The sequence below is a fragment of the Polypterus senegalus genome, chromosome 10, assembly GCF_016835505.1.
Source record: "Polypterus senegalus isolate Bchr_013 chromosome 10, ASM1683550v1, whole genome shotgun sequence".
Taxonomy (NCBI): Eukaryota; Metazoa; Chordata; class Cladistia; order Polypteriformes; family Polypteridae; genus Polypterus; species Polypterus senegalus.
Window position 1 is genome coordinate 94686862 of NC_053163.1, and position 133363 is coordinate 94820224.

The 133363-nt window shown below is 38.0% G+C and overlaps 2 protein-coding genes and 1 long non-coding RNA gene across 6 annotated transcripts; 2 read left to right on the forward strand and 1 right to left on the reverse strand.

The window, feature by feature from the left end:
- Nucleotides 1-37994: 37994 nt before the first annotated feature.
- LOC120537351 lies at nucleotides 37995-42436 on the reverse strand. 2 transcript variants are annotated; one of them, XR_005635304.1, is made up of 5 exons: nucleotides 42020-42436; nucleotides 41369-41426; nucleotides 41105-41273; nucleotides 40858-41000; nucleotides 37995-40758 (listed from the first exon to the last, which is right to left on the reverse strand). It is a non-coding gene; the product is annotated as an uncharacterized LOC120537351 (long non-coding RNA). The 2 variants fall into 2 exon arrangements; XR_005635303.1 differs by having other exon boundaries at nucleotides 41102-41273.
- Nucleotides 42437-49039: 6603 nt separating this feature from the next.
- slc7a3b (solute carrier family 7 member 3b) lies at nucleotides 49040-68206 on the forward strand. Its single transcript, XM_039766237.1, has 12 exons — nucleotides 49040-49146; nucleotides 56781-57159; nucleotides 57417-57575; nucleotides 57977-58142; nucleotides 59634-59743; nucleotides 60092-60314; nucleotides 60530-60669; nucleotides 60777-60879; nucleotides 61151-61371; nucleotides 61679-61845; nucleotides 64984-65092; nucleotides 67321-68206. Exons 2-12 carry the CDS (start codon nucleotides 56790-56792, stop codon nucleotides 67446-67448), a joined length of 1896 nt encoding a protein of 631 aa, XP_039622171.1. The 5' UTR covers nucleotides 49040-49146; nucleotides 56781-56789; the 3' UTR covers nucleotides 67449-68206.
- Nucleotides 68207-82014: 13808 nt separating this feature from the next.
- Nucleotides 82015-98407, forward strand: ubl3b (ubiquitin-like 3b). Of its 3 annotated transcripts, none has more exons than XM_039766238.1 (6): nucleotides 82015-82319; nucleotides 82446-82687; nucleotides 88766-88877; nucleotides 89116-89202; nucleotides 92917-92994; nucleotides 96386-98407. In XM_039766238.1, exons 2-6 carry the CDS (start codon nucleotides 82661-82663, stop codon nucleotides 96436-96438), a joined length of 357 nt encoding a protein of 118 aa, XP_039622172.1. In that variant the 5' UTR covers nucleotides 82015-82319; nucleotides 82446-82660; the 3' UTR covers nucleotides 96439-98407. The 3 variants fall into 3 exon arrangements, with proteins under 3 accessions (XP_039622172.1, XP_039622174.1, XP_039622173.1); XM_039766240.1 differs by having other exon boundaries at nucleotides 82016-82319; nucleotides 88769-88877; XM_039766239.1 differs by having other exon boundaries at nucleotides 82021-82084.
- The last annotated feature ends 34956 nt before the right edge of the window (nucleotides 98408-133363 follow it).

Consider the following 133363-nt stretch of genomic DNA (forward strand, 5'->3'; position numbering starts at 1 on the left):
ATTTTCTTTTTATCTTTTCCGCTTTGCCCCACACTGAATGTTTGCAACAAGTAGGCAGGGCTACACCAGTCTTCCACAGCCTTACAGAGAGTCTATGCTGCCATTTTATGCAGCCAAAAAACTGACAGTGCCCCATTTTACTCTCTCCTGACAGAGAGGCATGGAATGTTCTAATTGAGAAGTGTTTTTTTTTCTTCTTTCTTCAAGCAAAGTAGGTCAGCTTGCTAGTCTTTCCAATTTAAAAGGACTCAAAAGCTTAGAGAAAATAGCAGTGGAAGAATAAAGTGCAAGGGAGCATACAATCCATAGTTTTTAAGAATAAAGTTGTAATGAGGAACAGAATGCATTTGTTTACAGTGACTGGAAATTATCTTTGGGTGTGCATGTGTTCTCATGCATAGAGGGCAGCCTTCCAGAGATCTAAAAACAGTTTTTTTTTTGTTTTTTTTTAGTGTTTAGTATTATAAATGTAATTTCTCTGTTTTAAACTAAAAGGTAAGTACAATGCTTTATAAACATTTTTAGCTATAAAATTAGGCATTCGTTTAAACAGTCTCTATAGATAATGGTGATATGATCTAACAAACAACATGCAGCATTTACATTTTCTACTCCATTGCATAATTTAAATAAGTGCCAATGTAAATTTCACGTTTAAAAAGTTAATACCCCCTAAGTTTATTTAGATTTGGGTGCAATAGAGCATGTGCAAATCATGTGAGGATTTTCTGTGACCTGCTTTATTCAAGGCATTTAGTTTGGTTTGCTCTTTAGGGTGTTATGCTGAGATTGATGGAGCTTTCTGAGGCCTTCCCAAGGAAGGTTATAGATACCTGTGAATCCACAAAGGATTTTATAAAGATCTCCAAACAATTCCACTTTCTGGAAGATCTACAAGTAGAAAAGATTTTAAAAAACTTTAAGTAATTTTAGCCTTGAGAGCAGAGGGCAAGATGCTGAAAGTAGTCTAAGAATCCCAGATCTTTACCACAGGACCTACAGGTAGTTCATGCCACTTTTGACCTCAAAATGCATGAGTCTACTTTAGAAAGAGGCTGCACATATTGGATCTACATGGGAGGTGTGCCAGGACGAAATCTTTGCGCTCCAGAAAGAACATCAGGGCTAGATTAAAGTTTGCCCATGAGCACCAAGGCAGAGACTGGGATTTCTAAAACAATGTGTTCGGAACAGACAAGGCAAAGATGGATTTAGTTGGCCATACTACCAGAAACATGTGTCAAAAACCAAAGGTAGCTTTCGACCAGAAGAACCAGATGCCATCTATAAAACGTGGCGATGGAAATGTGATTTGGGGCTGCTTTGCTGTATCGGAGCCTGGTAAGCTCAAAATCCTCAGTACATGCTTCATTGTACCTGTGGGTCATTGAGAATAATGTGAGACCATGTGTCAGAAGATTGAAGGTCATCTGAAAGTGGACATTGATACATGACAGTAACCCTAAACATACTCGTAAAACCACCAAGGAATAACTGAGAAGAAATAGAGAAATGGCCTAGTCAAAGCCTGGATGTGAATCCCATAGCAATGCTGTGGGGAATTTGAAAGACGTATATGCAAGACAGCCCTCAAACATCACACAGCTGAAAGAATTCTGTATGGAAGGGTGGGAAAAACCTTTTTCCTGTCAATGTCCAAAACGGGCAGACAGTTATGGGAAATGCCTACATGAAGGTGCAATACCAGCTATTAGAAGCATGGGTGGCTTATTTTTCCCCCACTCGGAAATAACCCATCTGTTTTTCAGTGAATACATTTTGTGTGTGTGTGTGTGTGTGTGTGTGTGTGTGTGTGTATGTATATGTGTATATGTATATAAATAAAATGTTTAAATGAAGAAATGTCCATATGTTAAAGTTTCCTTTAAAAGATCATTACAACATAAAATCAGCCCAATTTAAAGTAATAAAGAGAAGTGTAAAATCCTTAATTTAATTGTAAGGAATGAAACTTAGAAGGCTCTTCATAGATGAAGTAGTTCAGTTAGTGTCTGGGACAAGTGAAAGAATAAGAGATGACTGTATAGTTCAATCATGATGAATACACTTGGCACAGAAGAGTCTGGGTAGGGCCACTGGTTTGAACATCAGTGCTGATGGAGTGTGATGGATGCCCTTAGTGTGACGGATCAGGAGTCATGGAGCAAACTGAGGAATAGCAACAGGGTCATAATTAGCAGATGGATTGCAGTTGACAAGTATTGGTAGAGAAAGCATCCTTGTGAGAGAGAGAAAGATAATATGTATATTAAATATATAAAAATGAGATGTCTTCGTATGCTCCCTCGGGCCACATTTCCTGCAGGCTGGCCAAAGGAATTGAAGATTGCTCCATGCTTTCTGGGGGCGTATTGGCAAGAACTGTCTCTCGACTAACAGGAAGGTAGTTATGTAAGGGTAAAATGTGTGTGCATTATGTCAGCTAAAGGCTGTGTGTGCTGACTGGTGGTTTGTTTTGCTTTGTTTATTGATGCAGGTGGAGGCTAACTGGTAACTCTAAATTATGAGCGCAGGCTGACCCTTAACTTAAACCTGTAGCTTCTGAGAAATGCTCCAGCCTCCTGTGATCCTGGGTTGCATGCAGCAAGTGCAGGAATGTTGGGTTAAGTTGTGTTCATTTCTTTTAAAGGTTTAGGTTATGTGATACTGCATATCATCCATTCTGCAAATCAAGGACAAAATTTAGCTTTGTCTTTACATTGTTCCCAGCAAGTGGCTTTGGAAAAAGCCTGCTGTGCTTTTTCTTCTGTGCGTGAGTCTATGATCCTTCGTATTACGTGAAATTCAACTGAACCTATGTAGACACATCAAAGCATTCCTAGAATTCAGACGTAGGAATTGGGAGGCCCCAAACCTGAACAAAGGAACACAGCAGCCAGTCACTAACCTCGATGGAGTGGAAGGAACTGGATTTGAAGCGTGTGTGTTTTGAGAACGCATACAGGTCATGGGTTTTGGAGTGTGGCTTTTAATAACTTGTGGGCATTGTTCCAAGGAACCTGTGACTGGGATTCAGAATCTGTTTTCAGGTCAAAGCTTCCATGTGAAATTGTGAATTCATTTGTCTGTATTTTAGTTCCATGTTCCAAACCAGGTTTTTGTATCACTGGTCAGTTATCCAGGTCAAAACCTGGTGGTGCTACTAAAATATACCCCGGTTTATATGACCAGAAGGTTAATTGGGAACTAATCCTGAAGTCATTAACATTGTGAAATCCTTCCAATATTAGATGCCGGAAGGGGGAGGAAGCCACAAAAAGCCACACAAGTTTAGACTAGTGTACATGAAAAGCCTAACCCCCAGGATTATTAGCCCAAACTTGAAAGACAGGGTTACATGGACCTAAAATAAGACAGACTTTTAAACTTTAAAAAAATTCCACAAACATCAACTACTGAATATATCTATGCCAAAACCTTCAATCACTTCTTATGACCGACGCTTTTGGCCAGGATGAGATGTCATCAGATAATGTTGAACTTTCATTGAATGTTTTGATCCTAAAATGCAACATCCTCAAGATGGTGGGTCAGCAGTGGTGGCCAGTTACTGTCCCTCTTCTGTGGGATTCCAGCTCATCTCCTCTCACCTACTTCAGAGCCAACAAGATGGTCTTTCTGCTGTGTCCTCCAAACTTCAAGCTGCTACTTGCCGTTCCCTTCCTTCTATTCCCAGGGCTACTATTAACATCTTTCACATCGATTTTGCCTCGATACCTTTGCAACCTACCTCACACCCTTTGTCCCTGTATTGTTGGACCAAATCCTGATACCCGGTTGCTTGTCTCTCAGTGGCCTCTTAATATCTATCTTCCCACAGAACAGTCAGTCCCTCATGCTAACATTTTTGACTATGAACTCTAATTTGACTCCAGCGTGTGTGGTTGTTTGTCCAAGGTGGACCCTGCCTTGTTTTCTTTTAGTCAGGATGGATCTCCAGTTCTAAAAAAATAAATGAATTAATGAAGAATCTAGAATTAGATTTTAACTAACCGGGAACAGACCTGATTGTGTAAATTTGTCCAGATGCAGCTAAAATGTATTTGTTTAACGTAATTAAACATCAAACCACTTGTAATCTAAATGATTTATTCTGCTCAGTGCACCAAGAGCCAGGCTTTATCCTGATGGCAGTTCACGGCAGAGAAAACTCTTGGAAGCCGTTCCACTGTCTCAGTTTAGTCATCCGCTGGCCAGTGCCCAGGTTTGTGAAATATGAGAAAGAACTGGGCTCCCCCAAGTGAACACGAGAAGAACGCTGCAATCTGCCGAAATATACCACCCACAATTAAGCATGGCATGAAACCGAGAGGAATGTCTGGTGTCTGCTGTGACTTTGAGTAAATGCAACCATTTAGTGAAGAAAATGGAACATCTGGCCAGGGAACTGTGTGCCCAATGCCAATTGTGAATCTGGAAACAAAAGCGTCTCTTTGTGAAGCAGATATCTTTTTCTTTTTTTAAACTAGTCCATTTTACTATTTAGGTACGTCAGTAGCAGATGTCTGAGGGTCTGATAGCACGATTGACGCAGTTCGTCAGATCTTGATGCAAGATAGTTTACCTGAAGTCACAAATAATTGAATTGTACAGCAGCGTTTGATGTAATTTAACTAACCTTTCAGTCCAGTGTCCCCTGGACACCATGCAAGTCTGATCTCTGTGAAAGGCTCTCTGGCCTGCCTGCATTTATAAATTGCATTAAAAACTGAAACCCTCCAAGTGAATTACCCTGATTTGGAAATTATTGAGTCCAGATTACTTTGAGAAGTCATATCTGCGCCGGTGGGCCCAAGAGATGAGGCTCATGGTGGAATGTTTTTTCTTTCACACCATTTTCTCATCATCTGTGCAATTAATATTACAAATGTCATTGCTCAGAATATTGTATGCAAACCATAAAGGAGGAAAATCAAATTTCTAAATCGGAGCTCAGTTTTAGGTGCCTAAAGGGAACATTTAGATTTACTGTGAGGCTGGTGATAAGATTACTGCATTGACCGGTTCAGGCCACACAGTCACTCCAAGTGCTGACATTCATGGCTTTTATTGAATTTACTCGATTTACATAAGTTGTGCACATCTGCCCAGTGTCCTTGACCGGGACTATTAAAAAGATGGATGGCTGCAGTTATAATGCATGAACTTTAGGTGACATTAACATGCCTGTGGCAAAGCAAATGAGAAAATGATTGGCTTGGTGTCTGAGACCCATAAAAGGAAATGAAACACCCTCAGATGGACATCATCTTCATAAATAACTGTTTAAATAAGAAACAAAAGGACTTGCCTGTTGCTCAGCATTTTTCTAAAAATAATAAACAGAAATTTGCAAAAAACTTGAATAATGTCCATTTACTTTGAAAAAAATTGATTGTTTATCATTACAATTCTAATATATCTTAACACTTTCAACCCTGCAACAACAAGCCCCATCTGTGTGATTACTGACCTGCTCCACTTTAGTTTAGAAGAAGTATTGTGATGACAGATGAGAATGTATTCATACTGTTATGATCTGAATGGCTCATGAACTCCAAATGAGGCTTTACTACCAAAACTAGGCCTCAAGATTCCGAAGGAGGCCTAAAAGCAAAAATCAACCTTGTCCCAATCTCGAGAAGCAGTCTTGTACTGTATAGACATGCAGAGTGTCTCAAAGATTATTTTGAACACTAAATAACCAGGAGATGATAAAGAGAAATGATGTGAGAAATTGTGGTCAAAAGACAAGCAAGGAACAAAATACTGAAGGAGCCAAACGAGAACAAGTAGCCAGGATTCAAAAAGCAAAATGAATTCAAATGCCAGATTCTCAAAAGCGCCATAACTGGAACAAAAAATCCTAACACTATGGCCTACCTGGAAAAAAATATGATAAAGATGAAGAGCTTTTGTATGCAAGGAGGAATAAAGAATAGTGAGAGCACCACTCTATTTAGAGCGAAATGCTTGTTATGTTATCTGTGTGACGGTTACGGTCATGTGACTTTCCAAGCAGCATCACATAAAAAAAAAGATTAAGAAATTAACAAAATCAATTTTTTAAATTTAAAGAAAAAATAATTAAAAGGAATGTGTGTCACATGCCAAATTCTCATAATAGACAAAAAAAACTTATATGACAATAACTCAAGTTACTGCTACATAAATGAAGCCAAGGTGGGAAAACAGAGAAGGGATCCAACCAGATTTTTATCAAAAGATACTCCTTTTACAGATATGGAGTAAGGACATCAGGTTGGACTTTAAAATTATCAATGTGAGAGAGAGAACCAATGTCCAAATACGACTAAAAACAAAAACGGTTAATAAATTCTAGCTTATATTAGACCATGACATAATGGTCTGCACATGTACGTTTGAGCCTGAGACAAAGAGAGCTGGCAGGGGACCACACGTGGGTTAGAGCCAAGACAAGACAGGATACCCAGTCTCACTTTTCTGACTTTAGGCTTACAGATACTGTAGATAGACACATAGAACTTTACTTGACTCCAGGGGAAAAGTTGACTTTTTACAGAAGCTCTTTATCTAAATACATACACAAATAGATAAATATATACACACATATGCCAGAATGATTATTAAGCAAGAAAATTAGAAAGAAAGACAAATTCTGACTTGGCAGTTCCACTCCCAGTGAGGCATTATGCACACTCATTGCTATTGTTATAATGAAACCCCAGTAGGGGCATACCTTCTGGGGACTCCCTCGTTCTGCTGGGAGACTTCAATGCTCACGTGGGCAATGACAGTGAGACCTGGAAGGGCGTGATTGGGTGGAATGGTCCCCCCAATTTGAACCAGAGCGTTGTTTTTTTGTTATTGGACTTCTGTGCTCATCACGGATTGGTTATAACAAACACCATGTTCAAGCATAGGGGTGTTTATATGTGTACTTGGCACCCGGACACCCTAGGCCTCAGTTCGATGATTGACTTTGTGGTCGTGTTGTTAGACTTGCGACCACATGTCTTGGACACTCGGGTGAAGAGAAGGCGGAGCTGTCAACTAATCACCACCTGGTGGTGAGTTGGCTTCGATGGTGGGGGAGGATTCCGGTCAGGCCTGGCAGGCCAAGCAGAATGTGGCTTCGGTGGTTGCTGAAGCAAAAACTCAAAGGTGGGAGGAGTTTGGGGAGGCCGTGGAGAACGACTTTCGGACGGCTTTGAGGAGATTCTGGTCCACCATCTGGCGTCTCAGGAGGGGGAAGCAGTGCAGTGTCAACACTGTATATGGTGGGGATGGTGCACTGCTGACTTTGACTCGGGACATTGTGGGTCGGTGGGGGGAGTACTTCGAAGACCTCCTCAATCCCACTAACATGCCTTCCAATGAGGAAGCAGAGCCTGGGGACTCAGAAGTGGACTCCCCATCTCTGGGACTGAGGTCACTGAGGTGGTCAAAAAACTCCTTGGTGGCAGGGCCCTGGGGGTGGATGAGATACGCCCGGAGTTCATCAAGTCTTTGGATGTTGTAGGACTGTCCTGGTTGACACGCCTCTGAAACATTGCATGGACATTGGGGACAGTGCCTCTGGATTGGCAGAGCGGGGTGGTGGTCCCCCTCTTTAAGAAGGGGGACCAGAGGGTGTGTTCCAACTACAGAGGGATCACACACCTCAACCTCCCTGGAAAAGTCTATTCGGGGGCCCTGGAGAGGAGGGTCTGTCGGATAGTTGAACCTCAGATTCAGGAGGAACAGTGTGGTTTTCGTCCTGGTCGTGAAACAGGGTCCTGGAGGGTGCATAGGAGTTTGCCCAACCAGTTTACATGTGTTTTGTTGACTTGGAAAAGGCCTTTGACCGTGTCCCTTGGGGAATCCTGTGGGGGTGCTCCGGAAGTATGGGGTACCGGACCCCCTGATAAGAGCTGTCCGGTCCCTGTACAACCGGTGCCAGAGCTTGGTCCGCATTGCCGGCAGTAAGTCGAGCCCGTTTCCAGTGAGAGTTGGACTCTGCCAGGGCTGCCCTTTGTCACCGATTCTGTTCATAACATTTATGGACAGAATTTCTAGGCGTAGCCAGGGCGTTGAAGGGGTCCGGTTTGGTAGACACAGGATTGAGTCACCACTCAGATTAAAGGAGTTTTCCAAGTGTAGAAGACTGAGGTTCTGAGGTAAGGTTACTATACTCGCTAATCTTGTTGCTGTAGAGTGATGACATGTTGCTGTAGAGTGATGACATGTTGCATGTTGATGAGCACATGAAAGTAAGAGTTGTACTTCACTCTGTACATGTGACTGTGGTGACCCTATGCACCTAGAAACCCCATTTTCAGTAGGGGCCCTACGTAACTACATTAGGGGTATCCATCTCCTATTTTGGAGGCCTGTGAGGGTCAGTGTAAACATCTGCATATGTATTTGTATTTTGATAACTAGTAAAGCTTCTATTAGCTGTGCAATACATGGGCCTCCTCTTCCTAATAATTTTTAATCTACAAAAAAACTCGTTTATTGGTAATTTGAATCCTGTGGCTCTTCCTCCAGCCATCTGCGTTACCAGTAAAGCTCCACTGACAGCTTGTGACCTTCTCCCATCCGCTGCTGGAGATTTCTTCCTACACAGTTTGACTAATTTCCATTCCAAGTATTTATTAAGCTGATATTGTTTTCTAAATCAACTTACATATCAGAGTATATTTTTCTGTACTTCAACATTTGGAGTACACGAGCCTAAGTGGTTTACCAAAGATCTACCAGGAACACAGTAAAAAAGATGCAATGACAGCCTTGGAGAGCCCTGGAGGACAAGTTCAGGGAGTGCTGCACATGTGCCCTCAAGGCATTGCATAAATACACCTAAATATGAATTGGTTTCATAATGCATTTCTTTTAATATTTTGGGATAAAAGTGAGTTAATAGCTGGCCACCATGCATCATTCCTAGTTTCAACCAAATTTTAGAACTGAACTCTGAACTCTGAACCACAATAAATATTTATGATGTAAAATTAAGGGAGACAGGGAAATGTTCATTATTATACTCCTAAATCAAACAAATTTGGATAATTATAATTACCATCTTAGTATAATGTGATTGAAGACTTTGGAGTAAAATGCTTTGCAGTAAAGAGACAAGGGTCCCTTCCTTTGTGAAGTTGGCATGTTCTCCCTGTGTCTGAATGGGTTTGCTCTGTGTGTTGTGGTTTCCTCCCACAGTCCAAAGATATGCAGGTTAGGTGGACTGGTGACACAAAATTGGCCATAGTGGATGTGAATGTTTGCCCTGCGATGGACTGCTGTCCTGTCCAGGATTGCTTCATGCCTTCGACCCTATGCTTGTTGGGATGGACCCCAGCACCCTGTGAATCATTGGTCTAGACCAGTGGTCCCCAAACTTGGTCCTGGGGACCCACTGTGGCTGCAGGTTTTTGTTCCAACCAGATTCACAATCTGTGATAATAACGAATAACAACTGATCTAATTTAATTCGCTGGTCTTTTTTGTTCTTCTCTTATTCTGCATTCAGAAAAAACACAACAGCATGGTTTTTACATTTATAAGACATTTAAAAATATTTCTATTTTTTTCCTAAATCTATAAATGCTTAACTCTCTTTTGTTGTCTTCCTATTATTTTCCCCTTTTCCTGTGTAGTTTGCTTCCTTCATGTAACCCTAATAGTGACAATTAACAACCAGCATAGCAGACACTCAGGATGATGAAAGCAGCAACTACTTCAGTATTAGACTTGCTAATTAGTAAATAATCAATTAAATAACCAGAACACGTGGAAAAGTACAATGAAAATTAGGTTGAAAATACAGTTAACGACTTAAAAAAAACTACATACTCCCCATATAACTGCTTATTACATTGGAATAAAAATCTACCAAACTTAGTTTGTAATTTCTACATTGACTCCAAAACAAAGAAACCGGGAAATATTGACTCACTTAATTAGGCTAAGAGTCCAATGAAAAACGGAAATTGGTTGGAACAAAAACCTGCAGCCACAGTGAGTCCCCAGGACTGAGTTTGGGAACCACTGGTTTAGATTAAGTCTAGACTAAGAAAACGACATTACTTTGGAGTGAAAGTAATTTCTGTGTGTCATTAACAATACTGCTTTGACAAACTAATCATTGTCATTATTTTCGTTACTGTAGGTGTCATGATTTAGTTCTGCGTAAGCTTAATGTACTGGTGTGAATGTTGCACTTTCTTAGCACGGCCTAGTGAGTTTCCTCCTGGTACTGTACTTTTATCCAAAAGAGGTCCAAGTTAATTTCATTGGTGACTTACTGGTGATTATGCTCCAATCCAGGGTGGGCTCCTTCCTGCTTGCCACTTGACGACACAGGAGTAGCCTAGGGGGGGTCATTAACGTTATCATTTAAAATATAGATGGCTGCGGAGAGCTGTCGCCTGCAGGGGGCGCACCAGACACCATAACCTGACACAGACTGGCACCAGAAACAAGTTTAGCACACAACACACAGGTTTAGTTACACAGAGCAATGCTTTCCAAATTGCTCCCTTCAGCAGCACAGTACACAAGCACCAACAAGGCACAAATAACAATTCTTTGTCTGCTTCTCCTTCTCTCTCTTTCCCTCTCTCTCTCATGTTCCTTCCACCTCCACACTTCCTCTGGTAAACTTTTTCCACCTTCTCCTGACTCTGAATGGAGTGAGGCTTCCCTTTTTATTCAGAATCCCGGGAGTACTTACGGTGCCGCATAACTGTGACTCGGGAGCACTTCCAAGCATGGCAGAAGCCCTACATAAGAGGGCTCAGTAATTCCTGCAGCACCCACTGATGACACCCCAAGATAGATAGAAAGATACTTCTACATCATCACAGGTTAGCAAGAGAGATGCTTCTTCATCATATGTTGGTTAGAGAGAGAGAATGTGGTTGAGCAAGCAAATTTATAGGTTTTCTGTCCAACCCCTACAGCCAATCTAGATAGCCATATCTCAGATCAATCGGGGAAATAGTACATCTTGACACCTGCAACTCCCCAAGACCAAATGTTAAGCTAACCTGGCTTTGTGTGGGGGATGAGAGAAAGACTTTAGCAAAGAAATACTCATCAAACTGGTTTAAGACACATCCCCCAAATTCTGTTGTAAAATTACAAAGAAAAGTCGTAAAATTGGTCAAACACGAATGCCTCTCACCAAGGTAACACTAAATTACATTGCTTCGCTTAAATTACAAATAAAGACATACAAAACTGTTTATCAAGTTATATGCAAATCTTACATCACAACAGTGTGAATACTCTATTCATTCTTACCAAACTTATGGTCCACTTCAACAAGTGACACTTCACTTTTCAAAAGCGTGGAAGCGTGAATGGGTACCAGACGTTCCCTTTAAAATTTTGAGCTCGCCCTGATTAAGTCCCCGCACGTTGTAACAGTGTAAGGATCATTACTGGGTCTGCAATGGTGAGGGCAGAGAGCTGGCACATCCACACAATTCTGACCCCAACCTCACCAGCCAGCACCCTGCAGGATATACCTACACTTTATTCGCTGGGATTCAGTGTAGTGCTTGGCATGCGGCAAAGTCAAATTTTGATCTTAAGAAATTCTGGAATTATTTTATTTTATATATTTTCAATCTGCAGTTGCGGAACCTGTGCAAATAGAGGGCTGACTGGTTTCCAACAGTCTGCAATAGACTCCCCCTCAGTGCAGTGCTGGTTATAGCTTTTCACCCAAATGCTGCCATTTTAGTTACTGACTGGCCACATCTGTAATTTAATTAACTATGTTTAGTACGTAAATGTCAGGGTAATAATCAATAATAAGGGTCTCGTACAAGAGCAACATCCTTCTGGCCAGGCTTTTGTGGAAGCCTAATATGTTTCTATTTTTGAAACAGACATGAAAAGAACGAACGGTTACTCTGAATGAAGAAGACTCAATACAACAGGAGCCTCAAGATGATGAGAACACATCAAGCACACTTATGGTTCTTGACCCTTTAACTTCGTTTGGGTGAGCTGCTTCAAATTAATCATTGCCTAAAGGTGTTCAGAGCAGACAATGTGTGCATAATAAACTGGGTGAATCATCCTGTGCTGCTTCTGTTTCTCTGCGTTTTGCTTGAAAAATGAGAGGAGATATTCTTGTGATGTCTCTAAGTGTCGGCAGGGCTCAGTTCTTATGCATACATTTTCTTTTTTTTCAGTTGAGCATTTATGGAACAGGCAAATGTAAAATTTTTATTCCTTTTTTTACACTTTAAGTCAAGTGTTTTCTTTAAAATGCTAATGGTGGTCACGTGCACATTGAAGTGCTGTAGTTGTTGACTCCGAGGAGAGATGCTTTTTAATCTGTTTTTTATATCCTTTCAGTTTCCGTGCTTATGTATTTTTATTAAGAAAGCCCCCATAACCCAAACCACTTTTTACAGAGGTGGGGCGTTAGACTTGCTAAGATGGCTAAAGGCCAAAAAAGCTTAATCACGTTATGACTAAGGTTGTCTGAGGTGGGCACTGAGGCCTCTGAGCCCTGTCCGCATCACTACACAGTAGAAGGTGATGTGCACAAAATTAGAAAATGGACTTTAAATCAGGAATGACCTGCTTTAAAACCCTGAGAAAAAACCAGTTGGGCAAATATGTGACATGAATGAAGTATAAAGGAGAACCATTCTGGAGAGGTGAGAAAACTGACATTTATATTATGTGGAGTGTAAGGGGTGCTCATGAGCAGACCACCTGAATATGAGACAAAGATGCCATACTTATAAAAAAGGAGTCTAATCTGAACTGGAAGAACACAGAGTGAGAAACAGAAGGTGAAAACAGCAAAGACCTGATGTCTGCTGAACCTACATACTGTATATAAATAGGTGCTGGCTGCCATGTGGGTTTGCTGGACCTATTTCGACATTGCCAGTGTGACAGGTGTCTGGTCACACTTATAGGTAATGTAACTTAGACACCGTTAAAATATCCGACTACGCCACCCAGTTTTATTAAGAGACTGTGAACTCTTGAAATTTACCGGTAATAGCACACAGGTTTGTTTAAATTGGGCGGTGAGTAAACACACAGTGAAAGACACAGCAGTAATTTCAGGAAAAGCAACACTAACTTCTATTACACAAGACAATATAAAGTACATTTAAAAGATAAACAGACATGACATAAAATCTTAAAATACCAAGAACGAATTTCCTTTTTTTTTAAAAGGAAAACACACAGTCCACACTTTAAAAGTCCGTCAAAAACAAGAACTGGAGGATATAACCTTTAGTGGTACAGATTCCAGTTTGCGCACTGTTACCCCAACAATTAACTGTCCAACTGTCCACCGATGCAGTCTCTTCACCAGACATTCATTTCCCAACAGAAGTTTTACCAAAATCGTGGAATCCCTGTCAGCGTTTCTTCGTCATTCCTGTTTTTCCACTCTGGGCTCCTTGTGTTGCTGTGATCTAGGCACAACTCATTTCTCATCTGCCAGCTTTGCTTGGTCCTTTCATGCGGCTTCCCTCTCTCGCTGGATCCACAATTGGGTCTCCTTGTGGAGCTGTCTCTTCCTCCCTGGAAGTAAGTGTTGCCATCCTTGTGCCTCACGTCGTGCCAGCCACGTACCCTCGTCTGCCTGCGAGCCCCTGTGCTTTGTCCGAGTGTCTTGGCAGCGACTGTCCCTCTCTTTGCCTTCTTCTGTCCAGAAGTTTAAATCTCCTTCAGTCCCTGCCGTTATCAGTTCTGGACAATCAGATTTAACAATGGCACATCTAAATTTCCTGGGTTTAACAAATAATGAAAACACAAGTTAACAAAATGTATTGTTACCAACTATCAATGAGTACACAGCTGATTAGAAACCAATATTCTCAGACATGTTAATTTCCAAGTCAGGTAAATACAAACATTTTCTATGGAAGGAGCAGGTCTGTTATCACAATGCTATATTGTTTGTATGTTTAAGCAGTTAAAACTTCAAAGCGGTGATTCTTTTGCAAGACAGCAAATACAGATATCATGTAGACAGCCATTACAATAATCAGTAACAGGATAACCCAGGAAATTTGCCTTTTAACTTCTCGCCTCAGTCCAAACAATGGGTGCCTATTGCCTGTTCATCTGCTGGGTTTTAAATATAATATTGACATGTTTCTTTTCCTAAGAGAGAAATGGAATGACCCAGTGTACAAAAATGTCCCCCTCTGACACCAGTCTGCCCCATTCTGTTAAGTGGTCCTGAAAACAGCGAAGGCAGATGAAGTAATGTTGAGAACATGAGGAGAATGAGAACGTGAACTAAGTAAACCTTTCATTTGATTCCAGTTGAAATTCTTTGACATCCACCTGCTTGTCTGTTTTACTTCTCTGTGCTCTCTCAGTTGGGTTTCACTAGGGCCTCACTTAGCAGTGATGGGCAATGGAGAAGCAGCATCTTGTAAGGAATTGGCTTTGATTCATTGTTTCTGTGAGCTTTTTTTCTATCAGTTTACTAATACAGTAGACTCTCCGTTAACCAGAACTCAAGCAACTGGCCAAATATGGAAGAAATGATTCTTACAATAAAACAGAACTTGTGGAAATGTAAATTTAAACTTTGTGCGCCGTGCCCAATGTGTATGGCCCTGCCTCGAGCACCAGTACTTGTGTAACACATTCTTGTTACCTCTCCCGCACGTGTAAATATAGGGTGGTCCAGATCTAATTATGCAATTTTCATTATGCTATAACTTATTAAGTTTATTACATAGAAAATCACCCGAAAACTGACGACATGAAGAATCGTCTTTGCACCAAACTGGAATCGTCCCCGCATAAATCAAAGTCATCCAGACGATCTGGATCTGCAAAATTAGATCCGGACCACCCTGTATACGATCTAATCACATCTATTCCTTCTTTGACTATAATCTGGTCGGTCAGTATTTTTGTATTTAAAATTTTTTGTGCTCACCCAACCCTAAGTATGGCAAAACAGGCACCAAGTAAGCATAAGCGTGTAGTGCTTACCCCCAAGAAGCAGAAGATGGAAATATCCAAGAGGCTTGAGAAAGTGCTTATGAAGGAATTTAATGTTGATTCATCAACAATCTATGGCATTTAAGGCTTAGTCTCAGAAAAAAAGGAGTTTTATGCCAAGTCAGAGAATGACAAGAGTATGGAAAAGTGTCTAAGTCTTCATGCACCGCAGATGGCATTCCTTGACCAGGCCCTGTATGAGTGGTTTTGAGGGTGGTTATATTTCTGGACCTATGTTGCAGGAAACATTGAGAGAGTTTCATGAGAAAATGAACATTGAGGGTTAGTGTTCATTATTAAGTACCTCGCTTACTCGATTCAAGATTCGCCATGGCATTTGTAAGCTAGACTTGTCAGTTGAGCATAAATTAGGGGATTTCTTTCTGGAAATGGCTTGACTGCAGAGCACATTTATAATGCAAATAAGACTGGGTTAATGTGAAAGTGATCGCTTTACATAATGAGTGGGAAGCCACTTCAACCACCACTAATGTGTAGCATCCACCTGGATGATGCAATGGTAGCCATTTTTGTGCCAATACGCTTACCATACATCAGCTATTAAATGGTAAAGTGATGAGATAGTTAGCCAATTAGGGATGGGAGATGATTAAGGGGGCAAAATGACTAGCCTGAGGTGGGAATACACCCTGCTCTTTACGAAGGACATCCCAGGATCTTTCATGACTACAGGTAGACAGGACCTCAGTTTTATGTCTCATCGGCACTTCTTTTTTCCAATTGGAGCACAGGGAAGTGAAGTGAACTACTCATTGTCACACAGTGTCCATGTGTGGGACCTATGCTGGTGCAGCAGGTCCTGGGTATCTCCTGATGCTCGACAATGCCCTGCCTCATGTGGAGAGAGTATGCAGGCAGTTCCTTGAGGATGAAGGAATTTATACCATTGACTCGCCCCCACGCTTGCCTGATCTAAATCCAATAGAACACCTCTGGTACATTATGTTTCGGTCCATCCGAAGCCGCCAGGTTGCACCTCAGACTGTCCAGGAGCTCAGTAATGCCCTGGTCCAGATCTGGGAGGAGATCCCACAGGACACCATCCACCATCTCATTAGGAGCTTGTCCCGACATTGTCAGGCATGCATACAAGCACGTGGGGGCCATACAAACTACTGAGTACGGTTTTGAGTTGCTGCAATGAAATTTCGGCAAAATTGAATAGCCTGCCACATCATTTTTTCACTTTGATTTTCGGGGTGTCTTTGAATTCAGCCCTCTGTAGGTTGATAATTTTCATTTCCATCAAATGATATGGCATCCTTTCATTCCTAACACATTACCCAGTCCATATCAGTATAGATATCCAGCAAGATTTTTTTTCTCATTGAGATCTGATGTGTTTTCAAAGTGTTCCTTTAATTTTTTTGAGCAGTTTATATATATATATATATATATATATATATATATATATATATATACACACAAAGACAGTGATAAATTCCAACCATTACCTTTGTAAAATAGTCAATTAAATACTATGGCTAAAAATAAATATTGTACTTGTTGCACAGATTGTAACAGTTTTATTGCCTGTGGAAAGAAGCGACTGCACATCCTGGCTGTTTGTGCTTTTATGGAGCAATATTTCCCACCAAATAGCACGAGATCAAACAGTCCATGAGAGGGGTATAAGGAGCCTCTCACAATGCAGAAGGCTTTCTCCTTCCATCTATCCTTACAAATGTCCTCAATGGATTGGAGAGAGACCCCAATAACCCTCTCAGCCATCCTTTCCACATGTTGCAGAGTCTTCCTATGAGACACACTGCACTTTCCAAACCAAAATGTCATGCAGTACTTAATAGTGCCCTGGTAGAAGGTGGTGAGGAGAGATTCTCACTCGCTTCATCCTCCTAAGTAAATGAAACCTCTGCTGAGCTTTCTTGACCTGATATGTGATATTGAGAGTCCAGGAGAGATCATCAGTGATATACACGTCCAACAATTTTGTGCTGCTGACCCTCTTTACAGGAAAGCCACTGATATGCGGTGGGGGATGTTCAGCCATAACCACAATCAACTTTTTTGTCTTGTTGACATTAAGGGACAGATTGTTGTTCCCACCCCAGCTCACTAACTGTTCCACCTCTGCTCTTTAAGTTGGTTCATCTTAATTACTGATAAGTCCCACTACTGTTGTATCATCAGCAAATCTAATGGTTTGATCTGTACTGAATTTGGCAGTACAGTCATGTGTTAGCATAGTAAAGAGCGGTGGACTGAGCACATAGCCCTGAGGGGCCCCCATGCTCCGTTTGATGGGGCATGATGTCTTAGTGTCAAAACGTACTGTCTGTTGTCTTTCTGACAAGAAGTCAAAGGTCCAGTTACAAGGTGAGGTGTTCAAGTCTCTCTATTAGCTGCTGTGGGCTGATTATATTAAAGGCTGAACTGAAGTCAATAAACAAAATCTGAACCCACAATCTCAGGGTTTGAAGTCCAAAGCCTTAACCACTACACTACACCACACTGTCTACCAGTGATATTAAAGTATTAGATATTTAAAATATTACATATTAAAAAAAACCTACAGATATTGCGTAAAAAAAGCAGTTACGTGGTACTTGTGGTACACCCGATTAACCAACAGCACTATAACTGACATCAATTGTCTTACAAAATTTCCTGGGAAAAGCTGAGTAACACTGCTAGTAAAAATGAATAAATTCAGACTTAGCAAAAATGAATTAAAACAGAATTCTTGACTCAAAAAACTAATAATTGAATAAAAATATGTGTATAAAATAACTCAAATGCTACAGAAGCCCTACATGATCAGCAGCATGCCTTCATGATTTGGGCACCCGGGTGCTCTACTTTTAAAATACAGGAGCACAATACAGTCAGTCAGTCAGTTTCCAACCCGCTATATCCTAACACAGGGTCATGGGAGCCAATCCCAGCCAGCACAGGGCGTAAGGCAAGAACAAATCCCAGGCCAGCCCGCTGCAGGGCACACACACACACACACTAGGGACAATTTCAGGATCGCCAATGCATCTAACCTGCATGTCTTTGGACTGTGGGAGGAAACCCACGCAGACGTGGGGAGAACATGCAAACTCCACACAGGGAGGACCCGGGAAGTGAACCCGGGTCTCCTAACTGCGAGGCAGCAGCACTACCACTCCGCCACCGGGAGCACAATACAGATTAAGTAAATTCTGAATACAAAATCATTAGCAAAGAAACTGCGTTACAATGATTAATATTAAACAATGACAAAAACAGTGAAAATAAGACTAAACAAAAGTCATTCACACTAATGTCTTACAGATAACAACAACAACATTTATTTATATAGCACATTTTCATACAAGCAGTAGCTCAAAGTGCTTTAATAATAAAGAAGAGAAAAATAAAAGACACAGTAAGAAAATAAAATAAGTCAACATTAATTAACATAGAATAAGAGTAAGGTCCAATGGCCAGGGTGGACAGAAAAAACAAAAAAAAACTCCAGACGACTGGAGAAAAAAATAAAATCTGTAGAGAATCCAGACCATGAGACCGCCCAGTCCCCTCTGGGCATTCTACCTAACATAAATGAAACAGTCCACTTTGGATTTAGGATTCTCACGGAAGGGCTTGATGATGATGATGGTCACGTAGACTTCTGCCTTTTAATCCATCCATCATTGTTGGAGCATCATGAAGCTTTGAGTAGGTGGAGGTGGCACAGGCCACCACCACAAAGAAACCGGAAAAAGAAACAGAACAGAGTAGGGGTCAGTACTGATTTTAGAGCCACCATGAATAGTTGTTATGATGAATTGAACATACAGAGTATCAGGATTAAGTTAAATTAAGTTAAATTGAAGTTATAAAAAGGCCATGTTAAAGTAATGTGTTTTCAGCAGTGTTTTAAAGTGCTCTACTGTATCAGCCTGGCGAATTCCTATTGGCAGGCTATTCCAGATTTTAGGTGCATAGCAGCAGAATGCCGCCTCACCACTTCTTTTAAGTTTTGTTCTTGGAATTCTAAGGAGACACTCATTTGAGGATCTAAGGTTACGATTTGGAATATAAGGTGTCAGACATTCCGATATATACGATGGGGCGAGATTATTTAAGGCTTTATAAACCATAAGCAGAATTTTAAAGACAATTCTGAATGACACAGGTAACCAGTGTAGTGACATTAAAACTGGAGAAATGTGTTTGGATGTCCTGTTTGGCTGCTCCCCACATATGCCTCCTTGTAATCCATTTATTTTCTAACATCCCCATGCTGGCTATGTCAGGTTACCTGGTCTGGCATGAGGGAGTGTGGACTTGTGTGTGAGGGCACAGTGTGATGGACTAGCACATGGGTTTAAGGTTGGCTTGTGTCTTGCCCCCAATTCTGCCAGGATATGCATGGAAGCAGATTAGAAATCTGATGGATGGATTGGATGGAACAGAAAGTACTGGGTATCAACAAGTCTTGCACATGCCAATTCCTTGACACAGCAGCAGCTGAAGCCTGAAGGTGGCCAGTGCTCCTCCATCCAATCTGCTCCCTACTTGCAGGGCACACACTGTGTTACCTAAATTGGGAGTTTTTTTTTAACTTGGAATGAGCAATGGGCTATTTTAGCTGAAAACAAAATCACAAGTAAAAGTCACCAGCTGATAAGTAGCAGTCAGCGTCACTTTGTCGGAGCTCTTTCATTTGAAACTAAATCCAGCCACAGGTGTGTGTTAAGTCTTTTTAAAGCAGATGCCTGGGGACAACTGCAGCAAAAACTGACTGGAATATAAAACACTGAACCCCGACATGAATGCAAATAAAATTTTTAGCTCATTGTGTACTTCCAGCCATAGGCTGCTAGTCACAAAATAAGAAATTGTACATTGCTTTAAAATGTAATTTAAAGAGTAAAACCAAAAGTGCCATCCCTGGAGCAGTAGTGAGCTGCCCCAGGTCAGAGGGTGACGGCACTGAACAGCTGGTCAGGATGTTTGTGGTGCAGACACCAGAAGGACGACAGCCCCAACCCCGCAGCCCACGGCATGCCGCTTTGAAACTCGTGCATGTCCTTGCATCAGCCTCGCTCATGTAATCATCCCCAGATGGCTGCATGTTTGACAAATGCCTTTAGAGGACTTTAGCCTTGAAGCTGGGGTTGCTGATAATAATTATACAAGAGAACACTAATGAAAGATGCCATGCAAAGTAAAACTCTTAACAAGTCTGTAATTCTACTGAACAAAAAATATTTTTGTCCTCGTTGATATTTTTTTTTTTTGTTTTTAATGTGATTATTATTTTTGTTAGAAATAAAATCTTAAAGAATGATGGAAACATGCTGTTATCATTTTCATTTTTCATTGATTCTTTGGACCATTTCTGAGGTGTTTTCCTGAAATTATGAATGCATAATCAGGGATTTGTTTAACCTAAGGATTCTGGGTATGACCAGAGAGTGTTATTTAAAAGCTGATTTTTTCACCACACCATTTTGTTCATCAAAAGCGCCTCCATTTTCTTGTCATGTTGCTATGGAAATGACCGGGCGGTTACTGGCTGTGACATCACATGGTCATGGGTATAAAAGTCACCAAGAGCACTTTCTATTCATCCCAGTTTGTGGAGAAGAAAGAAACAAGGAGTTTGGCGTGTGTTTTATTTTGTGAGAGCTTTCTTGGTTAACAAATTTTGTGCTACGGCTTTTTGATTTTGATTTAGGGTTTGTTTTGGTTTTGTGTTGCTGATTTTCTGGTTATAAATCTAGTCTGTTCTTTGGTCCACGTCTTCCCTCCCATTTCCATCCATCCATTATCCAACCCACTATATCCTAAATACAGGGTCACGGGGGTCTGCAGGAGCCAATCCCAGCCAACACAGGGCACAAGGCAGGAAACAAACTCTGGGCAGGGTGCCAGTCATTTTCTGAAAACAATTGCTGCCATTCTTGTTCTGGCAGTGCACATGCTGTTTCGCCCCAACACTTTAGTATTTTAGTAGAGCCACCACTTGCAGCAACAATGACTTTAAGTCTTTAGAAGTAAGTATGTAGCAGCTTTGCACACTGCTCAGGTGTAGTTTGGCCTGCTTTACTAGGTAGATTACGGCCAGGTCATTCAGGGTAGGTGGATAATGCTTGTGCAGGTTCTCAATCAGACTGATAGCAGAACTTTGACTGGCCATTGTAGGTCACTTGCCCTTTGGTTCTTGAGCCGCTCCACGGCTACTACAGCCTTGAGTTTGGGATCATCATTAAGCTGAAAGCCAAACTTATGCCCACACATCACATTTTTAGCACATTGAGGCAGGTTCTCCTGCAACATTTGATAGTGTTTTCCAACATTCCCTTCTTCCTTCTGTTCCAACCAGCCCCTGCTGATGGAAGCAATTGAAATGCATCATTGATTCATAGGGTCAGTACTGTTAGAAGTAGAGAGCACTGATTAATATCACCACAATATATGACTGTATATGCTGTGTTTCCGAGGATTGGACAGTGTCACATTCATACCACGCATGTTTGTTCATCTTTTGCCACAAATCTCTACATTGGCCTCATCTGACTATGAAACCTTTTCCCATAAATCCACTGATTCCCTCTCATACATTATGGCAAACCCTTTTGTCCCTTCACATGGTCTTTTTGAGTAATGGACTGATCTGTGCCACCTTTCCATACAGCGCTCTTAATATGGCTGACCGGTGCACCTTCACTCGAGTCTCAGTTATTGAACTCTGTAGCTCCTTCAGTCTGCTCGCTGGCTTCTTTATGGCTCCTACCACAAATCTTCTTATTGTCTGCATGGAGAGTTTTGAGGGACACCTTTAGCAGCCACAGTCAGAGTCAGTGTGGTTTGACGTAACTTTCACTTTCTGATAACTAACCATTTAAATATTACTTTGTACCCTTTACCTAATTTATGCATTTGTATTATTATATCACTAACATTTTTAATATGCTCTTTAGATTTAATTTATTTTTTTAGACTAACAACTTGAATTCCAATTCCTTAACTGTGCTTTTTTATTCCAATAAACATAGTAGGTACTGTAATGATTGAATGGAAGAAGCTGCAATGCTGTGGTTAGCCATTTGGGTTTTTTTTTACCTCTGTAAGTGCAGAGCTTCTAGAACAGGCACAGACTGAATAATTACACACCTTTATCTCCTATCTTCTTCTGTGATTTTTATCTAACATTAAACAATGCCACAAAAATATCACAAATTAAAGAATTCCAGTATTGGATTTGTTATTCTGCAAGATTAGAGTATTGCTCTAGGAACTAAAAAATTTAGGAGGACAATGCATACAGGAGGAAAGTTTGATAAACGTACCATTCTATCTGCATAAAAACTATGGCCATTCATTCAGTCATTCTTGGTATAATTGCTGTCCACAAAAATGCAACAAATATATATAGATAATGTGTGTAAGATGCATCTTCTAGATGCCCTGGTATGCATCTTCAGTGATGTTCCTGGTGTTATGGGGTATTTTGTGTCTTTCAACATCAGACTCCCTCCCCCAGATGACCAAGTCAGATGTTGATCAAGCCCTAACTTGTGTGTCAGAAGCAGCCACCCACAGATCAGCCCTCTTAATCCAAAGCCTCCTGGTGGTTTCACTCATAGATTTAATTGCCCTCATTCTTGTCTCTCCTGTATTGCCCAGTTGATTGAGGACTTTGCAGAGTGAACATCCTGCAAATTCTCTACAGCCAACCTCTATGGGCTCACAGAGTGTCTTCCAGCTTCTGTCCCTGCACTTCTCCAACGGTTCCTGGTACTTTACACGTTTTTTTCTCGTTTGCTTCTTCCATACGCTCTTCTCAGGTGTAACAACTGTAGAGGACGTGCCAGCCACCCAACCCGACACAGACAGATGCTAGAGGCACAATGATAAAAACAAAGATTTTTTTATTCACCACATGGGAAACGCCTTCTCCATTTCCCACAGGCACAACTCAGTCCCACCAACACAAAAGCACACAGTACAATACATTCTCTTCTCTTTCTCCTCCACTCCTCCTCAGCAAGCTTTGTCCACCTTCCACTCAACTCTGGCTCACCGAGTACTGTCCACTGGTCCCTTATATAAGGCACCCGGAAGTGCTTAAGGTGGTTGTTGCCCTACCTCCGGCAGCACTTCCGGGTGTGTGGCGGAAGAACTGCCCACACGGGCACAGGAACGGCTGCAGCTCCTCCTTGCGGTGCCCCCATAAAGCCCTGTGGGAGTCCAAGGTATGGCTGCCACCCAGGGGGGCTGCCAACTAGTGTTTCAGAGGAGGTAGTGTTCTGTTCACATTGGCTCCCCCGGTCCTTCTGTAGCAGAGGTGTCCCAGGGCTGTGGCCATCTATGACACAGGGCATAGTGAGTTCCAGCATGGTCAGGTGTTTTCCAACCTCAGAGATGATGATCATGTCTGGCCAGAGGGAACTCATAACAATGTGTTACAGAAACTTAAGCTGTTTGTCCAGGTTAACAAGGAGCTGCCAGTCAACGGCCATAGAGAGGAAGTCTGTACTTGTTTTTGTTTGTGGGCAAGGATTTTCTCCAGCTTTCACATAGAAGATCTTCTTTATGGCAGGATGGTACTTGCTGGACTCTCAGCAAATATCCTAAGCACCCAGTCATGGCAACAGTGGGCCTATGGGCAGCTGCTGATGACTCTTCCAGAGCACCGAGGACAGGAAGGTGTCTCGCTGTTGCGTGCAAGTTTGCTGGGCTGGGTAGGGCATTGTAGGCAGATTGCATAAAGAACCAGAAACAATGGAAGTCATCTTGCATGATGATGCTAGGCCAGGTAATCCTGTGCTGCAGTACCCTCTCACATCTCTTCCATTCTCCCTGTTGCCTGACTCCCACTCTCGCTTTTCCTCCACACCTGCTTAAACCTCTTCATGGATAAGATGGTGTATTTCCTTGCCTTGGGCCTTTCCAATCTGCACCTTTGGGAAGTATCCAACACCCACTCTGCCAGCTACTATGCTGCCCACCAGTGCTTTTCGCCTTAGGCGTGATTTTACCACCTCCATTGCTTTCTCTGCTCTCCATTTTTGCTCTGTCCTCATCTCAATATGTAGAGATAAAGAACCTGCAAATCGTAATAAGGTCATTAAAGTGGGTTAAGCCACAAATCACTGAGCTACCTTTTTGTAGCACCTGCTGGTAAACTGGTTTAGATTTCTCTATGTGAGCTTAATGCAACTCTGAGCTGAAGGAGTTGGTGATATCTGAAATGCATTCTTAAAATGTCCTAAACCTGTTTCCTAATATCTTAAAATGTTTTTTGTCAATGTGCAATCTTGTGAAATGTAATCAAGATAGGTGTAACCCATTTTAATATATCTTTATAACAACAGGATGTTCTCTCTGGATATCTTTGTATTTATTTGCAATTTCTGTAATATACCTGTAGTTGAAGAGATTTCAAATGTGTTGCTAGCTATCTCAAGAATAGTTTCTACCCATTTTGAGCTTTCTGAAATGCATTTTAGGATGCCTAAAAATCACTTTATTGTTTTTTTTAAGGTATCTCAAATACATTTTGAGCTTTTCTAAAACAGGAAATGTTATAGGCTTTGCACAAACCTAAAATGCAAAGAATAGAAAGTGAGAAACCTCAAAATGCATTTGAGATATTTACAGATTTCTAGGAAAGTGTTTTAAGATTATCAGAACATACATTTTAACTTAACAGCATGCACTGTACTATAAAATCAGTCACTGAGGCATTTCTTTTAAGGGTCTACCCACCCATTCCAGACTAGTGCTGCTTCAGCTTCTTCGGTGCCAAAGAGGACAAACAAACCTTCTGTGGTTTCACTTAAAAGACATTGCACCCAAAATCAATGGAAGGTATAAACAAGTCTGACCCTACATTGGTTTCTTTTGAATGCCATCCGCTTGTTAGCTTCCTAAAGATTTGTCATCAAAATATTAGGAGTAACCAGTCTTGAAGGGAGCTCCAGTCCACCTCACTTACACATATTCCTGCACTAATACACATTTGGATCCTCTTTAGAATCACTGGTTACCATAAAAGCAAGACTTTTGATTGGAGAACATCCAGAATACAGAACCTACAGAAAGCAGCCATTGGATTGAAGTTCCATGAGGCTCCAGTGCTTCTTGCTAATGCTACCATGCTGCCCACACCCCTTCTTCATTGGCCAAGTACTGTAGGTGTTTTTGTGTTGTGTAGCTATCTTACTTATGTTAATCAGTGCTCACTTACTCAGGGCCATTTTGGAGTCACCAGTTAATTAAGTAGTAAAGAAAAATGGAGCACCAGGAGAACACACATATGCCACACAGACAAGCACAGGATATTAACCCAGGATATTGATCTACTAACTACCAAGAAAGTCTTTTTTTTTTTTTTTTTTTGTAAAATGTATACAATATGTGCTACAACATTTAGTACGTTGCCTGTGGTAAGGTTTGACTCACGTAAGTCAAAATGTTTTCCAGATATCTTGATTGTGAAACAATAGTTGTGTAACACAGCTAGGACAATCTTCCTGTTCACTGTCATTGCGTGTCTAGAAATTGCTTCACTCACTAGAAGGTTTCTGGGGCTAATATTCAACAGCTACAGGCCAAGGTTATTTTGAGCTTTACCTTTTTTGTGTTGCTGATAAATGACAGCATGGCAAAAATATTCTGGAGGCAACTTTAAAATGATGCAACATTCAACCTGGACTAAAGAGAAGGCCAGGAGCTGGAGGGTAATTTTGCAGAAATGATTGTCTTGATCCAAATGACAATGATAGCCCAGGGGCCTGAAAAGTGCTGTGAATGGGGTAATAAAATGCAGGGCTGTCCAAACCCCTGGATGAAATGAAGAGTGTGCAGAACAAGGAGGATGTGTGTTTGAGAACCCTACAGCTGTGGGCTCTTGCACTGTATTGGTGCACATGATGAGCTGGTGGCCCCCAACTGATCTTCCCATTGCAGACCAGGAGATGTAGTAAGGTATATCAGAGATCTATTGCAAATATTTTATTGTTACAATATTGAGTTATAGGCCAAATGAAGGAATTAAATGTAGGCAATAATGTATAATATCTGGTTTGTAAAAATCATGACACTTCATGGTTTGCCGGTAATTAGATCTTCTTTATTCCAGCAGGAATTCTGGAAATGGTGCAGACACTATTAAGTAGTAGTGGTTATATTGTCCGCGGGCAGTGAAATTCTTACATTGCATGCCTGACCAACATGCAGCACGTTGTCTCTCTCTGTAACGCCATGATAGAGAAGAATGAATCAAAAAGCAGCATCACTTCATCTATTCAACAACAAACATAAACAAGCTCTCCTGTTATCATCCTTACTCCTAGTTCTGTGCTCCAACTTCCTGAAAGATTGTGGGAAAAAAATCCCTGAGAAAAGTTCCAGCTTACTGTTGTTTCTGTACAAGGCTTTAACTTCTCAGCTTTAGGTTTGACCATTGCCATTTTCTTATTTGTACATCACCTAAAGTATTTCAGATTAATGTATCTTTACAGAGGCCAGCAGGGAGCAGTAAACTAACTGCCCTAAGAAGCTTTGCAGGCAGACACTTCACTCGGCCGTCATGACAGCAACAGTAATTGCGTGGGAATTTAACAAATGAGAGCCATCATAGACTTTCTGTGGAAGTGCAATGCTCACTTTTAAAAAATAATGATGGTTCAATGGCCCTTTCTTGTTCTTTACTGGGTTGTGTGGTTTTCCGTAGAACCATTGCTTGTACTTTAAAGTATTTAATAAATAATTGGCTACCTAGCAGACATAAACAGATTAAAAAAACCTGAATTTAGCCCGTGCTACTGAATGAAACATGAGTTCTTTTAAAATTTGGCTTTGCACGCCAACCCTTTTCCCCCTCCGCCAGCACCAAGCGCCGTTGTGAAAAGGGGAGGCTGAATGCACCCCAAGGAAACCCCTCTTAAATGGTGAGGCTGAATGCAACCCAAGGAAACCCCTCTTAAATGGTGATACAATGGGAAACAAGCAATAGTTGTTTTTTTTACCTCCTCTTTGCTCGATCAACTGCTGCCGTGCTGCGTGATCTGCATTTCGTGTGGTGCTTCAAACGTTTAAAAGCCTGTACAGCAGCTATCCTTTTGTCTCACTGCCTTATCTCTCTTCTCCCCCAGACATCCTCAAACACTATTCAATCTCTTTTCACTGTTCTGTTATTTCACCGAGTAATATTTTACATTTGTTTACGCTAATGCGATGTTTACTCTCATTTTTTGAGACTTTAGAATTGTCCTACTTCCATTATCTCTAACCTGCTCTGCATGTGTATTACGGGACTTGCTTCCAAAGTTTGTAAGTATGACATGACTTGACTGTCTCACGGGACGTGAAAGTGTCTCTCTGTCTTCAAAAGATCACGTCTCGTCGCAGGAAAAAAAGTCTTGTATCGTCCCAAAATTTTGTTTTATAATAGAGAGATGAGCCATTGTGATTTCACAAATCTGTTACCATCTATTCATAGTTATTAACACTATGGAGCATGTTACAGATTTACATAAATAAATGGTTCTTTTTAGAAGCCTCATGTGGATGGGTCTTTTGGGAACCAAAAATGGTTCCCCTATGGCATTACTCTGAAGAACCGCACTGGCTCTTTAATTTTTAAGAGTGCAGAGCTACAGACAGAGAAGACATAAAAGGAGAAATAGTGAAAACTGTGAGAACACAGTATAAATAAGCTATTGTTTCTTACATTGTGTTACTCTGTTACTTGAAATAGTTATAACTTTTAAATTGCTTCAGGTATATTCTTCTGTTCACCTGTAATGAGCCTTTTCATGTTTTCTCCGTCCTCATGGTGCCTCTAATTTTAAACTGAAATTTAGTGAATGGTGCTGTGACAGGCAGCTACATGGTCTACATGTCTTCCTCATTTATCTTGAGTTTACTTTTATTTTTTTTGTTTTCAAGGGACTTTGGCAACCATTGAGTACATTTCACTGAGAATATTTTTTTCAGATCTGCTGGACACTGTGAAAGTGGGTAATGGCTGACCTTATTTTGTGTCATATCTGCAAGAAAGAATACTGATATGGTGAATGTCATGACCGTGGTCTGCACAAAAATAAACATGCCAATAACCTTTAGCACTGGTAGTTTAACTATTTATTGTCACAAAGATAAAGCATCGTCTTGTAAAGCACATCTGATTTGGCTAATTGTACAGGCATGTAGTGTTGACATTAATGGTTACAGTGGACAAAAGATACAGTTTTGTTGAATTTCTAAATGAAAAGAGGTTGACACAACTTTTGAAAATTGTAATGCAGTGCAATGTAATGCAAAATTACTACTTATTTACTGAAGTTAACAGACTGGAAAAAAAAATAAAACATGAAATGCGATAGTAAGGAGCATGGTGCAGACTGTCATCATCGCCAGTTTTAAAATGACTTTGTCAGCCTTCTGCTTGTGCTTAACAAGCCCAGGAGTGTCTGTGAACTTCAGAAACTTGAACAAACCAAATAAACTGCCAGTATCCCCTACCAAGATAACCAGAGTAGACTATTAATGTCAAAAAATCAGACAAGCTAAACAAAATATTTGTCTGCTACCAGATTTTCCAAATGCCATACTTTTATGATTGGACTCTTGATAAGTCTAAGTAAAACTGACAAGATGTAGGAACACCTTGATGTACTTCAATGATGTGCAACTGTTTGGTTTACCGAAGGGCCAAAGACGAACATGGCAGAAACCTGTCACTGCAGGTTTAGATGTAAGGCATCAATGCAGATCCATGTAAATTTCATTTCATGAAGGATAGGGTGGCACCATGACACAGTCACTATTATAGCTTTAGCTGTGCCAGTGATGTCTAGTCTGTCTTTGTATCCACTTTGAACTGTCATTTGGAATTAAACAACTGTCAACTGACCTTGATGATGTTTTGACCATGTCTTCTGTTGTTTTGGACCATGTCCTATAAAAATTGCTTTAGCGTATCTCTTCAGCATTAGTTCACTTCTTGAAACTACATTCTTAGGCTTCTTTTTGTGCTTTCCCAGCACCCATATCCTTTGACACTCTGGGCATTTGTTATGGATTGTTGGTTTTTTGACTTTTTAATTAATTAATTTCTAGTATTTTGGACTGCGGTGGGCTGGCGCCATGCCCGGGGTTTGTTTCCTGCCTTGCGCCCTGTGTTGGCTGGGATTGGCTCCAGCAGACCCATGTGACACTGAAGTTAGGATATAGCGGGTTGGATAATGGATGGATAGTATTTTGGAATATTGGGGTTTTAAACTTTTCAATAACTGGTTGAATTTATTACTTTAAGTGCTTTTGTTCTTTCCTTTTTGATTTCCTACTTTATAGGCCCTTTTCTTTATCTAGATTTGTTATGAAGCATTCACTTTGCTACCATCTTATTTATTGTTAATTCAATTTTTAAATACATTTATCTGCAATGGGCTGGGACCCTGCCCAGGGTTTGTTTCCTGCCTTGCGCCCTGTGTTGGCTGGGATTGGCTCCTGCTGACTCCCGTGACCCTGTTGATGGATGGAAATACATTTATTTAATTGTTGAAGAGCATTAGGGAAAGATTTTTTTGAAGTTGTGTCTGTTTGTGAATGAATCAATCAGAAAATGCACCACCACGTTTTGCTGTCGACGTGTAAAGCCCATTATCTATACACCACTTTTCTAAACAGAAAGTGAAGTAAACTAGGCTTAGGTGGGGGATTCTTAGCAACTGTCTTGTTTGACATGAGAAAGCCATACTGTTGGTGTTACTTTTTTTCATCTGGTATTTGAAATAGAAGCATACAAATGAATCTGCATTAAAATATTAAGATGGTGAGCTTTCGTAGCTGACACTGTATGTTATTAAGCTTGTAGCTGGGTGGCCCTTGTCAAGGTTACCTAAGATCTGTATATGTAGACAATGACATTGGTGGTTACCAACAGCTAGCAGCTTCAAATCTTGCCTGACTTGTTCTGGAAAGATCTGGAATAGGGAGCTTTATTGGAACACCTGAGCATACGCAAGTAAGGTGGAGACGCATGCTGATTGGCTGTGCCTTAAATCATGTGTACAACCACCCCTTATTTAATACAACACATTACAACCTGAACATTTATGAAAAGTGTTTTTTTGTTTTTAATTGCAAGTTATAGAGATACAGTGTGCCAACAGTGGATTTGTTGTTTCAACTATGAGGTTGCAGGCTGAAATATTTAATGACTAGGAGTTCATGTGTCACAAACCCAAACATATAATGTATGATATAACTGGGCTGGTGCAGTGCTGGTATTCTGGGCTCAAATCCTGTGCCTGTGTGTAGCCTGTGTGGAGTATCTAAGTTCTTTATTTGTCTGGTTACTTTTTCTGTGGATACTCAGCTTTCTTCCCACATTCCACAGTCAAGTATAGTAGACTGACTGGTGAATCCAAATTGACCACATACTGGTATGTGTGTGTGGTTGCTCTGTGATGGATTGGTGACCAGCCTATGGCTGCTTCCTGACTTCCCTGCTCCCCACATTGCTGGAATTGGCCCATGTGGAATGGAAGTTAAAATCTATTGCTAGCTTCTGTATGAAAATCTGCATGCTCTCTGTGTGGCTAGGTATTATTATTAACAAAAGCGTGCTTGCATGGAGTAGGGCTGCAGGTGTGGAGTGCAGTTCTGGGCTCTTCTCGGCTGTTCAGCAGTGCCTAGATTACCGTCCAATTAAGATGCCAAACGTATGACTGTTTTCTGATAAGCTTCATTAAAAATATAAGACTAGAATTTCTGCTTTCCGTTATAATCAACAAATTGTGTAAAGAAGGTTCTGTGACCTTGGATGAAACTGAACTTATTTTATCTAACTGCTTTCTTTCAAGATTTCTGTTATAAAATGCAGCTGACCAACCATAAATTGGGCTTTGCACTTGGAGCTCTGTAAGGCAAAGCCGCTCTACTCACCAAGAAGTCAGAAATAAAAGAATTCTGTTTGTTTGAATTGGTGTCTGCCTGCTATTGTTTTGAATCTTCATCCACACCCAGAACATTGAATTTGAAACAGTGGCTTGGAGCAGGTGAGTAGGTACTAAGATCGACAGGTGCCCTTGTCCAGTATTGGTTCCTACCATGTGTCCAGTGTTTCTTGGGAAAGGCTTTAGCCCATACATGTAACCCTGAACCAAAGAAAGTTGGTTTGGGAATTCTATCTGATGTTATCTTATAGTCAGTTGGAACATGGATTATGTAGTTAGATCCACAGCTTCAGAGACCTTGGTTTGCTTCCTTGTTTGGACATTGCCTATGTGATTTTGAAATGTTTTATGTATGTATCTGTTTAGGTTTTCTTCTCCCACATCCTTGCTGGTTAGGGTAGTAGAGGGAGCTGATGTGATTGTGTGTGCTCGGTGATAGGTGGAATTCTGAACTTGAAGCGAGCAGGTTTAGAAAATGTATGGATGTACAGTATAATCTGTTAGTCTCCATCTGCGTGGGCCACTTTCAAAGGTGAACAGTGAGACAGCAAGATATTACAAAATATATTGTACTATGCACAGGTCAGCACCCTTACACATAGTGTAATGCCAACCATTGTTACAAGGTCATGCTACGAGATGCACTCAAGCATTAACGGTGTATCTTCTTTCAGATTTGCTGGTGAGCATCAATGAAACAAAGGTGGAGAGAGCTCTCCAGAACAAATGTGTTTAGCTGGCTTTTCTAAATGACTAGTCTGTGTAACATTTACAGCCACACTTACAAACATACAGAGCTTTGTAAAGAGCTTTGGTGCATATTTAGATTTTTCCACTATAATTTTTCTTAATCGTCCCTTAGTCCTAAAATGGGACAGAAACATGTAACAATATCTGAATGATACATGAACTTCAGATACATACATCAGTTTGCACACACATATCATGAGTGAGCAAAGACCATTTTGATGAGTTGTCTGTGATTAAATGGTTTTCAAGAAGGAAAGGGAGGCAAAGGACATAGGGGCAAAGGGCAGTATGAAACTAAGAGAGAAAGGGAAAGGCAAACTGGTACTGGAAATGGAAATCAACATTCGAAATTCGAATTATACAAAGCCTAACCGCAAAAAGGAAGAGGTCAGTGTAGAGAGAAGGAGGGAGATGGGGTTGAGACAGGGAGTGCTTGGTGGGACTTTGGCTAAGCTGCCACATTGTATAGACAGGGGTTCTGATACTGGTGTAGACAGACCAAGAAAGACAGCAGGATTTATTTTGTTTTCCTTTTACTCTGTAGTTTGTTTTCTGACTCGCTTATCCTTTTCTTGTATGTTTCACAACATAAAAACATTGTTTTTGGTACATTATGTGCGCATGGCATCATTCCAGGTGCGCTAAGACATCACAAGGACCTTGTCTTCTGTTTCAATAACAAGGAAACATGGAACTTTTCCATACAAGGAAGAATTCTTAGAACTCACCTCATTCCTCCTGCCAAATGACAGTTTAGCAAGAATGAAAGATGGTAAAGAAAGTCTCGAGTACAGGGTGGCTAAATCACTACTTTAGTCTAGAGGAGCCTTTTTAAAGGTGCTCATTCGGCTGTTCACATTGAAGCTCTGCACTTTGTTATTTGTTCAAACATAAAGGCTTGTTTATCATTACAAAATGTTACGTAGCCACTTCTGTTTTGAGTCTGTTCTCAGGTAACATGCTGTGGCACTTGGTGCTGCTGCTACTTTGTTCATTTACCTCACTGGCTTATTGAAGTGAGACATCGGACTAATCTGGAACTTGCAGATTTAATTCTTCATGTCAGTGCAAAATGTTATATACTCTAACACACTAGGTGAGAAAGTACAAAAGTAAAAAGTAACTATGGATTACATACTGTATATTACCAAACGTAATTACAATTCAGCTTTTTTGCATTTAGTACATACCTATTTTTAGAAATGCTTTTTTTTTATTGTTGTAAAACTATATGCAACTAGCTGTGTCAGCGGGTGCTGTAAAAAGCATGGGGTCCTAGAAACTATTGAAATTGTCAGAAAAAAAAATGAAATGCAGAGATGTCAAGTAATTGCAAGGAACTACTCTAGGCATCTCTCTCCTAGGAGGATTTGTTTTGCCGATGTGTTCACAATGCTTGTGCATTAGTGGCTTCCTGCCCGGGGTTTGTTTCCTGCCTTGCGCCCTGTGTTGGCTGGGATTGGCTCCAGAAGACCCCCCGTGACCGTGTAGTTAGGATATAGCGGGTTAGATGATGGATGGATGGAATGAAACCCAAGTTCTTTGCATTGTACTTCCTAGACTCCACTCCCAGCCTACGTAGTGTCTGATTGTGCTGTATTATTTCTCATCACCAGCTCCAAACCTGAAATCTCCCTAAACTGCATTGCTTTACCAGGGGACACAAGGCTGAAATTACATGCCTAAAACCTGACTTAGGATGTGCCCATTTTTAAGAGTATAGCTTGAAAAGCAAAGCTGTGCATAAAGAACAAACAAACAAACAAACAAACACAAATTAAGCTTTAAAGAAAACAGTAACATACAAATGTTGCCAAATGGACAAAGTCGTGATAACATGTTGGTTAGCACTGCTACTGCTAGCACAGCTCAAGGACACTGACTTTGTATGTTGGCATACTTGCTTTCTGTGTGGAAAGTGCACTTTTTCCATGAGTCTGGCCATACTTTTCTAAGAACTCCTGCATCCCAGTATTGTGAATGCTAAATTAAATGGCAACTCTCAATTGACCCCTTGTGAGGGTCTTTGTGGGTGTGGATGTGGATTGGGTTCTGCCTTGCACCCTTGCATGCACAATAGATTATGGCCCATGTGACCCTAAAATTGGATTAAGCAGATTTAGAAAGTGGATGCTTAGCCAAACTGTACAGATTGAAAACAAAGACATTTTATCACATATAAATTATAACACAAAACACTTTATAGTGTATCAACAGCTTCCTCACAGACAAAGAAATTGAATAATGGCTCTGCATTGTTATGGAAAATGTGTTAGACTGCCATGAACCACTAAAAGGGCAATAAGCTACCATTAACACTGAAATGTAACTACATTACATAGCACAAGGAAGAACCTTAATATGTGCTTTGTGTCCATAAAAATGAATCCAATAATAAGTCACATATTAAATGAAAATTCACATATATTTTACCCCATTTAAAATGAGAAACAGAAACACTACTAGTGATTAAAACACTAAGCCAAAAGTATATGCTAGTATATAGTCTCCAACAAATAATAGCAGAAACTATTATATATATTGTTCACGAATCTGTGCAAAACATGTTATAATTCATCTCAAAATGATGCATTGTGTTTTCGTTATCTGTTTAGATTTCAATTATCCACAATATATCAAAGACTGAACCCTAATTGTGAATGATGCCATCTGGCCTCTCTAGGTCATATGTTTTGGGAATGTCCTAAATTAAAGTTACTTTAGGGAGGATATGTGTGTGTGATAGTGTCAGACTTACAACTTCTGATGGTATTGTTTGGAGTAACACCAGCTGGGAAAAAGGGAAAAGTAAAAAGCAGGAGGTTAAGGAGGAAACAAAGCCAGAGCAGATGAAAGGAGGAAAGGTGACAGCTGGTGTGAAAAAGCTGCCATTATTGAAGATGAAGGGAGAGATTAAAAAGATTACAAATTTTGTATAATCCTCACATCCCTTTCTTGTTATTGTAGTTAGTGGGGTTGGTGATGTCACCGGTACATCTACCATAAATATGGCAAAAGCCCAATGAAACCTTTGCATGTCTGAGGAGAATGGAACCATTATTTGCTATATTCAGTTTTGATTACCATGGTATGTAAATTTAGCAATTACAGATTTGATCTTAAAACAATTAGTTGGGTGAAGAGGAGAGATAGTCAAGGAACTTATAAATGAAAATGTGATATTACGCCAGTGGTGTGTGTGCGTTAAGGGCAAGTAGGGGAAATGCTCCATCAGATGGCACAATTGTGTAAAAATGACATAAGTAGTAAACTAGCCACAATACTCTACATATAAAAAAGGCAAAACAGCTAGTGCCTAAGCATAATGTCATATGGTGTCCATAAGAGGGCTGTAATGTCCAATTAAAAAAGGTATCAAGAAGCACAAAGAAAGACAGATGTAAGGGCTAGGATGTCCAATGGGCAAAGGCAACAAGATGCACAAAGAAAAGACATAAGTGCTACCATATCCAGTGGACAGAAGTTCATAAATGCACAACATGTTCAAAACAGATGGACTTACTTGTGCCTGTTTAACTAAATGACCATTTCACTGTGCTAGTTTAACATGTTGTTAGAATATTGTGATGGAAGGTAAGGATGGGCTGGCATCCCAGTTGGAGGCTCTTGCAATGGGCAGAGAACATCAGAGCAACACTGGTCTGATTTTGGTTTGCTGGGACAGGCACTATTTGAGGTGCTTCTTTCACTTTTTCATGTGTGCGCATTTCATTTCTGTCGTGGGGCTTAAATGGCTACTGCATTTAAGTGACCCTTTGATTGATGTTTTGTGATGCAATTTAAAGGGAGGGTAAACTTGTACATCTTGCTTTTTTGGAGAGGTCATCATCATTATCATGAATTAATAATTTATAATACAATATAACACTGTGCAGTTGAACAAAAATTAGAAATGTATGAATATTTATATGCGTTTCTAATTTCATTGCTGAGTATTTAATACTGAAGTTGAGATATCTTTTAATGCTGCCCTGTGGTGGTTGTTTTGCATGATAATATGTTGCCAGATCTTCATTTTGTATATTTTTATGGCATTATTTGGCTGATATTTTATCATCACTAGTGCTGGTACCCTTATACATTATGAAACACAGAGTCTCTCCCTGTAATGTTTCCTGGAGGCTGTCTCCTTCTTTAGCTGCCATCCAGCACTGCTGCTACTACTACTCTGATTTTCTGAAGCTCCATCCATGTGATTCCAATGGTGTTTTTTTTTCTGCTGTGTCCCTTGCATGTACATTCACTCTGCTAGCTTAACCTCAAACTGCTCACTTATGGTGAGAGTCAACACCACTTTCACCTACTTTGCCCAGCTCTGTGAGGCAATCCATGTGAGGACTCTTCCCAAAATTGTTGGCTGCCACCCACCAGGACAATGGATTTAATGAGAGGAGTAGGTCTTGTTAACTCTGATCCTTAAGCGCTTTATCCTCTCCTTCCATCTCTCAAACACAAGTACTCATACGCCCACACACACCATTGGAATGGGTTCACACAATGGCTGTGCCCCTTCAGATAGTGCTCCTTTCTTTCTCTCTCGTGCTTTCTTTCAGATATGTGTGGCCTACTTTTCTTGCCACATATACCACTGTACCACACACATCTTAGCAGCAATAACTGATAGAAGAGATGATCAGAGCAGCTCCAGGAAGTCAGACACAGTGTAATTCTACCAAAGATGAAGATGTAACTGAAAGTAAATACCTCAGATGAGAGACAAAGGGTATGACTGGAAGGAAGACAGCACATTTATTAAGAGAATTCAGAGGAGGTCAAGCTGACTTAGATTATTCATTTTCCAGTAAGATAAAGTTTCAAATATGTCAATTAATTAACATGTGGGAAAGCCCAGAGGCCACTACAATACAATATACGATTAACAGAATACCATCTGCATTTAAGGAAATAACATGTGCAGAAAAAAGACGTAGGAGAGCACACAAAGACACCAACTCTTCTGCAAATAACAGTAGAGACAAAGGATACTCCTGTCAAGAACCCCTTTGAAATGAGTATAAGGCAAGTAACTGAAAATGATAGTGCAGGATGAAGAATAAAGTAAATAAAGTAAGGCCAGTTTCAGCACTGAATGGGTTTCTCAGTGTCCAGGGTGAGGAGTGTAATGGCTGCTCGTCTTGTAATGTCATTTATAGTCAATCATTAATGATCATGTTGGAGTAAATAAAACTTATCTGATGTAAGATTTTCACATATGATCTAGGTTTACTCTGATCTAGTTTAGTGTAATCGAACATTAGTATTTTAAAATTCTATTGATTTTAAGTATTTGTACACCTTAAAACACAGGTGTCGAACTCCAGTCCTGGAGGGCCGCAGTGGCTGCAGGATTTCATTCTAACCATCTTCCTCATTAGTGACCAGTTTTGGCTGCTAATTAACTTCTTTTGCCTTAGTTTTAATGAACTTGACTCAGGCCCGTTAGTTGTCTCTTTTTTCTTTAATTAGCAGCCAAACAATAATGAGACACAAAACATGAGCAGCTCACCTGTGCCTATCACACAATATCTAAAAATAAAGAAAGGTGAAGGTCTCAGTAAGGTTGATCTCTCAGGTCACCAAAACATTTGGACGGTGTTCTTAGAAAAAATTAGAAAAATCAACAGTTTTGGAAACATCTGCTGTGGCAGTATGAGAGCAGCAACAAGCCATGGAATTGAATAATGAGTTTAATTAACAGCAATAATCAGCTTCTCTTTAAGAGATTGGCTGGAGTTTAGCTGTTCATCCGTTAGCTTGTTTCACATCTCATTTCTGTTTGGCTGTCATTTAATGAAGAGAGAAATCAATTCAGAGGACTGAATCCTCCAAAACAGGGCTACTAAAATTAAGGAGTGAATTAGCAGTGAAAACTGGTCACTGATTAGGAAAAGGGTTTGAATGAAAACCTGCAGTCACTGCGGCCCTCCAGGACTGGAGTTCGACACCCCTGCAATATACACCAATTAGCCAGAACATTAAAACTGCTTACAGGTGAAGTGAATAATTTTGATTATCTCATTACAGTGGTACCTGTTGAGGGCTGGGATATATTAGGCAGCAAGAGAACAGTCAGTGCTGGAAGGTGGTGTGTTTAAGCAGGAAAAATGGGGATTTGAGTGACTTTGACAAGGATCAAATTGTGATGGCTAGACAACTGGGTCAGAGCATCTCCAAAATAGTAGGTCTTGTACACAGCAAAATCCAAAGTGTTAAATTCACACCTACAGAGTTAATTTTAACACTTCTTCAGAGTTTATTTAGGTCCACACCAAATCGAGTTAAATTTACACTTTGTGTAGTGTTATATTTTTTGACACTTTCAGGTGTTGAAATCATCACTGTAAGAGTTCATTTTTTAACACCAGAAGTGTGTTGAACATCCACTTGGTGTAAACTAAATTCCCAAGACACTCTGCTGGTGTTAAAAAAGTAACTCTTACGGTGTTGATTTCAACACATGACAAGTGTGGATCAGACCCATATACACTTTGCAAGTCAAATGGCCTGTGAAACTTCATAGTATTGGCTTTGATGAGTTCAGCTTTGCCACATTCACCCAGTACTTTAAATGCATGGAGATGCTCTGAGAAATGCTCGGTGAAAAGTTCATCCACCAAAAAGAATATATTGTTGTCGATACTAAGTATTTTTCGAATCTGACTGAAAACTGGAAGTTGATCTTCAATTTTATTGCAAACAACGAGGCCTACTTTGTATTCGGTCTCATCAATTTTCACCCAGTTCATGGAGTACATGGTTTTGTGCATGGGATTCGGTTGCATTCCTACTAAATGCTTGCTATCAACACTCTCCCAGCAAAATGTTTTCATTGGTCCATACTCAACATCTTTCAAAAGTGAGGTTTCCCAAAGATAGCCTATGGCCATCTGATGTCTTTTTGCCAAAGATTTGGTGATATTTTTCAAATTCTTGAGTGTATTTTTGAACACTTTATGTTTAGCTTCAAATCGCATGCTCCACATATGTACTAAAGGACCGATCTTACGTATAGTGCAAGGATAATGAATCATAAAATGATGCTTTGGCAATAAATTCTTGAGTGGATACAATTTTGTGAATAATTCATGGTGTTCAATTATTAAATACTTCATAAGAATAGTCATGCCTTCAGAGAGACATGGGGAAAATACAAGGTTGACTATTTGAAGTAAGAGAAGAAGCAAATGCCAGTGGGCACAATATCACCAAACACTAATGGCATGTTTTTTAAAAGACAAAGTGCCTGGATTGAGTTCAGCCCTAAGCCATTTCCTTTGTGGTCTAGATTCACTCGTGTGGGACGATTCTTTCGTTCCAAATAGCCATAATCCTAGGCATATATTCTGGAAACCAATTCACTCCATGACATAAAGTTACTGTCAACATATTCAAAGAGCAATTTCATTTCCTATTGAGCAACTCCTTCTAGGATGTCATGCATTACATCGAAAGAGAAATTGTGGCATACATGAAAAAATTTTAGATTGTTGAGTGATGATTTTCTTTTGAGGCCATATAGTGATGAGATTTGTGGGTCTGATTCCAATTGAAGACAGTGGCGCTCATAGACTACACAATCACGTAAAACAACCTTTGGGTCATCCTCATTGTAAATAACCTGGGCATCTGCCTTTTCAGTCAAACATAAACGACAAAAATACTGACCACTAAAAGATTCAGAGAAGCCAAGGATTGAGTGCATTCCCAAGTTGTCTCCATTCACTTGACACAGAGTGCCATAAATTGTCCCTGTGGAAATTGGCAGTTCAATGCCATCGGTTTCTAGAATACTGATGTCATGGATCAAAGGCTCCAGTATGGGCTGGAACCCATATTTTTTCAAATCATGAGCATGAAAAAGTGCAACTAAATGGATATTCATCAGTGTTGAATTAAATTTGGGTGGAAGATTTCTTAGTACAAAATAAAGTGCCCCAACTTTGTGTATCCCGTGTTTGGATCCAAGGGGATTTGCTGTTTCAAAATCATCATAATATAATTGGATCTGCAACGCAGTGGAATGTCTGGAAAATAATGGATGAGCCTTGAAGTAACTTCCATTACAAAAGTCTGAAGATTCCCTAATCAATCTACTGTACATACATCTGAATTTTGACACATAAATTTTAAAGTTTCTAATATTGGTACATAAACAAAGGTATCTTTTCCTGGGACCTGATCCTAACAGCCTGTTTTTTTATTGCGTCTCACATCATCCCTCATGCCAAGTCCAATTTCAACTGGCTCAACTACACTCCATTTATCAATGAAATAATTGGTCCTTTTGCTTTCTGTGTTAAAGCAAACAAATGGGTTTTCAAAATGTGTAAAACTACTCTTGACTGCTAACCTGACTGGATTATCAAGAGGAATAGATGACAATAGTTTGTGTTGAGTTTGTGTGTGAACTTCAGAAGTAAGCTCTTCAAGATCTGAGACAAGTGCTGAAATTAAACTGTTTGCCGCACCGCTGCATTGTAATTTGGCCAAAATTGAAGCACACACAGCCTTTGTATCTCTTTCAGAAAGGCAGTCATCATTGTTGTCCAGACAATCTGTGGGAAAACCTGGGGTATTACTGTCACCATTGTCCTCAAAATAAGAGGCACCTCGGGAATCACCAACGCCTGTCTGTATAGAACCTAACTGATTACTATCAACATCTTGGGATGACTGTGGTTCTACATAATGCAAACCATTATCCTCAAAATGAACACTGTTTAAATGTTCCCTAAACTCTGAAAAAGTACAAAACCGGCGCCTACAATCGCCTTGCATACAAATCAACCTGAACTTCAATGAAGGATAGAAACTGTGTGTAACTCGCAAGTGAGATATCAGCTGCTGGCTATTTGCATACAAACTCTCACAGCAAAAACATTTAAACATTGTTTAACAATTTCACACGTAGTTCTCTTGGCGACTCGTTTGTTAGACCTATGTCAATGTTGTAGACATGGCTAACAAGAACATTAACAAGCGGTCGTCTCGTGCTGTGCTTCAGTGTTTTAGTTAGCTCATATTCTTCGAGAACATCCAAACCACCAGGTTTCTCTTTCGGGGCATTTTGAACAATCTAGTTATTAAAGACAAAAAAAAAAAAAAAACATGAAGGAATGGTATGATGACATCACACACAAAAGTTATCCATGAAAGCAGATATTTCCACAGTTACCTGTTTTGCCTTTTCAGCACTTGTGATTTCTCTGCCATTATTAAAGTTTGAGCTTGCAGACAGGTTCAGTTTAGTTCTCTCCAACCCTTCTACATCACTGGAGTTTGAAAGTGTATCAGTGCATGTACTTGGTGTTGAGGTAGCTGTGGGTGAAATTTTTTTTAAAAAAGGAAAGATCAATATTGATTAATTATCAAATATTTTATTAAGTTGTTTAGTCATTTCAGAAAAAAAAAATTAATACCACCAGAAACATCCAGATCAGCAAAAAGTCCTTGTGGAGGACATTTTACTGTGAAGCATATCTGTGGGTTGCTCTGAACCAACTCTTGAAAAATATCTTCCTCCACATTAGTATTTGTCTCATCAAAGACTTGAAGTGCATCATTTGCTGTAGGCCCCAATTTTTTTTTTTACTAAAACAAGATACATTTGGTTATGAAATGTCAATAAAATTAACTTTTTGAATCAGCTGAAACATTATCCAACACATAATTAAATTCAAATTTACCTTCGTTTAGAAACTCCTCAAATGTGAACTCATCTTGCAATTTGATGTATTTCTTCACCTGAAGGTAATGATGAGACCTCATGAAAGAACTTCAATCTTAGCTTTGAGAGAGCAGTTGTTTAACAATCTCGGTACAACAGTTTAATATATTGGCTAAAGCAACTTAAACTGTCATTAAATTTTTCAACTTTGTTTTTGCTACATACAATATATATTTCAGAACATAAATATATCTAATATGGAGGCATATTTTGGTCAAAATTAAATACGCAGACAACTAAATCTAAGAATAATTACATTTCAAGGTGTGTTTCGTATCTTGTCGGCGGCATTGAAATAAGTAAATGGGTACATAATTAATTTAACACACAAAGAAATAAATAAGGAAATGCAGTGGAACCTCGGATTTCGATTATAAATTCGTTCCTCAAGGCTGTTTAGAAACTGATTTGTTTAAAAACTGAAACCATTTTCTCCATACCAAATCATGTAAAATTGATTCATCCGCTCCCGAACCCCATGACTGCTTATTTAAACCTTTATAACCACACTTCATGCATAAAATCGTATACTAGAACAATGAAAATGCATACAATCTTACACAAAAGAATAAATACATAAAATATAGACGAAAATGTAACTTCACTTTACCTGTACGGAGAAGAATTAATGTCGTTAAGTGGAAGATGGTGAGAAAGGGGATTGTTAAAGGCAGATGTCGACTTTGTCCACATGAGGCACACGAGGGGCTCAGTACAATCCAGATTGCTTCTCACGGCGACTTAATTCTTTTAATTAATTATTTTACATTTATACAGCGCTTTTCTCACTACTCAAACCGCTCTCCACATAGGGAAGACCCGGAAAGCAAACATGCAACAGATGTTTTATGTTGATCTATGTGTGAAACCATTGTTTGTAGTGCCTTTCAGAAAATAGATGTTAGTCGCCGGAGTTGGAGACAGCTAACACGCGGTGTCAACACACTGCATACATCCACAGACGTTTTATGTTAATTTAGGTCAGAATCATTGATTTGTGTGTTTTTAGAAAATTCAGCTTTTTGGAAAAATATTCATCTCTGACAGAAAAAAAAGATCAGCCATATATATATATATATATATATATATATATATATATATATATATATATATATATATATATATATATATATCAATTATAAGCATACAATTGCAATATGCTTGTTATTGTAACCATTTAACGATTGACAATCAATCATTTTTCAGTAATCAGTTTGTTAAAAATAAGTATTATTCTCACATTAATTTATTGGCCATTCTCGCAGTGTGTTCAGTAATGACCGCAAAAAAGAAAGGGGAAGTGCTGCTGCACTGCCGGAAATCAAATCCACTCTTTGGTGGTGTAATGTATACTTACTCCCCAAAATAACACTGAGTGCAAACACTGTGTAACACTCCAAGTGTTGATATTCTCAGATTAACACCAGAATCAACACTTGTTAACTCGGAAAAAAACAACTCTGAAAAAACAACACTAAACAACACTAAAGATTTTGCTGTGTAGGGTGTTCCCAGTATGCAGTGGATTGTACCTACCAAAAGTGGTCCAAGGAGGGACAACCCATGAACTGGCGACCAGGTCATAGGTGCCTAAGGCTCATTTATGTGCTTTAAGAGTGAAGGCTAGCCTATCAGGTCTGATCCCACAGAAGAGCTACTGTAGCACAAATTGCTAAAACACTTAAAGATGGCCATGAAAGAAAGGTGTCAGAACGCACAGTGCATTGAAGCCTGGGGCTGCATAGCCAGAGACCACTCAGAGTGCCCATGCTGACCCCTGTCCATCACTGAAGATACCTACTAATTCGGCACAAGAGCATCAGAACTGGACCATGGAGCAATGGAAGAAGGTTGCTTGGACTGATGAATCGTGTTTTCATTTCTCTCATGTTGACAGCACATGTGTGTGTGTCATTTACTCTGGAAAGAGATAATAGCAGGATGCACTATGGGAAAAAGGCAAGTTGGTGGTGGCAGTGAAGGCAGCATGATGCTCTGGACAATGTTCTGCTGGGAAACCTTGGGTCCTGGCATTCATGTGGATGTTACTTTGACAAGTACCACCTACCTAAAGATGGTTTCAGACCACGTACACCCCTTCATCGCAATGGTATGCCCTGATGACAGTGGCCTCCTTCAGCAGGATGTGCCATGCCACACTGTAAAAATTGTTCAGGAAGTGTTTCATGAACATGACAAAAAGTGCAAGGTGTTTACTTGGCTTCCACATTCCCCAGAACTCAATCTGATTGAGTATATGTGGTATGTGCTGGAAAAACAAGTCCAATCCATGGAGGTCCCTCCTTGCAACTGCCAGGATTTAAAGGATCTGCTCCTAATGTCTTGGTGCCAGACACCACAGGACACCTTCATGGGTGTTGTGGACTCCATACCTCTACAGGTCACAGATATTTTGGTGGCACCAGGGGAACAGACACAATATTTAGCAGGTGTTGTTAATGTTGTGGCTGATTGGTATAGTTTATATCTCTATTGAAAGTAGATTTTTTATTTTAGATATTGAAACATGGCAAATCATTAAACTTTGAATCTGATTAGTGTCTCTTTCCTCTCATCTCTTAGGAACTAAAAGGCATGGCATACAAAGAAATGTTACATCACTAAGAGATGTCACAGTTCACATTAATAACTGTGGGCCACAAACTGTGTGAAGAAAGACTGAAGCTAGAGAGACAGTTACTATTGTATGTGACCATATTGTATTATGGCAGCAGAGTGAGTTAGCTGATAGAGTGATGTCTGTTCGTTTTTACTTTATTAGGAAGCCATAAACATTTTTGGACAGGTAACCAAATGCTTTTGTATGTTTTACTACTTTAATATTTTTCTTCAGCCATCTTCAACATGTAATGCTGTCAAGAGAGCTGAAGCTTTTTCCTTGAAATAACTATCAAATGAAAAGGATTAGTTATTCAATTCTAACAGTTAGTAAAAAGGTGTTCCAAAAGTAAGTACCTATTTGCATTAATGCTTCTGTTTTAATTTCCCCATAGTTCCACTGCCCTTTCTTCTCAAGCCAAGAGATGTTGCTGTACAGGTTTCCACTTTTGCTTATTTACAAGGCTTTTTGAATATCCTGATGAGGCTGCCACTGCTACATTGCTATGCAGAATTAAAGAGAAGAATTGGGAGAATGCAGTATGATGATGTATGCACTAGCAGCTTTGCAGTTTTTTCAGTGCGATACAGCCTGCACGTTTATCAGTACTGAAGATGAATGATGAAAGAAAGCAGCTTTTTAATGGCATAAAAACATTCACTTGTTCTGTTTCTTTGCCTTGCCACTTGTGAATCTTACACAGCTTTCCGAGATTTCCGGCTCTGCATAATTACAGGCCTTCTAATGTGCAAGGTCTGCTTGAAGCTGTAAAGAGAAACAGAATGACTAAAGAGAGAAAAACTAAATATGTGCAATCACTGCTTGATGTTGGACTACCAAGTCTGTAACAGCCTTGGGTCTTGGCATCTAGCTAGCTCTAATAGTCTGACCATTGAACTCCAGTCCTTCTTCAAGATATAATAAATGAGAGCCAAGTGAGCCATTGAAAAGTACAGGGTGGTCCAGATCTAATTATGCAACTTTTAATGCAATTCAGGAAATCAATACAAGACAAAATAATTGTTCGAAATATCTTGTAATAAATGAAAATGGACTTACATTGAATTAATTCACTGATTTTCCATGTAATGTCCCACTTGTCCTCCATTTTTTGTGAATTCTCTATGTAATAAACTTAATAAGTTATAGCGTAATGAAAATTGCATAATTAGATCTGGACCACCCTATAGATGCTAAAAAAAATATCCTGACTTGGGTTGTAAATTGGCAAATAAAATTGGAAACAAATAATAATAATAATCTAGTTATTGATTTAAAAATATGTGCTTGGTGTGCTTCCCCATCATACAGTATTTCATCTTATTTTTTACTTTGATGTGATTAAAACATACAGGTATAGGTACTTACCTTATGCTTTACTCTGATATTTCAGTATATGTTTTACTTAACAGTAAAATATATCAAATTAAACATAAACTGGGGGGCGGCATGGTGGTTCAGTGGGTAGTGCTGCTGCCTCGCAGTTAGGTGACCCGGGTTCGCTTCCTGGGTTCTCCCTGCATGGAGTTTGCATGTTCTCCCTGTGTCTGCGTGGGTTTCCTCCGTGTACTTCGGTTTCCTCCCTCAGTCCAAAGACATGCAGGTTAGGTGCATTTAGGATTTCTGAATTGTCTCTGGTGTGGTGTGTGTGCCCTGCGGTGGGCTGGCGCCCTGCCTGGGGTTTGATTCCTGCCTTGCACCCAGTGTTGGCTGGGATTGGCCCCAGCAGACCCCCATGACCCTGTAGTTAGGATATAGCGGATTGTATAATGGATGGATGGATGGATATAAACTGTTCTGGCAAATAATCCTATAGAATCAATTAATCCTTTATGTCATCTTTTGTGGCCCCCTATCAACTTGCTTGCAGTTGAACAGTCTGAAGCATTTGTTTTACAGTTTTTAATAAAAAGAATAACATGGTGGCATAGTGCTTACTGTTGCTGCCTCCGAGCCTCAGACTGCCAAGTTCAGACTTCCTCCTGTGAGGCGTGTGTGTTTTTTCGTGTTTTCTGTCTTATTCCAAAGGTAACTGGTGACTCAGTTGTGTAAGAGAGTGTGAGGACACGCTGAAGTGTGCCTAATGATAGAGTCCTGTTCCATCCAGTGTTGGTTCCTTTTCTTGCACCAAATGCTGTCAGGATAATTTTGTGACTCAACTGGATTCTACAATAAAAAAGGTGGGCTTTGGAAATTGATGGACGAATGTCTGGAACAAATCCACTGTTTTTACAGCAGTCTTATTCAAATGTACAAGTAAATGTTTATCTGCCTGCTTTGCATTTCATCACCATTATTAATAATGCACCAGTGTTTTGAGCTGTGTGTACAAATTACCCTCTGGCACTAATAACATTTTCTGTGTATTTTTTTGAAGTTTTAAATCTTTATGTTTATTTTTCAGCACAGTTTAAATTGAGGTGGGGAGTGTTAGTGAAATACTTTAATGGTATTAACATAGCACTCCCTAATTCTGAGGTAGTGAACTCTGGCACTGAGTGTGCTAATGTTTGTTAGAGAGAGCTGTGATGTCCTGCTACTGAGTCGTATTTGTTTAATGATGTGGTGTGCAAGTTTAGTCTGCATTTGACGTCTCTGACAGAATACACTGACCCCAGCCAAAACAATAACCTAGCTCAATGGATGTATTTATTAAATACTTGAGATAAACTTTAATGCCTACCAGCTTAATTTCTGAAGCAAATACTATATAATACTATTTTTTCTTTTAGTGTATTTCAGCTCATATGCATTATTGCAACAATGCCATATAATGAGTGGGGAACTGCACTGAGTTAACCACTCAAATATAACTCCTTGGAATCTTGATGCTAACTGAGAGTCATCAACTTTAAAATCAGTCCAGGTATGGTTAGCAGAACATAAGAATACCATTTCTGGGACAAAGTAATGCCGACAAACAAAAAAACAGCATTAAAGCATTACAGAATGATGGCATCTGCCTGGTACAAACTGTTTACTGGGATGCCTACAATGATGCCATGTGTATACTTGCTTATTCATTAAGGTACCTGCTGTAGCAATTCAGCTTCTCCTGTTTATTTGTTTTTTTTACTTCTTTTCTAATATTACTCATAAAAGTATTGTTCTTTCCAAATGTAAACATTGTGAAATTTTCCAGCTTTCAGAAATTATTTTAAATGAATGAAATCTGCACTTTTCAATGTTCTATTAAAAAAGAAAGGCTTGAAAGCTTCATAATTAAATGAAGGAAAAAATCTTTGAAGAACCTTCAAACCCAAGTCATACTGTAATTCAATGTGTATCAATAAAACCCTTTTCAGGTTAAATTATTACTAGTAAATTCCTGTATTTAAAATGTAAAATATTGTACAGTTATAGCTCATTTTCCAGGGTGTATTCTTTCACACCTTCTCTGAATGAGATGGGAAGGTTTGTTTTAATGTGTTTGTGATCTCAATGTACAAAATGCACATTATTGATGCAAAGCTTTTCTAATACCAGCAATAATAAAATGCACTATCTATGTCTGTTGGAGTACAGATTGGATAGATTTATACATGCACCACAAACACTAAAAAGTTTCCATCACAAAGTAGTTGTACAGTATATTCATCTTCACAAATTCTGTGTCATCTCCTGATACATTTAAACCAAATTAATTAGTTTAAGTTTTGGCTTGAGTCCTGTCGTTTAGATTTGAAAAGAAATAAATATGCCATTGCAGGGGCTTTCATTTTAGAGTAGACAATATGATATTGGAATTATATCCCCTTGTGGTGCATCCAAAATATATTAACTATAGAAGAAATGGATGATCCATCCATTCACTTTTTGAATCCTCATAGTAAATTACTGGGATACAGAGAACTGGAGATGGCAGTTCAGACAAATGGCAGTAACCAATACTGGGCATGCCAGCCCACTCACAAAAAGTCAAATCTGAACTGCCAATCAACTTAAATAACACTACATAGAAGAAAACTTATAAACCCCACATGAACAGCTGGGGAATGTGCAAAGTTACAGAGCGCCCAGGCCCAAACTTTTCAAATTGTTCTCTCTGTATGTGTAAAACTGTACCTGTTTTAATTTCATAATTAATAGTGGACCACTGGGTGTCAACGACGTGCAGCCATTAATGCTTTTGCCTTTCACTTAATTTGGATAGAATTTTCGTCTTTCTCTGTCTGTGTGGAGTTTAAATGTTCTTCCCAGATCCCCTTGATTTTTCACTACATACTATTATTTACTTTCCATATCGTGCATGTTACCTTTTGGCGCCGTCAGATAGTGGTGTTAAAGAGTGTGCCTCACGTGTCCTGAACCAGTAACTGGCTGGATACACTCCCACTCACCAAATAGTTAAATTGGATACTCCTCGAGCATATCCATTTAAACTCTTTATTTATTGCCTAAGTATGCAATGTCTGCTCTCTTCAATCCAAACTGTGAACCCGTAATCTGATGGCATCAACAGGCAAAAGGCCAGCTTTACCAAACGCTAAAAAGTAATGTTGTGTTTGTAAAATCACACTAAGCACTTAGCTAAACGCGACACTACGTAAGACCCATAATTTACGGTATACTAATCCGTTAGGCTAACCAGACTAATCAAGAGCAGCAAACGTAATGAATGCGATTACGTGTAAATAGCAGAACAGTCCAGTTATTCAGTTTTGTACATGACCCGTAAAGTACTGGAATAACATACGGAGAGGCTAGTCCATTCCGATTGAAGTCTTCGCCTGTCTGTCACAACTAATTCGATTCAAAACTAAACTAAACAGAAAATGGCGCAGATTTTGCAAAGTAGTGTTTAGACTTATTAGCAAAGAAAACATCGAAGATTGTGGCATACTTTACTATCAGATGCTGATTGCACATCAGTTGTACATTCTGCACTACCGAACGCAGCCTTGGGTGAGTAATTACGTCTGTACATAGCTGTGATGAATGGAAAGAAATGACGCAATCGTTTGGACCCGCCCATTCCCGTTGTATTTCTCGAGTTAATAGACGAGCCGATACGAATACAGTCATTAGAGAAGGAGACCGCGGATTGTACACATTATAGGCTTCCTTGCCCGCTTGCACTTTTCGTCACTGATCTGTCCCTGGCTGCATTTTAAAAGGTAAGGTAATCGTCAGCATTCTTCAGGTATTCAGATGAATTTCTGTAGTGACGAAGGTCAAATATATTATATATATTCGGTCGATGGCACGAGTACTAGAGGTGGCATATGTAATCATGTTTGTTGTGGCAACGTTGTACTTTTCGGGGGCTAGCTGATAATCGCTGGCGTAGATGGTTTCAGTGAATAGTTCTAGTTCCAGACATTACATTATTAATAATAAAATGTCACTTTCTAAAGGTACACGATGCCAGCCATTTGCTGAAGTTTTTGACTGGCGATAATAACCGGTTTGCATCAGCCACGCAAGCGTATCCACATACGCACAGCGTTTTATCATTAATTTTATTTAATGCGTTTTTTTCTTATCGTTTTATTACCCATCCACATTTTTCGCCGCCGGGCCGTGTGAAAGTGAAGCCATAGTGTTGTGTGTTGCTATCCCTGAGCTCTCTTCTGTCATGGCCCGCCACCACGATGCCGGTTTCTTTCCTGCCCTTGTCCATATGACTCTCCGCCCCTACATCGTCTTTGTTCTAAGATCCGGCAAAATTACATCTCAACAGGCTAAACAGTTTGAGAAACTGAATAAAAGTGAATATCAATATTTACGGAAGAAATCGGAGTGTCGAGCACAATGTATGAATTCAGAGCACGCGGATGCGTTTGAATGTAGGGGCATAGCTAAGGTTAGCGCCAGCTAGGTGACCCCCAAGTCGCCGCTGCTTCACGCGCGCCTTTTCTCAAGTTACCGCTTTCCGTTTTTCTCGACTGTTTTACCGCGCGTGCTTCAGAAGGCGATGATCATAGTAAACAAACGTTGCCCGTCGCGAATTTCATAGCGCCGCGAGGAATTTTTTTTAACAATGTACGCGTTTTTTGGTAATCAGATTGTTTTTAATTTTGATGATAAGCACTCTGTAATTATGTAGTAGACGTCTCATGTGAAAATAAACGCTCTGGTATAGTCTGGTTCCCGCTTGCAATATGTAGTATAATTGCATCAGCCACTTCCTTAGCTGCCCAAATAAGGACTGATACTTGAAAGGCTCACGATTCTTGCGCTCTTCTTATCAACTTCCGTTGTAAATATCTGAGCGGTTGGATTGCAACTTTGATTATTTGTGTTTAGAAGTTTAACATTAAGTCACTTATCAAAACGGTCTGCTCAGTTATCCGAGCTACATGGTAATCTGTGGCCATTGGCGATGGTATGGCGTGTTTCCTTTACAGTACAAGGATTTCAGTACCCTAGAAAAAGACCACCTATAAGATTAAAAGTAGAAGTAAGCAGCAAATACGAGGGCACATCATGGCCTGGTCTGTTTGGAGTGACAGTCCTCTGGGCTGTAACTCACTTTAACCTTTATCAATTGGGAGCGAAGGCAGACGCAGAAGAGAATTTGTGGAGTTCTTGGTCTGAATAAAACAGTGTATTTCTGTTTTATTATATTGATTAAGGTGACCAGGCGGGCATTTTGTGCTGTGATCGTTTTTACGGTTTATCATATTAAACGGAAGTACACAGTGTGACTTTTTTCCGCCCATGACTGTGTGTGTGTTTCCCCGTAATCGTAAGAAGTAGAGTGGTTTCTCCCTGGCGTAGATCTTTCTCTTTTACGAGCCGGATACAAACTCGCCAAAGTTGTATGTTATTGGCTGTAGGAATTGATCTTTTTGTTGTCAAGTCTTCTTTATATTATATCTTTTATAATTAACCGATTTACCAAGTAAATAATTAGGTTATAACTTATACATTTAATATGCAAGCAATTGACCATGTCGCAAGACAGATTAAATAATTGTGTGAAACATGTTGTATTCAGAATCATACAAAGCTCATGAAAACCTTATTTCAGTCTAATCCATCAAATTTCCATTTACTGTTCCAATCGTACATGGTGTCGTGGTTTGGCAAGTTACACAATAACCAGATGCCAGCATGGCACAGTCTTGTTCACACCCATTGTTTATCTGATCTCAGCCTTTGGGCTTGGAGAAATTGTAAATTTGCTGGTGAATCTTGAGAGGAGATAATAAGTCTGTTGCACCTGGGGGTCTACATCCTCCATCCCATCCTACTTTGAACACTAGGGCAGCTGACACTCTTTTTGCCAGTGATATATTTGTAATGGTGTATTTTCGGTGCAGATGTCTGGTTTGATGTCTCTTAAGATAATAAACGTTGTGCTTAGATCGGGCAGTGGGCACATCTTCATTCACAAGTGAAGTGCTATCCCACTTTTTATTGTTGATATGCTCTGACAATCTATGTAGATTCTCTAAACTTGAAATGTACTGATGTGTTTTTGTCCCTGTATCAAATTTGTATCTTTGTTAGCAGTAACCTGGGGTCCTGGTAATTGTGCTTTATGATATGGTATAGAGCTAAAAGAGTGCAGACTGTGTGCCCAGGGGTCATTTGCAGTAAGTACAGGACATTTAATAATGCAGTGCCTGTTAATCCCATTTCAAATAGGAGACACTTCTGTAAGGTCTTTTATTTTTTAAATATCTAATTACTCTTGAGGCCATTTTGACACATATTAGTGAAGTTTTCCTTGGTGTGGCAGCATGTTTAAAAAGTTAACACCAAAAGAGAGAAATGCAGTTAAGACCATTTTAGTGGCGAGTTGGTGGTACTGGACACTTAATTCTTGTTTATAATCTCTTCGAACTGTGTAGTTTGATTTTAAGCTTAGCCATCAGTAGTCAAGTGCTAGCCTTGATGTGTACTTTACCTGCGGGTGTTTTGAGTGGATCATATGCTCTTCAGTACACAGGAAGAGAACAGATGCATATTCATAAAGGCAAAGTGGGCAGAGTGTGGGTGGAAATCGCACCCTTTTAGTAAGTTATGCAGACCCACACAGAGAAAGCTGGCATCTATGTTTAACCATCTGCAAATAAACTGAAGTTTAATGAGAATACATTTTATTTCATGTGGCTGCATTTCTAATGACAATTTAGAAACATGTCACAGTGCTTTCAGGGGCTGCAGTTAATTTAGTTGTGCCCTGTGGATTTACATAGTTTATCATTTTCATCTCTGCCTGAAGTAAAGGCAGTAGCTTTTGATAAATTTAAATAATTTTGATTATGAGATCTGAGTGACAGGTATAGGTTTCATTCAAACAAAAAGGCTGTCAACTTCAATGTTTCCCATGATCTGCTGAAACCTGGTGCCATTTAATGCATTTAGACTTGTATTTGTAAGTGACCCGTACCTTCAGTCAGCTGCTCAGGTAATCCTCTTAGCAGAGTCACATGGCCACTGCTTCACTGGTTAAAGATTACATTTTCCCTCTTCTGGTGTGTGAGAACTGCACTGGTCAATCCCTGTTGGTGTTTAGAAGTTCAAGCTCGAGGTTTTTCATGTTTTGCCACCCTGTGTCATGGACACTGCTGCAGAGAAATATGTATATTTTTGTCTTTTGTAATTGTTAGTCACTTGAATATCTTTTACAGAACAGCATTACTGGTTTAGGTGGTGCACTATGAAGTCTGCCTTCACCTCTTCTTGTTTGTGGCAGTTTCCTTTTTTTATCCTAGAGATTTGTCTGTTAACTGGTGAATGTATGTAAGTTAGCCTGATAAGAGAAAGTATGTGAATGTACCCACTGCTATGAACTAGCAAGTCCTCTTAAGGACTGGTTCTTACTTTGTTTCCAGTGCTGCCGGAATATGCTCTTCTCACACCTGATCCTGTCTGTAATGGGAAAACAAGTAAAGTACAAAGCACAGACATTTGTTATGAAGGTTGGTTTTTCTGGGTAAGCATATCTCCAATTTGACATCGAATGTCCTTAGACATGCAAAACTTAACCCAGGCTTAGCTGAAAGTGTTACATTAACCAGTTCCTTTTTTCATGATGACACTGTCCTGTTAGTTTTGCAAATGAGAATTATATATATAGGCAGTACGTACTGGTTAAGGCTTTGGGCTTCAGTCCCTCATGTTGTGGGTTCAAGTCCAGCTACTGACACTGAGTGACTGTGACTGTCACTTGACTTGCCTGTGCTTCAATTGGAAAACCAATAGAAATGTAACTAAATGTATCATAAATGCTCTGTTTTGCCTTGGATAATGGCATCATCCAAATAAGTAAATGAAAAGTACAGAGGACAGGGAGCTGTTGAGCTGCATCCCTAAATATAGCACCAAGGGAGAGAGTGTCTTTAAAATTTTATTTATTTATTTATTTATTTTCCACTTGTCTGATACTCTCCATTCATGGGGCTTTGTTAAGAGAATATCGTCTGTCGAAACTATTTAATAATTGATCCTGTCTGCCTTGAGAAGAACTGAATGGCTTGGTTTGGTTTCTTAAGCAATGAATTTTCACTTCTCCGTAGTTGCACCCTTTTCACTCCTAGTTTAGGTACTAGAAAGTGACAATTGTAGATGAACTGGGAGCTGCACATTTGCACACTACTAACATCATCATTCAGCTTTATAGTGCTATACTGTAATATTGTGCTTTCTTTTTAGGAACTGATTGGGTCTTGTGTAGACTCTAGTCATTCTTCCTCTGACATTGGTTTTATGGAAACAGCCTCAGTTATGATTTCACAATTGAGCTGGAGCAGAGTCAGCTTTTAAAATCTCAAACCGGTCTGGACAAGTTAAATCCTAGTCTAAGCCTTATGTGATTGTTCTGTGACTCTGCATGGGTTTTCAGATGTTTGAATATCACTCTGCATGGCTTGGCACAGGGCTATGTTCTCTGGAATTTCTGCCCCAACAAGGAAGGCTTTGTGTACCAATGTTATTTCTTCTTCCAGTGCCCGCACAGAGAGTTGACTATTAATTATAAAGAAGACTGAATTTAGTTCCCCAGCAGAGTGCACTGAACATTCCTTATGAAAGTATTGTTGGCTCTTGCTGTATATGTATATGTGATTATATGTATGTATGTATGTATGTGTATATATATATATATATATATATATATATATATATATATATATATATATATATATATATATATATATATATATATATATTTTTTTTTTTTAATGATAGTAATGTATTTAATCTTGGAGTTTATTTAATCTGAAGAGGCAATGTGGCATTATTTTTTAGCATAGTAAATCCAGTTGGCATTACAAGTTTTTGTCTGTGATGGGAAAGAAACTAGTGCAAGCATGATGTTCCTCACTGTCAACAACAATCGAGATTGCTGGCTCTAGTGCACAATTTATGATACTGATAAATGTACACTACGAGTGAAAATGAATAAAATAATAAAAGTCTAGTTGACTTTTGTGTAGAATCTGGTGCCTGATGTGTTTTACAAAATGATCCATTTTATTTTGTTGAAAAATGAGAGGCAATCTTAAAATATCTTTAATAATAAATATATCCACTTTTTCATAGTTTCGAAGTTGGCTTCCGTTGCAGCATTGCTTTGTGAAATATGTGTAAAAACATTTTTTTCAGTTTAGTTTTGAAGGTGGGTTGCTATGTATCTTGGGATCTTTTAGTCTGGCCATTGCAATTACATTGCATAGCAGGCTGATACATTTCAGATACACTCAGACCCCAGGTTCCCAATGTTTTATTTATTTTATTCTTATTTTGAACTGTTTTTGTACATTTACAAATAAAAGTAGGAACTAAATACAAAATGTAATGCAGCAAATTAAAATAAAACTTTATAATTCATGTTTCTTAAAGGACATGGGGGTAGGGATTGTCGCATCCTGCCTTGAAGTCTTCATGAAAAGATTTAGAAGGCAAACATGTTTGCAGGTTTTTTTTTTGGCCTGTTTGTATTCATATTTAAGGACCTCGGATATGATTTGTGATGTATGCTGGTGTGTAGTGTGGCCTTTCCTTGCTGCAGGTGGAGACATAGGGTGTGGTAGATTATTGATGCAAGTCATTAATCATTTTAAAAAGCTGATGTGGTGATAGGCTTTAGTCATAATCACAATGCCAAATCTGAAACAGCAGGTCAGAAAAGAATGGCATGAGGGATGTCCTGTACAAGCAAAATAAAGTGTTCAGGTTTAGTTAACAGTATTGTCATTCTTTAACATTTGTTATTACTTAAAGACTTGAATATTGTCCATTTAATTGTTAATTTGTAGATTTTATCTCTAATTTACTTGTTTAATTAAAATAGTTATTTTTCATTCTGTGCAGTTTATTTTTTAAACGTTAGAATTAATACAAAGATAAAAACAAAAATAGATTAATGTAGGAGAAAAGAAGCCTGTAGACTTTTAGAAGTAATATTAATGTTCATTGGCTCTGGACCACATAGAAATTAAATTATTTTTCTTTACCATTCAGGTAAATCTTTATAAAGGGGGAACATTTTAATCACTAACATTGTTAAAATACATTTGGGGTCGGCTTGCAATTGGTTGTTTAAATTTCTTGTGAGTATTTTGATATGTGTTTTTTTTACAGGTATTAAATGACTTCCTCTGGTAAATATGTATAAGGAATTAGAAATGTAGCCCAAGAGTTGCATTACTTTCTGTCAATTATGTACCTTTTCATCTTCGAGATCATTGGCAATTTTATGTAACGTGCCAATGTTCTCTATTCTAGAAGGAGACTTAAGTATTTCACAGAAGGAAGTGATTTTTGTCTGAAAGCACAGGGTTTTGTATTTCATATCCTTTAAGGAGATTGTATTATAGGAAGTAAAATGAATATATTTATTTGAAATGGTATCTACCTTAGAAATGAGACACATTATTTTTCATAGAACTGTATGTGTCACATTTTCCTCAGCTTAATATGCACAAGGACTAGGAAATGTACTGTATTTGACATGAGGATTGCCCTTTTTTCCCTCAGTAAAATGGACTGTACTATTGTGACTAGGTTTGTGGATCATTACTTTTGTTTTTGCACAAGACTTGCCTTTCTTTTGCAACTTTTCAATTCAAGCAATGTGCTATGCTTATAAGCCTCAGTCATTGTAAGACCACATACCTTAATCATCTTTATATTATTGTTGAGGGGCTGTCCAAGGAAACCATTTATGAAATGATAGATCTTAACTAAATTGGAGACCTGTTTTATATTCATGAATTAGCTAAAGGTTTTGTCATTTAACTGCAAATGTATAATAATGAGTTCAGGAAGTGTTTATGTTGCGTTGCATTTTGTATAGTATCAGGAAGTTGTACTATTTACTGTAATGACTGGAAATTTGACTTCTTGGAATCTGATGTTAGAAATGTCATGTTAAAAGCTTACTCCATCGGTCATGCCAATTCAGTGCAATAAAGGTAGTAATAAAGGATACGAGGAAACAACGCATTGGTTAGTAATTCTAATATAAAAGTACTGGCGTTATAAGAGGAAGGAGGAAGAAGTTGATGAAAATTCAACATTGAGGAGTGTTTATGCAGCAAGAACTTGAGACTTTAAAGGGAAGTGTTCAGTTGTGTTTTTTTAGTTATTTAGTTAGTATATATAGTTATTACTATTATTCCTTATAATACACACATACAGCTTGTCTGTATGTACAAGTAGAATAGATGTCCAATATTAAATGAATGGTATCTGTATGTAGATTTAATTTTAATGGAGTATTTGTGTTTTTCTAAAACAAATTAAACATTTTTTTCTTTGATTCTGAATTGTACCAATCTATTCCCTTTCCCAGGTATTCATCATGGCAAGTAAAAAGATGAGTAAATTTGGACAGATGTTGCTGCGAAGACGTACTCTAAATTTCAACGAAGAGGAATCTCGATTTGCACGCTGTTTGTCAACAATTGATCTAATTGCACTGGGTGTTGGAAGCACTCTGGGTGCTGGCGTCTATGTACTAGCAGGAGAAGTAGCCAGGGATAAGGCAGGACCTGCTATTGTTCTTTGCTTCCTAATTGCTGCTTTATCCTCTGTCCTTGCTGGTCTTTGCTATGCAGAATTTGGTGCCCGGGTTCCAAAGACTGGTTCTGCTTACCTATACAGCTATGTTACAGTTGGAGAAATCTGGGCATTTATAACTGGCTGGAATCTGATTCTTTCCTATGTCATTGGTGAGTGCGCATTTTGTATTAAATCTGATGTCAGAAACATGTTTAATTTATGAAAATTTCAGTTTCATTATTTGTTGATATTTAAATATGTACACAATGTCTGTAAGGTTTATGTATTTTGACATGATTAAATTTGGGAAAAGGCAAGATTGTTAATGTGAACTGTACTAATCTGTGAACAGAATATCATTCTGATGCACCTGTTGGAACATTTGCCACATTAAGCTTTTTCTTTTTGTGTACATTTTCTTTCATAGGCACTGCTAGCGTAGCGCGTGCATGGAGCTCCACTTTTGACACTCTGATAGAGGAAAGGATTTCTTCTTTCTTTAAACATTCAGTCTCTATTAAAGTGCCAGGTGTTTTGGCTGAATATCCTGATTTTTTCGCTTTAATACTTGTGATGCTGTTGACAGGTGAGCTCTACATGTATTCTTCTAACATCCCATCTTTTTAAAAGTGCAGTTATTGTGTAATTACATGATGAATACTTTTACACTGAGTTTCATTCACTCATATTCTAAACTTGTTTATTAATTTTTTTCTGCTTCCTGTTTTTGTGACTGTATTTCTATATAAAACATAATAAACATTTGATTACAATAAAAATAACATTTAGAAATCTTATTTTGGAGCAAAGATAGCTAGTAGTATATACTGTATTTAATTGATGAGGCATTTCATAAAAGTGAGCATTAAGTGTTTTTAAGATTTGTTAATTAATTAGGGAAAGTATATTAAGAGTGTTCTTTAAGGAACAATTTTTTTTATTGTCTTTGTGTGCCATTTATAAAATGTATGTGTTTTGTCAATTTAGCATTACTGGCATTTGGAGTGAGTGAATCAGCACTTGTAAACAAGATTTTCACTGGAATAAACTTGGTAGTATTGTCATTTGTCATCATATCTGGATTTGTGAAGGGTGATGTGAAGAACTGGAGTTTGGGTGAAGAAGATTTTGCAAATTTCACAGGTTTAAACAGGTATCTCACTCAATGAATCATTTCAATTTTTTTTGTATTACAATTTTTGATAAACAAATCCTATACTGTAGGATTCAAGTCATAATTATTTTTAAAAATACTTTTTAAAATAGATAAAGACTATGCTGTTTGGATAAGTAATCAATGCACACACTGTTAATATTGTGTGGAGTCTTCTTTTTCAGCAATAAGGTTTTTCGTCCCTTGGGATAAGTATATATCAGTTTTGTAAACTGTTAAGGATTGGCTTTGTCCCATTATTCCAGACAGATTTACTCTAGATTGTTCACCTTTACTAAGTGACATACTACTAAAGAATTCTCACTTGAAATAAGTCCAAGACAGATTTCTTTCTCTTACATATCTCGTCATTGCTTGTACAGTTTCGAGTTTCGGAGATAACCTTTTCTTTCTTTAAGGAGCATATGGGAGGTCTGATGCAGATATCACAACCTGCCGTTTAAACCAGCACTTATCATTGGAGCATCCAAAATGTTTTAGTTTTTGTCCTGCTTTATGTATTTTTTTATTTTTAACTTGTTTGGAATGTTCTTTAGTCTTCAGTTTTTTTTTCTAGTTTAGAAAATAGTCTCAGTCTTAATAATTGACTTAGTGGGGTTTGGCAATTGTTGTTGAACTGTATCCTCATTAAGCCCATGTCACACCAACCAGCTTTTCCAGCTATTTTTAGTTGCAGACTGTGGGAGGGCAGTTGCATCAGTCCTGTTGACATGCTATTTAGTCTGTGAGTCAGCTAATTCAACAAACTAGTTAATTTTGCTTTAAGTTGAATGGGCAGAATTATGTTTGTGCAAGAATTGACAACCAATGAGTGCTCAACTGGGAGTATAGTTCAATCTCAAGGAAAAGAGGAACACTGGTGTTTTGATCCACACAAGCAGAACAGAGCCTCATTTGTCTGATGTCTCCTTTGTTGTGCCACAACTGAATAGAAAAAGGAAAATGAAATGGCAAAGATTGCAGCTTGACTCACTACACCTAGAAAACATTCCTATTCTATCAGCCAGCACGTTGCTGGTTGTAAAATTTGTCAAACTTGCAATACTTTGGAAGTGTGAAACTCTTAAAGTCTGCACAAAGCTGTGCTATTTGTCAGTCCCAATGATTTTAGTTGCGTAATCTAACACCCCCACCAGCTTTTAGTTTATTGTTTTTCACCGTTGTAAACTTGAAACATCCATACCACAGTCATTGAATACTTGGCAAACAGCATATTTATTTTTTTATCTTTAAGGCATTTTAAATTGTGTGTGTTTCATTTTCCAAAAACTTTCTGATATTTTGTGAGGTGACTAAAGCCATTCAATGAAATTTGTAACCTCTCTCTGTATATAAGCATGTCTGTGAGTATACATTGCAGCAGCTATAGTCTTATTCATAACAGCATTTTAGAAGTAAGCATGAAAAATTGACATTTGTTTTTTGCCTGTTAAGCTTTTTGGCTAATTTGTGTTTCTCTCTTACATATAGTACTCAATTTGGAACAGGAGGTTTTGCTCCATTTGGATTTAGTGGAGTCTTGTCAGGTGCAGCCACGTGTTTCTATGCTTTTGTGGGTTTTGACTGCATTGCCACTACTAGTAAGTGCTTTTTGCTTTCTAATCCTTAGAATATATTTACATTTTTCTTTAAAAGAATATTCCCTCTTTTTTTAAAGACTGCATCCATTTCCATTTAAAGACAATACAATATATTACCATTTGTAACACCACACAAATGTATATCCTAATAGTGAATTTATACTCTTCGAGTTAAAAGCTGTTACCTTTGTTCTTTGAGATGGTTAACATTAAAATATAAACGATTGTTGAGTCAGTCTTCATGCTCAATAGTATTAATAGATTTTTTATGTAAAGATTCTTCAGCCTGAGAATAACAACTAGAAATAAATTTGGAAATATTTCAGTATATTGTATTTTTTTTAACAGGTGAAGAAGCAAAAAATCCCCAGCGCTCAATACCTATAGGAATTGTTGCTTCTTTGCTGATCTGCTTCTTTGCTTACTTTGGCGTGTCTGCAGCCCTTACACTCATGATGCCTTATTATATGCTTAATGACCGGAGCCCTCTTCCTGAAGCCTTCAGATATGTGGGCTGGGGTCCAGCACACTATATTGTTGCAGTTGGTTCTCTCTGTGCTCTGTCAACGAGGTAAGTCTACTATTTTGGTGAAAATTGTCTTGGATAAGTCAAAGTCACTTTTGAGTAAATACTTTGCTGGCATTTTATTTTATGTTAAATTTCAAAATAAACTAACAAAATTAATGTTGAAGTAACTAAATCCTTACTAACATTTTTAAGTAATCAACCTAATCCTTTAAAAACAATCCAACCTCACAATTGATCAATGTGTTTGCCTCTTCCAGTCTGCTAGGTTCCATGTTTCCCATGCCAAGGGTCATCTATGCCATGGCAGAAGATGGCCTTCTTTTCCGTTTTCTATCTCGAATGAACAAGAGAACTAAAACTCCACTTCTGGCTACAATTGTGTCTGGATTCGTTGCAGGTGTGATATAACTAGACAAAAATTTTCATAAATGTGGCTGTTGTATTTTGTTCTTTGGATGCAAATGTAATTATGTGACCAAAAAAATAAGTTTTTTTTTTTTACAGCTTTGATGGCTTTCTTGTTTGAGCTTTCAGACTTGGTAGACCTTATGTCAATTGGGACTCTTTTGGCCTATTCTCTTGTGGCAGTTTGTGTACTCATTCTCAGGTAAATACAAAAACGTATTTGTTAAAGCTCTGTATCAATTAAACAGGCTAGATTTGCAGTTTGTTGTGCTTATGAAATCAGTTGGTCTAACCTGACATATCTCTAGTCCTGCGTTTGCATGTTCAGAAGTTTAGTTATTATGAGAATTTTAATCTGTAATGGCCTGTAATGTTAATCTGAAAGTTGTGCTGACCTTGTGCAGTGACTCAAAATCAGACAAAACACATTTTCAATAGTATTCTAAGATACTGTTTAATATTTATTCTGGCAGATACCAACCAGGTTCTCTTAACAATGATGATAAATTTGAAAGTATGGTAGAGCTAAATGGAGAGAAAACAGCAATGAATGATGCTGATACTGCAGACGAATGTACTGTTGGAATTACGCCACTGAAAAACAAGTTTCACATTAGGCTTCTGTTTGTGCCAAATTCTGAAATTCCAACCAAGATGTCTGGAGTAATCGTCTATATTACCACAGCTGTTATCTGTAAGTTGATGTGATATTTTTTTCTTAATTGTTTGTAAATCATTTGCAAAGATTTATGATAAATTCAAAGTATAAGCAAACCTTTCTCCCGCTTTATTAGTCTTTATAGAAACATGTTCAGGGATTTATGGAAACTGCTACACAAGGTTTAATTTGTGTAGGGGGAAAAAGTGCTGTTGAATGTTTTTTTAAATTATTATATATGGATATAATTTTTACATTCTGTCTCATGTTAATGGGGTAGATGTTTCATAATTTAATAAATTTCAGGTAATAATCTAGTTATCTTGCCTGTATTTTTCTGCAGTTGCCATCTTCACTGTACTTTGCTACATTTTGGCTATTCAACTTGATAGAATAGCAAATGGTGACATTTTGTGGATTGCATTTTGCTCTGTGCTGGTAGTTGTGTCCCTTGTTTGTACCATTATCATCTGGAGACAACCTGAGAGCAAAGAATCCCTGTTGTTTAAGGTAAGAGGTGCATTAATGTTTGGAAATTTCTGTGGATTGCTGTTACTGATAAATTCTTGAGGTCTGGCTGTTTCAGCTGTGAATAATTTAAATTCCTGAGCCTGTTTACTTGGCCCAAGGGGTAAAAACTGGCCATAATTCACTATTAATAACAGTTTTTGCAATATAAGTGTCCTCTGAAGAAACAATGAAAACTTAATCGTGATGATCTACATGTTTACTTTTAAAATGGAAGAAACATACACTTTGTTACAGGTGTCATTTGTAACTATTTTATATTGATTGATTTCTTTGTTAATTTATTTTCTGAACTTGACATGGTGGTATATCATCAGTTTTCATGGTGGAATATCATTTTTTCAAAAAACACAAGAATGGACCACTTATGGACATTTTACTCACATTTGCTAATTTAGAGCTGCCAATCAAATTGAAATACTTGACTTTAAGGTTATACTGGAACACTTGAGGAAAAACTCCACAGACTCCAAGAAACATGCAGTGGTTAGTTCTACTACCTCATGAATCCAGCTCCTTGGGTTCATATCTTGTCCAGTTGTCTTTATGGGTTTGTGCATTTTCCAGAGTCTTTGTGGCATTTCTTCTTGTATTCTTTACACATCCCAAAGATGTGCAATTTGATTGGTTCTAAATTGGTCATGTATGTTTATGTGTAGGAGCAGGATCTGTTCTTCTTGTTGCACCCAATTCTATTGGACTAGACTCTGGATAGCCCCAAGTCTCAGTTTAGTTTAAACAGGCTTAAGAGTTACTTTACAAAAATCAGAAAATGTACCTTTTTGGTGTTATTGAGAATATACAGTCTGTAGAACGAGACCCGGACACAGACAGACGGACAACAGTTTGTCACGCAACACACACATATTTATTTACAATATTTACAAGTTCAAGGTACACAACCCGGTGCCTCCAGTTCCAATCTAACAAAGTCCAGGTCTCTCTCTCCAGTGCCTTTCTTCAGGCTGCCTCCACTCCTCTTTCGCAAGACTCCCATCCATTTCCACCTGACTCCAGTCATCGAATGAAGGGAGGCGGCCCCTTTTATACAAGCCGGGATGGGCTCCAGGTGCTTCCCGACACTCCCCTGTGTTTGGCAGAAGTGCCGGCTGCGCACCTGGAAGCCCTCCAGATGTCCCCAGTTTTCTGAGGTGCAGGGCTCTCCAGGCACCAGGGCGCCCACTGGCGATCACCACGGGCCCCTACAGGGTTGAGCTTCCAAGCTCTGCACCTGTGGCCCCCAGTGCAATCAGGTCGCTCGCCCCCTCATGGTCTGGACAAGTCATATGAAAAAGTTAGGGAACCCCTCTCAGCCTGCATAATAATTTACTCTACTTACAACAAAAAAGATAACAGTGGTATGTCTTTCATTTCCCAGGAACACCTGAGTACTGGGGTGTTTTCTGAACAAAGATTTTTAGTGAAGCAGTATTTAGTTGTATGAAATCAAATGTGAAAACTGCTGTGCAAAAATTTGGGTCCCGTTGTAATTTTCCATCCATCCATCCATTTTCTAACCCGCTGAATCTGAATACAGGGTCACGGGGGTCTGCTGGAGCCAATCCCAGCCAACACAGGGCACAAGGCAGAAACCAGTCCCAGGCAGGGTGCCAACCCACCGCAGCTCCTTGTAATTTTGCTGATTTGAATGCATGCAATTGCTCAATACTGATTACTTGCAACACCAAATTGGTTGGAATAGCTTGTTAAGCCTTGAACTTCATAGACAGGTGTGATCAATCATGAGAAAAGGCATTTAAGGTGGTCAATTGCATGTTGTGATTCCCTTTGACTCTCCTGTGAAGAGTGACAGCATGGGATCCTCAAAATAACTCAAAAGATCTGAAAACAAAGATTGTTCAGTATCATGGTTTAGGGGAAGGCTACAAAAAGCTATCTCGGAGGTTTAAACTGTCAGTATCAACTGTAAGGAATGTAATCAGGAAATGGAAGGCCATAGGCACAGTTGCTATTAAACCCAGGTCTGGCAGGCGAAGAAAAATACAGGAGAGGCATATGCACAGATTGAGAGAATGGCTATAGACAACCTACAGATCACCTCCAAAGACCTACAAGAACATCTTGCTGCAGATGGTGTATCTGTACATCGTTCTACAATTCAGCGCAAATTGCACAGTGAACATCTGTATGGCAGGGTGATGAGAAAGAAGCCCTTTCTACACTCACGCCACAAACAGAGTCCCTTATTGTATGAAAATGCTCATTTAGACAAGCCAGATTCATTTTGGAACAAAGTGCTTTGGACTGATGAGGAAAAAATTGAGTTATTTGATCATAACAAAAAGCACTGTGCATGGTGGAAGAAAAACACTGCATTTCAAGAAAAACACCTGCTACCTATTGTCAAATTTGGTAGAGGTTCCATCATGCTGTGGGGCTGTGTGGTTAGTTCAGGGACTGGGACCCTTGTTAAAGTTGAGGGTCAGATGAATTCAACCCAATATCAACAAATTCTTCAGGATAATGTTCAAGCATCAGTCACAAAGTTGAAGTTACGCAGGGGTTAGATATTCCAAGACAATGACCCAAAATACAGTTCGAAATCTACAAAGGCATTCATGCAGAGGGAGAAGTACAATGTTCTGGAATGGCCATCACAGTCCCCTGACTTGAATTTAATCGAAAATGTATGGGATAATAAGAAGCAGGCTGTCCATGCTGAGCAGTCATCACATTTAACTGAACTGGAGAGATTTTGTATGGAAGAATTGTCAAAAATACCTCCATCCAGAATCCAGACACTCATCAAAGGCTATAGGAGGTGTCTAGAGGCTGTTATATTTGCAAAAGGAGGCTCAGCTAAGTATTGATATAATATCTCTTTTGGGGTGCCCAAATTTATGCACCTGTCTTATTTTATGATGCATATTGCATATTTTCTGTTAATCCAATAAACTTAATGTCACTGCTGAAATACTATTGCTTCCATAAGGCATGTCATAAAAGGAAGTTGCTTCTTTGAAAGCTCTGCCAATGATAAACAAAAATCCAAAGAATTAAGAGAATTAATAAACTTTTTCATATGACTGTATTAGTACAAGAATGTAATAAAAAATAATCTGAGTGTACATTTAGGTTTTTTTCTTTATATGTTCGCAGGTACCTTTTCTGCCCATCCTTCCACTGATAAGCATTTTTGTAAATGTCTACCTCATGATGCAAATGAGTGGTGGCACCTGGGTGCGCTTCAGTGTCTGGATGGCTATCGGTAAGTGTATTGTGAAGAGCTGAGCTGTATATAGGCAGAAGGGAATACTATTTGATTGGGGAAGCATCCTTACTCACCCATTATTATTTTAGTAGATAAATACACTGCAAGATAATTGATACAAGTGCAATGGAAAATGCAGGATAATTAATAGAAGTGCAATGGAATATTTTGTAGAAACTTATGTTTCAGTTATGAAAAAATAACTGAGGAGCCTATTTCAATTAAAAAAATTATTTTATTAATGCATACCAGAAATTCTATGAAAGAGCTAGTTAGGTGATAATTAAAAAAAAGTCATGTATTCCATAAAGGGATGTATAAATATTGCTTCATAGTCTCAAAATCAATTAAAAAGAAAAGATTATTAAATAGTTTTACATTTACATGCATAAAATACTTTATATGACAAATAATGGATTGATATGCAAAAAACATGATCGATTTGTCGATAGAATCGTATGAAATTTGTAATATTTGGAACAGCACACTGGCTTTCTTTGAGCAGCCAAAAACAATGATGTTACTTTATTTTTAGTAGCCGGACATAAAATAATCTGTTGTTACTTTGAAAATGTACATTAACACACCCCCCTTAAATCCCTTCACATCTCTCCATCAGTATCTGGAACACACATGAAATGCATGTGTTCCAAATAACGATATATTTTTTACCCTATACATCCCCAGGTACCTCACTCCCAGATAATCAAGGCTTGAGCTTGGAGAGCTTTTTGCCCTTTCAGCGGCGGTGGGGGGAATGGGATAGCAGGCTGCTTGCTGCTTGTGCTTATCACACATTTACAAAACAAAAGATGCTGATGGAGAGGGTGAAGGGATTTAAGGTGGGCCGGGATTACAAGTTTTTTTTCGTAGGCTTCAGGAATTCTAGTGTTAAAAATAATTAAAATATATGTCAAGTTAAAATACTACCAATGAAAAAGTGGATGCTGAGCAAAAATATTTAGTTGAGAGTGCTAGCTATGGGTGGCTCCAGTATTAAATATTGAGTTAAATAGTAGAAAACAATGACAAATTCAACAAGGGAGGATAAGTGAATGAAGTATCTAAAATATTAGGCCAAATTCAAAGAAAGGTTACATCTGTTTATAGCCCACATGAAGTTCTACTAGATTCTTGAGCTATTTCCTCAAAGTATTCACTTATGATTACAATTGTCTCTGTGTTGCTGTGATAAGATTTTATTGTGATACTGTAGTCTGCCACAGATCCCTTTTTCTTTTTTTGTGCCCCTGGGAGTTATCTGAATTTTAGGCATTTGAAGACTGTGAAGCTTATCCATATTTTACCTTTTAATGAAGTTATTACTAGATTCTTTGCAGCACAGTATAGCAAAAAATATTGTTTTTAGCAGAGCATTTTTTTGGCAAGCTATCAGCAGCATTCTTTGAATTCATAGTAGAACATTAGTGTATGGTATGACACAAATATATTTAATGTTAAAATATTACTGTTTTTTTAAACCACAAATTCCATTTTCAAAGATGTCTTCTAGTTTCTATATTGAAAACATGGTATGTGTAAAATACGAAAATACAGTTAATGGTAGATATCAGCCACTGGCTGAAAATACCAGAAAGACTGAAGGCAATTAGCCTCTTTGAAAAACAAAGTTGAGGCTGCATACTTCTCATAAATTGTACAGTACTTACATTTCCCATGACAACTATTTTGTGTTGTATTTCCTATCAGGTAATGCTAAACCTGTTTTCATAGATTAGATTCTAACCGAAAATATAAGAAACTCCAAACCTCTTTAAATGTGTAAATGTGTTTCAGTTTAAATACATCATTACCCTCTGAACTGAGAATTTCAAATTATAGCATCCTTTATTACATAATTGACTTGGTTAAATTAGGTACATTTTAAGATCTGATTGTAATGAAAATAACAAATATTTATCACCAAGAATTGATTAAAACTTCTGAATAACTGTGTGTAAATTTGACATTTTGTGTAAGTAGTGTTTTTTATTTTCCTCCACATATTCAATTAATTCAAGTTTTCAGCCACACCTTTTCTGAATATGATTGTATACAATTTACTTGTGTATTCACTGGTCTAGGTGTATTTTGTATGTTAGGCAGTATGTTTTGAGATTATGTCTCATGATATCTGGAATGGGTAAAAAGCTACTTACTCCTGTGTGCAGTTGTAACTGACAGATATGTCGGGTTTAACACGTCTCCTTTCTTGCATCTTTTAGGTTTTATTATTTATTTTGCTTATGGAATGTGGAACAGTTCGGAATCTGAAAAGAATGAAAATGCCAATCAGGCAAAAACTCCCATATATCGAGGAGAGGACTCAGCACTCAGTGCCACTCTTGCGTAAGGAAAGAGGGGAATGGAGTGTTCCTGTGCCCAGAAGTCACCATAGCATCAGGTTGCTAGGAAAGGCAGCTAATGGAGCGGTGTGAATATTGCAGTGCAGTATTGTTAATGTATTATATTGTTTATATCTGTATTTATTGTATATATGTTAATTAGTGAAGTTTGAAAAATTAATAGCTGTATAGTTGTAAACATTGTTTTCATTGCCTATTTGTAAATGTGCTTTATTTTGCCACTTCAATGTCTTGCTCCTGTTAGATAGTATATACAGTGTATATCTGACAATACTGGTTTGTTTTCTTAAAATCATACTACTTTTACTTGAGCCTTTTGTGCCTGATTAGTCAGTTGTTTAACTGTGAGAGTAATCAGCAATCTGTTTCCCTAAGGAAAGAGGGGGTAATGGGAATGCAGAGCTCAGAACAGGAGCTACAAAATTTTATTGCAGCTTATGTTTGTTACATATTGTGTACATGCAAATTTCTGCTTTTTGTGTTTTAAAGTATGGCCTAAAGTAATGACCTTTTTTAAGCATATCTTAACAAGTGGGTTTTAAGGTGTCTGCAGAAAAGTCAGTGTGATACTCTTAAGGTGTCTGCAGAAAAGTCAGTGTGATACTCTTAAACTGTTTGATCTTATCCCAATATTCCCAGTTTACACTGTACAGTGAACCCTCGTTTATCACAGTTAATCCGTTCCAGACTCCACCGTGATAAATGAATTTTCGCGAAGTAGGATTCTTTATTTATAAATCGAATACTTTCGCAGTTAAGAGTAGTGACGTAAGCGTGTATGAGAAAAAAATCGTGATAGAGTGAAGCCGCGAAAGTCGAAGCGTGATATAGCGAGGGATCACTGTAATCATATTGACACAACAAGCAATTGGTATTTATTTAGATTTTTGTAAAATACAAAAGGTTTACATTAGAGCTTCAGTCATCTTTAACTGTGTATGTGGCATGAGCTTGTCTTCATTCCAGAGACCTACATCAAGAATAATCCATCCATTATCCAACCCGCTATATCCTAACTACAGGGTCACGGGGGTCTGCTGGAGCCAATCCCAGCCAACACAGGGTGCAAGGCAGGAAACAAACCCTGGGCAGGGCACCAGCCCACCGCAACATCAAGAATAAGATGAACTGAATTCATAGAAGAATCTGCCTTTTAATAGTGTGTCCCTCCAGAATCGGGGATTGCACCACTGATGTTTTTGAATGTGAATGCTGTCATTTTTAGTACCATTATTTCTGTTTTTAAATGAAGGAGCAGACACTTATGTCACAGGCTTCAGTATTGTTGCATGAACTGTATTTTACATATGAGGGTTTTAGTCAAATCCACATACCTCCAAAATATTTTTTATTTTTATATTCTGTACTCTTATGTGCCTCGTAACGGCCAAACGAGTAAGCCTTGCCACATGCACGAGTTAATGCCTTGTAAGAGATTTGTCCTCCTACGTGTTACACAGTAGTCAATGGCAGGGCTGTTTACCAACAAATGGGATAAGAGGTTTATGAGGAGGTCAGGGCCGCAAATAGGCAGGACTTAAGAAAAAAATCTGTGTACGTTTCTAGTTCTTTGCGATTTGCTTGTAATTGAAGTATTAACAAGCTCATTTTTTTAGACAACCTCATTAGACTGGCTTTGTGAATTGTATTTGTGTAAAGGTCAAATTTCTCTTGGGCCACAGTCATTTGTTTATTTGCTGTAGTGTTAAGACATCAATTGATGGCATTTTAGCTGCTTACTTTTTAATTTAAATATGTACAGTATATATGACTTGTGTATATAGTGTCTATATGCAGACCTTGAAAGCTATTATTAAGTGTAAATTCTCATTGAACTGAAAATAGAAAATAAACAAGAGTGTTTAATTTTGTGTAGATATTTTTAAGCCGTGTGCTCTTAATATTTTGTAACTTGAGTATGTCTTTAAATAATTTGGATAAAAAAAAGCACCAGCTAATTTGTGTTTGTGTGTTTTTCCTCCCATAAATCAAAACTAAACCTTTGGTTCCATACTAATTAAGTGAATTTGTTTTAAATGTTGACAAGTTCCCATTAACAATACAATTTATGAAACCAGGTACCTGTGCAGTTGTGCAGATCAAAGGGAGGTTTGATCTCTAGGATGCAAAGTAAGGGGACTGAAGACATTGCTGCTGTTGCAAAGCCAAAATGTGTGATGCTTAACAATATAGGGCCACTTTTTTACTGGGATGCTTACAATGGTGTATTAATGACCTCTTTATTCACTGATACAGATGTTGCAAGTTCCATTACAATTAAAACATAATTGCAAATAAAGTTAAATTGCAACTCACTTGTGCAGCATTTCAGTTTTGGCACAGATTGTTTTTGGTAATCTTTCACTTTTTCTATTTGATTTAGGCAAAAGGGTGGGCATTCAAGAGTTGCATTTTCTCTGCTTGATTCTTGGTGCAGCACTGCCAGCTTCACTTGGCCCTGAATTAGATAAAAACTGGTTAGAATATGGATGTCAAGCTCCATGTGATTCTGTCTTATTAGAGCAAATTACACAAACCAGAAAAATGAGGTCCACTGAGGCTTCCCCTTCATCCTATCAAACTGAAATTCATGTCCCCACGTTGCACTTTATGTTCAGCAAAACTTTCACCTACTATTCCTAATTTTTAAGAGATCTGTCAGACACCTGCATTTTGTTAAGATGTAATTCCTTTCTTACAAGACACTGTATGCTATTTGCTGTTTGTGCTGCCTTGTGATTACAAATGGGTTACCAAAGTCATTTAACACAAAGAGACAAGGCAGTGATTGTTGTGCTTTCTTTTTTTGTAAACGTTGGTACTAACTGGAAAATAAGATTCTTACATAAATGCAATGTATAACAACTGCTATGAAACATTTTTTTTTCTTTCTATATTACCTTCCTTCTACATATATAGTAAAAATAATAATTTAACTGATATACACACAGAGTGCTGAAATCAAAGGAACATGTGCAGTATGGTGTTGTGGCAAAGTCTTGGACCCCTACCTGACTTTTTTATTGATACGTTTTCACTGGGAGTTTTTTTGTTTTTACTCTATCCAAAATATAATATCAGATATGGGACACCTATGTGAACATTATTATTATTATTCTTTCGGCTGCTCCCATTAGAGTTGGCACCATTAAAGGGTCCTAAACTCCTCACCTTTACTATACAGCTTGGTGGTTTATTCCATACGTCAATGGTTCTTTGTGCAGGGAAAAGATTTGAGTGAAATGTGCCATTGGCTAGTTTCCAACGGTGCCCCCATGTTCTTGTTGAAGAATTTATTTTAAAGTAAAAGCTGGAATCCACTGTTCTAATTAATTGTAAACACCGTGTAATCTCTTAACCTCAGTTTGCTTAAACTACAAATGTTAATTTCAATATCTCCACATAATTCATTGCTCTCAGTCTGATAATAAGACCTTCCACTGTGTATTCAAAGATAACGTTTCTACTTCCTACATGTTAATAAAACTTACATTTACTTAAATTAATCTGGCCAAACCTGCATACTATCCCAATAAAATGTAAACAGGCCTGGGGATCTGTTTGCTGTCAGTAGGCATAACCACTGTCAAGGTAAAATTGAAATAAATAACTAACTTGTAGTTTTAGTCACACAGAACATTTCTCTGGTTTAAAATAGAGGAGTCCTCAAATTCACCATTGCTTTGCATTTGGAGATTTTGAAATTTTAACATTGTGTACAGTGCAATCTATTCAAGATATCTCCATGAAAATTGAACTGTCTCAATAAATTTACTGAAATAAGTGTGCCACATTTTAACAAAATTTGTCTACAAGGGTTCGAGTTGTTTTGTAGTAATGCTCTTGCCTAGATGCTGTTCAGCAGGAACATTGGCAAAATTAATAAAATTTGTTGACTGTTAACACAACAGATAGTGTATATGTTTCAGTACACAGAGTAAGTACTTTTAGAGTTTGATGTATGTACCGCAAATGGCACCTCATATAAAAGAAACAATACTATCTGTACAATTTAGGATCTAGCATTTGTTGTACCCTACATCAGGGTGTAAATATCGGGGCCTTACGTGGGAATTTGTTTGTTGATCCACTGTGGAGTGCTACATGCATGCAGTTTAGGATGTAATAAATGGAAAGGGAGTGCAGAGGGTTGGGTCACCCTTCATGTTACATATGAGCACTGTATACAGTGTCTATCCAGTCACTCTACTGAGGTGCACTTATACTATCAGTCACAAGGAGTCCAACTCCTGCATTTCTCCCACCCTCCCTGGCAGCTGGACTTGAGGTGTATAGCGTGCCTTGAGTGTGTAGCCGCCTGTAACATCAGCTTTGGTGAACCTTCCACTTCACAGCCATATGTCATCCTGTCTTTTTTCCTTGTCACAACAACCCCACTTACTTACTCGTTCGTCTATGCTATTGATGAGTAGTGCAGTTGTGCTGGAGGGGTTCAACTGGCAGGCTGTCTGCATTGAGCAGACAAAGACACGGGCCTTAAATAGACCACTCTTTCAAGCATTATTATTGATATATAGAAATGTACTTTCTCAGCAGATACCTACTGGCCTAGGTATAGCATCCTGCCACATTTCAGCTTTTTAACTAAACAAGAGATGGTGTTTTTGTTGATGAGCAAGTGAATGAATCAATCAACTTTGAGACAGAGAGAGAAATCAAAATTTATTTTTTGTCTTGTTTATATACAATACAAGATAGATTCTTAAAGATGAATATAGGGATAATGGATAACTGCACTAAGCTTAGGCCAACTGGCAACTGTTTTTTGCCCAAGACAGAAAAACACAGGCCATGAAGGCAAATTTAAAAAGGACCAGAAGATATGTGTTAAGCAAAAAAAAAAAACAGCAAAAAGATCAAAACCAAATAGCCAAACCAATTGATAACAAAGCCCTAAATGCTGAATCAAAAAAATATTTCCTAAAGTCAAATAGCTGAATGATATTTATTATGAACCCACAGAGAACATATCCACAACATTGGACAAGGAACTGAATGGTGACAGTCCGAAAAAACGGCAAGTAAATGGCACAGTATTACTAACAAAACACAAAGGTAAAATTAAACATTGCTTTAAAGTAATTAAACAAAGAAAATAATAAATTATGTTTCTCTATAATTCAAAAACCTTAAAATTTCAACACTGAATCTCAGGCAAAAATTGTCTTAATTGCAAAACATTTTTAAAGTTTGCCATACAGAAACAGCAATAGAGAGGGTAAAAAACGAAATTCCAGTTTACCCACATCTCTAGGAAAATAGACCAGTAAAATCAGAGGACATCTGGCCATTCCTCTTGTCCTTACAGCTGGCTTTGGTGGAACAGGATGAATGTAAATCACTTTAATGTAATGTACTGTTCCCTCTAACAATGCGCACAACAGCTTCAATATTCTAGTATGATGGCATCAATGACTTGGACTCCTTGTCAGTAACTGCATGATTGTAATTGAGATATGGTCAACAACAGATGGGCTCTTGTTTTTTTTGTTGTTTTTGGTTGTGCCTCCTCATTATGCTCACATCATTCCCCTGTCATTGAGGTTGCACTTTCTTATGCTGGTGTTTTGAAATCCTGTATGTGTGTAAGTGCTTTAGGAAGGTGTCGTCTCTGATACGTGTTCTGTAACATAAATCCATAATCCATAAATTAATCAGTTTGCAAGTAATAAGACTTAGAGGTTTGCATCATTATTTAACAGTGTAATTGGTCTCATATTTTTATCAAACCAATCAGTCTTCTGTAAATTTGGGTATAAGAGAAGTATTTTCTGTTTTAAGGAACGTGGGTATTTGTTCTATTTGGATATATTCACTGAAAATACTAAGAAGGATACTTATCTACAAATTGTGTAAATAAAAAGTATAATTCATAAAAATGTCATTCATTCCATAAAGTCATATTCTCTTTCAATGGTTTATTATCATTTCTGTTTTCTGACTGGAGGGTCTCATCCACATCCACCTGACATTTCACAAAATGTTGTACAGAATGTTTTAATTAAAAAAAATCATAGATAGTAATATTCCACTAATATTTAACTCATTATCAATGTAAATTGTACATGTAGTGTTGATAAGCTGTGAAAGGCATTTTAAATTTTTTTTTTCTCTTTTTTAAATTTTTATGAATGCTTCTCTTCCTTTTTCTACATAGATCTCACGTAATCCCAGTGTCAGCAAATTAAATAAACTCAAGCTTCTCTTTGATGTCTTCTTTTTGGAGGTGGCCATAATTGTCCTGCTCTTGATGGTAAGTCACCTTTTTATTTTATAAATTTACAATTACTGCATTTTTTTCAAACAATGCTTTTTCAAAACAGCCTTACATTCTTTACAAGGTGGGAATCTTGTGTATCATTACACTTTGACACCACACAAGACTAGATGTACCATAACACCGTAGATGCTCAGTGACATTTACATACTTTTAACTCTTTTTGTTCTTACCACACACTTAATGTTGCTCAGCTCTGCTCGGGTGTGGTGGGGTGGGTGGAAAGTGCTCAAAAGTGGATTATTCCTTTATCTTTTGTATTATAGATTAGTTGTAATTATTCACGTCTTACAATAGTTTGTTTTAATTAAAAAGTAGTACAAAAAAGTTTACCCCTGAGAAGTATTTACCCTTAGCATGTGAACAGATATATATTACATCCTTGTCTCTGTTTATCAATAGACTAAGGTAAGATGACATTAAAGATAACAACCAAAAAGAATAATTTCATCAACAGAAGTCCAAAGTAATACATTTCCCAGGGGTCTGCAAAAGCTATTAATGTGTATTTTAAACTTCCTCAAAGCTGATTCCATTTGTCATCAGATACTCCAGTCTAGGTCCAATTGATTAGTGTATGATCTGCGGGAAGGGAGTTTTAAAATCACTCCTAGGAATTGCACTAAACATCTTGGATAATAATTTGTATTACCTCAGAGTAGAACATGAGGTGGATTTAAAAGGGTCTTTGTCCCAGTTCCAGCTCAGAGTAGGAATTCACGTCTTAGAATGAGTAATGTTGTGATTTTACAGCACCATTTGCTGCAATTCGACCCTTATGATGATGTTTTGTAATTTTCTGACACTAATGCTGACGCTTTACCACAAAGATGACAATAAAAAATAATAAAGAAAAAGAAGAAGGATGATGTAATAAGGTAGGATATTGTGTTAAACTGCCCATAATTGTTGCTACTTTGCACCATCATGAATGATGTTGTAACGAACACCAACAAACACACCAAAGAGGGTAATAATGGGCACATTTATGTACCAATGAGTGCTCATGGGATCGTTCCTTCCTTTTACCCTATGCTTACTGGAATAAAGTGGGTTTAGAAAATGGATGGATGGATGAATCGTTACTTCAGATATCGTTACTTTCAGATGAATCGTCTGCTGTGTCATGACTTTCTTTGCCCCCCCCACCCCCACCTCCCTTTTTCGCTGAAGCTCTACTTATCCAAGGCTCATGGAGACTGCTCCTGTCTTCTTGAACCTACCTAGGCTTATAAAATGTAATGGGAATGTTCCAGGGGTGTTTGGAATACAGATCTCAGCGTATCTGTGTGACATTTTGATGTCAGTCACCAGTCCTGCCCTGTCTATCTTCAGGGTTAATATGCTCACTACTACAGAACAGTTTTCATCTATGACCACCTAAATGGTGATACCATGTAATACAGTATCTCTTGAGATTGAGATATGCCTGCTTATCCACATTTGAGGTAATGGAAACAATCTCATTTCATTATTTACAAAACCTCCAAATTCAGATAATGCTTTAAAAAAGTCTCTGAGGACTGAGGGTAACATTAAATAACTTAAAGTTATCAATCTCCACAATCATTTTAAGGTGCCTGAATCAAATATCAGAAAACGACTCAACAAATGTGATCTACGTGGGAGAACATCTGTTCTGAAAAAGGAGCATAAGTGAATGACTGCAGATGACTGTGGCATTTGTCTAACATTACAATCTATGGAAAATATTTTTGTACACTCACAGCCAGCTGAGTAATTATCAAATGGAAAAAAGACAAAAATGAATTACTTGCTAATAAGAAAAGAATGAAGGACATGGTTTTAGCATTTGAGACAATTATTTTTTCCTGTATTAATTATTTCAGCAAATTCACACTGACTCCTTGTACTTTGCTTTAAATACAATAAATAGCCCCATTATATTGTGAATAAAATGAATTCTCTAATCAATTGTCATTAAACCTAGATAAAAGTACCTGTATATAGGATTGCTGAAGAGCATGGATGCATCGGCTGGACGGGGAGGATCAATTGGACGTTATCCGATGACTAATTGAGGTTATGCAAATCTAGGTGACAGAAAGTAAGAAAAACTGCTGTGAATGGGTGTATGTTTTTATGTTTGAGTGCCCTGCTGAAGACTGCCACTCCAACCTGCTGTGAACTCGAGTCCCAAAGCATGAAAGTCCCAAACAATGACTCAAAAATGCCCACTGAGAGGGAATTACTGCTCAGAAATGCCCACCGAGAGGGAATTACTTTCAGAGTCTGGCTAGGGACAAACAGGATAGTGAAGAATCTTTATAAATAATCTTTATAAAAATCTTACAAAAAATGTTTTTGACCAAAAATAAGCTCTGTGGAGCACAAAAAGACAAAAGGTGTTTCCTGAAACAACAAAGGCAATTCAGGGCAAGTGAAGTCCGAATATAAAATTCAATGTGAAGACAAAAACAGAGCATAAGGTCACAAAATCCAGAAAATAATGAAAAAAAGCTCAGTAATCATCAAAACTCACCTACTCTAAAGTGCATTCAATGAACCACAAAACACATAGCACATAGGACAAGATACACAGATACATTACACAAGAAATAAATAACCAATGAATAAACAAAAGAAACACAAACAAATAAAACAAATATGAAAAGAGCACTTGAACCCCAGTCTATGGTAGGAGGATCCTGGATGAAACATAACACAACATGGGTTTGTTCCTGAGAAAAAATGTGAAAGATTCATTGTCTACAGTGGCAGTTACTAAGCTCTTGAAAGCAGAAAGCATGTTTGAATATGACAGAAATCATCATAAGAGCACTGGTGGGAGAGGGTGGGTGGCAGTGGGGATGGATGTTGTCTCTTTTGTGTTTGTTATTATATAATATTTAAATCATTTATTATTACTCCCAATTTTATGCACCTCTTGTTACAGTAGTAAAAACGTTTTAAACAAAAAACAAAAAAAAAACAACAGTGTTATGCCAGCTGTGAGAATATAACTAATCATCTTGTCTTGTTATACTTTCTTTCTATACTTCAACCCACCACACAGGGACACTGTAAGAGGAAACTTTACTTGAGCAATGGTTTTACTTTGATTTTCAACTTGTATCCAAAAAGTAAAACTTGCTTTCAGCTTAGTATGAAAAAATTCTTGTACTTTAAAGTCTGCTTAAGTCGGATGATAACTAACTTGTAAAACTTGCATTTCATTTTGAGATAAGTAGCAATGTGTCATGTATGTCAGCTTGTCATACCGACTGGCATAAGTGTGGGAAAGATGAGGCACAAGAATGTAAAGCTATGATGAGACCTGGAAGAGCTGAAGGTTTAAGAACTATGACAAACACATACAAAAATCTTTTATTAAAATCTGTAATCCACAAAGAACTATTTAGAACACAGGCACTGGGTCAGAACACAAGGCGGACAAGCACAAGCAAAAGTATCCAAATTGTTAGATAAAAATTTAAAACCAGAAAAAAGCAAAAAAAAAACTCAAAATCATAAGAGAACATGAGCATGAAGCACTTTGGAAGCCTATAAAGGGTGAAAGTGTTGCACAGGCACAAAGGTACACAAAGGCATCCAAGTACTATGCAGTTTTTTGTTTTTGCTTCCCCCCATGTCATGTGACGTTTGTGTGAGTAGTGTTGCATAGCAACAGCCCCAGATAGAAACAGCTGGGTGGGAACATCTATGTGCATAAGGACCTTCTCTAATTCAACTGCAGTACCTGGACAACTTTGTAGAAACACATTTTTTTCATAAGTTTATTATTTTTTCCTCTGTTTTCATTATTAATTCCCTTCTTTATATCTTTAACTTTGACACAAGTAAAATGAACTTTTTCCTCCTTGTAAAGTTCAGACTGCTGATTAACTGAGGCAGTGTGGTAGTCAGTCAAGTATAGGATAAATATCGACTGTCACATGCAAGGAATCGCTCAGAGTCTTTCCCCTGTCATGGAGAGGCTGACTACAAACCCAGGGCAAACAAATCAGAAACCAGTGCTTATCCAACTGTGCTAAAGTGGATTTCCCCTTCTTAGCAGAGCAAGCAGGACCATTGACTTCTGGTTTAACAGGAATGGAATCAAATCAGGTAGGATAATGGATGGATGGAATCAAATCACACAACAACAGGCCCGCTCTGTTAGGTAGCCCCCCTCATACCTTTCATATCTTCACATTTAATGGATGGCTGTGAACACAGCGTCTTGAAGACAGAAGGAGCAACTCCTCCAATTAACTTTTACTGCAACTGGGCATGCGTCGTATTACACAGCAACAGTCTCTCTCCCAGCCTTGCTCTGTACTCTACTCCCATTACATTTGTTACACTTTTATCTTTTTTGTCTACTGGAAATTACTTTGAAAATTTGGTGAAAGAATTACCAAAATGTTCAACTAACTAACCAGTAGGATAAATGGTAATAAATCCTGCATCAGTTGAGAAGTTCATGCTAGTGACAACAGCTATTTTGTTATCCTATTACAATTTTATTAACACCCTGTATTCTTGGATACATAAATAACTTACTTTAATGATGTAACAAAAAACTTAATATTCAGCATAAACAAAATGTAATAATTTACATATGTTGGACCTTTTCTTGCCTTCTATAAAACCTTCAACGTGTAGATGATATACTGGTAACAGAAATTACTTAAAATCCAATAATCATCACATCCTTTATAACCACAGACCAAAAACACCATTAAATGAAACGTTTAATGGACTTAGTCTTGTAATGTGACAGAGTTAGCATAAACTCAAACTGAGTGACAAAAATATTTATAAAGTCACTGGTTCATCTTCAGCCCTCACACAGTGCTCACTTTCTGATGCTACAAAGGCTTCCGTAAGAGGCATTTCTACACATGGCCAAAGTGTTATGACATACAGCAAAAAAAAAAAACATATGAAATGTAGAAGCTACACTAAACTAAAAGATTTCAACAGCCATAATTCTTTGATGATAAGATTTAATTGGATATTTGGAATAAATATATGAGATGATTAATTGATAGATGGATGGACAAAGTGGTGTAGACAACGCACCCAAAATTAGTACAGTTTCATTCTCCAGAATTTCATTTCCATCCTTCTACCTTCCATTCAATGCTATAGCTGCAGAAAGAAAAATAAATGCTCTTAAGTGTAAGAGGAAGACTTGCATGGCATGCTGACTGTACCCATAAGGTGTGGCATACCAGAATCCAAAATGACAGTAGTAGAAACCTGAAGCCTCAAAATGGGAGATTTTCTTGGAAAAATCTGGTGATAATTCGTATTGTATTATCCACAACACCATCTTGTTTTTTTCTGTGTGTGCTGTCATCTTAAGTCCAAGTTGCTAGACATAGTCCTCAAAAGTCTCGCCATGTCAAATTACATCACTAGCACAATGGTATTTAAGCTGGTGTCACACAACATTTTGTGTCCAAGATTCTTGATAAACCATGAAAAGCATTACATTTTTGATGTTTTTACTTGTGGTTTTTACCAAGGACATATTAGGGGATTAATCCAAGACCCCTAACCCCCCCACCACCACTGAAAATGCCTACCACATATACTACTTCAACATATGTTTTAAATGGAAAAGTGGTAGAGGAGGGATCTTGTATGAATTTTCGATGAGTACCCCTCCAGAATTTTCACAAAGATGACGAGCAATGGTTTCTACATGGAGTTTTCACTTAATCATCCATGCATGTCAGAATGCAATAAAGACGGGCTGGAATCTCGGAGATCGGGGGCTGAAGCCACAGAAGCCCCCCACCTGCACCCCAACAACACCACCTTTTTTACCTTTACTTTCCTGAATTTTAACTAGAGTTTAATTACAAACTAGACTTTGCTATTTTGGTATTACTGATATTTCATGTTAGAATGTGCTTGTGTATTAGTCTTCGACTTTACCTACACAATGCCCAAAATACAGTTTCTCAGAAAGTCTCAGTTTTTTTCCTATGATCAATGTGACAAAAATAACCAGGGCTGGGAAAAGAGAATTAAGGTTTGACTGTACTGAAAACCTTGACTGAGAAGGAAACTGTCTGGTGAGTAACTCTACTTATTTCATAATACACTTTATTCACAGATTCTTTAGAAACTCAAACAACACACAGAATTGAAATTAACTGTGTCCTTGCTTCTAATTTGTGACTGTAAGAAAAAAGGCAATTTTTAAATGTATATCTTGGTTTACTCCATTAACTTTCTAAGTACTTTGAAAGAGCACCATTCCATATTTAAACATTGGACAAGTCTTGCTTGGCCCTTGATGGATATGGTAATGGTGCACTAGTAGAACATGTATCTTATTAGAATAACTAATTTAAAAATACCAGTGATAGACAGTTCCAGTGACCTTGTCTATTGTGGTGTACAGTGAGGGAAGAATTAAAAAGTAGTATTGTGATTGTTACCTGCTTTGAAACAAACCATTTAAAGAAAAATTAGCACTGTTCATGTAAATCTTCATTAAAATACCATGTATTTTTATTTAAACAGCCTAAGTCACTTTAATACTAGCAAATCATAACTGTGATTGTATTTGAGGATTTAATGACTGCTTATTTGGAGCAGTGCAGCAAATAACTTCTATTGGGTTTTCTGGCTTTCCTTTATCATTTTGTTTGAAACCAAGTTAAGTTCAAACTGCAGAAGTTACATTTGGCTTCAGAGAATGTTGGTCTTCAATTTTAATCTTTGTTCTTTTTATTATTGTTCTGTAAATTCACAAAGGGAGCACAGTCTCCCCTACCCAACAGCATTGTGCGTGGGACCAAGGGCAGAAGCTTTTCAGAGCTTTAGAAAGCTTGTGGAACGTGAGCAGATGTTTGTTTGGTCCTGATTTGTTTTTCATGTACAGATGGGCATGTTCAGGGTTAAAGTTAACTTTTTCTTATTACAACAACTTGACTTCATTTTACTAATCCAGGATTGTTTGTACAAATTTTGACATCAAATTTTGTCACTGCTAGTAAGTCAGATAGTAATAGTGCAGATAGTGCAGTGAACTAGTACACGGTCTACCAGCAAAGGCCTGTATGTTAATTAAATGAGTTAACAAACTTGGCATATACCAGCAAATGCCGCATGACATGGAAAGTCTGTCATTTGATTGCTCAGTAAAAGTGTTGTCATGCTGTATTTTTCTTTTTCTTTTTTTTAATATATGCAAATGCCACACAGTGGATTCATTGGTATCAAATTACTGAGGAATTTTTCCTTGTCTCAGTGTCTATAAGTAATCAAATTAACAGCATTCTTTTATTGCTTCTGACTGTTACACAAAGACTACTTTGGAATTTGCCCAGTGCTCAGATTATTTTTGCGATCTCAGAGATCAGGGGCTAAAGCCACAGAAGCCCCCCACCTGCACCCCAACAACCCTACTGGTTTTTTACCTTTACTTTCCTGAATTTTAACTAGAGTTTAATTACAAACTAGACTTTGCTATTTTGGTATTACTGATATTTCATGTTAGACCGTGCTTGTGTAATAGTCTTCGACTTTACCTACACAATGTCCAAATTACAGTTTCTCAGAAAGTCTCAGTTTTTTTCCTATGATCAATGTGACAAAAATAACCAGGGCTGGGAAAAGAGAATTAAGGTTTGACTGTACTGATCTAATCAAAACAGCACAGGGTCCTTTAAAATGAAATTTAAAAGAACATTTGTAAAACTGTAGCACTGTGCATCAGGGTAATTTTTGGCATGAACATTCTGGGAGACACAAACCTGGAAGAAAAACAATATAAAGGTGTCAGGGACAATCAGCAGGGATTCTGAGAAGCCGGCTATAAAAGCCAATGCAGAGGGAGAGCGTGTGCGTGTATGTGTATGTGTATGTGTATGTGTATGTGTATGTATGTATGTATGTGTATGAGTAAGTGAGAGAAACAGAGATAATCAAACACATTGAGCACTGATGAGACAAATTGGAACAAATGTGATTATGACGTTTATGTAAAGTTTGCTTGTATATACTTCAACAATATTTTAAATTATTGAGAGGAAGTTACTACTTACTTGCTATGAGTAACCTTTTTGAAAATCGTTGCAGTGTAATCCTCCCGGTTACATCTAAACGAAGCTAAAACGGGCAAAGCTTCGAAAACCTGTGATGTGATTTGTGATTTCTGTTTGTTGTATTTTTCTGAATCTGACTGAACTTGGGAGGACAATAAGTCAGTCCTGTGGGTGGCAGCACGCAACTAATCCGGCCATGCAGTTGAGTGGTGGAACAACAATTCCCAGAAGGCTGTGCGCACTTTCGGTTCCCGAGTGAGAAGGCCAGCTGATTTCCTGCGTCTTTAAAATGGTCTGCCATTAAACAGCTATTCTGTTTGTGTTTGCGTAGTTTAAGAACGAAAAGAAAGCGAAACGATTTCGAATGTTTGATCAGCAGTCTATCTGTGAGAACGTGAAAGTTGTAGGGCGCATTTTGCGCTGCCCTGTGACGATCATAAAGCACCGTACATTTTCCCTTTTCTCATTTGAGATACTTCCCTTTTAAAACGCCAGCACCCTGAATGGTAGTCGGAGCAGGATTACTGGTAAACAATTTATTGAGTAAACGATTTCCTACCTTCTTTGTGCGGAAGTGATGGTGTTACGTTAATCGTAGTTTTCACAAGGAAGTTACCACCACGGTAAAAATAAAGGTATGTCTGTCTTTTCAGAAACTTCGTACGACTCGAATCTGAGTGTGTGTGATTTAATCACAGCGTGGTCCTGTCTGATATCTTCACTTATCGGGGTGGTGGAGTGCCTGTCGATGGTGTGCCGCTGCCCCAGGGGTCCTGCTGCGCTAGCCGGGAGTACAGCTTTCTGGGCTTTAGGGAGAACCTGAGTGACTGACCACTTCATCGGGAGGAATCAGATACTGGGAAGCAGTATGACCTCGCAGCACGACTCAGATACGGTGAGTTGTAAATCGTCCACCGGGTGTCCTTTGCCTTTTTTCCTTTCATTGGTCATACTGGTAATTTAAGATTCGTGAGATTTGAGTGTTCAACCACACCCTTACGCTGTGCTGACCTTACTCAATTCGGTTTCCAGCAACATCCTGGGATGTACTAAACACCGAGGGTTGAACATTTATTCTTAAGATGCAACTGTTAACTGTTACCCTTATTAGTTGTTGTCATTTTAAACCCAGTTGATCTTATGCATGATCAGTGTGTAGTCACTCATCCTGAACTGTATGCTTTCAGAAAATCGTATGTGAGAAACTAAAATAAATCATTAATTTGGGTATTTGTACCTTTTGACTAAAAGAAATCAAAGAATATAACATATTCTGAGTAAAAACTGTATGCTGTCCCTGTCAGTTGTGTAGTATCTGTAACCACTGAATTTCTTTGATAGAAATTGCAGATGTTGTGTTTGATTTTTATTTTTGCAGTAGTCCAGTTTATTGAAACTTAGTAGTGGTCTCAGTTGATTAGCTTTTAGGTTTGTTAAGAGTACTGTAATAAACAAACAGCCTGCACATACAAGAAGACAAAGCTAATAAGCCTTACTAATATCATTTATACATTGGTAGTGTATTGCCTGATGATTAAAAATCAGCAAAACTAAATAAACATTCAATTATGTTTTTATATACAAACATTTAGTAACACAAAGTCATTAAGGCTCGGGGCACTCTGATGCATTTTGCAATAAATAAGCCTGAAAGCCTTAACATTTTTTTTAAATGGCAAAATATAGCAGACCTAATAAAAACACAAGACTTAAGAAAATGACTTCTTTGGATAGTCTAAAACGTACAGCATTGCAAGCTCACTAATGTCCAAGATTATTTGTGACATCTCAATAATGTATGAACACTGATGGCACTTCTTACATATATTGCAGGGTTTGCATCCAATTTGTACCTCACTCTTGGTGCATTTTATTTATTTCTTGTTAATGTGTGGACACTGACATGTTCGTTAAGCTGCAGAATATCAACATTTTGCCAAAATTGTCTTTTATTAGTATAAAATGTTTTAAGTTTTATTACAAAATTGTGAAAGAAATTGCCCAGATTATGTAGCATGTTATCAAATTGCTTTCTTTAACTATACAAGTTGTGTTGATTACCAGCAGCTTGCATGTGCTTCATTCTTAAGATGCTTGTTTTTTCTTTCTTCAGTGAATGGATCTTTTATAGGCAGTTCATCCACATATTGACTGTTATCAAACTTTTTTTTTTTCTTTTCAGTCAAAATAATTTGTACACATTTTCTGCATTTCTTTGTGGCCTTTCTCTTGCTATGTTTTCACATTCTAAAGATATGTATTGTAGGATCACTGATTTTGAACTGGCAAACTATATAATTATTTAAATCAATTGGTAAGTTATTTTGAGTGTTTCATCTATCAGATTTGTCACAGTAAAGTGATATGTGGTTCAGGATTTCTTTATCTAAATTTCTTTTTATGGGTTTAAATGGAATAACCTTATTAAAGCTAGAAAATAAATGTGAATATTTCCTGAAGGATATTTTGACGATGTTGTGTTGGACAATCCGTTTGTTAACAAGCATCCTGGTGCTGTTATTTGGGCCCCTTTTACATTAGTCTTTCAGTCTGGGTTGTGTCACTCCTGATTTGGGCGTGTGCTGAAAACGTGAAAAGCCTGGGGTTAGTTGATCCCATGCTGCCCATGTGAAAAGTGGTGTGGGTATGTGCAGTGATCACATGATGCACAGAACTGTGAATGTTAATGACACTTTCATTTACAATTTATCTTTTAGCTTTATTTTTATTTATATATATATATATATATATATATATATATATATATATATATATATATATATATATATATATATATATATATATATATATATATATATATATATATATATATATATATAATTTTAAGAGGTACAATATACAAATGGAGCAAAGACTGTGAAACAGGACAGGAATTACATGAGGGTTTTTTTTTTTTTTTTTTAAAAAAGATTGGTAGCAATCAGGTTTTCTAAAACTTGCTCTTTATTTGCATTTCTTCAGTTAAGAGTTGCAGCTCACTTCTGTAAAATGTTATGTGAAATAGAAGGCCAGCCTGTTGTTAGCTTCCTGAATGCATCCGCTTCTTTCACACAGAATGCCCCTAGAAAATGTACAGATCTTCCTTAACAGGAATTTGCATAGTAGTTATACTCGATACGATGATAGTGCTGTAATTTTCATTACAAAGTCTGACATGGTTGCTTTTTTAAAACCTTGACTAAAAAGGAAACTGTCTGGTGAGTAACACTCCACTTATTTCATAATACACTTTATTCACAGATTCTTTAGAAACTCAAACACACAGAATTGAAATTAACTGTGTCCTTGCTTCTAATTTGTGACTGTAAGAAAAAAGGCAATTTTTAAATGTATATCTTGGTTTACTCCATTAACTTTCTAAGTACTTTGAAAGAGAACCATTCCATATTTAAACATTGGACAAGTCTTGCTTGGCCCTTGATGGATATGGTAATGGTGCACTAGTAGAACATGTATCTTATTAGAATAACTAATTTAAAAATACCAGTGATAGACAGTTCCAGTGACCTTGTCTATTGTGGTGTACAGTGAGGGTGGAATTAAAAAGTAGTATTGTGATTGTTACCTGCTTTGAAACAAACCATTTAAAGAAAAATTAGCACTGTTCATGTAAATCTTCATTAAAATACCATGTATTTTTATTTAAACAGCCTAAGTCACTTTAATACTAGCAAATCATAACTGTGATTGTATTTGAGGATTTAATAAATGCTTATTTGGAGCAGTGCAGCAAATAAATTCCATTGGGTTTTCTAGCTTTCCTTTATCATTTTGTTTGAAACCAAGTTAAGTTCAAACTGCAGAAGTTACGTTTGGCTTCAGAGAATGTTGGTCTTCAATTTTAATCTTTGTTCTTTTTATTATTGTTCTGTAAATTCACAAAGGGAGCGCAGTCTCCCCTACACAAGAGCATTGTGCGTGGGACCAAGGGCAGAAGCTTTTCAGAGCTTTAGAAAGCTTGTGGAACGTGAGCAGATGTTTGTTTGGTCCTGATTTGTTTTTCATGTACAGATGGGCATGTTCAGGGTTAAAGTTAACTTTTTTTATTACAACAACTTGACTTCATTTTACTAATCCAGGATTGTTTGTACAAATTTTGACATCAAATTTTGTCACTGCTAGTAAGTCAGATAGTAATAGTGCAGATAGTGCAGTGAACTAGTACACGGTCTACCAGCAAAGGCCTGTATGTTAATTAAATGAGTTAACAAACTTGGCATATACCAGCAAATGCCACATGACATGGAAAGTCTGTCATTTGATTGCTCAGTAAAAGTGTTGTCATGCTGTATTTTTCTTTCTTTTTTTTAATATATGCAAATGCCACATAGTGGATTCATTGGTATCAAATTACTGAGGAATTTTTACTTGTCTCAGTGTCTATAAGTAATCAAATTAACAGCATTCTTTTATTGCTTCTGACTGTTACACAAAGACTACTTTGGAATTTGCCCAGTGCTCGGATTATTTTTGCGATATTTAACCTTGGACAAGTATTATCTTAAGACTTGTTTCAGAAAGATTTTCCAGTAGTAACAGAGCTGTACATGTCATGTTTGCTCACTCAATGTAACATCACTGCAATATAGGTTTGTTGTGAGGCATGCTTGTTCTAAGAAATGTACTGGCTCTTGATCTAGACAATTGCCTGGTCACATTTTCTAGGATATCCTTAATCCTAGAGCAAACGGTATACCTGTAAGTTGTTGGGTTAGTGTAAGGAACAATACATCTTGCCTGAAGAAGGGGCCTGAGTTGCCTCGAAAGCTTGCATATTGTAATCTTTTTAGTTAGCCAATAAAAGGTGTCATTTTGCTTGACACTACTACATTCATAATGGCTAACACGGTACAACACCCTAGTACTGTAAAGAACAATATAATGTTGGTATTAACCTAAAATATTACTTTAATTTAATGGCTTAGGTGCGCGAGTACTGCTGGGTTTATTTGGTTTCAGAAATGATAGTTAAGCCTAGGCCAACAACTTAGGTAAAGTTATGTTACTGGTTTCTGTTTACAAGTGCAGTGTAGCTGTATGGTGAGCTTTACCTGGCAACTGCTTTATTTACACACAATGAGTTGGGCTTTACAAGTGTAGTGATAACGCCTCAGGTCAAGGTAAGGACAGTGATGACTGATAACACTCTATTGAAAATGCCATCTTTAACGCATTAAAGTAGCAGTTGTTACTTTTGGGGTGATTGTTGTGCATATAATGTTATAGTTTTGCAAAGAGCAGACATTGCTGTTTTTTTCTTTAAACGCTTTCAGAAGCCCCACCCTATTTTCCTGTTATCTGGACATCAGTGAAATTAACCCTAACCCTTCAAGTATTATGTTCACCCTCTTAAAAATGTAAAATTGAGCAATTTAAACTTTACTGTACTTTAAACATTTTAAGAAGAGGGCATTCCAGTCAGGATCCCCATAGGTAGCCACTGCTTGCTTTTGCTTGCCAAATCCTCTTTGGTTTACATTTTTAGTAGCAGCGACAGATTTTTTACTGGTGAAAGATTTATTGTAAAATTTTAATATGTCTAAATGAAAATCTTCCCCCTAGCTTTTCCATGATTTGAACATTTTTAAGATTTGTCTTTCTAATCATAAGAAAGCATGCCACAGCATACATCTGTTTGCTTATATTGGATGTATGGAGAGGGTTTAGCTTTCCTACATTCAATCTGTAGTACTAGGGTGTTGTACTGTGTTAGCAGTTATGGTTGCAATGAGAAGTCAAGTAAAATGACACCTTTTATTGGCTACCTGAACAGATTACAATATGCAAGCTTTAAAGGCAGCATGGGACCCTTCTATAGGTAGGTTGTAATAAATTCCATTTGTTTTCCAGAGGGTAAATATACTTTTTGTTTAACTGTGAGCTAATATGAGAGAAGTAGTGAGTATACAGGAATATAAATGTTTTGAAGCAGCCAGAAAATAGGTCAAAACTCCTTGCCTTTTATAAGGCTATTTCCATTTTTGTAATCTAAAACCACTCAATGTTGCAAAATAGTCTTTTATAAGTGATACAGAGCAAACAGTGTTTGATTACTTGGTATATCATTCTTAATTGTTTGTTCAAGTTTATTGAATGTATTATATGTATTAAGTACATGTGAGATTGCTTTGTTCCTGCCCTATTTATTTGCAGTGTTCAGCTAAGAAGATCCACATTGTAGAATGTAGAATGGGACAAGGAATTAAATGTGACAGTTTCCTTTTGATCAATCCTGGAGTGAAATGTGAACCATGATTTTTCTTACTTTTCAAATATAACTACACAGGGCCATTAAAATTTTGCTTGGCATGATGCATTCTTTCTTTTTCAGAACCCCCTTAATTGTGATAAAACCCCACCTTTATTAGTAGTTAATGCTTCTGAATAGACTACTTTTGTAAATCTAGAATGTTGTTTGTAGATTATGGTTATGAATAATGTTAAAGTTTGTATACAGAATAATATACAGTAAATGTTACATTGATTTGAAATTCTATTTAATAAAATTAAAATTCACTACAAGTAAGTGATGTTATCAAACTAAATGTGTGTTCTTTTTCTTTACATCTGTCTTTAACATTAAAGAGAAAATTTACCCCAATTTTTTATTTTTTTAATTTTATTAAGATGTTGCTTACCACATGTGGTTTGTAGTGATGGTCAAGAAAAATGATAAATCTCCTGTCATCATGAGAATGGAGATAACATTTCTGATAAAATGGGTGTCAGTTGAGATCAAGACTGAACAAAAGCAAAGGATATCAAAAATTTTCCAGGAAAAAAATAATTCTTTTGTGTAATCCACAAGTCATCCATGCTGACATTTGTAAAATGAATAATTTTTGTGCTAAAATCTTGCTTAGTAAATTGGAGTAATGCACAAAGCAAGATTGAACTTTTTAAATTGAAGATGGAACGCTTGACCATTTTTTTTTTCCCTTTACCCTCCCAGCAGGTGAGACTTCGCTTAATCTTAGTCAGTGGGAAAACTGACGAATTCACATTCTCATCCAATGATTCTGCAGCAGATATTGCCAAACATGTGTATGAGAATTGGCCAGTGGGTAAGTTTGTTTTTGGTTGCTGTTTTATTAGAATTTTGTATGCCATAATTTGCTCTGTGGAATGGGGTTTAAATTGTGAGCTTACTCTGATAACAGAATCAAAAATAATTTTGCGTAAACAGAATTGTAGGTTTAAAATATCTATAATAAACCATGTACCTAATGTGATTCATTGAGACTGGAGGAGATGAAATCTGTTAAGTTTTGTCTGCTGATTTGTATTTGTTTCATGTTGTAGACTGGGAAGATGAACAGGTGAGCAGCCCGAACATCCTGCGGCTGATTTACCAAGGTCGCTTCCTGCATGGCAATGTCACATTGGGAGGTATGTTGGTGGATAGAAATTGTCATAATGTAATGACACAGCACTTCTGGATTTCAGTTCTTTCTGAATAGTAAAAGAAAGTCCATTAATATATTAATATAAGCATACATTAAAAAATTACTTTTTGGTTTTCCACAGTTAATTTAAGGTAATATAATAAATACAAATATTTAACATATTTTACTGTACTGGTCTGTAATTTTTACTGCTTTATGAGCTACCATTTTAAGAGTCATTATAAAGGAGTAAGAAAATGTAGCTGAAGGATAGTGCCAAATGCCTTTTAATTAATAGCAGCAAATTCTGAGCAAGTAGTTTTACATAGGAAGATTGTAGAATGGTTTATTGCACTAACCCCCTGCAGCTGCAGGAGCATGCACACCTATAAAGATTGAGCTGGCCATGCAGTTAATTCTCTCTATTATAAAAAGAAATCCTGTCCTAGAAAGCAAAAGCAAGGCTATGATACGTGATCTTCTCGGAAGACATTTAAAAGACCCGCCAGACGAAAGAGACTTGCCACGGTGCGTCTCACGGGGACATAGAACGAGATTCTTGCAAGACACACCCTACTTGCAAGCAATATCAACAAATGAGACTACGGGCAGAAAAAACATATCAGTAGTGTAAAGGCAGTCATGCAGCACACACGGCTCCAGGGCTCTGTGCATATAAAGTGTATAAGGTCAATAGGGTAGAAATGAAATGTCCATGACTAAACGAAGAAGAAAGAAAAGCGCGGAGAAAAAAGACCCATGGCCACAGAGCATCTCACTGGGGACCTTAAACTTGAGACTTTGTGCCAGGACTGTCTCGCGATGACGTGGAACATGAGATTCTTGCTAGACACGCCCTACTTGCAATCAATATCAAATAAGCCAAGAGGCAGCAAAACATTCAGTCGTCTAAAGGATTTGAGCACACACAGATTCAGGGCTGTCAGCACATATAAAGCACATAAGAACAGTACGTTATAAATGAAATGTCGACATCTAAGTGAAGAAGAAAGCAGCGCAGAGAAAAGAGACTCAAAAGCGTTGGAGAGAAAAAAGAGCAAAAAAGAATAATCAAGGTGAAAATTCAGAAAATAAGGAAAGTAATTATCAGCCCGGAACAAGTGGAATTGGAAAGAAAAACACGTCCAATCCGGCTCAGAAATAAAAGACAAAGAGTAAAGGAAAAAGCAGAACTTCATAAAGACGTTTACAAACATTGGCGCTAAACACATGCAGAGCAGGTTAGAGATTATGAAAGCAGTAAAATTAGGCTCAAAAAAAAAAAAACCCTTGGCACTATACACGTGGAGAATGTTAAAGGATATGAAAGTAGGAAAATTAGAAAATATAAAAAAAGAATGTTTGCGCTACTGCGATCTTTACTAACTGCCTCATTTAACTATGCACCAGTCTAACTTTGGTTTTGTACAATAATCACTACACTATTGCACCTTAACACTTAATTCTACTTTATTCACATGATTTTACTGATTTTATTATGTTCTACTCTACTGTTATCTTTCAATCTAACTGATATTCTTGTAACTTTGCACAGTTTTTGATAAGCGGATTAGGATGCATTTCACTGCATGTTGTCCTGTATAACTATGCATGTGACAAATAAAGAATCTAGAGAATTTCAAAAACGGAGTTTAGCACGCATGCATTTATTGGTTACTTTGTAACAAAAACATTAACTGCTGCTGATGTAGATCGTTTTGACTGTGCTGAAATTCCAAACAGAGAAACCTATCTTGAATTATGGTACAAAGTCATTAAACCCATGTCTCACTGACCTCATTTAAAAAGATTCAGCATATCGGGACTCGCAAGATTACAAATATTGTTTTTACAGAAGTTCAAAGAAAACAAATATTAAAAGTGTGTATTTGGAAAAACCAAACATGGGGTTTGGTGAGCCAAGCCCCCTAGTATTTATTAAAAAAAACAAAAGGGCCACTAATTTCCAAGCCTCAGATCCACTATTCTGCACTGAACCATAGTCTGTGTGGCTCTTGCACATTTTCTCTCTTTTTTTGTGAGCTTTCTGCAGGGACATCACTTCCTCCTGAATTGTAGAACTGCAGCACAGATGATGCAGTTGGAACAGTAGAAGCATGTTTCTTTGTGCACTGCTGTTAAATGTTTCTGTTTCTTGCACATGATAGCGTAAAATAGCAGTGCCTTATCCACACAGTCAACGCAACACATATTCCTGTGATTTCCATATTCCCCTGACACTAACATTAACTGTTGATGCATTATGAACAGTGCTTAGGAGGCTAACATATGTCATGCCCTTCCATTTAATTGCAGTCATTTTGCTTTTTTGCCATGCATTAACTTACACCATGGTGTGCCGTAATGTGACTAATTTCACAAGGTATTTCCTAGTAGTTCGGATATACAGATCAGTATGGGCTTCACCCTACTTATGAATATTGATGAATTACCATAGAATGGCAGAACACACAGAAATATTCATTATTCATAATTTCTTCTGCAATATGATATTTTAACCACTATATGGCAGCAAAATTCTGTCTCAAGCATTATTCAAGGTTTACTGCTGTACTTTGGATCATAATGGCTGATACCAGGGTTCCCTAACTCTGGTCCTGGAGGGCCACAGTTGCTGCATGTTAATTAGTGATATGTTTTTGCTGCTAATTAACTTCTTTTGAATTTATTTTAATTGAAATTATCTGTCATTATTTTTTTTTTTTTTAATTGGCAACCCAACAGTGCGATGCAAAATGAGCCAAAACATGACCAGCAAGCTGTGTCCGTAATACAATAGCTGAAAATAAAGAAAGATCAAGGTCTCTGGGATGTTGATCTGCTCAGGTCCCCAAAGCATTTTAACACTGCTTTTAGAAAAGAGAAAATCAACAATTTTGGAAATGTATGGTATTGCACAATGACAGCTGCAACAAGACATGTAATTAAAGAACGGGTTTAATTAACTACAAGAATTGGTGCCTAATTAAGCAACTGGTTGGAGTGAAGTTGGTTGGAGTCCGAGGCTCTGAGTTAGGTGGTCTTCTGTTGGCTCATTCATTTAACATTTCATTTCTGTTTGGGTGCCGTTTAAGGAAAGAAATGAAGCAATTCAGAGGAAAGGTGAAGAAATTCAAAGGAACAAATCAAAACAAGTCAATTAAAATGAAAGGAAAATGAGTTAATTAACAAATTGGCCACCAATTAAGAAAAGGGTTGGAGTGAAAACCTGCAGCCCTCCAGGACCAGAGTTGGAGGCACAATTGCAGTCACCACTGAAACCAACAAAATTGTCAAGCCATTATGTGGTTAATGGGTTCATTTTGTTCTGCTGTATAATGTTGCTGTACAGTTTAGCTTTAAAGTGTGCATATTAAAAGGTAGACTGTGGTTTTGCTACATATTTGAAAGGTAGGTGCATAAGAGTTTACTTAATTTGCCTTTTGTGTTAAGTGGTTACCTCAAATTGCAATTTTATTGATGCAAAAATGTGTATTTTTTAATAGTTACATTACAGTTAATATACTGATTATGTTATTTGAACTCAAATATATAAGAAGTATGCTTCAACTTGAATTTGTTCTTTTTCTGGAGTTCTTGACTTGCATCTTTTATTGCATCATTATGTAAAGAGATTTTAATAGTGGCTGGAAAAATGAGGATTTCTGCTTTTATCTGTGGGTATATGGCAAATCTGGTATTTTGTTTCTAATTTCAGCTTTGAAGTTACCACCAAGGAGAACCACTGTGATGCACCTTGTGGCTCGTGAAAATTTGCCAGAGCCCAACTCCCATGGTAAATTACATGTCTCTTGGGTTGTGGGATGATTTTAATTATGCAGTTAGGTTTTATTTTGGACTATACCAGACTGCTTACCATGTTCTTAGTATATTGATCAAGTTCACCTACATAAATAGGTTTATCATAAATAGTTATGCTATGTATATGAAGAGCTAGTTATGAAATAAAAATTTCAATTGTATGCATTCCTAATACTTTGAATTTACTCCAGAAACCATTTCCATCTATGCCTTTTGAGAAAATCAATATAATATATTTAAATATTTAATTCAACCCAAAGTAACTTTTCTCTACATCTGGAGTTCTCAAACACTGCTATGGATTGCCCTGAATTGTCCCTTGGTAAAGTTGCTGTTTTGGTCACATGACTATTTTAGTGCATACAATATTTTTTTTGGTAAATTCATACATATATTTAAATGTAATAGTTAAAGTGATTATAACTTTTATTAGTGTTTTGCATAGTGCTAACCAAGTAAGATGGATGTACTAAAACTACCATATATGATGTACGTTTTATTTTTTTCTTCATTTCATTTCCACTGTTACTGCCAGTTATAATGTACAGCACCTAAACTCATACCTACTTTGGGGCATACTAATAGCTATTCTGTTGTATTTTGTAGCACACTGAAAATATAATTTTTAAATTCATGGAAAATGCTAACTTGTAACTTCAAAATAATGTGTCAAAAATATGTTTTGTAACTGATGTCTAATCACGTTAGAAATCAAATCTGAAATTGCTGGGGTATATTGCGTGACTACCTTGATTTTATCTGTCATGAAGGAGTTTAAAATTGTAGCTATGATGATGCTTAGAAACTGAATGAAAGAGCTTAATGTAGTTAAATATTCCAGAGACATTCATTCTTTGCAGGTGAGCATGTTTGTAGACCCAATTTTTATTTTTAAATTGATATTTTAATGAAACTAATGCTTGGATTGGAGCCTGCACGTGGACACTATGGGCATATCTGCTAACAATATGACACGTTGAAAAGCTGAGGTGAAGTAAGCTGCCAGTACAGTAAAATATTGTAGCAAATCGTGCTCATTTTTCTTTGTTGCAAGTTATGTTATGTGCAGTAAGTACACCCTTGATGGTTTAAATGTAAAACAGGGAGGGGGGCGCAGCAGGGTTCTGTTTACAAAGAACACATAATATGCTATAAATCTGAGATTGAATATAAAACATGCTACCTTCAATTTAAAGCTCTACATAGTTTAAATTGTGACATTGATGTAGTAGTATGTAGTATCCAACCAGTCTGTATGAAGCCATGTACGAAATGGCAACATTCTGGTTGTGTCACTCATTGTCTGAACACGAAGCTACAATGTAATTTAAACATTTGCAACCAGTCAATGTAAAGTTAAAAAAAAAAAAATTGATACTTACTGAAAATCATCTATTTAATTGGATATCAATGTTTTGTTGTTGGGCTATCCCATTACTAGTCACAATCCATAATTGATAAGGCTTGCCTGGGGTTTTGTGTGCAGCAGCACAAGCATTACTTTACTGCTTATTTATCAGTTACCTTGAACTCCTCTATAGAGGAGTGATGCACTACAAATGACAGCATATTGTTCTGGAGAGCCCTTAAACCAGTCATTAAATACAGGGGAAAAAAAGTCAACCGACTGTGTTCATCCTATTCTGGCTAATCATGTAAATCAGTTTTATGGTCATTTTGAAAGACAATGGAACATAAATCAGCGTGATGATTTCACTTAGGTCACTCCACAGGCCTCCACAGCTTCCACTCCTGTCATCACAAAACTGTAGGCTTGGACTTTATTTTCCCTTATACACACACACACACACACACACACACACACACTATACAGTCCACTTTTCTGTAGTATTTACAGACATGTTCAACTAAACTTTGGATCTGTGCACTGTTTCTGCTTGAATTAAGTCCTCCACCATCATTCTAGTAGCAAAAAATGCAAAGGTCACAGACCTGAATGACTGCAGACTAGTAGCTTTAACCTCCATAGTAGTGATGACCTTTGTGTGCCTTACGTTTTTCTTATTTCAAGATTGCTACAAAAAACTTTATGCACCCATTTAGGTTTGTGTACAGAGCCTACCGGTGGGTGAATAATGCAGTGAATTTGAGTCTAAAACATCTTTACCAACACCTTTATAAACCTGGGGCATATATGAGAATCTTGTTTGTGGACTTAAGTTCTGCTTTCAAAACTATCATCCCAGAGTTCCTCGATTATAAACTTGCCCAGTTCAACCTGCTGTTGGATTACAGACTTTAGTTTTGATAAGAAAGAGCTTGTGCAGCTGGGCACATGTTTGACCCATTAACTCTTACAACTGGTACACCACAGGTCTGTGTGCTTTACGCACTATTCTTCTTATTACAGTATAGGAAAATGACGGTGCGTTTTGGTGATCATCTGTCCAACCTCTTACATTTTCTGATGATTTCACACTAATAAGCCTCTTTTCAAATAATGATTGGGTGGGGGAGAAATAAACTATTTGGGTGATGATCAGAGATTCCAGGAAACAATACCTGGTCACCTATCACTTGCTGTAAATGGCTCAATGGCTTTGGAATGACAAAGTCATTTAAGTTCCTGTGCTGGCACAAATCCTTAAGTGGGACCTTAACGTTAAATTGTATTATTAAGAAAGCTCATCAGAGAATATTGTTTTTACATCAGAAGAGGAAATTCAATCTCCCCCAAGCAATATTGGTCTGCTTCTGCACAGCCATGTTTGAGGCCATTCTGGACTCCTCTGTAACTGTCTGGTTTGGTTCTGCCTCTGCTCAGACTAACGCCAATCTACAGTACATCACCAGTACCTGTGAAATGATCATTGGCTTTAACTCACCACACTGCACATTCTACTATCCAGACTTTCTTTTTTAGACTATTTCATCTGTTTATATTTTGTGTTGTTTTTGTGTGCTATGTCATATTTTATCTTTTGATGTTAATCTTGTTGTATTCTCTGCTTGTTTTTGTATGTTTCATCATGTTTCAGTACTACCAAGACACATTCCTGATACCCATTAGAGTATCTGGCCAGTAACATGAAATCTCATTCTGAGTGCATTGGTAATTGGTCTAGTAACTAGATGCTGGTCTGCACAGTTGGCATGAATTTCAAAAAGCTTTGCATGGCTTGGAAAATGGTTATGAGCCTTCATTATTTATATAATTATGCAACCCTAGTAACAGACCTTTTTCCCACTGTAGCCTGCTGGTATTTTTTTTTGGTGGGGAAACATTGTATTTTTTGTATGTAATACTTCCTTCTTTAGCAAAATTGTTCCTTTGGGAAACACACAATTTCTTAAAAGTCTGTTTTAGCTAATTTAATGTATGATATTTTTCTTTCAATGCACAGGTCAGAGAAATCGAGAAAAGACCACAGAAAGCAGCTGCTGTCTACTGTTGTAAATCGTCTTCAGTATTACAGTCATATTTCCTTTTAACCTCATTGTCCTAAAACCCTCTGCATAATGAGGGTAAAAAAACATGAAATCGATCCCTTAAAGAAGGCAAATTAATTAGATCTACTTTTGTTTTCTTCCCTAAAATTGTGCTTATGTTTTGTAAAGCCTAATCGTTGTCATGAGCCAAATGCCCAGCTCTAGCACAATTCCCTCTCAATGCCTTGCCATGTGGACAGCTGAAGACAAAGAATGATGCAATGGAAAGATATTGCAAAAAACATGTAGAGTACATAATTTTGGCAATTGAAATATCTGCTGTATAACTACATTTTGAGTTGTTAACTTGTTTCCTCCTCCTGGGCAATAATGGTTTTATGTAAAGATGTGCTGTGGAAACTTGGCCAATGAGGAAAGACTGAAATGAAAATTGAACTAATTCTACAAGCAAGTGACAAGAAAATAAGAAATTGCTTACTGACTTGTGTGTACATTTTTGACAATGTTGCAACAAAACATCCTCCGGACTTTAAAGATTAAAGGCCACAATTGCTGTTTTGGTGCACTGGCAAGCCATGTACAGTATTTCTTTTAATGAAGCTGGTGCCAAGCCATGTGCTGCTAAACTAAAGTATGTGTTCTCAATGTGAACAACTTGACTGATTTCTAAAGGAAGAGGAGCCAGCAATGGAAGGAAGAAATCAAATTCAAGCATGAAGTATCTCTGAATATTGTTTGTTTTTGTGTGTGTAAATAAAATGGTTTAATACTGGATTTAAAGGACTTCTACATTGTAAATTTGATTGTCAATGAAGAGGCAAAAAAGATGAGTGAATACAAATAAGTCCAAGCGGTTAGTTCAGCGAGGTTTATTTCAGATCATGGTGTGCCTAATTAGTATTGCTGTAGTCATTACATTTTGGTCATTTGTTACTTCATTGACAGGCATTGAGGTAATCTAGATCAGAGTGATGCCTAAAAATGGCATTGTAGTGACAAGTTTATTACATGGTAATGTGCCTTGGGTACGCCTTTTTAAGAATCTTCAGAACTAGAACGTTTTCCATATTTTAAAAAACAATGGATTTCAATTGTATGGTCCCCACTTCCACATATGCTTTTCCATTAATTGTCATTGTAATTAGCTTGATGGTGGTGACCTGGAGTCTAAAATTGGCAAAACAAATTCAACTTTGACTAGATTGTTGACCATAAGAAATCTAATGGCAAAATTTGGACTTGTTATGACCACCCTGGACAACACACAACTAGTTTGAGACACCTAGCTTGACATGGACCTTTATGGGTTTGTTGTTGTCTTTCTTGACCTGGTTTGAGTAAAATTTACAAGCAAGCGGCTTTTTGTTTATCTATTTTCCTTTAATTTCAAAAAGCAAATTACTGCAAATCAAAAGTCTTATTTATTAAATTAAAATAAAGAATATTAGTGATTAACATACCTAATGTTAAACCGAGATCGTCATTCCTATTCCTTAAGAGCAACAGAATACTCTGTTCTACTTCCTGCCAATAAATCACTGAATGATGCACTAAATTTAAAAAAAAAAAAGTGGGTGTTGCCCTCTGGTTTACGGTTCCTAAACTGTTTTTGAATGTGAACATAAGGAAGGTACAGTCATTTATATAAAAGTGAATAATCAGTTAATCCCAGACAGGTTACAGAATTGAATCCTGTCATGTCACTAGTTTAATCATAAGGTACATCCTTGTGCTATATAGTCAACATTGTTTTCTTTATTAAAAAATCTACTTGTCTTATTAAATCCATATTGCATTATTAATTTGCCTCTAAATCAGGTTGTGCACTGTTTCCAATGGAAATAAATGATATGGATGGTATTAATAAAAAAAAAAAGATTTTGTTAGAAAATATAACAAAAGCCAAATGGAGAAGTGATAAGTCTGAGTACTGTCATTTTTCTGAATGTAATAAAGTAGTGTGTCTGCTCTTTGAATTTGGCTTGCTGAGTCTTCATTTTGGTTTACTCTACCGTATTTTATCTCCGGTATGTTATTCCAGATGTGTTATTATAACTGTAGCAATTGACTAGTGTAAATTTTCGGAAAGGAGAAGACCTCTTTGCCATACTGCTTTTAGGGATTACCTCTTCTGATTTATTTTACTTTTGTGGTTAGTTTTTCCTACAAGTAATTCTCAGGAAAATAATGAAACATTCTGAGGAGTGTTGACTTAACCAAATAAAGAATTACAATAAATTGTCTGATAAACCTACAAGCTGCTCATTTATCAAAATTCGGGTGTAAGATAAACTAGTGTATTATTAGTGACTTTTTATATATACAGTGACTTCTGATATTCTACATACCTTTGTAATTTTGTAAGTAGCAGAATATGAGAAACGCACAGTTTGAAAATGTATTAATATACTGTCAGGTTTTAAATATTCATTCCAGTTGTGATTTAAATATATTATTAATCTGATTGCACAGGTCGGTACAGGGCTCCTGTCTGTGATTGAAGGATATCTCTTTTTGTAGTAATAACAAACATGAGCAGTTGTCAGTCATCATTCTTGGTAATTTGCCTCAAACTGTTTCATATTATTTAGGACTTTTCAGAAATCACTTTCATACAATATTTTTTGGCCATTGCTCACTTTCTCAGTCTTGTGCCTTTGGCAGATTAGAACAGGTTTGCTCCAAGGTCAGCCTACTGTACTCCATCTTCAAAAGTCTAAAAAAACAAAACAAAAAAAAAACTAATTTTGCCCCTACTGTGTACTGCAGGTGTTAGTGGAGTATTACAGATTGTAATGTAAATCGAACAAAGCCTACCTCTTTGGTTTAGGACCTTAATTTTACATTTGGAATACAATGACTGAAATTACTTTCAAGGAGTGTATGATAAGGCCTCATTTTACCACTGCAGTTCCTATACTTACAGCTACTGGGTTTGTAAAGATGCCCTTACTGTGATTCAACTGTGATTGCTTCTAGTTTACACAATATATCTGACAGAATCTTAAAGAATATTCAGTGAAATTGAAAATTTTATTCAGAGATATGCATTTTTCATCCGTCTGTATAATCTGTTTCACTTAGTTTGTATGTTTTGAACTTTTACTTTATTCAAATGAGCTAGCTTTAGTATTTATTCAGTCTCAGGATCTGTTGCACTAATGAAATTTATTTGATGTGCCTTGAGAATTTTAGCGTCTAGGCCAATGGCAGTTTATGATACAGGGGGTGAAAGACTTGTGCAAACATCATTTGATTTATTCCTTTGTTTTTTTCAATGCTCTAAAATTGTCTTTTTGCATTAAAGGTATTGCATATAAATTATAGATGAGTGAAACAAACGGGTGCATTTTAAATTACTGATTGACCCTGTGATAAGGCATACTGCTCCATTGCTTGCACATTTCGCGTATACCTGTAGTTTCCCTTTTATGTTTGTACACTGCACACTTCTTTTGGTAAAAGGCTAAAATGTCTTCATTAGCCATACAGTTGGTAGCACTGCTGTAACTATTTAAATACCAATTTACAACTTAAAATAACTACTACATTCTTGATCTTGTACATGTATTATTTTGAGTCGGATATCTTTCGCATTCTTTATCTTCGATATAAATGTTGTAGTAGTTAATGCATTTATCCATTTTAATTGTATGACAGCAGAGATCATTGTGTGATGGGATGTCTTCAATTTTTCTTCCGTTATTCATACTCATCTGGGACTCATTATTTTAAATGGTCTTTGTAAAAAATCAGTGCTCATTAACTAATAGCAGTGTGTTCTTCCTGATTTTAGGTAATACTGCGGACAATTGTATTCTAAATTAAACATAAGTATGAAAGGGGTTGTTATCAGCTTATCTTCTAAATTAAAGAACAAATTAGTTTTAATTTAAAGTGTGGTGTCTTTGTTTATAACCTGAATTTCTGAACCGGTTTTTATATTTTCTTTAGATTTGTGAATTTTGCGTAAAATGTTTCTCTGAATACTTTTTTTGAACAAGCTATTTTTCCTGTTAGTGTTTTACAGAATGCCTGAGCTTATTCTGGTAGCGTCAGGTACAATGCAAGATCCAATGCAGGGGATTATTTATTATCATTATTTGTTCCAACTCTGCATTCTTAGTGTGTTAACTAATTATTCTCAGGAAAAAGAATCCAAATTCCATAACACCATGGGAAGACGTATTATCTAAAACTAGACAAAATTGAATTTTCTTTATGACTAGAAATCTTAATTGCTTAATTAAGTGTGATGTGTGGAATTTTTTTTATATCTGCTTAAACAGACTTTTTAATTTCATATTTTTTTTTTCACTGAAAATTGTGTTTGTCATATTATAACACTTATTTTTTATTGTGTTTTTTGGAACAAAAACTTTAAACATTTTCCATAGAAGACTTTCTGCACAAGATCGAGATGGTGTTTTACCACAGCGGAGTGTTTACGAATAGATTGAGTATTTCAAAAATGGTTTTACAAGTGTTAAGCACAAAGGAGTAGGATGCCTGTCCACATCCACTACACACGACAACACTGTGCAAGTCCAAACTATAATTCTGATGAATGGGCGAGGAGCTCGAAGTGACTGATCATAGTTGAAACTTTAGCACTTTTGACAGGTATGTTCCCACATGTACACAAGGAAAGCTGAACTGTCCTATCCAGACAAAATTATCACAAAAGTGAGGATTAATTTACCCCTCTACCAATGATGACAGAATATTAAACATTTAAGGAAATTGACCAATTCATGTTCCTTCCAATAATGTTTAGTTATTTAAAAAGTGCAGTTTAATAATCTGACAAACCTCTACAATAAAGATCATTCTTTAATTCATGCTGAACTGTCAACTGACATTTGCTTATTCTGTGGTACTCTGTAATGAGCACATTATGGGAAAGCCTAGTGATTTGTTTTATGAAAATTATACTTCCAGCAATTACATTAAAAATGTCAAGTTAAAGAAATGCTTTTGACACAAGGACATAAAAGCAGGGTTAGCGGGATTATTATGTTCAAAAGAATTCTTTTTCCTGTTCTTAATGTTTCCTTTTATCAATTGGTTGCCACTGGTATATTAATACAGCATAACCTAATGTTTGGATTTTGGACTATTAATTCAGTTTTAATGGCGAAAGAGAGTAAATAACCTTTGCCAGAGAAGGTGCAGTCAAGCATGGATCAAATATTTTTTTTTTTTTGATATTTTTAAAATGGGAATTATACTGTATATCAAGGTTTTTCATTACTATAGTAAAAGTCTTTGTTGTTCGTTAGGTGTTTTATGGACATTCCATATCCTGTCTTTTCATACAATCCTTTCATTCCTGTATTTGCATTCTTTTTAGATCTGATTAGATTGTCACACTACCACCAAGGTCAGGTGTCTAGCAGTATCTTGTTCTGTGTATTCACTCTACAGGCTGTAAAGAAAAGTTTATCAGATTACTCCAATGTTAAAAACACGCACTGCAGCCCACAAAGTGCCAGCCCTTTCCTGCTTTATATATATATATATATATATATATATATATATATATATACAGTGTATATATAAACTGCTCAAAAAAATTAAAGGAACACTTGGAAAACACATCAGATCTCAATGGGAAAAAGAAATCCTCCTGGATATCTATACTGATATAGACTGGGTAATGTGTTAGGAACGAAAGGATGCCACATCGTTTGATGGAAATTAAAATGATCAACCTACAGAGCCCTGAATTCAAAGACGCCCCAAAAATCAGAGTGAAAAAATTATGTGGCAGGCTAGTCCATTTTGCCAAAATTTAATTGCAGCAACTCAAAATTGTACGCAGCACTTTGTATGGCCCCTGTGTTCTTGTATACATGCCTGACAACATCGGTGCATGCTTCTAATGAGATGACAGATGGTGTTGTGGGGGATCTCCTCCCAGATCTGGACCAGGGCATCACTGAGCTCCTGGACAGTCTGAGGTGCAACCTGGTGGCATTGGATGGACCAAAACATAATGTCCCAGAGGTGTTCTATTGGATTTAGGTCAGAAAAGTGTGGTGGCCAGTCAATGGTATCAATTCCTTCATCCTCCAGGAACTGCCTGTATACTCTCACCACATGAGGCCAGGAATTGTCGTGCACCAGGAGCCACTGTACCAGCATAGGGTCTGACAATGGGTCCAAGGATTTCATCCGGATACCTAATGGCAGCCAAGGTGCCTTTGTCAAGCCTGTAGTGCTCATCCTGTTCCTCCTTGCCCAAAGGAGCAGATACTGGTCCTGCTGATGGGTTATGGACCTTCTATGGCCCTCTCCAGCTCTCCTAGAGTAACTGCTTGTCTCCTAGAATCTCCTCCATGCCCTTGAGACTGTGCAGGGAGACACAGCAAACCTTCTGGCAATGACACGTATTGATGTGCCATCCTGGAGAAGTTGGACTACCTGTGCAACCTCTGTAGGGTCCAGGTATCGCCTCATGCTACCAGTAGTGACACTGACTGTAGCCAAATGCAAAACTAGTGAAGAAACAGTCAGAAAAGATGAGGAGGGAAAAATGTCAGTGGCCTCCACCTGTTAAACCATTCCTGTTTTGGGGGTACAGTATACTGCTCAAAAGAATTAAAGGAACACTTTTTAATCAGAGTATAGCATAAAGTCAATGAAACTTATGGGATATTAATCTGGTCAGTTAAGTAGCAGAGGGGGTTGTTAATCAGTTTCAGCTGCTGTGGTGTTAATGAAATTAACAACAGATGCACTAGAGGGCAACAATGAGATGACCCCCAAAACAGGAATGGTTTAACAGGTGGAGGCCACTGACATTTTTCCCTCCTCATCTTTTCTGACTGTTTCTTCACTAGTTTTGTATTTGGCTACAGTCAGTGTCACTACTGGTAGCATGAGGTGATACCTGGACCCTACAGAGGTTGCACAGGTAGTCCAACTTCTCCAGGATGGCACATCAATACGTGTCATTGCCAGAAGGTTTGCTGTGTCTCCCTGCACAGTCTCAAGGGCATGGAGGAGATTCTAGGAGACAAGCAGTTACTCTAGGAGAGCTGGAGAGGGCCATAGAAGGTCCATAACCCATCAGCAGGACCAGTATCTGCTCCTTTGGGCAAGGAGGAACAGGATGAGCACTACAGGCTTGACAAAGGCACCTTGGCTGCCATTAGGTATCCGGATGAAATCCTTGGACCCATTGTCAGACCCTATGCTGGTACAGTGGCTCCTGGTGCACGACAATTCCTGGCCTCATGTGGTGAGAGTATACAGGCAGTTCCTGGAGGATGAAGGAATTGATACCATTGACTGGCCACCACACTTTCCTGACCTAAATCCAATAGAACACCTCTGGGACATTATGTTTTGGTCCATCCAATGCCACCAGGTTGCCCCTCAGACTGTCCAGGAGCTCAGTGATGCCCTGGTCCAGATCTGGGAGGAGATCCCCCACAACACCATCTGTCATCTCATTAGAAGCATGCACCGATGTTGTCAGGCATGTATACAAGAACACAGGGGCCATACAAAGTGCTGCATACAATTTTGAGTTGCTGCAATTAAATTTTGGCAAAATGGACTAGCCTGCCACATATTTTTTTCACTCTGATTTTTGGGGGGTCTTTGAATTCAGGGCTCTGTAGGTTGATCATTTTCTTTTCCATCAAACGATGTGGCATCCTTTCGTTCCTAACACATTACCCAGTCTATATCAGTATAGAAATCCAGGAGGATTTCTTTTTCCCATTGAGATCTGATGTGTTTTCAAAGTGTTCCTTTAATTTTTTTGAGCAGTTTATATATACTGTGTATATATATATATATATATATATATATATATATATATATATATATATATATAGTAAAAGGCTATATATAGCCCGACCCGCACAGACCACGAGAGGCAAGCGTGTACAAAACACACAGGCTTTTATTTTTCTTCAGCTGTGTGACACGCCTTCCCCGTGCCACACAGCCCAAACACAGTCCAAAGCACCACACAAAACACAAACCACAATTCTCCTTCACCTTCTCTTCCACCACTCCTCTGCAAGCTTAGTCCTCCTCCTCCCAACCCTGGCTCCCCGAGTGGTGGTGGCTGGGCCGTTTTATAGCCCACCGGAAGCGTTCCAGGTGATTAACCACCTGGTCCTAATTGAACTTCCGGGCGGGCTGAAAGCTCATCCAGCCGGGCTGTGGGAAGCAGGCAGCTCCCCCTAGCGGCCACGCCGGACCCCAACCAAGCTGTGGAGGACATCCATCTCCCATGGAGCCCCGCGGGCGGTTGGGGAGTCACCGTCGGCCAGGGAGGCTGCCACCAAGCGTCCCGGGGGAGGTATTGGACTGCCCATGGCGGCTCCCCGAACATAAGTAGCAGGCGTCCCTGCGGGCATGGGACCCGCTGTCCTTCACAATATATATATATATATATATATATATATATATATATATATATGCCAGCAACACTCATGACAATGACAAAACAATTACATTATCAATCATGTTATGTTATTATTAAAATGTTTCCTTTTCTTTTTACTTCTCCGCTGCCAAGCTGGTATTTTGCTATATATATATATATATATATATATATATATATATATATATATATATATATATATATATACAGTAGATAGAGATATATATATATATATATATATATAGATAGATGTGACAACAACACTCATATCAGTGACAAAACAATTACATTAACAATCATCTTACGTTATTTTTAAAATGTTTCCTTTTCTTTTTCATAACTTCTTTAACACACTACTTCTCCACTGCGAAGCGCGGGTATTCTGCTATATATATAAAGCAGGAAAGGGCTGGCACTTTGTGGGCTGCAGTGCGTGTTTTTAACATTGGAATAATTTGATAAACTTTTCTTTATAGCATGTATATACAGTATATATATATATATATATATATATATATATATATATATATATATTGGTGTACATTAGATTCATTATCTCACAGTTGTACAAGGGACATTTCTTAAGCTGTGGCTCAGTACTGAAGGTTGCTTGCTTTGGACCGTTATCTAAAACTAAGAAATTATTAGAATGTTAAAGTTGCTGTTAAAGAATCTGACCAGGGACATGAGCTGTATTAACCCATAAATTCATGTTCCATCTGTTTTTCCTGTTGAGGCTCTTGGAGGTCAGTCTGGAATTTTCTGTACACCTAACAAACAGTTTGCTTGTTGACTCCCTCTGAGGAAATTCTCAGAGCAGCTCAGAAATCTGTTTAGCATATCCTGGTTTTCCTCCTGGGTCTCCTCCTAGTAGAGCATGATCTTCTGATGAAGAGTCTTGACTACAGTGTTTGGCTCAAGACACTGTGGTGTGCTTTTAAGCAGCCTTGTGTTGTACTATAGCTAATGACCTCTCAGTTCTCAGGCAGTGATCAAGGACACTCCAAATCACTTATCTTCATATGGTTCTGTTATTGCCCTTGTAAAGCCTTAAGTCTACCTTTAGGGCTACATCACTGTCTCCATGAATCATGAAGTCTCCAAGCAGTTGCTGTTCAATCCAAATAACCATTGAAAGTATGTCTGAGAGTATGCTAGTGCAAATCACTTCCACAGAGAAGCTTTGTTCTGAGTGTATGGTGTATTTTTCCAGTTAATGTCCTTATTTCTAACATTATTAAATGCTGATTGTCAGTTGCATATCAATGTGTTTTTTTTATTTTTTTATTTTTTTGTTTTCAGTTGCCATAATCCGTATCAGCCTCAGGTTCAGATACGGTTCCTACCCTGTGCCCAGAACTCTCTGTAGAGGCACAGGATACCACAATCCTGAGCTAGGCTGAGGATGTTTAGGAATAGAATGATGTAAAAATGAATCCTTCATCCAAGCAGCCCATGTTCAGGATTTTATGGCTGGTGTCCTGTTTTGGGCAGACCCCGAATAATGTGCTTGCATTCATTATGCTTTGATTGCAAATAAAAAAAAATGGTATCACACTCTGACCTTATGAGCTGCACTTAGTAATAACATTTTACAATAAATATGAACTTAACTTGGCCTAGAATTTAATCCATATCGTGGAGATGTGACGTAGCAACATTTACTGCTGTACCACCATGCTACCTTTCCATGGTGATGTTAAGAATATTTATAACTAGCTGGCCCCTGCAGCTCCGCCCATGTAGAAGTGAAACAGGACAAACTTTAAAAATCATTTAAAAAAAAAAAAAAGTAATTCTAGCCAAGTGGAAGGTCTCACTCTCCAACTTCAAATGTTGGCACTATATCTGATTGTGAGAGTGTACTCCAAGAGGGGAGAAAAGCAAGTGGCCATGATATTAGCAATCAGCTGCTAGCCTCTAAACCACGTGTAGCTGTGATCTCTCTCAAAAATGTCAAATGTTGTTCCTTAACACTCAGTATATGATAATGTCTGTTGAACAAACAGGTATCACTAGCTAAGCAGAGGCAAGGTACACTCGAACATGTGGTGAGAGGTAGAGCGACTCAAATGGAGGATGGTGCGTGAGTGAAGATGGCCCCACCTGGCTCCCTACTCATGAGGTCCAGCCTCCCCCTCCCCTTGGCCCGCAGCCTACTTAGTGCGATGAGAGATGTCACAAAATCAATCGGAACGTTCAAACAAATTATAGACTCCATTAAGTAGTTCTCTTGTGAAAAGCAGACAGACAGACATTGGATTTGAGATAGATATATATACAGTGATCCCTCGCTATATCGCACTTCGACTTTTGCGGCTTCACTCCATCTCGGATTTTAAATGTAAGCATATCTAAATATATATCACGTATTTTTCGCTGGTTCGCGGATTTCTGCGGACAATGGGTCTTTTAATTTATGGTACATACTTCCTCAGTTTGTTTGCCCAGTTGATTTCATACAAGGGACGCTTTTGGCGGATGGCTGAGAAGCTACCCAATCGGAGCATGTATTACATATTAAATAAAACTCCTCAATGATATACGATATGCTTCCCGTGTGGTGCTTCGCATACTTAAAAGCCCGAACAGCCCTATTGATTTTTAATTGTTTGCTTTTCTCTCTCTCTCTGACATTCTCTGCTCCTGGCTCACACTTCTTTGAAATGGAAGATACGTTTGCATTCTTTTAATTGTGAGACAGAACTGTCATCTCTGTCTTGTCATGGAGCACAGTTTAAACTTTTGACTAAAAGGTGTTATTTCATGTCTATAGGGCTCTAATAATGTTAAAAAAAACGAATTTAGAATGTCTAAACAGGTTTTCTATGCTCTAACTGCGAAAATATTCAATTTATAAATAAAGAATCCTACTGCACGTAAATGTATTTATCACGGTAGAGTCTGGAACAGATTAACCGCGATAAATGAAGGTTTACTGTAGATATATATTGTCACACACATGTGTTTAGGAGACAGCTAAAGGGCTTGAATACATGTAATTCCATGCAATATATATACTGATATATATATACATATACTGATATATATATATATATATATATATATATATATATAGGGTGGCACGGTGGAGCAGTGGTAGCACTACTGCCTCGCAGTTAGGAGACCAGGGTTTGCTTCCCGGGTCCTCCCTGCGTGGAGTTTCCTCCCACAGTCCAAAGACATACAGGTTAGGTGGATTGGCGATTCTAAATTGGCCCTAGTGTGTGCTTGGTGTGTTTGTGTGTGTCCTGTGGTGGGTTGGCACCCTGCCTTGTGCCCTGTGTTGGCTGGGATTGGCTCCAGTGGACCCCCGTGACCCTGAACAGTTTTGAGGGTGGTTGGGTTTAAGCAGTGGCAGAAGGTATGGGATGAAAGTACAAAGTAAGTAGTATTTTAATACCCTTGGTCCAAACCTAAAGGACACGTTCTCGGGTGACAAGGACTAAACTACATCATCCTGTGTGGTATCTGCTGGTAGGAGTTTGGCTTTCGATCAGCTCATGGGACTTGGGAAAGTGTGACAGATGGTGTTGCCTTTGGCCCCACGTGAGTGGAGTGAGACAACCTGTAATTCCAGGCTCTGGGTGAGGCAGTGAGTAGTGGGTACAGCTGCACGGCATCAGAATGGCATTGTAGAGCAGCTGATGAAGGAGACAGAGGGTTCACATGCGCAGGTACCAACGGGACTTTTAAGATCCAACTACGAGCAACGTCATCAATGTGTTAAGTCCATTCTTCCATTGTTCGCACTTCTGGGTCTTTCAGTATTAAGGGATTGCCAGTCAATGCAAGAGTTGGGTTTGGCAAGTAGAAATAACAAGGAAGTATGGCTGATGTGCTTCACCTTCTCCCTGGGGGCCAAAAGTCTGAAGAAATCTGTACTTTTAATGAATGGGCAAAAGTCTCCATACAATAACTTTCACTTTGCTTTCACATTCACTTTCCCTGTGGTTTGCTCATGGTGGCAGATGAATTTGCAGCAAATAACCCAAAGACTAGTGTAGCAAAGAACGTCCCACACTGACAAAGCTATAACTTGGGCTTACAATTACCAATAGTACTTTGGTAATTTTGGGGAACATGATAATGGAATGTATGAGATTTGTATTTAATTAGAAGTTGTGAAACGTGTTAATTTATTGTTGTACATGTTGAGTAGAACAGGGAAAAATATTTTTTAAAAGTATGAGATATGCTGAAGTAATTGGAGTGAGAGAGATTTTAGGAATACAGGAGGGATCAAATGAGGTAAACAGTACAATAAGTCATTTTAGTTAAAGCCGGGTTAAATAGTAGAATGTGCATTTTCCACATCTTCCTCCCCCTCATGAACACTAGGTGGCAGTGCTGCACTTTCCTGAGGAATTCAAGCTCACCTATGTAGGAGTCCGTTCAGACGGTGCCAGCAATGCAGGCTACCACTAAAGATCTGAGGCAAAGGTCTGCATTCCCAAGTCCAGATTTAGTGGTGCCTGACTAAATTTAAGAGTTCTGAGTTGGCAGTTTGACTTTTTTCATTTGGTCGAGTACAGGCAGTCAGTGTAGGTTAATGTCTGAGAAATCTGTTTCTTGAAAAGTAAATAAATAAACTATCATCAGTATTCATATTGGTACTCTTTCATTGTAAACGTGCATACAGTTGGAAAAGAAAAACCACGGATGCGTCACTGATGTGGTGGTATCTCTCTCGCTCTAGTTTTTTTAAAAATGAGTTTTCAAACTGATTATTAAACACATTGTATTAAAAAGCATAATATCTTGTGAAAGAAAGGACACAATAGTAATTACTGGGTTTAGTACAATTTTCTTTTTCGTGTTTGCACCCGGTTCATGTGACCTATAGAGGGGAGAAAATGGTGAGTTTGGTACGAAGAAGGATGAAACTTTTGTGGAACTGGGAGGGTATGGTCACAAATGCAATGGAACTTTGTCAGGAGCAGCTGATCTCCAGTTTAAGATGTCTGCAGACTGTGAAACATTCACGAGAGGGGTCAACAAAATCATTTTATTGCGGTGAACTCCCAAAACAAACCAATCCGTTAGATTTGGGAGCATAGTTAACTGTTTTGAAAGTTAGAGTATTTTTACTTTGATTGAAAACATCACATTTTTGTTTATTAAATATTTTTATTACACTAAGTCATATTCCAGGATAACTGACAATAGAATGTAATTTGTTGCTAGAGTTTATATATTTTGAATAGCACTTTACAATATCATCACCCCTTAATAGGTTTGTACATTACAACTCAAGTTATGGTGCCAATTACATAGACAGTTAGGCTATTGTTAGTTGCTTGTTTGTTGTGTAGGGTTTGTGGCTAATTATAGTTCAATTTTTCTAAGCGTAAAAAAATGGAGTGTTAAAATCCATGTTGGAAGTATCAAGCTAAAATTTTAGGCTGGACTGGACCATAATTGATAGCAGGTCATCATAGTGCCTTGCTGAAAATACACCATGTCAGAGAAATATTAAATCATTGTAATTTGTGGCTAACGCAGTAGTGAGGTTGTTTTTACAGTATGTGCAATTTGCAACTGAGCCAAGTTTAAGAGGCCTGTTCCCTCTGATTAATTGATTTCCTACAAAGACTAATTTGCTTGCATATTTTACTCTTATGGTCATGAAGACCGTCCATGTAGAGTTTCAAACATCTGGAGAAATGAGCTGGTGTGACTGAGGTTCATGCAAGCCTCTGCTGCTGCTTCTGCAAAGAGTATTAGATACAAACCGCTGACATTGGGACTAGATTTAATTTCACATTAAAATTTTGATATATTTCTTAACTCTACTCTTCTACCTATTTCATAATTACTTTTCTGTATTTCTGCATGGAGGAGGGTTCAAGATGAGGAAAATTGGGCAGGTTCTGTTTAACAAAGTTCCTAATTTGAAGATAGTGAAAGAAATGTGTAGCTGGAAAATTAAATTTGGATTGTAATTGTTCATAGGATGCAAAGATGTTGTCTATATAAAGATCTCTAAGAAATTTAATTGCAAATCTTTTCCAGATATTAAAAACTGCATATGTTTGCGAGGGTTGAAAGAGGTGGTTCTCTTGCAGAGGTGCCACAGATAAAAGATTCTCCATCTTAAAATGCTTCCTACATTGGTTCTATATTCTGAGTGAGTGGAGCACAATTGGGTTATTAGTATATTGGCAATAACTTACATTTGTTGGGGCACAAAGCAGGGAATATAAAATGTACTGCAGGATTTTACATTGACAGCTAGCCTATTGTTAGTTGCTTGTTTGTTATGTAGGGTTTGTGGCTAAATATAGTTCAAATTTTTTAAGCGTAAAAAAATGTAGTGTTAAAATCCATGTTGGAAGTATCAAGCTACAATTTTAGGCTGGACTGGACCATAATAGATAGCAGGTCATCATAGTGCCTGGCTGAAAATACACCATGTCAGAGAAATATTAAATCATTGTAATTTGTGGCTAACGCAGTAGTGAGGTTGTTTTTACAGTATGTGTAATTTGCCACTGAGCCAAGTTTAAGAGGCCTGTTCCCTCTTGATTAACTGATTTTCTACAAAGACTAATTTGCTTGCATATTTTACTGTTATGGTCATGAAGACCATCTCTGTAGAGTTTCAAACAGCTGGAGAAGTGAGCTGGTGTGACTGAGGTTCATGCAAGCCTCTGCTGCTGCTTCTGCAAAGAGTATTAGATACAAACTGCTGATATTGGGACTAGTTTTAATTTCACATTTCCATTTTGATATATTTCTTAACTCTACTCTTCTACCCATTTCATAAATACTTTTCTGTATAGAGTTATGAATACAAGCGGGAACCAAACCTGACCAGGACCTGTGGTTGTACACACAGAAAATTTAGAGTAGACATTTGATATAACATCCTGTCGTTTGGGTTTGGGAAAGAAATCAGAACTTGCAGGAAAAAAATGCGTAAACCGCAGGAGAAAGACCCAACAAGGAATTGAACCTTAGTGCCCAGAAGAGTGAAGCAGCACTTCCCACTGTGGCACCCTTCACTACTCCCATTTGGTGTTTAATATGTCCAAATAGATTTTTCTGAGCTGGTATTTACTCCTGCTTATACATACTCCTCTGGTGCTCATGTTTCCTTTCTTCCCTGTCTATGTGGTTTGCTTTTTTTTTTCATCCACTTATTATTCACATGTGCCTCTGCATTTTTGGCTGCAATACACGTCAGAGTGTTAAAATTTTTTCCCCTTTCATTCTTTGTTTTTGTCTTGAGCTGAAGGAAAGGGGAAGAGTGGGGGCTACTTGGTCCAAGTTTCCAGTTGATGTTGGCAAATTGTTTGCTGCTCATGAGGCTCCCACTCTGGCTTCTTGGAGAAATTCATATTTGATGCTGACTCCAGAAAATTTAGTTGTGCGTTTTTCTGATTATATTTTGTTTTGCCTCTTTTTATCCCGTGGTATTCAGGCTGAGCAGTAGCAAGTGGTGATCAGATGAAAGTGAGATCACAGTGGATCAGTCAACAGCAAAACACTTGGGCTTGGTGGTGGTTTGGAGATTTGTGAGCTTATCCAGAAGGCACAATGCCAGATTTGTGTTTAAGAGCTCAACATTATATGCCATATTCACTTATTCTGCCTCTAGTCTGCTCCGACTCCCTTTGGAATGTCTTTCCGAGTGACTGTCAGTCTCAGGGCTCATTACCTGGTGAGATATGTGCTAGCAGATGTCGGTTAACTGACATTTGTTATGTAGAACTGGACAAATGTTAGTTTGAAAATGGATGGATTACTTGGTGCATAAATTAATAAATGAGTTAGCAGTGTACCAATGCCAAGCTGACGTGGTATCTTCTGGGCTCTACCTGTCTATTCCAATATTCTGTTATTTCTTGTTGGGTTTTGTTAAGCTTAACTAAGTAAGTTTCCATCAAATTTAGTATGTACAGTATGAGAATCGTTTTGTGTTGCATATCCTTCTACTCCATATTGTTGTATACACTGCACTTTGTGTGTCTGCCCGAAACTGTGCTTTGTGAAGCATTTTGTAAAGGGACTTATTTAACACAAAGGCTGATAGTTTGTTAGGAAAAACCACAGACCAATGGTTCTCGAGTTCAGTCCCATGTGGCTTGAGGTTTTCATCCCAACCAACTTCTGCTTTTTATTGACCTTCTACATTAACTAATCAAGCTATTATTTCCCCAGTTTCTGTACATTGGTGCCAATTTAAAAATAACAAGACTGTGTCTGCTGAACTTGTATTGGAATGTAGCAAGTCTTTATGTATGTTAAATGGGGCTGAGTGTTTTTATCTTGTTTTTTAAGATTTTGGTTATCATGTTGCAGTAATTCTGTTTTTTGGTGTTCTGGTTGTTTAAGCTGTTTATTTGCTGATGTGCTCAGTAGTGGCTGTGAGAATGAAGTAGCTGCAGTCTTTCATCATTCAGCGATGTGTGCCCTGCTGTCTACTCTGCTCTTTGGTAACTGTCACTGTGTGGATACCATTAAGGGAGCAAAAGGCACAAGAAAAAGGGAATTACTAGGAAAGTGGCAAAAGACAGTTCAGGATGTCATAAAGCTATGGCAAAATACAAATATTTATACATTTCTCATAAACGTTATTCTCAGACTACTGTATTTTTCTGAATATAGAATAAGAGAAGAATAAGAGAAGGAAAAAATAGACCCTCTGACTGAACAATGAGATCAGTATGAGGTAAAAATGACACCCAGAAAGCATTTGAAACAAAAACCTGCAGCTGCATGGGGCCGAACCACTAAGTTCCCTACCTAAGGAGCTAAGTTCCCAAAGTCCAGCAGGAAGTTCTTCTAGATGAATAAACTGTTCTGGCAAACTGGCAATCAAGGTCAAAAACATTCTTGTAAGGTAGTGCAAAATAATGAGTTGAGTGAAAACCTAATCTGTCCTGTCATCTCTTAAAATAAAGGAGAGAAAGGTGATGAGTAAACATCAGCCTAATTTATTACTTATATCTCTCTATTATAAAAGAAAATCTTCAGACGAGACTATTGCCAAGAGATTTTATCAAGTCCCACCCTCCTCTCAACCATATTCAACCATGCTCATGGTTCTCTCACCTCACCTTAATGTGAATGCTTTTGTCAGACTTAGTTCCTGTGCTCTCAGCTCTTATAAATTTTTACGTTTTCCTCACTTTAAGTTCCCAATAAAAGAAGACTTATTATGTCCAAATCTTATTGAAGAATTTCATCCCGAAGGGATATCAACAGAAGAAATGAGTACACGGGCAATCCTAGCACCGACAAAACAATGAAGTCAAATGAATTAACACAAAAATTGTCAATTGGTTACTTGGCAAATTGATTAAATGCGTATCAATAGTCTATGCTGAAACAGTTGGTGGTGATGGTACGGAAGATGAAAACATCAACTTACAATATCCCAAAGAATATCTACAACCGTTAACACCGTCTGGTGTTCCGCCAGCCAAATTACTGTTGAAAGAAGGATGTATCGTAATGTTATTGTGTAATTTATGTCTGAGTAATGGGCTATGCAATAGGACAAAATTAGTTGTATTCAAAATAGGTCGAACAATCCTGACGTAAAATTTTAACAGGTGACAAGAAAGGTAATGTAGTACATCTTCCGTGGATAACTTTGACCGCAAAGGAGATCTTGATATGCCATTCGTATTAAAATGTTTACAGTTTCCTGTGAGAATAGCTTTTGCTACGACAATTAACAAATCACAGGGACAAACAATCGAAAAAGTCGGTTTATTTATTAGAGAGAAAGAAATGATATTCACTCACAGGCAGTTATATGTTGCATTGTCAGGATGTAAGTCCAAACACAGAATCGAAAAATCAATGCAATATTCATGATAAGTTAATTCAAAAAATTGTTTTTACTGAAGTTTTACTGTAAAAGTGTAAATTTAAAAAGTATTTGCGTGTTAATTTCAAAGCCTTGCAGAACGAAAATGTATAAAGCAATGAATACCTGTAATGCAACATGAAACATCATTTTCTTTCAATTTATTACATTTTACTATTTTTTACCATGTTTAATTACTCGCTGTAATGTAAAATAATTAGTTCTATTATGCATATGTAATAATTGCCATTAAAATAACAATCTGTCTAAACTGCATATTCCCATACGCGAGCGGCAGATCTGCGAAGTTTCTAGCATGTAGTGCCCGCGAGGGGGTTGGCAAGTGAAGCGAGCAGGGGGCAGAGCCTCCTAGTGTATAAATATTAGGGTAGTCCATAAACCCATGCAAAGATGTGATGTTTGTATAATAATTTCTCTGCACTGCTTGCTTTTGTTCAAAAGGGATAGCTTGCTTGCCTGTGAAATTTCAGCCTAATTGTGAAACATTTAGTGGCCGCTCCATTCTTAACATTTTATTTGTTTTGTTACTGTGTATGTATTCTTGCATAGGGTTCTTAACTGACTTAAGTGATTAATAAACAGTAAAAAAAAAAAGAAACATAAAACATTTTAGTAGTATGAGGGAGTTTCCAGAACATTCCAGTAGTAAGTGGAAATTTCCAGAGCATCCAGGTGGTTTGTCGTGTGGTGGGGGCAGCAACACTCTGTCAGCGCATGCTTCGAGCCAACTTAACATTTGTGCAATTCTTTTTGTGTCCATATGATGTTGTCCATGCACTACAGACCCCTTTTACTGAATAACCCAAGGATTATGTGAATCAGTGCCTGTAAAATTGGCCATTTTGATTGTTGTGTATCCTACTTTGAAATTGTGTGCTCTCCTAACTGATTTCTGCTTTCTGAGTGATAATGTCTATGTGGTTTACATATTGAACTAAACAAATGTGAAAAGCATATTTATAATTGATATTTTAATAATAATAATAATTCTTTGCATTTACTGAAGGGAGTGCAAATCAATCTCCTAAAGGCCCGAAGAGCTGGAGTAATAGTTAACTTGTCAAACTTTTTTTTTTCTCATAGTGAGAAAAGAAAAAGATTCACAGGATTTATAGAATGGTGAAAGTATCTTTGTTGATTTAGTTCTAATGTGAGAGTTCTATGACAACTTTGTGTTAAAAATAGCACCCGTGTACTGCGTCACTGCCGTAAAGAGGCCCACAACGTTTAAAGCTGTCCGCAGAATGTTGTTATCATCTCAAGACTGACACCTCTGTTTTACAGACTTAATCGTTCAGTTTTTAATACCATTGGTTCATAATGTGAATAGTGCAATCAGATTTTAATAAGGTAACATATAAAGCTATTTGTCATCAGTGTGCAGGAAAATATAGTAAGAGGGCTGGTAAACACTCTAAACTGTTAAGCACTCCATATTTACTCTGTCAAAGTAGTTGTTATTTACCCACATTTTATTGAAATCTGTTATGATCATGGTGACACAGATGTTAGCGCAGACATCTTACTGGATTCATATACCTTTCCAGTCCTTTTAGTTTTTACATCCTCTGTATGTGGGTTTTAGTCGCGTTATGCCAGCAGCTCTAAATGGACCTGATGAGAGTGAGTGTTGGTGTGCACAGGAATGTGCCCAATGATAAACTGTGACCCTGTCTGGGTTTGGTTTGTGTCTTGTGACCCATGATCCTGCATTGGACTAAGCAGGATGACAGTTATCTAAAGTGACCTAAAAACACAAGACCTAAAATTAGCAGCACAGCTTAGTGTCTGGTTGGACTGTTGTCAACTGTGGGCTGTCCAGGATTGCTTCCTGTCTTGTGCCCGATGTTGCTGGCACCATTCCCCTAGTGATCCTGTTTTAAAATAAGGAGATACAGAAAATAAATACATTTGGTGATAAATTTTGGAGCTGTACAATTGCTTTACAAGTAGATATTTTTATCACAGCATGTTATAAAGAGAGCATCTCATATTTTTGACTTGGTGTGGAAACATGTCTGATTTAGAGGTAAGAACAGCTTGTGAAGGCAGAGTTTGAAAATCATTTATTAGTGCAGCATATGGCACAGACCAGTATCGCTTTTAACCTTTTACTTTTATTCTGTGGATGTGTTTTGAATGGCCTTCCTGTTCAGTATCATTCCTGGCTCATTTTGTTAGATTGAGGCCGCTGTATAAACTACCTGGTCTCGTATATTAAGAATTAAAGACTGCATAGTTTTTCCATTTTGGGCCTACAGCTACTATTACTGTAAATGCTTAAGGGCGACTCTCTACTTTCTTAGGCTACATCAGGCACTAGTCCCCCATCATATTTTTACTTCTGTGTTTCCAATATTGCAGACACCCCTCCCTCCCTCTCCTCAAAATGTGTCTTTGCTTCAGTTTGTCTATCAACGTCTGTCCCTGTAACTGGTGTAAATAGTGGATGCTGACTTAGCAGCTCACAAAATAATACCAAGGAGGCCAAAATGTACAAAATAATTCACTTATTTGCAAAATGAACACCAAGAAGGAGTAGAAATTAAAAGGAGACAAAACAGCAAGCCCTGCTACCTCAGTGGTCTCTTGTTCCTTATCTAGCTGGTTGGTTTTACCCTCATTCCCACCACATGATGTTACTCAATATCCTCTTTACCTGCTTCCATTTCTCTTTCTCTCTCTTTTAGTCTCTGGCCTTGTTGGCTATCGTTTTATAAGTAAACCGTTGCTCAAAACTCAAAGAGCAATTTGTAGTGAAAGGCCTTTAAACCCCACCCTGCTGTTACTTCTGGTGCAAGAAATTTAAACCGTCTGTGCTCCAGTTGTAAATCAAGAGAAATACATAAACTGTACTGAATCTTAATTTTGTAAGTGAACTTGGATAAAAGTGTTAAACAAATGTAAAATAATATAATTAAGAAATAGTACTATAGCCTCAATACATAATTAAATCATCAGACACCCTAACTCCCTTCCAGTCCTTCACAGTACAAAGCAGTGTGACTTGGATATTCCTGGCAGAAAGCCTTCGCTGTCATCCTCTGAGAGACACTTCTTCTGGCTTATTGTCAGTCACCCATGATATTTCTCTTATTTTGTGCACACATAATACATTTTTAACACTGTGGACACCAGGGGGTATATGGCTTCCCAAACCCTGGACACAACACACTTTTATTATGCATAGGACACATTTTTCCCTCGTTTCCCACCTTATACAGCACAGTCCACAGCACTCTTTATCTCTTCTTTGCCTCTAGTCCTCTTCCAGCAAGCTTTGCCCACCTCCTCCCGACTCTGGCTCCCTGAATGGAGTGGCCCCTTTTATAGAGCACCTGGAAGTGCTCCAGGTGTTCCACAATCTCCTTCTGGGTATGGTCGCAGTCCTGCAGAGGAGGGCTCAGCTGTTCTCCATGTGCCCCCTGGCAGTGGCCACGGGCCCAGCAGGACTAACCTTCCATGCTGCAAACCCATGGTACTGTAGTAAGCCAGGGAAGCTGCCCTCTGTCGACCCGGGGGAGATATTGCCCTGTGTAAGCTCTTTACCTCTGTCTTTTTGTTATGGAGGAGTTGCAGCCAGGTAGGAATTCCGGCTGTTTGTTACAATACATAATACATTTTGTCCTGCACTTGCATGACAATGCACATTGTCTGAGTCAGTATGTAGTTGCCTTCTTGTACTAAAGTCTTACTGGGCCTTATCTTTGCCCATTGACACACTTTTCTGCTTGGTAGCCCCTCGTGCAGCTAACAGCCCATCAAAGCAGCGTTCAGCGTTGACCCATTCAGACCCAAGGTGGCTGTGTGATGTTTCTGAAGTCACTGCATCCTAACTTCAAACACATTTAAAGGGACTAGAATTTAAGGCACTCGAGTGCCCATGGTGCCAGTTATGAAGTGCTGATCTGTCTGGTTTCGACATCCTAGTTGCTGGCTTTTTAATGGTTTAAGATAAAACATTTCTTCCCTCTCTGAACTGCTTAGACATGGAAAATAGTAGTGGAGCAGGAGGCATTGACATTTTTGGAAATGCTAATTGAACAAAGTTCTTGAAAGAACTTGCCAGGGTTGGTTCCTTCCTTGGGTCCAATGCTTCTGGAACAGGTTAAACCCTAAGCCAGTATGACAAATGTAAGAATGGATGGGTTAACAGATATTTCTATTTTATATTGTGCTAAATGAAGGCACCATTATGTGTTTTTCAGGGCTAAGAAGATTATGTCACAAATGTGTCAATAATAGGAAGTGGAAATCAAAATGAAGAGCTATGTTAGTGTGAATGGCTTCTTCTCATTCAAATATTTGTTGTTTATTTTCTGTTCTCCATTTGACCAGTATTTTAATTTCCATATATTCTTATACTGTATAGTGGTTTTCACTAAAGTTAGGCTTATTTTTAATCTATACATGGTAATTAAGTATATACTTAAATGAAGCTGTATCATTGGATTATTAAAAGCATAAGGAAAAGAACTGAAGGTAACTAAAGAATTAACTAAACGTGGCTTAAAGTTTGAGCATTTGATGGTTGCTTCTTCTTAAGAGGAACCATCAAGGTAATTACTAAGGTTAAAATGAAGTAAATGAGTAATAAACATCCCCTTATAAAGTGAGAAAAAACTTGTTAGAAAGCCCAAACACCCCCATTATGAAGTAGTGAGAAGATTGATGGGAAAACCTGTAGGAATTCCCTTAATAACAAAGAGATAATTTGAATAATGGAAGAACTGACACGTATACGAAATTACCGGTGACTGTAGCCGATTGTCTAAGATGACAGAATTCTGCATATTAAGAGTCGGGTGACATGATGTGTTTGTGGTAATAGAAAAGTATAAAAAGGAGTGAATTGTTTTATTAATTGCTGACTCCATGGACTAAGATGTGTGTGCATATCTTTGTGCAAATAAAGAATCGTTCGATATTTTCATGTGGTCTCCAAGAATGATTTGATTTGAAAAAAAGAGGAAAGATTTTTCCACAACAAGAGCACTTTTTATTTTGCCTGGATGACTAATGGCTATAAGATTGTCTTGCCAGTCTCATTTCAATTACCTGCTTCTGAGTTTTCTCCGAGTCTTCAGAAGTCATGAATGTCCTGCATACTACTTCTCTAAGTAAGTGACCAAAGTTGCCCCAGCAATAGCATTTCAACCTGCTGGCTTCTGGCTCTAGTAGGAGGTAGGTGTCAGCTCCCACACTCCTCTCGGTACCCATGAGCTCTGAATTATTAAACAACCACGTCTGAAGGAACAAAAGAGCTGTAATGTGCTGGAAGCATGTCTGCCACAAATCATTTCAGAGGCTGGCTGCATGGATGTTGTGAGCCGTGCTAGCTGGTGGTTTTTTGTAACCGCTGGAAGCTTGCTGATGACGCACAGCCAGAATAAACACTGAAGCTCTGCTTAACTATTCTGGCATGCTTCTGGACCTCTCATACCCCAGCACCAGATATGACACAGTCGACCATTACCGTGTACTAATTTGCTTTTCCAGCAAAATTTATTGTTTTTCCTTTAAAGGGAATGCTTCTGCCAAGAGAGTAGGAAATGTCTTTCGCCCGTTGCCTGGTGGACTGGGCTTTACTGGGATTTGAAGGCTGCCAGGGTCCTGGTGTGCTCCAACCCTGGTGTGAAGTTCAATCTTCAGACCCAAATCCATTCAGAAAAGGCATGGCTGTGCTATTCTTTTCCACCCTGAAGTCAACATAGTTAAACTTTTTAATTAGACTGTAGATCCTTGAGAGTGAACCACAGTGGCTCCTGTTTCTAACAGGGAACATGCCTTCTGGATCAAATTTTCCAACTACAAATCAGTCGGTCTTTTATTTATATACAGTAGTGCTATTAACATCTTGCACTCTTGCAAGGCACTTTATGGAGCTTGCAGCATTTCAATACAGTGTTAAATACAGAAACTGGTCAGGAAAATAAAAATCAAAAACAGTAAATTGCAATAAAATTTAACAAGGCAGCAATGGCAGACATTGGGGAGGAGGTAGAAAGTAGCTTTACAGATCAAATATAATGACAATATAAAAACAAGATGAATGTGAAACAGTTAAAAGAAGACCTGATGCCCTCCAGCACTCACAAAACAAAGATAAAAACCTTAAGAACATAAAGGATGGACAATGACATGGAGAGCCTTCAGCCACATAAATTTCAAATGGTACCTGGCATGCTTCAGGGATATGGATATGGTGTTCAGTGGCACTCGTCTCTTTCTAATCTCTGTGTGTTTTTAAATCCTGTGCCACAGAGGTCAGTTGACTGAGGTGATACTGTCCCCCTACTGGCGTCCTGAATTCCTGTTTTCATAAATCATTACTGGACTTGAATTTTTTTTTGCCTACTCTGCCTAATATACTGTACAACTATACAGTACAGGTTGTACAGGTAGGTAGACTGACATGTCAAATTAAGGTGAAATATGCCTTCCATGGGCTGAGGTGAAGGGCATTTTCCTCTTCCAAGCCTTTAGGACACTGACAATTAAAATAAAGGTCAAAAGTCTCATATTTACTAGCAGACATAGAGGGCAGTCAAAACAACCATAGCTCTCATACAAGAAGCCTGACAATACAGAGCTGTGTAGTTTGTAGGACTTCTCAGCTCTTACAGGATCCAGAACTAGCAATCTAATCCATCTAGCAAAACCAACAAACCAACGCTCTACAGTAGCTGACAGATTGGTTCAACCACAATATCAAAACACATGTCTTTGAAAGTATTAACAATTGTAAAATGTGATCTGCAAAGTGGGAAACTCAGTCTTGACATCTGACCTGGACACATCAAGCTCTTCCTGGTCAGAGACGAGAGGTGGGTGGCACACGTTGAAATGTAAGACATGCACTCGTGTGTCACACATGATTGTACTCGTGTCTTTTTTTTACACCCCTCCCTGTCACAAAGCAGAAGAACTTAAAATTAGCAATTTTTCTCGTTTAAAAATTCATTTTTAAATTGGAAAAGGTTTGTTAAACTAGTGGAGTTGGCTCACACTACAAATTGTCCTCAGTTTCCCTCTGTGCCTATATGTAGTGTGCATGACTTGTGGTTGGTCACTTTAGGACTGTTATACTAAAAATGTAGACTAGGAAATGCTGGTACAGCGAATGAATATGCAACTAGATGGATGGATGAGCAGTTTAGAAAAATCTGGATAAGATTTAAACATTGCTTTTAAAGAAGTGTGTGAGCGTGTTTTATATTTATTTATTTTTTCTCTTTAAATTAGCAAACACATCTGCCCAATGTAAAACGGTGCACCCCTTGACACTTGCTCCCTTGCAGTCAATCGTGTCTGGGTACCATGCACAAATATAGACGAAGTAGGTGCCACAATGGTTAGTTCAGAGCTGCCTCATCGGTCTCTGGAGCTGAATTCCATTTCCTGCATCCTGACTGTCTGGATGAAATTTCTCGTATTCTCCCCACATGCAAGACACACTTTGTAGGCTAAATTAGCATCTCCAAGTTGACCAAGGGGGCGGCACGGTGGCGCAGTGGTAGTGCTGCTGCCTCGCAGTTAGGAGACCCGGGTTCGCTTCCCAGGTCCTCCCTGCGTGGAGTTTGCATGTTCTCCCCGTGTCTGCGTGGGTTTCCTCCGGGCGCTCCGGTTTCCTCCCACAATCCAAAGACATGCAGGTTAGGTGGATTGACGATTCTAAATTGGCCCTGGTGTGTGGATGTGTTTGTGTGTGTCCTGCGGTGGGTTGGCACCCTGCCCAGGATTGGTGCCTACCCTGGGATTGGCTCCAGCAGACCCCTGTGACCCTGTGTTCGGAATCAGCGGGTTAGAAAATGAATGGAAGTTGACCAAGTGTGAAGGCACTTTACCTGTGATGAATTGGAATCCCAGCCAGCAGTTGAAGTGGCTCTCCACTCCCTTTGTAAAGCACTTTGAATAACAAGAAAAGTGCTATACAAATGTATATTATTGTTATTATTTTATTATCCAAAGTGGTGCCTTGTGTAGGATGCTGCAATGGCAGATTATGTAATGGAATAAGTGGGTTCAGAATATAGATGAATGGAGACAAAGCGCATAGACATACGCAAAAATGGTCAGGGCACAGGTAAGCAGCTGATGAAATGCTCATGTTAATCTTCCTTACTGTCTGGCTGAAATGTGAATGTTCTCCCCATATGGAAGACACACTTCATAGGCTAATTAGTATCTCAAAGTGGGCCAAGTATGAATGCACTTTCCATGTGATGAACTGGGATCCCTTCCAGCAGCCATACCACTTGCACTTTAGAATAGATAATCCACCATGTAGCTAAGCATATTCAGGCCCGGCTACAACTTGGATGGGAGTCCAACCAAGAAAAGCATGGGTTGCTGCTGGAAGAGGTGTTGGTGAGGCCAACATAGGACATGTGCCCTGTGGTCTGAATATGGATCCCAGTGCCATGACAGGGACATTGTGCTGTTAAAACAGCATTGTCCTACAGATGAAATGTAAAGCCGAGGTCCTGACTCTCTGTAATTATGAAAGATCCCTGGGCATCCTTCATTAAGAGCAGGGTGTATCCTGATGTCCTGACTTAATTACCCATCATGGCCTAATCATCCCCTGTCTCTAATTGGTTGTCTCTCTCACCTGTTCACCGCCTAACAGCTAATGTGTGGTGAGCTTACTGGCACAAAAATGGCTACCGTCATATCATCCAGGTGGATGCTGCACATTGGTGGTGGTTGAAGTGGCTCCCCACTCACTTTGTAAAGTGCTTTGAGTAGCAAGAAAAGCGTACAGTATATAAATATAAAGAATTATTATAATCTAGAGTGGTGCCTTGTGTAGGATGGTGCTGAGACAAATTGTAATGGAATAAGTGGGTTCAGAAAATAGGTGAATGGAGACAAAGCGCATAGACATACACAAAAATGTTCAGGGTGCAGATAGGCAGCAGCTGAAATACTAATGTTAATGTTAATGTAATGTTTTCATTATAGTGAAACAACATGAAAAGGAGAACAATACAAGAGGATAAGTAATCGAAAACTGGTGCTGACCTAACTGTGAACAATGTGTTAGAAGATCGAAATAGAACATCTCAGTAGAAAGATTGTCCAAAAGAAAGGAACGATCCAGCAACAAATGTTGTTCTGCATATAAAGGACTCATGAGGTTAGTCTACTCACTTGGTGCCTCTCTGACTTTCATGTCACAGTAAATAGGTTGTCCACTACAAGACTGAAATCCTAGTATGTAATCTCACATGCCCATACAGTACATTCGTGTGTGCTTTTTGTTTGAGCAGCTCTCTTCTGCACGATATTGTAAATGCATTCCGGCACACACTTGCACACACACTGGCTCACCGACTGACATATTGGGCGGCACGGTGGCGCAGTGGTAGCACTGCTGCCTCGCAGTTAGGAGACCCGGGTTCGCTTCCCGGGTCCTACCTGCGTGGAGTTTGCATGTTCTCCCTGTGTCTGCGTGGGTTTCCTCCGAGCGCTCCGGTTTCCTCCCACAGTCCAAAGACATGCAGGTTAGGTGGATTGGCGATTCTAAAATTGGCCCTAGTGTGTGCTTGGTGTGTGGGTGTGTTTGTGTGTGTCCTGCGGTGGGTTGGCACCCTGCCCAGGATTGGTTCCTGCATTGTGCCCTGTGTTGGCTGGGATTGGCTCCAGCAGACCCCCGTGACCCTGTATTCGGATTCAGCGGGTTAGAAAATGGATGGTTGGATGGACAGACATATTTACCCACTTGCAGACTTGCACGGTGTTGGGTGTCTAAACCCTAACTGCGTCTTAACCCGGCCCTGACACTCCCCATGACACCTCCTGGTTAATTTACTACTCTCTCTTTGGTAAGACTATAAAGTCCAACAACGCCTGTCTGCTCCGTGGTGCTCTGTCAACAGCTGGCTGGAGGTCTGCATATTAAGTCAAAAATTGTTGAACGAAGTCCAAGAGATCTCATCTCTTGTTTGCGCTGGGATGGAGCAGGCGTTAATCAGATTTTTTTTCTACAGCTGAAATTATGTCTCTACCTATAAACAATTCAGAGAAGGAGAAAACATCTGCCTTAAATTTATTCTGCCGCATCAGTGAAACTGTTAATTTTAATGCAAATCGGTTGCAGGTGGTAGAGAATATAAATCCAATTCCAATCATGCTTTTCCAGTTGTATTTTTCCTTTTTTATATTTTTGCGATTGATTGTTTAATGCTGAGTTTTTCCATTCCTAATTCATTTTTTTTACAGTTTGACCTGAAATGGTACTTACACAGTAGAGCCAAGAATGTCCTTTTAATGGCTTTTTTATATGAAACTGAAAATATAGCAGTAACAGAAGTAAATTTATAGAGTGCAAGGGGACAGAAGAAAGAGCATTCATCAAACTGTAGTAAATCCACAGCAGTGTGAGCAGTCCTCATTTTGCCCAATTTCGGGTCATTTCAGCTGGAGCCCATCCTAGCAGCATTGTGCACAAAGATGGAACCAACCTTGGACGGGAAGGAGGGTACCTTGGCATCTCGGCACAACACTATGCCACCATCTGTGCAGTAACGTTTGTTCTTCAAGACTCCAGACCCAGAGGTGAACTCTCGACTCGGCTTCGTAGCACCACATGTTGTTGTAATTGGACACACTGGAAATCCCTCAGCTGGCTCATTGCCACCCCATGACTCTGCTTAAATGGCGAGCAGCATACATGATAACGTGAAGTGTACAGGAGAAGGGGCTCAGACTGGGGATTTACCAAGATTACCTAAACTTGTCATCCTTGTGTTGACATTCTTTTTGAGCAGTGAAACTGTTCATTTTAATACAAATTGGCTGCAGGTGTTGAGGAATATAAACAAATATAAACCAATAACCACACATGCCCCACACCTCTAGCACATGGCTATATCCATGGCAGCTTGTTTAGTTTCCTTTGAAGGTCCAAAGCCGTGCATTTCAGGCTGAGCCCTGTGATGTATAAAATACTTTAAAAGGCCCCGTCACCTGCCATGCAAATGAAAATCAAAATAGATAAATGAAATTCATAAAGTAATAATTCAAAATAGTAAATTAGCCTAAAAAAACCAAACACAGAAAAAGAAATTCACTTATTCAGTTCAGGGGCATGGGGTGTAAAATAAAACTACATAACAAAATGTGAATAACTAAAAAAAAAATCTGGACACATGGAAAATAAATAAGGATGTAATGGAATGGCAAAGGAGACAAACACACTAAAAAATTAGTCGGAGACTGACACCGACCAGTCCCCAGCCAACGGCAATACAAATGGATGAACAAAAATTCAAACATCTCATTTGGTTTTTACAATTTTGAAACTTTTGTTTCATATTGGCAGCTGTGAGCTGTTGTGCCCGTTGGTGCTCATGTTACTGTACGTTGTCACCCCTACATCAGTTGGCATCGCTCACAGTTCTGCATACAAGTTTTTGGATAAACTTAAAACAATGATAAATCTCCACCAAACTAATAGAGAAAAGAAACTTAGTTATAGTTAGGACGTTTGGCTTCAGTGTTTTGACCTCCTTTTTCTGAGCATGTGCTTATTGTTGTTTTAATAGCAATAATGAGCCAAAAAGAAACAGTCAGATAATATATAAGAAACGGTGTTAACAATTGATGGTAAAAATAACAACACACCCACAAAATCTTCCCTGTTTAAATAAAATATAAAAAAAGAGTTGCCTGAGCAAAACTTACGAGGGAAACATAATCACAAATGTCAGGCTAAAATTGAGATAGAAAGAGTGATGGCTGTCAGAGGCCATGCGCCCCAGCAGAAGTTGCACCAGAGCGTGCCATTTATGTATATTAACCAGCTGACCTACTGCCACTGACCTTTCCAGAAGAGTAAAGCTAAAAAATGTAACTTGCCAAGATGTAAAAGAAATTGAGATATCAGATTTCCAATGAGAGACTAGAGATGCTTAGACAAAATGAGAGAGAGAGACGAGAGACGAGGGGTCCATTAAATGAAAAATCTGGGAAAGGAATGGGATGCTAGCATGATAAGCAGATCCGAGAAAATTAGTAATGGGTTTCAAGAAGGGTGACTCCCAAAATATATGTCAAGGTCATGGGAGAAGCTCACTACAGCTTGTATAATAGCAGGTCTAACAAGTCAACCAAACTGTAAGATTTCTAATCTTGCACACTTTTCTTGTGGGTGTTCCCGTACTTAGAGGGCCAAACAAAGTGACACGGAGATCTTTCTTTCCCGTATTATGTGAGTGTTAATAAAAGGGGTGTCAGCTTTACTTCACGCAGAGGTCAGTACTTTTGCTGCTATCATAGAATCTGAGCTCAGGGAAAGCTAACCGAACTTTTCCCTGCTGATCAGAATCTACTCTAAAGCCGTAATCACTAAGGAAAGTACAGGAGGGTTAATAAGTGAATATTTTAATTTTTTGTGCAAGGATGAACTTTGGGCAGTGAGATATTTTGTCTTAGTAAATTACTGGAGAATTACTGCACATCTGTTATTCTCTCTTCCATTCACCTGCAAAGTGTGTGACCTACATTTTCTTTGAATTCTAATTATTATTAATTCTTTACAAGATTTGGGAGAGAGCATTTAAATTTACCAGAATGGAACAATGTCCAGAGCATTCTTCAGTAGCACACTGACCCTCAGATTTGTAATCACCATTTTATTTTGATTTATTGAAGATAAATTATTTTAGTGTAATATTAACACAAGCTGGTTTAATGCTGATATGTGTGAGAAAATGTTATTCTGTAGAATTTTATTGTCTATTTACATTCATTTAAAATATATGTATATATTATGGTTATAGTGGAAAGTTAAAAATATGCCTTGAGTTTAATTATGGTTAATTCCACAGTGCTCGAGTGGGTAATTTAAAGATAAAACTGAGTACTAAATTGAGCAAAGGAAACCATAGCTTTCTTGTAAAAGATAAACCACAATTCTGCAACTATTGTATTACTATTTAATGTAATAATTGCCCCTTTAAAGTCCATCTTTAGTTAGTGAATTATAATAAACCCAATCTGTGTTGATTTTCATGTCTGTTCAAGTGATAAGATTGTAAGATTTTCACTTAAATTTTTGTCCTTATTGTTATATATTTTTTTTTTTATTTTTCTTTTTTTAATTGTAATTAAAAGCAAATAACAATTCATACAATCAAGTCAAACTTAACAAAACCAAAATTCAACCAATGCTCAAAGGAAAGAGAGAAGAGCCAGCCAGCAAAACAAATCTTTGAAGCAGCAAGGAAGGAACAGTATCCTCTTCACTAATATAGTAGCTTATTCTAAAATGTTATTGATTAGATCCTGCCATATTTTAAAAAAAGCTTTGAACAGATCCTCTGAGTGAGAATTTGTTTTTTTCGCATTTCAAATAGTATAGGACATCAGTTACCCACTGACTTTAAGGTGGTGGGTTGGGATTCTTCCAGTTGAGCAAGATAAGTCTAAGTGTGCTAGTAGTGAGGTAAAGGCAATCACTATTTGTTTGTTCTTCTCCACCTGAAGCCCATCTTGGAGAACACCAACCACGGCTGTTAATGGATTAGGAGTGATTGTGACACCAAGACTATCTGATAGGCATTCAAAGATTTTGGTCCAAAATGATGTTAATTTGGTGCAAACCCAAAGCATGTGGACCAGTTTAGCAGGAGCGTAATTGCAATGTTCACATGTTGAATCTTGCCCTGGATACATTTTGGATAGTTTTAATCAAGATAAATATGCTCAACAGAAGATTTTAAGTGGAATGATTGGGTGCTTTGCACATATGGAGCTCAAGTGTATTTTGTACACTCTTGTTTCTGAAATGTTAAGTGAATGATCCTTTCCCCATTGTGCCCTGGGATCTTTGAAAGGAAGGGATTTTAAAATGTTTTTATAAATTGCAGAGAAATCTAAGTCTGCAACTACTTGAGTCTTCAAGACTAATCAATGTTTCTTCAGAAACAGAAATAGATTGGAGATAAGGAAAATTGGGCAGGTTCAGTTTAGCAAAGTTTCTAGCTTGAAAGTAATGGAAAAATTGTGTTGGTGAGAAGTTAAATTTGAAGCCTAATTGCTTGTAGGATGCAAAAACATTGTCAATGTGCAAGTCTCTAAATATTTTCATCCCAAGCATTTAACACTCTATGTTTTAGAAACCAGAAAAGAGTGGTTGTCATGTAGAAGTGTAACAGATAAGAGCTTCTCTATCTTGAAGTACTTCCTATATTTGTTCCATATTCTGAGTGAATTAAGGGCAATTAGATTATTTGTGTATTGATGATAGTTTTTATTTACTGGAGTACAGAGCAGAAAATATAAAGTAGCTCTGCAAGGTTTTAATTCTATTGTAGACCAGGCTTGAGTATATTCATTGATTTGTGTCGATGTCCAGGCCTTTAAGGCCTGTATATTTGCTCCCCAGTAATAAAATTGAAAGTTAAGGATTACCATAGGGCGGCACGGTGGCACAGTGGTAGCGCTGCTGCCTCGCAGTTAGGAGACCTGGGTTCGCTTCCCGGGTCCTCCCTGCGTGGAGTTTGCATGTTCTCCCCATGTCTGCGTGGGTTTCCTCCCACAATCCAAAGACATGCAGGTTAGGTGGATTGGCAGTTCTAAATTGGCCCTAGTGTGTGCTTGGTGTGTGGGTGTGTTTGTGTGTGTCCTGTGGTGGGTTGGCACCCTGCCCAGGATTGGTTCCTGCCTTGTGCCCTGGGATTGGCTCCAGCAGACCCCCGTGACCCTGTATTCGGATTCAGCGGGTTAGTAAATGGATGGATGGATGGATTACCATACTCCCGTAGGTCATTGTAGAGTCCCCCTTTGGATGCGTGTGTAATGTTATTAATCCCAAGTAAATGGGTTTATGCTTGAATTTTAATTTGTTAATGTATATGGGGATGGTTAGAAATAGAAAAAGAAGCTTGGAAAGAGTGTTCATCTTAACAGTGTTGATTCTCCCTGCTAATGTGAAATGGAGAGTAGGCCATCTATTCATATCTGGTTTAATTTTTCAATGAAGACAGCAAAATTTTGTTGAAAAAGAGCTTTACTTTTACTTGTGATAATTATCCCTAGATATTTAAACTGATTTGCTAAATGGAAATGGGTCCAGTCTAGTACTGTGTGCTACAGAATTCACTGGAAAAGCACACTTATTCAAGTTAATTTTGAGTTCAGCTATCTTTTGGAAATCTGCTAGTGCTTTTAGGATTGCTGAGAGATAACAATACCTTTCTACTTGCATGATTTGATAATGGGAAAAAAATTGTCTATGAAGAAATAATCAATGCTTGATTAACAATGATGAACTTGTGAGAAGAAGGAATATCTTCTAAGGTTAGGATTTAAAAACCTCCATGGGTTTGATAAGTTCAATTACAAACTGTGTAATTATTTTTGCAGTATTAGATGTTATCGTCACTGTAGCTGAAGACCTATCCAGGCATGGATTTAAAACACAATTAAAGTCTCCAGCCATTATAATTTTATGAATCTTCACATTAGGAATAGAGAATTCTCTATTATCCACATTAGCTGCATAAATATTTATCAGAATCACTTTAGTATTAAATAATTTACCATGGCATACAGTATGTGAGAATCACATATTTCATCTGACACTACAAAAGGGATAGTTCTGTGTGTTAAGATTCCCACACACCTGGTTTTCTTTGTGTAGTCACTCCATTCACAACTGATACTGGTCCTTACTTATTATGTGAGTCTCCTGTAAAAATACTATCTTGGCGTTTAAACCTGTTAAGTGAGTGAATACTTTCTCTTTAATTCATGATTGAGACCTTTGACATTCCAGCATATAAAGTTCACTGTTTGGTCATAAAAACATTGCTTCTGAACTTTGGTTGACATTTTGTAGTCTTAAGTTAAGGTTGTACATTTTTACGTATGATATATTTGACCAAGATGTCATATTATTGCCAGGTGTTATGACTATGAAGACTATTGTTGTGTTGGCATTAACAGTTATTAGGGTAGAAAGGGTAAATAAGAAATATCTCTCCCTCTTTCCGCCCCCAACACCTCCCATTTTGTGCCTCTGCGAGTGAGGCAGACCACACTTCTTCTTCTTCTCTCTAGAGTAGAGGCACCACATCTTCTGCTGCCAGCTATTTCAGGAGTTGTGGCACAGTGTAAATCATATCCACATTCACCAGTACTACACTTCAGGTTTTCATCATGACGCTGACTGCAGTTATGTACTAATTAACGGCCTGATTCATTATTGTGTGATGCAGTTCTTTATCACAAATATGGTGTGAGTGTAGTTTAAAAATAAACGTATTGTGTTCTCCAGACAAAGCCTTGAACCTTCTGATTATTATAAAATGTACTTTTATTTTGGGTACATGTGTACTTTTAAAAGCAGTTATTTTTTTCTTTACACAAGTATTTTTAACCAAAATGCTTCTTAATTCAATAAAAGTAAAAATTTGATGAAGTATCAGTGAAGTATCTGATAGCAGGCTATAAAACTAGAAACTGGGGTAGGGGATCTTAGTACTCAGCCAAAGATTATATCTGTCTCTGCTAGTATTTGTGGCTTCTCATTATGGAGTGTTAACCTTGCTGCCGACCTCTCTTTGGGGTAAAAGCACAAAATGTAGTCAGGATGTGTTGCTATTTGATCTCCCCTGTACTTCTGGGACATGTCTAATAGGCTGTGGCTCGTGCCAATATTTACAAAAAGAAGCTGTGACCTTAGATCATTCTGTGATTTGGAGAAGCACAATGATAAACAAGCAGTGCCTATTAATCCTGTAGACCATAAATGTCATACAGCAGCTTCACACCACAGAAGGAATCCAAACGTGTATTTTTAAACTGAGTTTGTGGTCACTTGCTACTTATGCATTTCAAATCTACACGTATGCTGTTGAAAAGGGAGGTCAGGCAGGGAAATGTGTCGAAGACATAGCATTAGAGAAAGAAAATACTTGTCAATTCAACAGGGAGCACTCCAAACATCACTTTCTAAAAGGTATGACAGCAATAAACAACCTTCATTACTAATAAAATTTATTACACAAAGGTTTTGTTTTCATTTTATTGCCTGCCACTTAAGAGCACATAAAGATGTCTTATGAGGCCCTGGTACTACTGGCAATCAAATTCTTGTTTTTGACTTTAAAATCCAAAAAGGCTGAGGCGACATTCACTTTTCCTGCTCTAATAACAGGGGCCTCACGATTGGCTTGCATGTACTGTTAGGTCAGCAGGCTAAGTGAATCCAGCCACTCACTTTCATAACAACATGCTGCTTAGAGGCAAAAGCACTTAAAACCTCTCTAAATAACTGTGCCAGGGTCAAAGGTTTATTTCAGGTCAACAGCAAGGATTGTTTCTGGTGATGAACAATTATTGCCATAATTACAAATGAAAAGTCATTTGATTACTTCTCTTGACATGCACATGCCTCTGTTTTTTATATCTGAAAGCAAAGTGGCAGTGGGTGAAGGGTGGCTAAATGATATTCTGGTTGTGTTTTCTGTGAGGTCCAGTTTCAGGTTTGATGTGTGCGTTTTAGTAATCAAGATAAGTGTCAATGCTTGGTGAACGATTGAGTTCTTCACTAACCAAGAACAAACATGAGCAACAACCTACATAGATAACATAAGCCTGGCAGCATACAATAAAGTTTCTTTTTTTTTAGTTTACTTTTAAGTGTCGACATTATAAACTGTACAAGAAAGGTTTGATAAATACAAGCAAATGCAAGCATTTTTATTTAAATCATAGGGCTGTCATTTAAGTTCTCATCTCTCACTCAAACATAGACCTTGTCAGCTAATCTGCTGCAAATCATAAATCTGGGTCAAACTAAAAGTAATATACATATTAGAATAGCCTAACAGTGTAATTATAAGTACTATACATATCTTACAGCACTACCTATCATTTGACACCAGAATAAAAAATGACAAACCTATCTCAATCACGTGTTCGTGGTTCAGTACAAGAAAATGGATGACTAGGAGTGCTGTTTTTACAACATGCAGTGGAAAAATTTCTTATGGAGAAGAAAATCCCTGTGGCTGACATTCACATATGCATAATGTATCTTCAACGTGTCTATGGAGACACCTAATTGAGTTCTAGCAGTGCTAGAAAATAACTAAAGCATTTAAACAATAAAACACAAACATCATTACTTAAAACAGTACTAGAAAATAATTAAAGCAGTAAAATGATAAAAGATGGACATTTCTTAGAATAATGCTTACCTGTAAATTGCCTCAACTGAGATCAACCAAGAAAAAAATCATTGAGATAATCAGATTTAACAAATAAGTGGCAGTCGCGGAAATGCTAGTGGGTGAATGGCGATGGGCACCATGAAATCACAAAAAATTCACAACAATTAGTATACTCAATTACAATATTTGTGAAGCTTGCAAAAACATGCTGTGCTCTAATTAGTTTAAACAGAAGGGTGCCTTAAAAGTACACCTGCTGGCAGCACATCATCCTGCCCCTGCAAGGAGGGAGGCAAAATATAATTTAATTGGCACACAGACCAGTAGAAGATGTTGAAATTTAGAGTTTAATGATCAGAAAGAAGAACTGTGAGTCCAAAAATGTGAGATTTATGAAATTGGTTTAGTAACAATAGTAGTAATTAATTATATTAAAATAGTGCTTTAATTACATTAAAATAGTGCTTTTCTCATTACTGTTTACTCAAGCAAA

Excerpts from the sequence above, each read along its gene's own strand:
- ubl3b (XM_039766238.1), top strand. The coding sequence starts at position 82,661 with ATGACCTCGCAGCACGACTCAGATACG. Across the intron at positions 82,688-88,765 it reads CGCAGCACGACTCAGATACG|CAGGTGAGACTTCGCTTAAT; the intron begins GTGAGTTGTAAA and ends TTACCCTCCCAG. Across the intron at positions 89,203-92,916 it reads TGGCAATGTCACATTGGGAG|CTTTGAAGTTACCACCAAGG; the intron begins GTATGTTGGTGG and ends TTCTAATTTCAG.
- slc7a3b (XM_039766237.1), top strand. The coding sequence starts at position 56,790 with ATGGCAAGTAAAAAGATGAGTAAATTTGGACAGATGTTGCTGCGAAGA. Across the intron at positions 58,143-59,633 it reads AATTTCACAGGTTTAAACAG|TACTCAATTTGGAACAGGAG; the intron begins GTATCTCACTCA and ends TCTTACATATAG. Across the intron at positions 60,880-61,150 it reads GTTTGTGTACTCATTCTCAG|ATACCAACCAGGTTCTCTTA; the intron begins GTAAATACAAAA and ends TTATTCTGGCAG.